Here is a 104,678-nt window from a genome sequence, read left to right as displayed (position 1 = left end):
GTGCCCAGATGAGTTCATAGATGAGCTGGAAGCAGCACGGAGGGGGTGCCCTTCCCAGTGGTGCCGTGGCTTTCTTGCAGCCTGAGGAATGATGCTCACCAGGAGAAACAGGAGCTCTCCTTCCCTCACTGCTACAGCCAGCAGAGACAAACAGCTTCCACCCGTGCCTGATGCTGGGGAGATAAGGGGGATAAGGGGGATTCAGGAATGTGCCCAGTGAGGGGGAGATAAGGGGGATGCAGGCAAAGCCACCTGGGCTGTACCCAGCCAGCTGCGAGGGGCACGAGCACACAGAGAGCAGAAGGGAAGAAGGAAACCAGGGACCAGACAGGCTGGAGAGGCAGGGGATGTGGCACAGCCTTGCAGTCAGGGGTGAACCCCCAGGCTGCTCTGCCATATGGAAATGTCGCCAGGCACAACCCGAAGCATCAGGAGGGTGAGCGGAGCACACAGGGACATCTGTACTGCTGTTTGTACATCCCAGAGCCAGAACATTCATGTACAATGAATGGGGTCCAAAAGAAGTGGCACAGCAGGAAGTTCCACGTGTCTGGGAATTGGGAATCTCTCCCATGGCCGGGTGGGGAGGGTGAGCAAAGTGTTATTTGGTGTCAGAGAGAGACGCAGCAGGTCTTGAGGTGCGGTGGCTGCATGTGCTGCATCCCAACAGTGCCAGCTGCTTCTGGCCAGCAGCCTTTCCAGCAGGAAATCTCCAGGAAAGACCAGCCCACGATCTGTTTTGCTGTCTCATGTCCCACATCCAGAGCTGATGGGGGCCAAAGCACTTCAGAGGAGGCGAGAATCCTCTGCTGCCCATGGGAGCAGCGGGGTGTCTCAGGGAGGAGGAGGGTGCTCTGGGATGGGCCATAAGCGGAGTCGGAATCTTTGTGTGATGGACTGAGGTCTTGGCTCACCGGTGTTGGCAGAGTGTCCCTGTGCCTGTCTGCAGGGGACATTGCTCCATGTGGTAATCAGCTTTATTTCTGCAGTGGGTTTAGCCAGGAGATGAGTTCCACCTTCCCGATGGCTCAGTGAGTTGACTGAATCGATCAGTGTCCCGTAAGTGACCCCGGTGGCCTGGCAGACATTTCTCATGGGGGCTGGAGGTTCTCCCTTCCCCGTTCACCCCGTGTCTCTGCGAGGCTTCGGCAACCCCAGCTCGGGGAGGTGACAGGTCCCTGTTGGTGGCTTCCCCTAGGCTGTCTACAAGGCCTGGCTGTGCTCCGAGTACTTCAACGTGACCCAACAACAGTGCCGACAGCGGATCCCATGCAAGCAATACTGCCTGGAGGTGCAGACCAGGTGCCCCTTTGTGTTACCGGACAATGACGAGCTGATCTATGGAGGTTTGCCTGGCTTCATCTGTACGGGTAAGGAGGTCTGGGAGCGGGGTATGGGGGGGGGGCACAAGCAACGAGCTGGATTTGGGAGGCTTGGGGTGAAGTGGGAGGAGGTGGAAACACATGGCCTGATGCTGAAACATGGCCATCCTGAGGGTGCAGTGGGAGGGGTTAATGGGGACACAGCAACATCTTAACATGGGAAAGTCCTGCCTCTGATTGAAAGCTAAAGCGTGGAAGGGGCTGGAGGTGATGGATTAAAGCAGGGCTGGGACACTGAGCCACTATGAACTGAATTTGTGGAGCCCTGAGCACTCCTCGCTTGTCTGTGCAGACTGACAGACGCGTTGGGAACCAGTCCAGGGGGGTCTCTGGGTGTTCTGGTTCTCAGGTTCTGCCCATCCTGCAGCACATGGCTCTCTCCCTGCACAGCCCCATCCCCAGTCTCCCACTGACCCCCTCCTCCTCTTCCTCCCTGCAGGGCTGCTGGAGAACCAGCTGCCCGACGAGGAGGCCAAGTGCTGCGAGGTGCAATGGGACTCCTGCGACCACCCCCCAGACAGCAACGATGACACATCCCCCAAATCCACGGCCTCAGAGTCGCTCCATTTCCACCGCCACGACCCCCACGTCCATCACCAGCGGCAGAACCACTACCATCTCTACCACCACCACCACCACCAGTACCACCAGTACCACCAGCCCCGCTCCCCATCCTTGCTGCCGGTCTCCGCAGGGTCTCGCCTCGGCAGCAGCAGGATCAGACTGTGCGTGCTGGTCCTGATGCTTCTCCACACCATGGTGTCCTTCTCGAGCGTGCATGGCGGTGGTGCAGCCGGGGGGCTCGGCCTGGAGGCCCCGCCCGCCCTGGAGGAGAGCGTGGCACGGGACGAGTGACACGGAGGGCAGGGCCGACCTCCACGGAGAACGCCAGATCTTTTTCCACTAAGGGGGGCACATGCTATTCCTCCAATGGGAGGCACGGGATTGGGGGTGACGCACGCGCACCCCCCAAGAGCTGCTCGCCGCGGGGCATCCCCGTGATGAAGAGTCTCTAACGCGCACAGGGCTGCGGGACCCGGCGCTGAGAAGGGTTCGGTCAGTGGCAGCGCGGCATTCCCGGCCCCGGCACGGGCAGGGACGGTGTGGGGGTGGGGGGATGGAGGGCAGGGGGTCCCTTGGGAAGGGGAGTCCCCGTGGGACCACTGAGTGTCTCCCGGCTGCTGCCGCGAGTGCCTTGGGCGCCCACGCCTTCCCCGCCCGCGCCGTGCCAGGGTTCGGTGGGTGGCCCGGCCCTCGTTCCTTTTCTCCTCGGTCCGTGAATCCCAAGGGAGCAGGAGGAGGGGCAGCACCTCCTGGCACAGCCTTGCCCCCAACTCCTGTCCCAGGGAAAACCCACCGACTCGAGGCAGAACCACCCCCGTGGGGCGCAGGGGCCTCGGCGTGGCGTTGCCCTCGCTGAGGGGCTTTGGGGCAGCAGTGGGATGCTGTGACACCTCACTGTGGTACCACTCGGGGTTGGTCTCATTGCATCCCAGCCTGCTCCTCTAGCCTTGCCTTTCCTGCTCCTCTGTGCGAGGAGGTGGAGAGGGAGGAGGCACGGAGCAGGAGGAATGTCCCCAGCATTCCCACATCCCACTTTGCCAAGTGTCCTGATGATTTGGTGTAACTTTCCTTTTTTGTCCTTTCTGACTGGTTTCTGTGAGGAGTTAGGGAGATGTGACTCCAGCAGCACAGGCTAACCAAGGGAGTAACAGCTGGATGCAGGGCATCCCAAAGGCATCCTTCCCATGCTTCCCAGCTACAAATCATCAACTGGATGGCAGGAGGACTGGGCAAAAGGGCTGGAGAAACCTGGCTTATAGGGAGAGTCTCCCCCACAAAAAAGTCACTAAAAAAGCCCAGCTGGGGAGGAGAGTTTTTGTGAATAGTTTTTATCTGTGGATACCCCCAGATCAGGAAATTTCTGTGAGCCCAGCTGGGACAGCTGGACTCAGATGGGCAAGGTGCTGGCTGCTGCAGTCTCATTCAGCTCACTTGGGGTGTTTTTAACCTGAGCTCAGTGTATCCATGGATTCAGCCCCAAACAGACATCAGATCCCTAGGATCTGGTGCCCAGATCATTTCCTAGGAAATTCCCAATTCTCCCTCCACCCACCAGAGCTGTTCCCAGCATGAACACTGTGAGGTGGTGCCTGGGGAATGGCACTGCCCCTCTGGGCTGGGCACCAGGGACCAGGGTTTGTCCTGGGGGTGGGCAGGGAAGAAGGAGGGGGCATTTTAGCATGAGGTTGTGGTTTGGATGTGGACCTGCTATTTGCTCCAAGAAGAGGTGGGTTGCTCCCTCTCTTTCCAGGCTGGCTCTTGATGGGGAACCTACAGCCCTGGGTGGATCACTGCAGCCCAGCTGGGAGGCAGGAATGGAGCAGGAGGAATGTCCTGCTGCATCTCAAACCAATCCCAAATATCTGCAAGGGTCTGAGAAGTCCCAGTGATGAGGACTGTAGGAACTTTGTGCTTTCTGGTCCGTTGAGTGGAAGCAAAACCAAGCAGAGCCCCATGAGCAAAGCTACTTCCTGCCCGGCTGGAAGAAGGAAGTACCGGGAATCTCGTGGGAAGGACAGGTTTCCTGACGTTTCCAGCCCATTTCCAGACCAAAGAGGCTCTGAGAAGCAGCTGAATGTTTGATTCCTGCTTTGACTTGAATCTCAGAGCTTTGGGGTGATGTTTACATGCTACCAGTTGCCTGTTAACCAAAGTCCTGCAGAGTCGAGGCCTGTGATCCCACTATCCCGTGGTCCTGGGGGTGGGAGAGGTGACACTCATGGAAGATGTGGGGAGTTTCCCAAACAGATTCTCTTGCTGTTACTATCCAGAAAAGATAGGATGATTCTCGTTTTACTACTCCTCATGGCATCCTTGTATTTTCAGCCTAGTTTACACCGATCTGAGAACTTGGACGTGGAGCGGTTCCGTAAAGAGGGATCTGAGCCCTCGGATTGCCGTGAGCAGTGGCTTGTGGAGCTGCTCTGATGAGGAGCAAAAGCTCCCAGGCAGGCCAGGGGAGGGAGCACAGCCCCATCCCTGCCTCCAGACAGCCGCATCCTGGAGGAAATTAGATTTCTCATGTCCTGCCAAGAGTTAAGCTGATTGCAGGCGCCTCTCTCGGAGATAGGCTGCGTCCAATCTCGGAGCGGCTCATCCAGAGAGAGAACAGCCCCGTGTGGTGCGTCAGAGTGGCCCTGAGTCACTGGCCCTGTCCCTGTGTGCTGTGACACTGAGCAGCGCTGGGAGTGTGGGGTGGCCCACGAGGGATGCGTGTCCTTCTCCCTGCCCCTTGTCCCCTGTGCCCTGCTGGCCATGGAGCATCCGGCTGGGCTCAGGGGCTCCTGGGGGCACCGAGGTTTGCTGATGGGGATTTGGGTTTCCCAGAGAAGCTGTGGCTGCCCCATCCCTGGAAGTGTTCAGGTTGGAGCAACCTGGTCTGGTGGGAGGTGTCCCTGCCCGTGGCAGGGAGTGGAACAAGATGAGCTTTAAGGTCTCTTCCAACCAAACCATTCTATGATTCCGTGATTTCCGTAGGGCTGCAGGAGCGAGGTCCAACGTCCCAAGTTATCATCAGGGGGGCTGGCAGGGTTTTGCTGGGATAGCCTGGGAGCTGTGAGAAATGCCTTCCCCTTCCCCAGCAGGAGCTGAAGATTTCCCCTCGGGAGGCCGGGAGCACGCGCTGCATCCCAGCGACTCGGAGAGCGGAGCCAGTTCCACACTGGGGCGGTTGTGGTGGTTACTGGGGGGGTGTTCGGCCCCATCCACTGGGGTGAGGGACTCTGCAGGGCAGTGATGTAGGAGACCCACGCATTTTCCAGGCAGTGGCTCCCGGGAGGTGTTCCCACAGGGATGGGGTGCCATGGGCAGGCAGGGGGAGCGCACGGGATGCCGAGCCCGGGCTGGGGCTTTACCTTGTGCGACTGGGAGGAAAGTGCTGAGTCTTCACAGAGTGAGGCTTTGGAAGGAGATCTTTTATTTAGCGAGTCTGGGCTGCTGTCAATAAGTTCTGTGGTTTTAGGGCACCATATGCTGTATTCAACACTTTGCCAATCTCGTTAAACGGATCCAGACGAGGCTGTTCCCGGAGCAGGCCGGAGCAGCTGGAAGTGGTGTATGGAGCCCGTCGGATAAAAATCCTCTCTTTGCTCTGACATTACAGCCTTCCTAATCCTCCATCCCTGATTGCTCTGTCTTTGCTCCACCAGAGAACAGCCCAGAGAGCAGGCAGTGGCTTTGTCTCACTTCATACCACCGGCATTACGTTTATTCCAGCAGGAGGGGGTAAAGAGGGAATGTGCCTGGATAAAGAGGGAATGTGCCTGGCTAAGGAGGGAAGGGAGTTCTTTGCCCTGTGCATGCAGGTACACTTCACCCCAAGCCCTGTGTCTGCCACACCAGGGGCCATTTGCAGAGCCACATTCCCACAGCCACCTTGGAAAGCCCCAGGTCTAAATGCATTTATCCTACCAGGAATTTAACACCAAGGGGCTTTCTGCTTTTCATCCAATGATCTCTTCTCCCCAAAGAAGGTGCCCCACATTGGGATTAAGATGTAACACTCAACCTCTCTTTCAGTGAATAAACTTCTCCTGCTGGGAGAACACCCCCAGTGGGAAGCAGCGATTCCTCCCTGGTGAGGGGGCTTCTCATCCCTGGGGAGCTGAGGGATGATGTTGTCCCTGCAGGATCCAGGTGTGGGCAGGGCTGCAGGAGCAAGAGGAGCCGGGTCCTTCGTGGCCACATCGTTATTCCCAGGTTTTGCACTTTCATGTCGCTGCCAGTTGTACAAATTAATTAAAAATAACTGGAGAAAAATCCCAAAGAAAGGCCCCGATTCCTCTGGGAAAGATTCATCATTAGTTGAGCCTTTTTCTTATGAAAATACAGATCCATGGTAGCCCCAGGCAAAAGATTCCCAGGGAGAGCCCTCACCATTCGTGCTCCGAGTGAGGGAAATCGCTTTGAAAGCATCTGACAACTAAAGCAGAACATGTTGAGTAACTTGGCAACACTCAGAAAACATCTTGAAATGGTTTTTGTTCAACACATTTTGCTTTGCTTCAATAGGAGATGTCAGGGCAGTTCATTCACTGCCACTCAGGACTGCGGGCGATGCCGGGAGATGCTCCTGCCTGTGGGAAGGGAGAATCCCCGATATTGGCTGCTCCCGGGGCAGGATCTGCTGGAGCGAGGCCATGGAGCTTCCCCTTGCTGAGCTCTGCAGGTCCCTCCTGGTCTTCTGGTGGCTCCAAGTGTGGAGGTTTGGTGATGGATATTTGGGTTTCCCAGAGAAGCTGTGGCTGCCCCATCCTTGGAAGTGTCCAAAGCCAGGTTGGACGGGGCTTGGAGCAGCTGGGATAGTGGAAGCTGCCTCTGCCCGTGGCAGGAGTGGGAACTGGATGGTCCTGAAGGTCCCTTCCAACCCGAACCTTTCTGTGGTTCCATGATTTCCCCAGAGCCGTGGGGTGGGGTCCAATAGCCCAAGTTACCTTCAGCTTCTGATTCATCCTAGTCCCATACCCTGGAAAGAAATGTCTGCAGGGATTGGGAGAGACAAAGTTGGGACAGAAACATGCTCAGATTCTGCCAAAATGTGATGAGACAGGGAATTTTGTGTATCAGCTTTTTGTGCTGCCCTGGGCTGAGGGTTAAATCTCTTCAGTGATGCTGGAAAAGTTGGGAAGGGCCATGTCTGCTGTTCAGGTTGGATGTTAAAGGTCTGGTTAGGCCATCAAAGCTCATGGGCATCCCAGCTGGAGGTACCAACATCACACAAGCCCAAACTCACCTCTTTTCCCCCCAAAAGGAGCCGCCTTAGAGCTCCCAGATCACAGCCCCCAGCTCAGGGGCTGCACAGCTCCAACCACGAGTCCATTCCAAGGAATTAAGGGGTTTTGGCAGCAATTTTTGGGTGTTCTTGGTCCAGGTGGCTCTTCGTGTGACCTTCCAGCTCCGCACTGGGAGGGAGGAAGGGAGCAGAGGGAATGCTGTGGTGGAGGATAAACCATTTTTAATTAAGGATCATTAAAAAAAATTAACTTGTAATGGTTGTTGGGGTTTAATCAAAGCTCTCAGCCCCTCTCACAGGCCTGGGCAGGAGATGGGTGAGTTCCTGAGCCCCGTCCCTCCATCTTTCCCTGCACTGCATCTCCAGGACTTGTGTTCCAGACAAGGCCAGGAGCAGTTTCCAGCCTCGTTAGCATTTTAGAATGATCCTTTTTCAGCCCAGAAAGTCGACAGCTTTGCTTGTTATAAACTGAAACTCAACAAAAAAACCCCAAGAATTAAGTTTGGCTTATGAAATTTGGGGTTGGTTTTGCCATTTTTAAATGTATTTGGGAACTGGACGTGCCTGAGTTGCAAAACAAAAAGACATTTTGAGCCAGACAGTGATTTTTTTTAATTTTGAAACTTGTCAAAACAAGCCAGATTGATCATTATGACCGGGTTTTTTTTCTTTTTTTTTTTGCAAATTGAGAAATGCATCCAGAACAGGCCTTTCCCACAAAACCTTTCATTTTCCAAAAAGAAAACGAAGGAAAAAAAAAAAAAAATCAATCACACTTTTTCTGCTCACACAGTTGGAACAGGCGGCAGCGGATTGGGAGAGAATAGCAATTTGTAAGGAATTCCAACCAGCTCTCCCTAAAATAGCATCCAGCCAGTTTCTCCAGGGCAGGAGGCTCAGTGGCTCCGTGGTGGGAACAGGCTGGAGCAAGGCCTGGCTGACCAGGGCAGCTCCAGGCTGGGATAACACCTTGGGAATGCAGGGACAGCCTCCCCGTGGGAATCAGAGGTGCTTCTGCCTGGGAGGAATTCCTGGGGATCCCCAGCCATCCCTCGGGTGGAGGTTTGGTTTGGGTTCATGTTCCAAACCAAACGGAATCAGCTCCGAGCCCCCGGTGCTCGCACATCGCCCCGAGATGCCTTCGGGAGGCAGACGCTGTGCCTGGGAGCGGGAGCTGGGCAGGAATTCCCGGTGTGGGTCCTGGAGGAAGCAGAGTCCGTGGTTCAAGGAGGGATGTGCTAAGGGAGAGCATGACAAGCCCCCAGATCCCTGCCCTGGTGCCCCTCTCCCTCCGGAATGCGGGTCTGGCGGCCGGGCTGGGGCTCCCTGCCCAGGCTGGGGGTGCTGGGGGGCACAAGGGCACCCCGGGGGGATCTCAGGGGGGACCCACCCCGGCTGTGCCCGCCTGTGCCCGGGCTGCCCGTGACCGAACCCTTCTCAAGCGCCTGTGCCATGTCGGTGGTGACAGAGCTCAGACCGACCACGAGGTCCTTTTCCAGTGCGTGGTGGTGAAACTCAAACCAACATAACTGCTGAAGTCAAAATATTCTTTCTAATCCCCCCTGCCCGGTTTCTCTTTCTTTCCAGCTTTCCTCCTCCGCCTCCCGACCCTCCCTCTCTGTTCCCACCCCCCTTCTGTTTCTCTTTCTCCCCTCTGTCATAAGAAAGTGACTGTGTCCTCGAGGGGACAGTTTTCTTATGCCATTTTATACACTGTGCTTCATGTTTAGAACTTTTTTGCACTAGTTCCTATTACATTTATTTTCCAGACCGGTTTGACAAAAAACAAACAAAAAAAAACCCAACAAAAACACAATCCCATGCTATAATTCAGTTGTATTAAAATATTATCCTACTACTCTCTGTGTTCAATAGTCTCTGTACCTGTAATGCTTTCAGTTCTGTTGTATTTTGGGGCCGAGGTTTTCTCTGCTCCTTGTTTAACCCAGTAAAGAAATAAAATGTTAAGAATTGATGATAAACTTCCTCCTCCCTGTCTCTGGTGTCGTTTGGGCCGCGAGGGTCCCGCTGGGACGGGCTCCCCCCAGAACCTGCCCTGAACCCCATCCGCTGTCCTACGGGTGTTGTTTTCCTGCCAAATCCAATCCCAACTGGAGGACGGCAGAGGCGGGATGGAGGGACAATAACCCTGCCTTAACTGAATTTGATTTCGTAACCTTTCTTTATATTCTTTTGTTTCTTGCCTTCACATTTCTTGCCACGGGGCTCACCTCAGAACAATAGGGGCGAAGGCTGTCACCAAGAGATTCATCAGAGAATAATGACTCAACCAGGGTATCCAAATTTTGCCCAGCTGAAGTCCACACCCACATATAATCTGGAATTAATTCATCTGGACAACAGATCTCGGCGTGGAACAGAGCGAGGACACGGCGCTCCCAACTGAGCGCTGCTGCCAGGCTGCAAAGGCCACAGGACACAGCTCTGGAGCTGCACTTGGGCCAGTCCTGCCCCAACCTGGCAATCCTGTTTGGGAAGAACAGGAGGAAAAGGGGAAGAAATTGCACGGGAAGCAAAATGATGTTTTAAAAAGCGGATCGGTGCAGGAGGCAAAAGGGGGGGAGGCACCGGCTGTGCTGGAAAACCAGCGGAGTGGGAGGTGCAGGAGGGGGGATTTGGGGTGGGGGGTGAATAATTGGGGGGCTGCACCCCCTCAGTGTGGACAGCAGGGCTGGGGGGGATCCTGCCCCTCTGCCCCCTCAGGGGAGACCCCCCTGCAGAGCTGCCCCAGCCCTGGGAACAGCAGCACAGGGACGTGGAGATGATGGAGAGAGTCCAGAGGAGGCCCTGGAGCTGCTCCCAGGGCTGGATCCCTCTGCTCTGGAGCCAGGCTGGGACAGCTGGGGGGGATCACCTGGAGAAGAGAAGGGTCCAGGGAGACCTGAGAGCCCCTGGCAGGGCCTAAAGGGGCTCCAGGAGAGCTGGAGAGGGACTGGGGACAAGGGATGGAGGGACAGGACACAGGGAATGGCTCCCCACTGCCAGAGGGCAGGGTTGGATGGGATATTGGGAAGGAATTCTTGGCTGTGATGGGGGTGAGGCCCTGGCACAGGTTGCCCAGGGAAGATGGAAGAATGTTTAGTGCCCCAGTCTGTCTCCAGGAGGCCACAGGTGCCCCAGGTTACCGTGCTGCAGGTGATTAATCCAGCTCAGGTGATTCCCACTCCCTTTTTCCATAGTGATTCCTTCTGGGTGTGCCCTGAACTGCCCCAGTTTGAGCAGCTCTGACTGCAGCTGGGCCTTAGGAATCACATTTAAGGGGCCTGCAAGGGCTTGGGCTGGTCCACAGTGTCAGGGTGCAGCACCAGGCTTCTCAGGAGTATCTCTGGGATCACCTTCCCCTTTGGAAGTGCTGCTGGCAGGATTTATCCCAGCAATCCATGTGCCATTGCTCATTCCCACCAACCTCCTCTGGCTGCTTGAGCTCAGAGCGTGCCCAGGGCAGGGTCTTGCTGGCCACATCGTGCCCAAACCAAGGCAGCAGCTGAAAATCCATTCAGGAACGTGCTGATTCCCAGGGATTTCGTTAGCAGGGGTTGAAGTTGGTGTGAGTTAAGTGGATGTGAATTTTCATGGCTATAGGGCTGTGGACATCAAAGCTGGGAGGCAGCTGGAAGGGGGGGGAGAAGTTTCTCAGCTGTAAATTTGCCTCGTGACTCCATAAAAACTGCACTGGGCGGCATGGAAATGTTTCTGCTGGAAAGAGCCTGGAAAATGCTGCACCCCTGAGAAAACAACACAAAGGGCTGCAGACCCAAATCAAAGTCCAGGCCTGGGAATGCTTTGAGGTGCGAGATGGGACTCTCCAGATGCTGAAATCCTGGGTGGGGTCGGGATTTCAGACCTCATCCCTTCTGGATGTGAGTAAGGAGTTCCCTTTTTATATATTTATTTACATGGTTGAATAGATGAATCAAAAGCTTCTCTTTTCTGGTTTATCAAAAAAAGCAAAAAAATACCATTTTCAACCTCTGTATTTCCGAGTAATTACAGAGCTCCTGAAGCTTTTCCATCTTCCCTGGGCAGAGGAGAACTCAGGATTCATGGAAATCTGGCAGCTTGTTGCTGTGGATCTAAAAATGTGTGTGACAGCCTCATTTTTCACACCAACACTTGACCCTGGGAGACTTAGAATCCTAAAGAGAGGATTCTTACAGCAAAGCACTCTAAGGGTGTGTTTTCCACCTACCAGGAGGCTCCAGGATGTTTTTTGTCCTTTCCCAGTCTGCATGTTCTGGATCCACTCCAACTGGAGCTCCTGATGTTGGTGAGGAGTTCTTCATTTATTTCTCTGTGATCAAACAGGTATTTTTGGGTGGGTTTGTGGCTTTTGTGACAGGACAGTGAGATGCCACCTCAGCAAACTGATGAAAATCCTGTAGTGAAGAGCTGAAGTTATTAATGATTGTCATTTTCCACATTTTTTGCCTGGAGGACTCCTTTGTTCTCTTCTTTTTGTCTCAAAATCTGTGTTAAGTAAGAGCTTACATCTAATTTTCCCTTAGAACCCCCTTTGCCCCGGCAGAGCCCAGAGGGGCCGTGGAAGGTGGGTTTATATGGCTTTCCATATTGGATGCTGTTTGCCAGATTGGTTTTACTGTGTGATTTCTTCCTCCCTTGCTCTGTTTTTCCTGGTTTCTCCCTTGGACCGTGGCCTTGGCTCTGCACAAGAGCCTGTGTCATTCTGCTGGATCTGTTTTGGTACCTGAGGAAGATCAAGGTCAGGCTGATGTGTTCCCTCCTCTGACAACATCAGTGTCTTTATAAATTGAGCTTTAACTGCACTGAAGGAAACCTGTGAGGGGAAAGGGCTGGGTTTGCTGCCTCCATCTCTCTTGGGTTTCCCAGTTCCCCTTCCCCTCTGATCTGCCACCTTTTCCATGGATTTCTTTAACAAGGTCTCACACTCAGGCACCAATCCCTGCTCTGGGGGGAGCAGGGACAGCCCCCAGGGAATGGCTGGAGCTGTGTCAGGGCAGGCTCAGGGTGGATCTCAGGGAAAGGTTCTTCCCCCAGAGGGTGTTTGGGCACTGAACAGGCTCCCCAGGGTTTGGTCATGGCCCCAGAGCTCCAGGAGGGTTTGGATGATCCTCTCGGGGACAGGGTGGAGTTGTTGGGGTGTCTGTGCAGGGCCAGGAGTTGGACTGATGATTCCTGTGAGTTCCTCCCAACTCAGGATATTCCATGATTCTATGACTCTTCTTCCTCCAGTCTCAGCATTTTCCCACCTCCCTCCTCTCTCACTCAGCCACCTCACCCTTAACCTGACCTTTGCACTGAAACTCTTCGAGTTTGGGGTTTTTTTAACAGGATTATTTAGGTTGGGATCATCGGGTCAGTCCTCCCCCAGCACTTGTTCCCGTGCAGGATGGGTCCTGTGTTCCCCAAACCTCTTTTCCCCTCACTCAGAGGGGAATGTGTTTGTGTTCATAACCTTGTCAACGTTTGGTGCTCTTGTTGCTGTTTTTGCCTCCTGGGGGAAATTACTGCTGTTCCTAGCAGGGTGTCAGCTCCTGCGAGCCTGGTTGTGAACGTGTCGATGCCGAAACACCCGCTGTGGGCGAGGCTCCGGTGGGAGCTGTCACTACCTCGGGCTTGGGAAGCCAAAGGGAACCTCTCTTCTATAAACTGTAAGTTTTTCATAAAAGCCTCTCTAATTTGTACCAAAGAGACTCCAGCACACCCTTGGGACTGGTAAAATAATAATAGTTTGAGTGGTGGAAGACTGTGAATTTGAAACAGAAGGTTGTGAGATCTACGAGCACTACCCGAAACGTCGGCGTTGTATATCAATAAATGTAATTTAGATGTACAAAGGAGATAGCAAAGACTTCCACAAAGAACTGTCAGGTCTTACCTCCTCAGATCTCTCTGAGATAAAGCAGATGTTTTCATCCCGTTGATCCAGAGGAACCGGCCTTCCCATCCAAGGCTGCGTTACCTCAAATGGCGAGGGAATTACTCCTTACCGAGATTACGTGGTTTGCTGTTTTTCAATCATTTCTTTTTTTCATTCTGAGATGAAACACACATGTTCATATTGGTGGGTTTAGCCTGGGAATGCCACATTCCCCAAAGCCAGGAGTCCAGAGCTCATGGAGCCCCGAGGAGAGATGAAGGCAAACGGCACCCAGAGCTGGACCTGTTCCCTGCTTGAAAGGGGCCTCTCTAACAGCCCATTTAATTTTTACTGTCCCATCCCCAACTAACAACTCCTGCCCCTTCCCAAATCCCCTCAGCCAGGCTCACATGGAGACCTTTATCCTGCCTTGATCTGACTTGGGCTCCACAGAGGAAATTGCTGGTTTAAGGCTGTGTTCTGGAGGATATTCCGACTGAGCCTTGTGATCTTTCTCCTCGCTTAAATCCACAACTTCTGGCACGTCTGGGAGAACAAACACGTGGGTTTTCCTCCCCTGGTTATTGCTGTCATCTCTTATTAACAGTCCAGGGGCTGCAAATCGCTGAAATCCCGGGTCACCTGGAACCTGGCCCCGGATGTGGGGTCCTGTAGCTGCAGCAGGGCCTTGGCAAGCAGGCTCCAGTCACTTAAGCTGTGAGCAGAAAAAGACAGTTCCATGTGCTCTCCTTATGACTGTTCCCGCTTTGATATAAATTCCTTGGATTTTCCCTTTTTAAAGCTGGGGTTTCTGTTCTTTACCCTGGACTGGCCCTGCCTTTCCCAAAAAAGTTCAAGTTTAGTCCGAAAATAAGCTTTGGATGAGGGCCACACAAACTTGGGGCAGGGGATTTCCAGGACCTCTTCTATCAGAATTCCCTCTGGCTGCAGAAGACACAACGGTCCTGAAACTGAGGTTCCAGTTTCCTACGCCCAAAATATGGTGCTACTCCAATGTACCCCTGTCCTCTGGCAGTGGGAAGCCATTCCCCCTTGTCCAAAGTCCCTCTCCAGCTCTCCTGCAGCCCCTTTAGGCACTGGAAGGGGCTCTAAGGAGTGGGGGCAAAGCAGCTGCCAGGCCCTTGTGCTGTGGGGATGTTGCTGTTTGGTTTAGGTGGGGAGGGGTCTGCTTTGGGGGTCTCCTACCTGGACTGTGTGGCTGTGTGGGATGGCATCTTTTCCCCTTGAGGAGCACGGAATCCCTGGAAAACAGGTCAGGAGAACCACAGGAGACCTCTGAGGTCATCGAGTCCTCCCTCTGAGCCAACACCACCACAGGGAATAAACCCCAGTCCCAGGAACGCCGGAGCCTGGAGAAATCCCCACCAAGGGGCAGGGGAGAGGAGCCCCCTGCCCGTGATTCCTGGTCAGGCTCAGTGTTAGGGTTCCCCTCCCTCCCTCGGGTGATGGGTTCCCCCTCTCCAGGGGCCACTGTGGGCTCCTGGCAAGGGTGTCCCTCACGTGTCCCGTCTCTCCTGGAGGCACAGCTCGGATCCCATTTCCCTGGCATGGCAGAGCCCGACAGCGGCACCCCCAGGACAATGGCTGGGGCTGGGAGGGGCTGGGGGGCAGCAGAGCACCGGGGAGCTTGTATAACGTGGTGTGGAATATCATTGTCCCAGCCAGGATGAGTAAGAGCACAGCTGAGGCCGGACACCGACGGCACTGCCATGTGGCCGGGGGAGCCTGGGCTGAGGGACGGCTGCACAGCCCAAAATAAAGACAATGAGTCTATAAAAGCTGAAGAACTGAATAGATCCCGAGCATTTGGTTTCCATTAGCACCAAATAACATATAAATAAACATACAACAGAACCAACAGCAACATCTCGGTTACCCCCTCTAGAAGAAGCTGCGTTTAGGCTGAGCTCGGCCTCCCTGGCCAGACCTCCTCCCACGTGTCCTGTGATGGGACAGGGGAGCTGCTGCAGCCACCAGGCCTCCATCTTCCTGCAGAGCAGAGCAGGGGCTTCTCTGTGTGGGAGAACGAGGTGTCAGTGTGCTGCTGATCCTTAGAAGTCAGAATCTGAGGGGGAGGAACATGAAAATAAGCACAGGAAGAGTCAATACACTGATTTTTCACTCTCTGTAAAAAGCCCATCCAGTGCCACATCCCGCCACCTTCCCACCTTTCACTATCCCAGGTTGTTCCAAGCCTTCTCCCATCTGACCATTTCCAGGGATGGGGCAGCTGCAGCTTCTCTGGGCAACTAAATGGTGTAAGTATTCATGGAGTAAAATGGGAGGGATGAGAGAGAGACAGTGATGGCATGAGAGAGAGGGAAAATCTTGGAATAGCATAGAGCCAGGAGGGAGGAATCCCGTGAACACAATTCCTTAGCACATCCTGCTCTTGTAACACAAATGTGTTGCTCAGTCGGTGCCCCTGTGGAAGCAGCTGGACACAAATAGACCTTTCCTGCCCAGGCAGAGCTCCTTGAAAAAAAGTCTTAAGCAAAGCAGATCATATGGAACATGTTGGATGTCGCTGAGGAAAAGGAATTGTCATGATAGGGCTGTATGGAGACTCCATAAAGGCAGGATCCTCCATCCTGAGGGCTCGTAAACGCCTGTGGATGCGCTGTCGGCGCGCCAGGACTTCAGGTTTGAGGAGACTTTATTGTGCTCATGTTGTTGCTGACACCACTCAGAGATTAAGGGATGGCTTTCCTGCAGTTTAGCGGAGCTTTCCTCAAAGTCAGGAATTCCAAAGCTTTTAGGTCACACATGTTAAAATCCACTCTGTTGCCGCTGCAGGAACTCCAGCTGCTGGCAAAATGTAAATGGGGAACGGGCTCAGATCTGCTTTGCAAGATCCCTCAGAGACATTCCCAGATCTGTGGAATTCACATGGAGAGGGGAACCGGGACCTGCCATGGAGTGAGTGCCCTGTGCTATGCAGAGGGTTGTACCTGTTCCAGAGGGAAGGGAGTTCTCCTGAGCTACGGCAGGTTCCTCCCACCTTTGGATGAATCCTGCTGGGATGGGAAGGAGATGCTGGGTAAAAAACAGCAAGTTTGGGAATCTAGAAAAAAAGTCATTCCAGATATGTCCTCTGAGCATTCTCCTTGTCCTCAGCCTCTGCCCACCCTCCCAAGAACCCTTCTGACTGTTCCTTATTTTGCCATCCAGAGGACCACAAATCCTTGTTGCTCCTGCATTTTCCCCCGTCCTCTGGTTCCTGCCTCCTGCACCAGGACCCCTCGGAGTTCCTGTTCTTCATCCACGTACCAAAGTTAATCAGGGATGGCAGAGAAAGGGGATGAATGTCCAGAACAAGAGAAATGAAAATAAACCACCAGAGAACCAGTGGAACCATCGACTGTGGGGCTCGACCAGTCCAGGCAGGAGGATCTCTCAGGTCTGGGATGACACATATTAATTATATATAAATTACATCCTTTTTAATTAGTGGGGTGCTGAATGATCTGCTCCAGGAGGCAGAAATCCCTCAATCTAAGGATTTGGCCACTGTCCCTGGTGAGATCCGGGCAGGAAGGGTGAGCTCACATCTTCCCACTGACCCAGCCACAGAGGGGACTTGACCTCTAAAATTCACCCTAAAAGTAACATCAGTGACTCCTGAAAATGGAACAAGGCCACTGCAAGTTTGGGCCAGTCAGTCTATGGTTGGTTTGGGATTCTGACCTTGAAAAACAGGATTTTGGTGGTGCAGCAGCTGGACTTCGATGATCCATGTGGGTCCCTTCCAGCTCAGGATATTCTGTGTTTCTGTGAAAAGCAGTAACAGCACTAAGCACTCAAATAATTATGAATGTTCCTACAATAATTACAGAGTTTTGAACAGAGGGTTCATTTGTGTTTATTTGCTTTCTGCTCCTCAGTTGTTGGGGTTGGCAGTGCTTAATGCTTCCAGTTTTTTTTCTTCACAAATATTAGGGAAACATTTCTTTCTTAAATGAAAACAGAGGCTCTCATGTCATTTCATGTCTATGGCATAGAACTTGAAGGAAAAGCCCTACTGCAGGAAAACAAGGATAGGAAGGGCTGGAAAAGGTCGTCCTCCTCCTCAAAGGCAGGACAAAGCCCCCACAGGACTCTCAGGGGCTGTGATCTGTGTGATCTGTGTGATCTGTGTGATCTGTGTGATGGAGACCCCACAAACTCCCAGACGATGTGCTCCAGGACTTGGAAGGGCTGGAAAGGACAGCCCTGTGGGAATCTCCTCCTGCCTCTGGGATGATGGGAACACAGACCTGCACGGGACCACCCAGCTCCCTGAGCCCACCCAGGGGATCAAGACCCCGATCCCAGGGATGCGCTGGTGACAGTCCTTGGTGTGGGGGCCCTTCCTGGAGATCTGGTCGTGGCTCTGACATCCTTTCCCAGCACTTCCTTCCCCAGCTGACCTGCTCAGAGCCTCTAAACCCAGCAGGAATCCTCCTCAGCAGTGCCACCTCCTGCCTCCCCCTCACGGCCTCCTCTCCTGATATGAACAGCTTATCTCATTCTTTTTTCCCCTTTATTTTTCCAAATCACATCCTATTTTCATCAGGCCACCTCTCTGATTTGCTCAGACAATTTCCAGTGCTGTATCCAAATTTCCTCGCAGCCCGTGGCAGGTGAGCATCACGCAGCACCTTATTAATCTCATTATCGATCTTGTTATCAGTTAAACCCTCTGGTGATAGGACCTGAGAAGACTTTGCAGACTTCTTTTGAAACGTTGCTTCCTCGCCTATAAACGGCCAATGAGCTGCTCCCCGCGGTGCAAAGGCTCGTTTGGGGGTCCCCCTGCTCAGCCAGGGGGTCCTGCTGTCCTCCTGCCGCTGCTCCAGCACCCCAGGGGCCGGGAGGGCTTTCCTGGGATGCGATGAGGGAGCTGGCGGGTAGCAGGATGAGGACCAGGATCGGGATCGGGAGTACGATCAGGATCGGGCCCGGGCTCCGGCTCCTTTTGACCACGCCCATCATCTGACCCCGCCCACCACGGGCCAAACCCCGCCCACCAGAGCGTGTCCGGGGCTCCTCCCCTCTCAGGCGAAGCCCCGCCCATCCAGCGCGTGGTCCCGCCCCGTCCCCGCCAGGCCCCGCCCCTCGTGCCCGGCCCCGCCCCCTGGCGGGGCAGGCGGCCCGGCCGCGCAGCCCGCGGTGCCCGGCGCGCCCCGGGAGCAGCAGCGCGGGGGCCGCTCGGCTCGGTCCGCTCCGCCCGAGCGCACCATGGGCGCGGAGCGCAGGGCGGCGGCGGCGGCCCGCGCCTGCTCCTCCTGCGGCGGCGGCGGCGGCAGCTGGCGGCTCTTCCTCGGCTTCTTCGCGCTGTCGCTGGCGCTGCACGTCCTGACGCTGGGCTGTTACCTGGAGCTGCGCTCCGAGCTCCGCCGCGACCGCGGCCCGCAGCCCGCGGCCCCGCCGCGCCGGGACGGGACGGCGGCAGCGCCCGGAGCCCCGGCCGGGGGCCGCCCGCAGAGAGCGGCAGAGGGCGCGGAGCGGCGCCAGCAGGTGGGTCCGGGCGGGGCGGGGGGCACCGCGGTGTCGGGCTCCATCCCCCCTCCATCCCTTCTCCATCCCCGCTTCGCCCCCTCTCCATCCCCGGCACGGGTGCCGCTCTCCGGGGCGCTTGGGAACAGCCCCCCGCTCGGGGTCAGTTGGAAAAGGGGGGGAAGCCCCAAACTCTAGTACGGGGGTGAAGCGCGGGGGGAGCTGGGGGGGTGACGGGGCTGCGGGGACACCCGCGCTCCACCTGCTGCCGCCGCCTCCCTGTCGCGACAGCCCCGCCGTGTCGGCCTTGCTCCCGATAGCCCAGCCCTGGCCGAGGGCAGCGGCTCTGCCCCGGCCCTTGCGGGACCCCCGGGCGCGGGTGCAGGGGCGGGGGATCCCGGTCCCGCATCGCCCTCCGCTCGCTCCCCTCCCTCCAGCTGGCGTGAGTTTCGTTATCTCAGTTCCCCCTCAGCCCAGGTGCATCAGCCTTGCCGGTGATGTCTCGGTGTCCCCACTGCAGCAGCTCCTGTCTCTGTGCCGGACAGGTTGGCATCTGTCTCCCGGTTGTCCCCACGGCTGTCCCGAGCCCCCGGGGGGCTCGCCTGTCCCGAGAGCCTCCGGAGAGCTGGAGCGGAGCTGGGGCCTCCGCTCGCAAACTTAGCTCATTTTTTCCAGGCACGAAACTTTGCTGCGAGCAGGATAAGCTGGAGGAAGGAGTTTCCTCCCCCTTGAGCCTCCGGAGCGGATGGTCCGCTCCCCAAAGGTGCCGGGTGGCTTTGCCGGGGGGTCCCAGCGGGGTTTTGAGGGGACACGCCGAACCCCAGCACCCCGGCGGTCCTCGTCCTGCTGCTTATCAATGTGTGTGGGGGAAGGACAAAAATAGCTTTGATAAAGCGGCGAGTTTGGGAACTCTTCCTCCCACTTGGCAGCGGGCAGCGGTTCCGCCGCGCCGGCCTCGGCTGCCCCCGGGAAAGCCGGGATCGCGCTTCCAGGGCTGCCGGATCCCGCAGCTTCCCACAATGAAATCCCAGTTAAGCGCTGAACCGGAGGGAACCCGAGCTCTCGGGTCACCGCTCTCTGTTCTCCCTTCCCTGCCCCGGCAGTGTCAGCACAAAGTGAGCCGGAGCAGCTCGATGCCGTGCTGGGATTCCTGGGTTGCCTTGGAACAGCACGCGGCTGGAGTGCCTTTCGTGTCATCGTGCTGGATCTGTTTAGTCTTTAGAGCTCTTCTTTCCAGCGAGTGCATAATGAAATACCGGGGCAAATACTTGAGGCATTCATAAATTACAGCGTTAGGTAATTTGTCTCGGGATGCGTACGGAGATCCGAGCGCTGCTCGGTACAGCTGACGTACTCCAGATAAGGTAACGCTAATTATTTATTTCTTTCTGTTGCATCTGGCCTGTCAGGCTTAAGATGGAAAATTCTTTGGGACGTGTGGAAGCAGCTGGTTGTGAGAGGAAGTTTCCTGGTAGTGGGGACACGGGGAAGGCTGAATGTCCCGGGCACTGGCATCTCAGCGCCCCGGTTGGGAACTGCCGTGACAACGTGTGATTAATGGGATTTGTAGTCGTGCTCGCCCGTTTCATGCTGCATTTTCTGCCTTGCCGTTCGCTCGAGTTGCTGTGCAGCTAAAAACAACCCCTTTCCGTGTCCTGGACTGCTGTGAGTACATCCCTTTGGTGATTAAAGCAATGGAACAAGGTGTTTGCAAGCAGCTTTATTTAGAAAGTTATCATCAAGCTTCAGGGAACGTGTGGGGTTCCTTGCAGCTTTTCCGAGCTGTGCTGCTCTAAACCCTGAGCGTGGTCCCATGCACGTGATGCTTGCAAAAATGAAGCCAAAATTACTAAATAATTAATTCAGGAGATCAGGTCAATGACGTTTCTCTGCCGGGGGCCACGGTCAGAGTTGGGGTGTGCTGGGGGGAGACCTGGCATCCCAAGGGCCATGGTGCTCTGAGCCCTCAAACCGCCCCTCAGCTGTGTGTTGTCAGTGAAGAGGCCGAGCAATGAGCGTGTGTGTTGTGATTGTACAGGCTGGTTTAAAAACAAAAGGCACTGCCCTTCCTGACCCTTTTTTAATTTATTTTCTAATGATTTTATTTTTTCCCCGCCTTCCTGACCTGAGGCAGGAGGAAGAGGAGCGAGGGGGGAAGGACGGGGAGCGATGGTCAGCACCGAGATTTTGGCTGAAATCTCGCCTGGCCACGTGCCAGAAATGACCTCATGACAGGAGTGAGATTTGGCAGCTCGATAAGGCCCTGCTTCCCTATCTTACAGGGTATCCAAATATGTAACTCATTTAGGATCCAAGGGCAGTTTTTCATGGCAGAGGGTGAGGCATTGTAGTCCACATCTTTGTCCCAGAACCCGCCAGCTGTTGCATCACTGCGTTGGCTGCGGGATGAGGGGTTTGTTAGTGCTGCTTTAATTCACCAACTCTCCGAGTGCTCTGAGGTGCAAGAGTGGGTTTGGGGAGCGCTGGTGCCTTCAGCCTTGGCTGGTGGGATAAAATCCAAGTAATCCCTGTGGATGAGTGTGCTGTGGGATGGGAGAGGGATTCTGTCAAGCATTTTGCTTGTGGCTCCATTCGCAGGGATCCACAGCAGGGCACTGCTTCCTGCCCTTTGGAGTGTTTAATGCCTAAATTAAATTGTCTTTTGCTGTCAAAAAATCACCCCTGTAATATCTGAGCTGTGCAGAGCGTTGTTCCTGCGCTGTTTCTCCAACCAAATCTGTGTCATGCCACGTTTCTGCCAAAACATGTTTTTTGGCCGATGCCAAGCGGAGCGCGTGCCCTGAGAGTGTCCCGAGATGGGCAGAAAGGCTGCCAAGGGCTGGCTCTGGAATGGGATCAAATACCATCAGTTCTGTCGGATCAAACTAATTGTGGAGGTGCTTGCAGCTGGTGGGAGGGGGAGGGGGTGCTGAGTCATCCAAAAAAATGTGCTGAGCAGCAGTTCTGTTCCTGGTGTTCACCTTCCCCTGTGCCACGGGGTCTGTTCCTGCTCTCTGCTCCTCACCTCTTTAACAAGGGATGTTCCCACTTTTGAGTAGTTCTCATATTTGGCATTCCTGACTTTCAGAGAATCCTGGAATGGTTGGGGTTGGAAGGGACCTTAAAGCTCCTGCCATGGGCAGGGACACCTTCCGCTAGCCCAGGTTGCTCCAAGTCCTGTCCAGCCTGGCCTTGGACACTTCCAGGGATGGGGCAGCCACAGCTTCCCTGGGCAACCTGTGCCAGGGCCTGCCCACCCTCACAGGGAAGAATTTCTTCCTTTCTTTTCCCTCACCAATGTGAAATTGGAGTTGTTTTGCCCTTTCTTGTCAATCCCAGCTCCGGAGTCAGAGGCAGGTTTGATTGGCACAAGGTGCTGTCAAAGGGTCTAAAGGTGTAAAAGCTGCTCCAGAGGCTTCTCCCACCCCGAGCATACCTATAGCTCATCCGTGCACCTTCATCCCTCTGTCTGGTTCCTGCTTCCCAAGCCAGGAGGCTGCACTGGCAGCGATGGATCGGGGCCGAACAGAAACCTGGCCACGTACTGAAAGCTTTGAGCAGAGTGTCCTGCAAACTCTTCTCCAGCATCAGCGCTCTCTGCACAGCGTCCTGCAGGCTCAGACCTTTAAATACCTGCTCAGGACACGTGTGCTGGGATTTCACAACTCTGATCCTGGGTTATGGAAGTGTCAGGTCTGTGCAAAAGGAAGGTGGTGATTAGGGATGTGCTTTAGGGTGGGTTCTCTCTCGAATTGCACTTCGTGGTCCTGGTTGTAGCTGGAGGAGGCTCTCCCAGGGCAGGAAAGGAGCCCACAGAGCTCTGTGTGGTTAGTGCTGGGCTCTGGTTGCCTTCATTCACGGCTGGATAGGTGCCTGTCCTCGACAGACACTCCAGAGGCTGCCCAAGGTCTGGGGTCTGTGCAGGAAGGGAGGGACAGCCTGATATCAGATAGAAAACATATTCCTGCTGCTGCCCCTGTGAATATTGCAGGCAAAATCTGGTGTGCCGCATCCATGGGAAAATTAAATACAGCATGAGCTGCGCCCCGAGGGTTGGAGGTGCATCCCTGTGGGTGTTGTGGTGTTAATTCCTGGTGTGAGGAGGAACCCTCTCCTTTGGCTGTGTGCAGACAGCCTGGCTGCCCCCTGGGAATTGTGGAATCACAGAAACCTCTGGGGTGGAAGGGACCTTTGAAGGCCATCTTGTCCAACCCTGCTGCCGTGGGCAGGGACATCTTCAACTCTATCAGGACCTTGCCAGCATCCTTATTCCCAGAGTTAGGACGCTGTGTGGGTGCGAGTCGCTGTGGCTTTGGGCTGTCTGAGCACAGCCTGGCCATGGATGAGTCTTGCTGGGGACACCCTCAAAGTGTGGGGAGATGGGAGTGGTGAGGAGGTAAACAGAAAAATCTCACCTCTGGGAGAGAGGAAGCAGTTAGGAAATATGAAATATAAATTCCCAACGCTGTCTTCAAGCTTCTGTCGGCACCAGGGGATTACTGACCCGGGGAGTGCAGGCAGCTGTGGCTGCTGGGAACAACTGTGAGGTGAATGCAGCGATGCCCAGCAAGGACAGGAGGACGGGCTGCAGCTTGTGGAGGAGCGTGGGGATGCCGATGTCGTGTTGGGAACAGAGGAATGTGATTAGCAGAGGAATAACTCCAGGGCAGCAGGGAGCACGCGATCGGAGCACGGCGCTTCCTTCCCGTCCCGGCTCTTGCCAGCTCTGCCCCATCATCCCCTTCCCCAGCTGAGCTGGGTTTGCTTTATTTCTATTTTCTGCTCATTCTGTGAGGCACAAATACTGTGACTTTGTGTGAGGACCAGGACGTTTTACCAGCGTTTGTTGAATTCCTTGACGGAGAATGTTGCTGTTGCCAGAGTAAGTGTTTGACCAACCCGTGACCAAATTGCAGGGTTTTTCCACAATTTTTCGAGGAGTTCACTGGCAAACCCTCAAACCTGGGTTTTTAAGGACACTCAGTGGCATTCCAGAGTTATCTTCCCCTTAACCCCGGAGTACACAGCGCCGTATCAAACCCGTATTATTCTAACCTTTTAACATTATTTTTCTTACCACATAATAACATAAATCTTCTCTGCTCTCCCGTACACATGTAGTGTCTTGTAATGCTAATTAAACTGCACACCATCCTAATTTTGCTCTCATACTAATCCAATATATTTTTCTTGACTGGAAGCCAAACCCTGAGAGCTTCAGAGCATGCGGAGCTCCCATTCCACTCTTATTATATGTTAATGGCTTTATATTTTAATATCTTTCAACACTTTGGGAGGATGTTATTTTTAGAGGTGTCTGGCTGCAGAAGGTAACCGGTCTGGGAGAGGCTGAGGGGGCTTGGGGGATGTGAAGCGCTGAGTGAACTCTGTGCAGTGAGTGAGTGGCAAGTGTGTCTCTGAAGAGGTGTAATCTGTCAGGATCCATTGTGCACAGGCGTGGAATTACAGGGAGATTTGGATGCAATTTTAACATAGTTAAGTGCCTTTATGGGGTGGTTGCAGTGGTAAGTGCTCTCTTGTTAAACTCTGGTTTTTGTGTGCTAATGGTGCCGATGCCAGTCGGGCCTGGATGCTACTGCAGCAGGAATAATCACTCCCAGATGGGTGCCTATGAAAATGAGCTCTTTCCATAAGCCCAAATGAAACGCTGTTGGAAGTGTGAAGCACTAACGAGGCAGGATCGTGCTGATGGGGTGCCAGGGCTGGAACTCCTTCCAAACGGGGAGTGCCAGGATCCTCCTGCCGGTGCCGCACCTCGGCTCGCTGTCTCTGGGAGAAGCAGCAGCGGCTGGAGATGGGATGGGAGGCTGCGAGTGCTTCAGCCCTGCACAGAGTGAGGAGGAACTGGGCACTGATGGGCCCTGGCACTGTGGTGGGTGCTGCACCGCGAGGGGGTGGCTGGCGTGGCACTGTGGTGGGTGGCTGTGCCGTGGTGGCTCTGCTGCAGTGAGAGCTGTGTGGTTTACCCTGGTGGATGTTTCTGATGGTGTTGCTGGCGTGGCCAGGGTTGTGTTGTGCTGCTCGGGGCTGTGGTCACTGTGTGTTGCACAGCCACAGAGAAGATGCAGACATGGCTTTGGGAGCTCAGACCCTCCCTGTCTCTGGTGTTTCCCCTCCTTGGCAGTGCCCAGTGTCCCAGGGGGTGACTCAGTGGGTTAAATCCCATCCCAGGGCAGTGGAGGGCCGGCCCTTTGTCCTTTAATCCCTCTTTGCAATTCATGGCACCTCTGGGCTTTTCAGCCTCTCCTGAGCACAAAGCGGGAGGGGGAGGCAGGGAGGATGTTCCTTAAGGCAGCACTGGAAGTAAAATCCACCTGGGAGCAGGTACTGGCTCTGGAATTGTAAATTATAGGTGGGTGGGAGAGTTGGGGATGTGCTGTGTCGGGTTGTGGTCCCGCACAGACCTCGTGGTGCTGCCAAATCACAGAATGGTTTGGGTTGGGAAGGACCTTAAAGCCCATGTTATTCCACCCCCTGCCATGGTGTCCCAGGGGGGCACCTTCCACTGTCCCAGGTTTCTCCAAGCCCTGTCCAGCCTGGCCTTGGACACTTCTACAGCTTCTCTGAGCAACTTCCCTGCTGTCTCTTCCCCCTTCTCTGTTTTTTACTTTAATTGACTGATGCATTCCTTCCCAGAGGGGTGAGAACACCAGTGTGCCCTGTCCAGCAGGGGGAAAAAAAATAAAATATTTGAGTATCAGTATTATTTATATATATAAATATATATAATCGTATATATAAATATAATAATATTTATATTTTCTAAAAATAAATAAACCTTTGAATCCTTCCTTTCATTTTCTGATCCATGACTTTCCCTGGGTTTCCCAGGGAAGTGTGGGGATGGGGACACTGTGTGGGACAGGCTCTAATGGCCTAAACAGACTTTGTGTGATCCTTCCAGTCTCCTCCACATGCTGGGCTCGGTGAAATTAATCCAGGAAATAATTTTGAAGCAATTATTTCCTCCAGCTTTGCAAACAAATTGCTGAGCTACTGCTACCCTTTACCAGCACTTTATTCTAATTTTCCCATGGGATAGGAAAAGAGGATGAAGCATTTAAAGCTGGTAGCTGGCACTGCTGCCAAGCTGCCTTGATGCTGAGAGGACGAGACAGTTCAGACTCAAAAGTGAGGGGTTTATTTTAATTTTTTGCTTTGCTTTGCTGCTGTTCCCGGGTCTGCAGGAGGGGCAACAGTTCTGCCTGGAAAGCTTAAATTCTCACGTTTTCCCATAAAACACACCCTGTGGCAGAGAAATCGGCTCTGACTGTGAATTGCTGGACGTGCAGCTGATGAGGTGCATCGAGAGAGCAGGATGAAAACCCGTGAAGAAAATAGTTGGGTTTTATACTGCAGCTGTTTGTATCTTTTTAGTGATAATGAACTCAATGAGTAGTTGGCTGCCTTGGGGCGGTGGAAGGGCTTGTTGGTGCTTGCTCAGTCTGGGGTGTTAACTCTTGCTGGGAAAGGGAGGGATCCCATCCGAGGGCAAGAGGAACCCACCAGGAGTTTCCTCCACTGGAGTAAATTTTGGGAGACTTCTGAGGTCAAAAGGAGACCTTTTCTATGGTAGGGGAGAAGGCAAAGTTAAAAGATGTTAATTGCCATTTTTAAAGGACTGTTAAATCTTCTATTTAGCAATATCTTTATTGCCAACTTGGAGTTTTCTGCTGTTGTTGATAAGAGTTGTTTTGGCTCAGAATAAGGCTCGTCCACAGATTCCTGCTCTGCTTAGAACTTGGGGGTGCAAGGACAAGGGGTGATAGGTTTAAACTAAAGAGGGTTGATTTAAATGAGATGTTGGGAACAAATTCTTCCCTGTGAGGGTGGGCAGGCCCTGGCACAGGTTGCCCAGAGAAGCTGTGCCTGACTCCCATCCCTGGAAGTGTCCAAGGCCAGGTTGGACGGGGCTTGGAGCAGCCTGGGCTGGTGGAAGGTGTCCCTGCCCGTGGCAGGGGGTGGCACTGGATGAGCTTTAAGGTTCTCATTTTGAGCTCAACACCAGCAGCAGATGGAGCAGGGGAATCCCTAAATCCCTGTATCACTGTGCCATGGACTCTGGGAGTCGGGCTGGGCTCCACAGCTTCCCACTGGTCCCTTGGCATCACCATGGCTGCACATTCCCAGCTGGTGGTGAAGTCCCGGAGCAGGAACAGCCACAGGAGAGCAGCCCACCCCTGTAAGAGCAGGATCCCTCTCCAAACACCCGGGTGTGGCTGCAGGGCCTGGGCAGTTGGTGGGCTCTGTTTCTGGTGCCAGGGCCGGTGCCCCGCGTGCCAGCTGGGATGGGGCCGTGGGATGGAGGGAGCTCTGGAGAGCTGAGGTCTTCAAGTGTTAAATACAGAGTGTTGCTCCTGCAGGCTCAGCTCGGCAGATCCGGGCGTCTGGCTCACGTTTCCAACAACAGCCTGGATTTGCCAAGGAAAATGACGCTGGATACAGCAAAGAGCTGTCAACTCTTTCCTCCCTAAGCTGCTGGGCCGCTTTTTCTCCTGCTTTGCAGGATAACTGGGCTCCTTGGAAGGGATGTGGTGTTTGGGGGTTCTCAGTGCCTTAGTGATGCTTCCCATCTCCTTCCCTCCATCCTCTCCCCCCTTCCCGACAGCAGCATCTCCCACGAGGGGCTGTTGGAACTCTCTGCGGTCCCATGGCTGAGCTGAGGGCCGAGTGTCACGTTTAACTGAAAATAACTCAAGTTCTTCCCCTCTGGAACCTAAATATTGGACCAAGGAGGGATTTTGGCTGAAACATTACCAACTGGTTCCTAAAGAAGACTCTCTGAGCCCAGCTGTGTGCAGGTGGCTGCGGGTGGGCTCAGGAGGAAACCTCCAGAGACCCCCGGGCTGATGTCCCCCACCTCACTGACCCTCAGCTTCCCTGCTGGTGGGTCCTCTTGGCTCAAAAACATATTTCTCCGTGTCTGAAGATGCTGAAAACCCAGTGTATAAGTGATAATTGTGCTGGGGGAGGTTGGGGCGGTTACATTTCCATCAGGTCACGGGGAGGGTCCCGTGTGGCTCCAAGCTGTGTGTCAGCATCAGGTACTGAAGCAGTTAAATATTCCTGCTCGGGTGTGCGAGAGCAGCACGCCAGGTATCTTCCAGGGGATCCAAGTTTGCTATCTGAAATCTGGCAAATAGCGAAAATTTTTATGTCTGTGAACAGAAATCACACCCCGAGGCGACGGCTGACAGGGAAGGTCTCCTGACATATTTACCTAACGATTTTGTTATCGTTAAGTGCTCAAAGAGCCCAAACCGGGAGAACAATAGCAACAAAAACCCACTGCAGGGTTTGCCAGCAGATGCAGCTTCGAGATAACAAATGATTTTTTTGCTCTTTGTTTGACTCCTTGGCATTTAGTGGTTAATTGGAGCGAGGCCAAGCGTGGTGAGATAGCGCATGAAACAGTTTTAAAAACACTGGGATTGAACGTTTTTTGCGTGATGCTTTCTAACTTTAGCGTGTGGGGCTCTTAGAGGTGGTTTAAAAACAGCTAAAGGAGAACATTTGATTTGGGCAGTAAAAACTGAGTTTGGAATGGGTGGATGGGAGTAATTTAAGCAGCCCTTGCTGTGACCCCAAAAGTCACTTCACCCCCACCCCAACTGGGCTTCACCATCCTCTCGTGCTGGGGCTGGTATTGGTCTTAAATGTTATTAAACAGTAATAAATGTTTCTGGGAGGATCAGTGTGCTGTGCCATGTGCTCTTCCAGCATTCTCTCTGTGCTGGTTGTTGTTTGTGTTTGGAGAATGAAGTGAAACTGCATTTGTGAGAATTAAGGACACTTTGACTTGGAAAGTCAGGAAAAATAAGTTATTTCAGGTTGTAAAGTGGTGCCGTTGGTCCTGATCCAGCTGCTCCCCCTGATTTCAGTATGATTTTTACGTGATGCAGAAAGGCACTGGAATGAAGCCGGTCCAGAGGGTGTCTGGGATGCTCTGTGAACTCCGGCATGTGAAATTCCAAGTCGTAAAACTTTGGAAGTGTGGCCTTCGAGGGTTATTGTACGAGGAAGGGCATAAGAAACATGACACTGGGACTGTGATTCCTGGCAGAAATGCTTCGCAATGGGGAAATTTTCGTTTGGTTTGTCTTGCTTACATGCCTTTCTTCTCGCTGAAGGGCAAATGACACTGTCAGCATTAAATGCGAGTCGCTTGACATCTTCCCATGAAATATGCCTTACGTTCCCAGAACGGAGCCGGGCTTATTGCAATTCCAGAAATTCGCCTTCCCTCGTCTTTATTCTCGGTCTTACCCCCGAAACGGACCCACACGGAATGTTCGTGCTGGTAGAGAGGTTGGTTGTGGAGGAGCAGCGCAGTTAATTGTGCTTTGGGGAGAGGTCTGACAGAGCCAGAGGAGCCGTGGGTTCCTTTGGTCGGGGCTCCTGAGGGCTCTCGTGTCGGGACGTGTCAGGCTGACGGGCGCCTCCGATGTAACAGCAGTAACAAAACCCAGGGCAACTGCTCGGATGGTTTGTTTTTTTTTTTTTTTTTAAGGCTGGTTCTCTGGGTTTGAAGTTCTTGGGCTTTGTAGGGAAAATTTATGGCGGTTACCAGCAGTTCAGAGATGGAGGAGATTGTCCATGCTCTACACGATGCCCTGTTGGTCCCGTGTCCCCGGCGGCTGCTGCTGTGGCGGCTTTTAGGTTGGTTGATTCAGCTGGGCTCGGTGTAGGGATGGCTTTGACACCATAATAAGAGTGATTTAGGGAGCTCTACTGATGTAGGTTGCCTGGAAGCCAGTGGGGATGAGTGTGACAGCTTGAGTTGCAGAAGGACGAAGAGTCCTGCGCGGTGCTCGATTTTAGCTGTAGGTACAGTGAACTGTGCTGCTCGTTTTGGAGACCATGAGTTGGTGGTTGGTTTGGGCTGAGTTTGGCCTTTTTGTCTATGAAAGGTTTTTTCCAACATGATCTGCCAGGGTTGTTGTCCATGGGGAGGAAAAACCTGTCAATCTGCTTTGGAAGTGCTGATCTGCACCTGAAAGTAGGGTATAGACAGGTGGAATCAGTCTCTTCTCCCAAGTGACAAGAGGAAATGCCCTCAAGTTGTGCCAGGGGAGGTTCTGGTTGGATATCAGGGAAAATTTCTTCATGGAAAAAAGGTTGTCCAGGCCTATCACGGGCTGCCCAGGGCAGGGGTGGAGTCCCCACTCCTGGAGGGATTTAAAAGCCGGGTAAATGTGACCCTTGGGGTCGTGGGTCAGTGGTGGCATTGGCAGTGCTGGGAGAACGGTTGGACTGGATGATCTCAGAAGGTTTTTCCAATCTAAATGGTTCTGGGATTATTCTCAGGCTTCTGCTGTCGTTGCATGTTTTCAGATTGGGAGGACTGGGGTTATTTCATACAAGGTTTCAGTGTTCTTTTTTCCCTCTGGTACCTCCATAACACAACTCTTTGCATAAAAATGAAGCGGAATTTTTGGCCGACTCTTGTGCGCACCTGGGCACTCCCGCCGGCCACCAGCAGATCGTGCCTGAAATGCTGCTTCTCAAATCCTCCCTGAGAATGACTTGGGAAAGCTAAAAATTATTCTTTTAAGGCTTGGACTTCTTACATGGTCAGTTGTGATCTGAGGCTACGCCAGAACAGGTTGTTTGAGCAGATAAGTTGTTCTTAGGAGCAGTTAATTGGGTCCAGATGGGACCATCTCATTCCACCCCTTGCCATGGACAGGGACACCTTCCACTAGCCCAGGTTGCTCCAAGCCCTGTCCAACCTGGCCTTGGACCCTTTCAGGGGTGGGGCAGCCACAGCTTCTCGTGCTGGTGCAACGAAGTGATGGAAAACCCTGGGCTCAAGGGGCTCTGATAAATATATAGAGGATTATTTAATTTCTGTTTAAATAGCTCTCTGTTTGAAGTCAGTGGCTGAGGTTGGCTGAGGTGAGGGAGGAGGATGGCGAGGAGGATGCAGTGAGCCCCTGTTTTTGAATTACAGTAGGAGAATGCCCTTGGAAGAGCGTGTGTTTGTGCCCACAGCCATTAAGCTCCATAATCTTGCTGTCTGTATCGACTTACAAATGAAAGCTTGCAGTAATTTGGAGCAGCATTTGAATTGTGAGTGGTAGTGATGATGCTGAGCTTGTCTTTTAATGCTGAGTTTAGAGTCTTTGAGGTTTGGATTAAAAAAAACTTCAATGAAACCACAAAAAAGACATTGGAAGCATAACTGAACAGGTGGAACAAATTTGTTAAATCTGTTATTGGGAAAACAGCAACTTGCTTTTAAGAAATAAATCAATCTGCAGCTCAGTGTTTCATAATGAGGAGTGGGATAGGAAAATCTAAAAATATCTACAAATGAGAGCAAATGCTCTGAAGGAACAGATCCAAACTAGAATATAATATTGCCCATTGTGGTGACAATAAGTATTTTAAAGTTCATTGAGATCCTTGCTGTGATGCAGATGGGACTTGAAGAGCCAGCATATTTCACTTGGCCGAGTCCAGTTTTTATTTGCATAATAACTTATTAAATGTATTGCCAGTAGCTCGCGGAGCCCCCGGTCAGGATTGGGAAACCACGATGAGTTCATCCTGCTCTGCCTGGGGAGACAAGATATTCACCAAGAACTGGGAGGGAGGCGTCTCTAGCAACTAATGCAAGTGATTATGTGCTTGAAATGGCAGGAACAAGCAGAGCTTTAACTCTGCTGTGGAACGGGGTGACCTTTGAGTACCTCAGATCTTCTCACCAGGACCCCTTTCAAGGGTCTTTGTCCTTCGGCTGCCTTTGTCCCCCATCCCTCCTCCTCTGGCGTGAGCTTCAGCAGCTGATTTTAATAAACTCAAGGAGCTTTTCCAGGTGGGAGATGTGTCTGTCAGCAGCTGGGTTTTCAGGAGGCAGGGAATCAGTGCTGTGGTCTCCGTTATCGTGGAACCACAGAATGGTTTGGGTCGGAGGGGACCTTCATAACCATCTCACTCCACCCCCCTTTTCTGCTGCTTGCCCTTTGCTGTTCAGGCAGCAGAGCCAATTCCACTTCCATTTTTCTTGGAAAGCTATTCCATAGCCTCATCCCCCTCTCTCAGCAGGTTCTTCCTAGCGTTATTCCTGAGTTTTCCTTGCTCAGCAGAGCCCGGGTGCTCTGTCACACCCAGCCAGGCGAGGCTCGGGCACTTCCATCACCCTTCGTGCTCTGTCATCCCTTTCCTCACACTCAGGGACGTGCCCAGGGCTCCTCGGCACAGGGGGTTTCTCGCCAGTGCTGCTGCAGAGTAGCTGCTCCAAACTAAGCAAAGCCACATGGGCAGCTGTTGCTCAGGGGGGAGCTGGTAAGTGCATCCATAAAGCTGCGGATTTCTGCCGGAGGGAGCGGAGCTGGTGCACGGCGATTGCCCTTCGGGAGCCCTCGGCGTTGGGGGCTTCTCCTGTGGCACTTAAAACTCGGGAAAAAGACCCCAAAACCTCTCCAGCTTCCAAATTCTGGTTGGGGGAAGAGTTGTGATGTTCTGGAGCTGTGAATTAGAATGTCAGTTTTCCACAGGCGGATGTTTCCATGCGCTGGGACGGTGACTGCTCAGGGACACAGGGATTGTGTGTGGCAGCACAGCTCTGGCACTGTGGTCTCTTGGGGCTGGGGGAGAAGGTTTATCTGAAACTGATTTAGGTTGAATCTCGGGAAAAGGTTCTTCCCCCAGAGGGTGGTTGGCACTGAACAGGCTCCCCAGGGCAGTGGGCACAGCCCCAAGGCTGCCAGAGCTCAGGGAGTGTTTGGGCAACGCTCTCAGGGACAGGGTGGGATTGTTGGGGTGTCTGTGCAGGGCCAGGAGCTGGACTGGATGATCCTTGTGGGTCTCTTCCAGTTCAGAATATTCTATGATTGCAGTTTTGGTGTGACCAGAGCAGGTGGCACCTTTTGTGCCAGTTTGAGATGCCCAAAGGCTGGCGCTGCCTGTGCCTTTGCCACGTTCAGTGTGGGCATTTGTCGGGGTGCAAACAAACCAGCAGGGCTACCATTTTCCTTTGGAAGTGGATCCCAGGGCTCTTGCTGGTCTAGGGATGCTTTTTCTTGGCTGGGATTCCCTAAGTGTATTTCAACAGTGCTTTCTGCCCCAAACCTCAGCGCGAACTCAAAGGATTTATTTCTCAGCTCACAACCGTAACCGTCATCAACCTGGTTATTGATGTGCCGGGCTCTGGAAGGATCCGTGGGGTTTGGGTGCTGAGTGGGACTCTGCTTTCGGGGCTCATGTGGTGCTGGAATCCCTTCTCCCCTGCGATCCTGTGGTTTGGGAGGCCTTTGTGTGACGCTCGGGCCGTGAGCGGCGTCTCCGCTGCAGCCACGAGGACACCCCGCACAATGGCCATGGGATGCAGCCCGGGGCAGGGGCGGGGGACGCGCTGGCCGGGAGCCACCCCGGGTTTGGAGCTGCTGGGAGGACAGGAGGTGGCAGCCAGGGGTGGCGTTGGGGTGCTGAGGCTCTCGGAGTGACCACGGAGCCGCTCCGGCCACGCCGCCGCCGGCGGTTCAAGGGCCGAGGGGTCCGCGCGGTCTTTTGTGTTCCCGCTTTGAAGCTCCGGTCTGAAAGTGTTGTAATGAGATTTTATTATGTATTCTGGCGAGGCCTTGTTATTTTGTGTGTGGATTTATTGTATAATGAATTGAGTGATTTTGAAATGTTTTTGTGCAACGCTTTTTTGGAAGGGACATTGTATTTTGTTTATGGGATGTGTGAGTTTTTATGAAACTTTATTTAGCTTTTAGCAAGAATAATCTTTATTCAACAAATAGTGCAAATAAATCTTTAATTGAACAAATATGTGCCAACTTTCAAACACAGTAACAAACAATGACATGAAACAAGGAAACTTTGGAACAATGTACAACTTAAAACATGGTATTAAAAAAACCCAAAAAGACAAAAAAACAACCCGAAAGCCTTAACAAAGCAGATTTCGGGCCGCGCAGAAGGGCAGCAGTGCAGTGCACGTATGTGGGACCTGCCAGGCTGGAGGGAGAGGAGCAGGGAGCGTGGTTTTTGTGGGAGTGCCCGTGGTTTTGGGGGGCTGGGTGCCCCCGAGGAGGGGGGTTTTGGAGGCAGCGGGCGCTGCCAGCGCGTGCTGGGCTGTGGGACGTGACTGGGCTGAGCGAGCGCTCGTAGCTGAGGGGCCGTGAGGGAACGTGGTCTCCAGCACGGCCGGGAAGAAGTGGGTCATACGTGTCCCTGTCCTCTCTCAGCTGCCCTCCCAGGGTGGGGAGGGGGCACTTCCAGCCCCCTCCTCAGCCCTCCCAGGGGGCGGTGGGGGCTCTGCAGGGTCGAGGCTTTGCGTCTTCCAGCCTGGTGCTGCTTTTGGGCACCCGAGTGGCTCTGTCTGTGTTGCTGCATTGGCTCCTGCAGGCCATGGCTCAGCCAGGGAGGTGGCTGGAGCATCCCCTTCTCCTCCCCAGCTCAGAGCCACCTGCCCCAGCTCGGCTGCTGTCGCTCTGGAAATGGAGCTTCCCATCCCCTGCACTGCAAACAGCACTGGAACTCCTCCCTGGGATGGGTTTCCCTGCACCCCTGCCTGTGTCCCAACTATGGGACACTCGTGGCTGTGTCATGTATCTGTATCTCACAAAGTGGGTTTGCTTTCCCATAACTGTGGCTCAAGGCACTGTGGTCCCTCCTGCCCCTTCTCCTCCATCTCAGCGTGTCACAGAATCGTGGAGTGGTTTGGGTTGGAAGGGACTCAAACCATTCCACTATCTGGAAGATTGTCCAGAGCTCTGCAGACTTGTGACCTGCAGAGCCCCAGGCTGCTCTGGTGATGGCTGGGGAAGGGGCTGCAGGACCCCTCTGTGCCTTTGTCAAAGCTGGGGTGGCACTGTGGGACTGTAGGACCAGGGCTTGGATGGCAGAAGGTTTGTACCAACTTGGCTGGAAATCAATGCAGAGCTCTCAAAACCACCATAAAAGGGTTTACAACGAGGGTAGGAAACTAAAGGAGAGTGGTTTGAGGCACCTGAAAGCAGGCTCGGAGTGTTTTGTGTGCAGAAGCTGCGTCCTCCAGCTCTGACAAGTTGTATTCCTCTGTCAAACTTCCTTTCCCTTGTTCAAATGTCGTTATCAGAAGTAAATATTTGCGATTAGTTCTGGATTTCCCTGAGTTTGCATCAACCCTGTAGCTAGAGTTTACAATATCCAGTGTCTCACCTGTCAAACATAGACAAGTTTCCAAAAAAAAACCTGATAAGTGACTTTTTTTTTATAGGGAAGAAGGGCAGAGTCACCTTTCTGGTTATTTCTTTATTAATCTGATCCTCCTGGATTTCCTTCTTTGTTTCAGTTATGGATTATGCTTTTCCCTTTACATCCCTGGAAGTGTTCCATGCCTGGCTGGACAAGGCTTGGAGCAGCCTGGTCTAGTGGAAGGTATCCCTGCCCATGGTAAGGGGTTTGGAACAAAATGATTTCTAAGGTCCCTTCCAGCCCAAAGCATTCCAGGATTCTTTGCAAACAGTTATCCTGAAGCATGGGAGGAGTTCATTACTGAAGATGCTTTTCCCTGGAATTTCCTATATCGATGACAAAACAACTTGTGGCAGGAGGAGGCCAAACTCCACGTGCAGGTGACTTCCCTACACTTTTAAACCCCAGGAATATCAGGAATATGGTCCCTGATTGCTCTCCTGTAGTGAAGCCATTGTTATGGGGAGGAGCATTTTAGCCCTTCATTGGCCTTTTCAGCCCCTGAAATTGTAACAAAAGAGCTTTTCTTCTAGAAGTGAGCCATGGAATTGGGTGTTAATGAAAACAAATTAATGCTGAATGGAAAATTCCTTCTCGTCTGTGTTGTGCCATTCTCTTTTTATAGCACAAACCTACCGGACCCCTCTCAAGCTGCCCATACTTTTCCAGGAAGGATAAATGAGGCTTATGTTTCCAGAACTGGAAGCTGGAGGCATCTCACCCCTCCATGCGCCCTTGGGTTGAGCCAACCCAGACCTTTGTGTGGCCCCAGAGGGGCCCAGTGCTGTTCTGTGCACCCACCTCACCTTCAAACACCCCTTTTTTCTTTGGGTTTAGTCTCATTTTCTGTTTCATACGATCACAGGATCGTTTAGGTTGGAAAACCCTCTGAGCCCATCGAGTCCAGCCATCCCCCAGCACTTCCAAGGCCACCACTGCCAGTGTCCCCAAGTGCCACATCCAGGGGGCTGTTCAATCCCTCCAGGAATGGGGACTCCCCCACTGACCCAGGCAGCTGTGCCAATGCCTGACCACCCTGTCCATTAAGAAAAATTCCCTGATATCCAACCTAAACCTCCCCTGGCACAACTTGAGGCCATTTCCTTTTGTCTTGTTGCTTGGGAAAAGAGTAAATCCCTGCGATCTCAGCTCTTTGCTCTTTCTTCCACATTGTGATCATTTTATATACCTGGAGAATCCGGTCAAGGCTCTTCCTTTTTGGCCAACAAGGGCCCTGTGACTTCCCCACGGCTCTTGTTGGCCCTTCTTGCCTTTAAAACAGAGCCAAGAGACCAACTGGGGAGACAAGCACCTGCCTGTGTTCTGCTTTGAAATCCACAGCAGCTCAGGAGATCAATGGGCTGGTGTCCACGCAGAAGGGATCAGGGGGAGCCACTGATGTGCCAGATGTGTGGTTGTAACATCCGCCGCCTGCGTGGCCGTGTGGCAGCGGAGCAGTTGGAGGAAACCCCTTCGCCCAGGGTTTCTCATCTTCGCTGAGGAAAGGAGGGAGATGGTGCCTGAAGGGACTGCCAGAGGTGATCTCCTCGCTGTGGTAAATCCTCCTTTTTCCCTAGGCAGGACATTGCTTGAATCCATGGAACAACCAGTGCTGGTGTTGATAGACTCGTTTGATTGATGATTGGATTTTTTTGAACTGTTTCATTTCCCGTTTAGTGAGGAGGGTATAATTCCCTGTGGGACCTAGCTATGAGCATCAAATCTGCTCGTCTGTGCTGGGCTGGAGCTCCAAACTCACATGGCCTCTGAGCCTCCATTCAGCAGAAAGTGGGAAGGTGACCTTGCTGTTGGGAGAGGTTTAGAGAGGATCCACCTCCTCCTTCTCCTCCTCCCTGAGCCCTGCACGGAGGAGAGGGATGTTCCTCAGACTGAGACTGAGTCACCTCTGGTCCCATGGGAGGTGATGTGGGGATCAGGGTCTGGCACTGGGACTGGTGTCCTTCCAGAAGGCAGGAGGGAAGGAGCACTGGCAGGGTCTCGGTGCTTGGACAGGTTGGAGAGATAGGTCCCACTTAAGGAGGTCCAGAGCTCAGGGCCAGCGTCCTGCTGACCAAGGTGCTGGTGTTCGTATTCCAGTCTCACTTCCCTGTGAGGAAAAGCTTTTCCTTGTGCTCACTGACTGTATCCAAGTGCCTTTGCAGGTCTCCCCCATCTCAACCCCAGCGTGTGGCTGCTCCTCTGCAGGGTGAGGGCTGTGGTGGCCCTGGATGGGGGGACATTCACACCCCTCTGTGGCACGTGCAGGTGTCTGTGTGTCTCAGCACTTGGCTGCTGGACAGTTTTCCCTCAGATAGGCCGGGATCCCGTGCAAGCCTTGGCTGCTGCAGCCCTGCAGTAACTCACATCAGCGGATCACCTGCTCCCGCTTGGAAGTGGAAAGTCTTCCCTGGCTCCGTGTCAGCAGCGTATCAGCCTGTGAACATGCTGGCAGGCAACCTTCCTCTCTCTCAGGCTGTTGGATCACAGGGGGAGGATCAACCAGATGTCCTGAAAATCCTGTGTGTCCTGCAGCTGACCTGCAGCCAGCACGGAGAGCTTCGCTGCTCCGCTCCGAGTCTGCGGAATCTTTCCCAGGCCTGGGAAAGGCACAACCACTTCAGGTCTCTCCATCCCTCCTGCCTCTCCTCGGTCTGTGTTGGCCTCCAGTTGGGCTTCAGGCTCAGAGCAGGTTAAGGTGGGTCCTTGTGGAAGGTCAGAAAGGTGCTGAGCTTCTCCTGCAGGTGCTGCAAGGAATGTGTTTGGCACTTCAGCTGCTTTTTCCACGTGGACCTAAAAAAGGGAATCGGGGCAGCAGGGCTTGAAGGATGTCAACGATTCAACTGAAGAAATCATTTATTTGCACCAAGCTTGGCATTTCAATGGTCCTGGATAGGCAGAAATAGCGTGTGGGATTCATGGTACCTGTCTGAAATAGCTCTGTTGGAGCCCAAGACCAGACATTGAGGTTTTGGGTTGCAGACCATCCTCTTGCTCCAGGATCTTCCTTTGGAAAGAATGTGACATTCCACACCAGCAGCTGGTACTGCCCAGAGATCCTCCTCCTGCTTTTGGGATGAAGATTCTGATCTCAACCTGGGAGTCAGAGCACGCACTTGAACAGCACCTTAATAAGCTTATGGTTCAAAGCTATTTATTATCTGTTATAACAGGCCTTTTATTCCTCTGGCAGGCTAATTTGCATGGCTTGTTGTAATTAACACCATAAAATGTTTAAACAAAAGTACAGCTAGAAATTAAATTTACAGGCATTGAATTCAATAGCATTCGAATAAACCTTTGATTTGTTTTTCTCCTTTGGCAAGAAAGTGATTAGCTCAAATTAAATTTAGGAAAGGCTCTCGACTTGGAATGAGTGGTTTAATGAAAAAAAGGCATCCCAAACTGCCAGAGCAGCTCGGGGAGAAGCTGGGATTTCACTTGCAGGAGGCTGTTGAAGGGAAACTTCACTGTTTCGGGAGGGAGAGGTGTGTGCCCCCAAAACCTGTGTCACCCACTGCTGGCTGGACGGTGGCTTGGCTTCCCATCAGTCCCATTTTTCCATGCTCTGACACTATTTTGGAAGCACTGAGGGGTTTGTGTGGAATGGTACAGAGATAGATTGCTGGAAATGCTCCCTGGAAGGGTTCAAGGCAGGGTTGGATGAGGCTTGGAGCACCCTGGTCTAGTGGAAGGTGTCCCTGCCCATGGCAGGGGATGGAATGAGATGAGCTTCGAGGTCCTTCCAAGCCAAACCATCCTGTGACTATTTTATATTGGTTTGAAAAAATCAACCTGGAGCTGATCCGTGGGCAAAGAGGAGGAGAATGTGCCGTGTCCCCTCTATTCCCAGGGGGCTGGAGGGGGTGTCCAGGGACAAGGTGGTTCTGGAAAAGCCTTTTTTTGCACTACAAGAGGCTTTAGCATGTTCATCCCCAAATGAAGTCATCAAACCCGTTGCTGCTCTGATTTATGCAGGAAGTGTTACAAAAAGTTATATTGTGAGAAAATGGTCTCTGGGTGAGGTTTAGATTCTCCTCTATTGTTTTGGACTTTGTTTTTAGTGTTATGGCTGTGAATTGCATGGTTAGAACTAATTTGTAGCGTCTGGGCCCAAGGCTCAGAGTGGTCCATGTGCTGGTATTGAGCTGCTGGGGAGATAAGTGGGTGAGTTTGTGTTCCCTGGGGCTGGGGCTGCTGGGATTTATGGCTTGTGGACTCTTGGGGGCTGATCCAGTTGGTCTGCAGGAAGTTATGGTAGTCAAAAAATTAGCAGTGATGGAAATTACATTGTCTTGGGCAGGTCGTGCCCCGAATAGGTTATTTATTTATTTTATTGCTGTCACTGCAGCAGGTAGTTTTCCATCTTGGTTTGTCCTCTCTTTTGAAGTGCTTTGGGTATTTTTATTTCGAACTCCACCTCCTCTTGCTCCTCCATCCACAGAAGTTCAGGGGTGGCTGAGCTGGGACACTCGTCAGCTGATACACAATCTGTTTCAAAGCCTGCCAGAGGATTCCAGAACCTTTCTTCTTTGTTTTTTTTTTCTCCTCTCTCCAGGCTCTGTGCTTATGTAGGCACTGTGTTTATGTGTGTTCTTTCTCCAGACCCTGCTGTAAAGTCTCTCAGGCAACATATGAGTTCAAGCTGGCGAGCCCACGTGCAGGTTTTGGTTTCGGCTCTTTGAAAGGACTCTCGCTGTCCCATCGCTGCCTCCCCTCTGCTGGGAGATGAGTGATGAACCCCTCAGCCTGCCCGTGGAGGTGGGGGGGGGTGGTGTTAAAATTGTTTAAATGCCCTACAAAATTCCTCCTCACCCCCAAAAATTGCTGTGCCGGGTCCTGCACGTCGAGGCTGTGATGGCTCAGGCTCCTGTGCCTGCCCGAGGATGCTGATTCCTCCACACAGCTTACATTTCAATGAGCCTTTTTTTTTTTTCCCCTCCTAATCCTAATTTCTTTTTAATTTTCATTTGCTATTCATTATCATAAATTATCTCCTTGCCTCTCTGTTTGATCTCTGCCCCAGCCACGCAGTACACTGGAGATGAGCATTGTTCCTCCACCAGAAGAAAGACAATGACCTCAAGCTATATGAAAGCTCATGGTTTGTGTCTCGTTTAAATCTTTTTTTTATTTTATTTTTTTTTTTTTTTTTTTTTTTTTTTTTTTTTTTTTTTTTTAATTTTTTGGGGGGTTGATTTGCCAGGAGAAATCCAGCCCTTCACCCACTGGGTACTGCAGCTTGGGAGTGCTCGCTCTGCAGAAAATAGGAATTAATTTTGCACAAGTTGTTTGACTTTGGGATAAACTGGAAAGAGGGATCGTTTTGCTGCAGCAGCATCTGCACGTGGAGCACTTTGCTGGTTTAGGAGGGATTTGTCAAGCCCAAACTAGTGAGTTTGAAGCAGGAATAAAGCTCTTTCCCCTCTCTTTTTGTTTGCCTTTTAGTGTAAAAGGCCCTTTTGCTGGGGTTTGCAATTTAAGTCTCTTAATCAGTGATTAACAAAAGGAAAGATGTAAAATTAGTGAAGACACGCTATTTAATGCCTGGAATTTGATAATTGTGCAGTTTAGGGTTTTTTAACTAAAATTAGAGGGTTTTGGTAACATGAGAACCTGCTGTTATGTGTCAGAGTTTGAAATTTGTTTTTTCTAACAGTGTTTTTTTAACAGCAGATTTTCCTTGTATTTACTGTCGGTTCCTCTGGCTTCTCTTTTTCTTTTTCCTTTGGAAACGACAAGTTTGGAATGTTGTTGTTGGAGTTTGGGGGGATTGAGGTGGCATTTTTTGACTCAGACGATGGAGACTCAATTTTTGGCTGAGTATCTCCGGTCAGCTGACGTGCCCTGCGATGAATATGTCCCCAAATGGGTCCCTTTCACCCCAAACCACCCTGTGAGCGTGTGATTCTGTGTCTGCAGCACCAGCTGGAGCCTGGGGAGCAGCCTTGGAGCGAGTCTGGGCAGGGACAGGAGGGAAGTGGGGAGCAGAGCAGCTATTCAGGGGATTATTTGTAAAACCCAACGTTATTCATCACCCACTTGTGAATGATAGGCCTCAGTTCTGGTTGGGTTTGTGTTGGAGGGTTGGCGTGGTGTCCCTGGGAAAGTGGAGCCTCGTACTGGGGGATGTGGGTTTGTAGTGTATTTTTGTAGTAATTTTTGGGAAGTATTGGTAAAGAGGTTGCTTTTTAATGTATAGATATTATATATATAGTGTTTTGGGGATGGGACTCTTTGGGAAGAGATGCTGGAACATGGATGAAGCTTTAACTGCAGCAGAGCTGAGGGTGTGTGAGCGATGCCGGAGGTGCTGAACTAGGAAAGAGGTGGAAGAGCAGCTTCCATCACTGACTGTTTGCACTCCTCCCTGGCCAAGGTTTCTCAGCGTCCTGCTTGCAGAAAGTTGCGCTTTCTCACTTCACAGAATCACTGGGGTTGGAAAAGCCCTCCAAGATCATCGAGTCCCCCCTGTGCCCGATCCCCACCTTGTCCCCCAGCCCAGAGCCCTGAGTGCCACATCCAGTCCTTGCTTGGGCACCTCCAGGGGTGGGCACTCCAAACCTCCCTGGGCAGCCCCATTCAATGTTTAACAACCCTTTACATGAAGAAATTCTTCCTAATGTCCGATTTGAACCTCCCCTGGCACGGCTCGAGGCTGTACTTGTAGTGAAGAACTTCTGAGAGGGTCTCAGTGGAACCTGGTGCCTCTCCTGGAGCTCGTGGTGGTGAAGAGCAGCCGCTGTTTGTTGTGGTGCTTGGAGCTGCCGCTGCCTTTGGTCGGGTTTTCTGCCCTAATTCCGGGCTGAGGGAGTTATCGTGATACATGCACGGTACAAGTACAGCTCCTGGCTAGAGGGATGAGAGCAGCTAATCCACAGGAGCACAGCCCAGGAGCTGTGCAGAACAGGACGTGTCAACACCCGGGGCCTGACGAAGCGCTGCTCAGGGGTGTGGGTGAGGCCATAAAGCGGGGCCGCAGGGGAAGGTGTTGGGACTTGCTGCTGGAGCTCCTCCCTGCACACAGACAGCTGGTTCAGAAGTCCCTCCTCCCCTTTGTTAATGGAAAACCGACATTTCTTCTGGCACCCCCGGAGAAAGCCAGTTCAGGGTGTTCGGGGTGCTTTGCACGCTCAGGCGACGGGTGATGGGTTTTTGAGCAGCGAGTTGACTTTTGGGGGGATTTCACCTTGTGCTTCTGGGGTGCTGGGCATATGTCATCCCTTTCGGGTGTTCTTCCTGCTTTTCTCTGTTTTCCTTGACTCTGGAAGTTGAAAGAGGCCCTGGGTGGCTCCTCCTTTTGAGTGGTGACCTTGCGGGATAAAGTTGTGTGACTTTGTGCTCCCCGTGACGAGTGTGAGCATCTGGGAACGAGGGGGGATCATCAGTGTTCCTGAATTTCTCTAGGATCCCTTCCCAGCACTGGTGAAGTGTTCCCCCTTAATCCCAGCCCTGTATGTGGAGCTGCCATGTGGAGGCAGAGCAAAGCACTTCAAGCAAAGTGGGAAATGGGCTATTTTGGGAGTCTGGTATATTCTGGTATTGCCAAGTGTATCTGAATTAGTCCAGTGGATGCATCTGTTATTTGAGTTCGCCTCTGATCCAGAGCAATGTGTTCTCCTCCTGCCTCTCTGGGCATGGTTTAATCATTTAAATTTAAAAATTCAGCTGTAAGCTGGAGGTGAAGGTGCTGCTGGGGGAGTGGGAGCTGCTTCTAAACGGTGGTGTCATTCCAAAATAGTCCACTTAATTTGTTTTATTGGTAATTTCTATTCTTTGCTACTTCTAGAAGCTCCATTACAAGTGGCTGATTCCTCCTTTGGGGTGGTGGGTGTCTGATCTCTGGGAATTAAAACCACCAGAAGCATTTCTCACCTGAGGCCTCGAGCTCTGTCCCCAGCATTCCCAGCGTCCTTGTCTCCACGTGGCACCCTCAGTCATTGCTCTTTCTTGTTGCACTGTTATGAATTTCTGCTGGCCTGGATTTTATTTGTGGGTTTTTCAGGCTTAGCAGGTAATGGTTATAAATGGAAATTTGAGTGTGCCACGTGGTTTCTGGCTGCAGTAAATTCATTCCCCGAGGGCTCGGGGACGTATCCCATGTGTTTTCTCCAGTGCAAATGGTTGTTTAAAACATCCATCTGCTTTATCTGCTGTTGTGTTTACAGTTGCCCTTTGTAGTTCCCGGCAGCATCTCCTCTCCGCTGCTTTTGTTTATTTAAGGTTATGGTAAAATATCCCTCTCGTTTGGGGCTGTGTGGGAGCCTTTCCCAGCCTGGCTGATCCCGGGGGTCAGAGGAATAAATCATGACACCAGGATCACCCTGAGAACCCCGGGGGCATCCTGGCAGTGGTGGTTCCAGCTGGTCCCTGATGCTGCTGCTCCTCAGAAATGGGGTTTTCAGCCAGATCCTGCCCTTGACCTCCCAGGGCTCTGCAGGCAGTGGGGCTGATCATTATCAAAAAAAAATAAAGGGTTTAATCCGCTCAATTTGTAGCAAAAGCTGACCAGTGGAATAATCTTTGTTTGGGTGTTGAATTGTGTGATGTCCTGCTTGTTTGTCTGTCCAAGATGATTTAGGAAACCAGTTTCAGCTTTAGAAGGAAAAAAAAAAGAAATTAAGAATACAACAAACAAACCCAAACCAAACTGCCTGAAAAATCCTATGAGGATATATTTGATACTTTTTCCTGGCAAAAGCTAAACATTTTCCATCCTTCTTCAGTTTCAAGCCTTCTGAAGGTTTATAGGTCCTTCTTCAGCACGTGGTGCTGTCTCTCCATGTCCATATCCGTGCTGGAGCCGCGGGGTGCACACGTGGGGCTGCCCCAGGCACCCCCAGGGCTCCACAGGCTTCAGAGTTTTCCTCAGGTTTCATGTCCCCATCAGGGGCAAAATGTGACCCGGGGTGACATTTGGAGAAGTTGCAAAATTCTGTCTGTAAACAGTATTTTAATTTTTTTCTAACACTGAGCCCCGAGCGATGTCGCTGCTGGTCTCGCACGGAAAAGCAGGAAAATACTCCCTGGCTGCAGGAGGGGGTTGTTTTCCTAATTTTCCTTCACTACAGCAGTGCTTCCTGTCACTGGTGGGAGTGTGGAGTGCCTGGACGAGACCCCCACGTGCCGTGTGAGGGGGGTGTTGGAGTTCTGTGGGACACTGGAGATGGGAGGGTTAGATGGGAGATTGGGAAGGAATTCTTGGCTGTGAGGCAGGCCCTGGCCCAGGTTGCCCAGAGAAGCTGTGGCTGCCCCATCCTGGAAGTGTCCAAGGCCAGGTTGGAGCAACCTGGGCTGGTGGAAGGTGTCCCTGCCCATGGCAGGGAGTGGAACTGGGTGGTCATTAAGGTCCCTTCCAACCCAAATCATTCTGGGATTCTCTGGTGGCAAGTTCCTTGCCCTCCACTGCTGGAATTGTCTCCATTCCAGTGCCAGAAGTGGGGTCAAAAGCTGCTGGGCAACTCCAGTAGTCCCAGCCAGTTTAGTCCTCATTTTAAGAACTGTGTAGAAATTTTTTTCCTGACTCCTTTTTTTTAACCTTCTGGTTCTTTTAGTCTGCCGGTGCCTCAGTTAGTCCATACGTTGGAGAAGCAGCTGCTGCAGAGGCACGAGCGTTATCCCCCAGCTTAAAACACTACTTAAATACTTAAACTCCTCTCAACAAACAAGTCAATCTGCACAAAAGCTTTCTCTTTGGGCGTCAGAAAGTAAGAACATGTGATGAGGGAGCTCGAGCGGGCGCTGCTCTCGCACCAGCGCTGACACAGCCCCGACGTGAGGCAGCTGTGCAGCAGCTGGGCTGGCTCTGGGGATGGAAACATCTGGCTGGTCCGGCGGCCCCGGCCCGCGCCGTGGGAGCTGCTGCGCCGGCTGCTCCTCTGCAGCCTCTGCTGCTGCTGTTTGAAGGCGTTCAGCACTTCAAAGCCCGGAGCAGAAAGGCTTGGCTTGCACAAAGTGCCCCCCTGTGCCTCCCGTGCTGGTGCTGGGGTGGCTGGACCCGCTGCCGTGGTTGGGGTTGGTTTGCTGGCAGCATCAGGGGGTTCCTTCGCCCCTGCAGGGCCTGGTCGTGGGGTTTGGGGCCGGGTTGTGCGCGTTAAAAGAGGCGCTGCTGCCGCGTGGGGACGGAGCAGGGAGTGTTGTTCTGATTAGGAACCCGTCTGGTCCTTGCAGCGGCAAGTGGAGCCGGGTTTGGCAGCCCAAAGCCCAGCCTAGAGACGGCTGGGGAAGCGCACGTCGCCGGCACCGACCGTGTGAGATAGTGGCTTGTGGAAAATGCACATTCCTGAATTCCTCCCAGCTCTTTTCCCGTAGTTTCCGTTTCTACAGCACATCCTGGCGTTTCTCGTGCAGCTCATCCCTCAAAGCTCGGTTTTCTGCTGTTCCACCACACGTGGAGTGGTGGGTTGTGAGCAGGATGATGGGCGTGGTTGGTCCTGTGGCACCTCACCGGGCACTGCCCTGCAGGGCCATCAGGGGTCCCGTGGGCCTCCTCTGGCCCCCTCAGCTGCCCACGTAACCCCGAGCACGTTCAGAAGGGTGAGGAGATGGCACAGCTGGCAGGTGGGGCCAGGCTGCCATAGGCTTTGCTTCTGGAAGGATCTGTGGGTGAAGTGCTGTGGGTGTTGTTTCCCCTCGTGCCCGTGGTTTGCTGTGTGCCAGAGCTGTAAGAGCTGCTCCTGAACCCAGAGGATTCTCCTGCAGCCAGGGTAAGCCCAGCCAGGAGGGGACTAAACAGCAGCAGAATTTTGGTTATTTTTACAATGAGTTGGTAAAACACTGGCACAGGTTGTCCAGAGAAGCTGTGGCTGCCCCATCCCTGGAAGTGTCCCAGGCCAGGTTGGACGGGGCTTGGAGCAACCTGGGCTGGTGGAAGGTGTCCCTGCCCGTGGCAGGGGGTGGATCTGGGTGATCATGAAGGTCCCTCCAACCCAACCCCATTCCATGATTTTGTAATTCCAGTTTTTGGCAAGCCCTGCATTTATCTGGTGGCAGCTTCTCCGGATGCTGAGCAGCCCTTGGTGCTTCCTGGACCCAGGGCTCAGGGGGACATTCCCTCCAGCCCCCACTCCTGTGCTGTGTCCCGTTTGCTCCCGAGGAGCCCCTGTGGGAGCCGGAGCTGGGCAGTTCCCATGTGGAAGGGCCATCCCTGGCACACCAGGGCACCACACCCGGCCCTGCCCTGCAGGGACTTGTTCCCGTCGCTGGGCCCCGAACGGAGCTGTTAATCCCGTCTGCATGAGGTCATGGGCTCCTTGACGTTAATTGTGGTGGATCTGATTAATTAAGCAACAAACCGTAATTTATTTGAGGAGATTAACTGTACGGAATTAACCGGGCAGCCGCCGTCTCCCACCACAATTCCACGAGTTCCTGCAGGAATGGGAATCACCGCTAAAACCTTCACCCTCCAAGCGGATGGCTGGGTAATAATTTGACTGTTTCCCAGTTGCTGTGGTGGGCTGTTTGTCCTTGTGCTGGATGTATTATTTCATGGATGTTACATTTACAGCAGACTTGTTTTCATTTTAATGGCAATACAGTCTGATTTGGCTACTTGATTCCTTCCTCCCGTTTCCTCCCCTTCCGCTTTTCTCCTTCCAATAAAATGTCATAAAAATTAATCATAGCTGAAGGCCAAATTTAACATCCAGCTTGAGAAAACAGGATTTTAAAGCCCTTGTGCTGGAAGGAAAAGCACACTCGGACAGGAAGTCTTGGGTTTGTTATGGAGCAAGGAAAAATGTTTATAAAACTTTTTATCATAGAATCCTGGAATCACAGGGTGGTTTGAATTGGAATGGACTTGAAAGATCATCCAGTTCCACCCTCTTGCTGTGGGCAGGGACATCATCCTCCAGACCAGGAGGCTGCAAGCCCCGTCTAACCTGGCCTTGGACACCTCCTTGAGCACCTTATCCATCAAAACAGCAAAAAGGTTTCAGAATTCTGAAGATTTCCCACAAAAAGGGTAGGAGTGGCTGCCTGACAGCAAGGGAAGAATGAAGTTCATCAGCTCCAATGCATGACAGATGCTGTCCTGGAACTTTCTCCTGCAGAGATCATCTCAGTGAGTGAATCCAAACCAGTTCTTTGCTGCAACTGGTCCCACCTCCAGCAGTGGGTTTATGTAGAACAAAGATAAAAGAATGAATACCAGAGAACTGAAAAATGGCAAAAGAGCCCCGAAGGTCTTTGCTGGAGCAGCACCTAATTCGGGGAATTTTTTTTTAAGGGGGTTATGGCCTTGAGGGGGGATTGTGCTGTTGACCTCATGCTGTCCTGGATGTACTGGAGAAGATCCAGGTGATGGACAGCAGGAGCGAAGGTGCAGGTGGAGAAAGTAGAAGGAAAAAATATGGTTGATATTGAGTCTCTGAAGGTCGAGTTCCCCCAAAGCAAAGTGTGTGCTGTGCTTTATAAAAGTGCCCGTATTTTGATAATATAAATGCTAAAATAAGGAAAGAATTGCTGTTGGTGTGCAGGAGGAGAAACCATGACCTCCATATGGAGGGGGACACAGCCCAGCTGGCTGAAAATGGGCCCGAAGAAGACTACAAGGGCTAATTAAAATGTGAAAAACTGTGAATTCCTGCTAATAGACAGCAGATCCTGCCTGGCACTGGTTCACAGCTAAATTTGATTTCCTTAGGAGGCAAAAGGAACTGATTTAAGTTCCTTACCTTGCGCTGACATTGATACTTTTCAGTGTTTTACCCAGCGTGTTCCCAGTGAGAGGCTCTTCCCGCAGATCTGCCGTGCCAGACCCACACTCTGCAGCAGGAATCTCTTACTCCTTCTACCAGGAAAAAATCTACTGCAGGTGTCTTCATATGCAGTGTTTAACTCGGCTCTGACCTTGTTCTGCTCACATCTGGCTTGTGTTTCAGCTTTCCCTGCAGTGCCAGCAGGTGGAAGGGGTGGGGAGCCTCGGCGTGGCCAGGGTCGGGTCCATCCCAGGGGCACTGTGTCTCCATCCAGTGTCCCTGTGGGAGCCACCAGCTCGAGGCAGCTCCAGGGAGAGGTGTCCTGAGACAGCTCTTTGGACAAACATCCTTGCATACCAAATCACTGCCTTCCAGGCTTGAGGTGATGCTGGTTTGGTGTCATTTTTAGCTGTTCAGGTGCCCCTGTTGTGTCAGTGAAAGTTGTGGTGTGCGTGGAACCGGGGATTTGGGCTGTGCACCTGGATCCATTTTATACTGAAACGGATTTTCTGTGGAGATTTATGGCAGCGACTGTTTTCTTCAGGGTTCCATAAGTTACTCTCTCCGTGCTGTAGGAATTCCAGAACCTTCCTTCTCCGAAGTTATACCCATCCCTTCTCCCATGAAGAGCAAATCCACCTGCCTGCTGCTACTGCCCTGGCAGGGTTTACAAACTTTTCCTCCAGGTTCCCTGAGCCGATAGAAAGTAAGAACCAGGTGGTGTGTTCGGTTGGATCAGCGGTGGAAATATAAATATTTGGTATGTTGCTTATTGAGCTAAGCTAAGTTTTAGATGGGGAAGGTTTAGATTAGAGGAAAGGAGGAAATTCCTTTTTGGAGTTGGAGTTGCAGTGCATGAGGTGAGCGCTGCTGGTGTAGATCTGCTTAAAGCTCTGTGACATGTGAAGAGGAGGGAGAGGGAAGGTTCTGGGGGGGGGTTTGGTGATGAAGGGAAGTTTACAAGGTGTTTTTCACCCTCCAGTGACAGTGAATTCCCTGTGTTAGTCCCGTTGGAATGAGGCTTGGACGGATAGCTGCCAATTGGATTGAGTGCTGTGTGCTCCAAAATACAGTGGCTTTCCTGGGCAATGAAGCTGAAACACCAATAAAAGCTTAGGAAAATAGGCTCCCTCCTCTTTCATTGTTCTCCAGGGATGGTTACCACAGTCCCTGGAAGACCTGGAGTGTGACTCCCTGGCCTTCTCCAGGCAGGGATTGCGCAGTCCTGGTGCAGAGGCTTTCCAGCCCAGGGACAGAGATGCTCAGCAGGATGAGAGCACCTCCAGCTCTCCTCTTAGAGGTGCTGGTGGCATGTTAAGGACTGTAGATGTGCCAAGATGGGAGTTCCTGCCTGCTGGCAGGAGCTGATGCTCTGCCCCTGGTCCATGACGTTCCTGGTCCACCCTTATCAGGAAGGATGTGAACCATCTACCAGGGTCATCTCTGATTTCTAGTGGATCATACTTGGGCTTCCTGCAGAAAAAGCTGGTGGGGGGTTTGTTATGGAGTGTCACCCTCTCCAGACCCGTGGAAAGGGTGCACACAGCCAGGCTGGGAACACCAGCTCTGGGCAAGGCAGATGGGGGAGTGGAGAATGTATAATCTCTGCTGTCCCCATCACGCCCTGTGCTCCTCTCCCTCGTGGCATGTGTCGTGTCCCACAAGTTCTGCACTCAGGGCTGAGGTTTGTCCTGCAGACAAGATGTGGTGTCACAGTTTTGCCCCGTTGAAATGGGAATTGTTTACTCTTTCACTCCTTGCGTTTTTACGAGGAGCAAGGAACGATGACAAAAGCAAGACTTAAAATATGTTGAGTGGGGTTTCTCTTCTTAAAAGCGAAGCTATTCCTTGAGCTTCTTTCTAGTCTGCTTGGAAATAAATTATCTACTTGATTTTTTTTTTTAATTTTTTTTTTTTTTTGCACCACGTGTTACCAGAGGCGAATTTCTGGAGGACAATGGGGCTGATATTCAAGTAGCTGCTGCTCTGAACCACAACCTCCGACGGCTGAACTTCAGAGCGCCAGAAAAACAACAGTGCTGCTTGCAAAGAATGCAGCTGCAGAGCCTGGCCTGGCTGTCAGGCTCCTCACACTAACGATCTCCCCAACTGCAAACGAAGAGGGAATGTGACTTTAACAATGCCCTCAAACAATCGTGCGAGGGGATGATTTCATGCCTTTTTTTTTTTTTTCTCGGGTGCTTTAAGACGTTGAACTGTAGCAGAGTGTGGGTTTCTTGATGAGATCTAAAGCCGGCTGGACTTGTTTTCTCTGGAGGAATTGGAAGCTGTTGGATGCAGAGGATCTCAGGAGGTTTTTCTGGTGATAAAGATGTTCTGAAAGACTTTGCAAGAACACACTTTCCAACAGAAGGGGCTTGTGCATCTGCAGGGTTGAGTGTTTTTCCCAATTCTGCAGGAAGGTGACACTTGTTCTTCCTATCAACTTGGCTTTGCCTAGGGGAAAAAAATCCACCTTTTGTGCATAATTGCATAGGTTGGGTTATGTCTTTCTACTTTTCTCACTTCCCAGCTGTTTGACTGTTGGAAATACATTTCCTTGGCGTCCTGTGGTTCTTGGAGAGACTTTTGGCGAGGGCTCGCAGTGACAGGACAAGGAGGAACTGCTTTGAGCTTCAGGGGGTAGATTTAGATGGGATATTGTGAAGAAATCCTTCCCTGGGAGGGTGGGCAGGCCCTGGCACGGAGAAGCTGTGGCTGCCCCATCCCTGGAAGTGTCCAAGGCCAGGTTGGACGGGGCTTGGAGCAGCCTGGGCTGGTGGAAGGTGTCCCTGCCCATGGCAGGGGGTGGGACTGGGTGGTCATCAAGGTCCTTTCCCACCCAAACCATTCTGTGACCCTGTGATTCATTCCTGTTAAGTGTTTCTGAGGGTTGTGCATGATTTAGGGCATTTGTAGAGTGATGCAGTAAAATATGCAAATTTGATAGTATCTGCAGCACCCAGGCCTCAGTTTTCTTATTGCTCGTGGTTTGTGTGTCCAGTCATAACTCTGAGGTACATTTGGGGCTCACAGCCTGAAGAAAGCTTCCTATTTTATGGTATCTTGAAGAAACACGGGAGTTTTATATGTATAATTTTTTATTCCTTCTTGTGTAGATTGTGGGATGACCATCCTTACAAATGAGTTTCTGAGTGACCACAAGCTCCAATATTTTGGGAGTTCCCACAGTGCTCCCTTGACATCCGTCCCAGGGCAGCTTTGTCCCACGTTTCCAGCACAGGTTCTGCAGGGAAAATCAGCTCTGTCCTATGTGTGCCTTTGTTTTTCTTTGTTTTGGTGAGAGAAACCAAGGTAGAACCAATTCCCCTGGCGAGACTTGCCTGTGCTATTGTTTCACAGGTTATTTTGAGGTCTGGCTTCCCCCTGGGATTTTTCCTCTCTTGGCTTTTTGACCTTTTTGCATCCTATAGTGATTCTCTTGATTAGAATGACTGAGTCGTAATGGATTTACACGGTGCTTCTAAAATTAAACTTCACGGCCTTTCTAAAATTAAAGGTAATTTGAGGGTTTTGAGTCGGGGGAGGAGGGAAATGGGGGTGGTTCAGACTTCTCTGTCGCTGTGGCAGAGCCATGCAGGGAAAATACCTGCTCCCAAAAGAGAAACTGTTTGTGCTGGGCTCCTCAAAACTGCTCTGGCTCTGCAAGTGCAGAGTCTGAGAGAATCAGTTCTCTGTGACTTTGAGGATGAGGAGTTTCAGTGAGGTTGTGGACTAGGTGATAATTCCTTTTAGACCTTCCAGAAGGGATGGTGCCACAGTCTGGGTGCCCCATGATCCACAGGGTGATGCAGAGGTTTGAGTGGGAGGGGATCTTTGAGCCCATCCAGTGCCACCCCTGCCACGGGCAGGGACACCTTCCACCAGCCCAGGTTGCTCCAAGCCCCGTCCAACCTGGGCCTTGGACAATCCCAGGGATCCAGGGGCAGCCACAGCTTCTCTGCCCAACCTGTGCCAGGGCCTGCCCACCCTCCCAGGGAAGGATTCCTTCCCAGTAGATTATGATTATCTCGGGCTTGATGAATGGAAAAATCCTGGCTGCCCTTCCGAGCGGTGCCGGCTGCGATCCCAGCCGGACACAGACGGGCCCTTCATGGCTGTGCCAGCAGCCCCAGAGTCCCCCCAGCTCCCACAGCTGCAGCCCCTGAACAAGGGAGCCCTTGAGTCAGCAGAGAGAGCCTTGACCTTCATCAGAGCAGAGCTCGGGGCTGAATGGGCATTCCTGGGGTGGCTGCAAGGGCTTCCTTACCCTTTGCCCTGTCCCTGATGCCCACAGTGATCCTGAGCACTCCCTCCCTCCCTGCCTGGACCTCTGAACCCCTCTGAGCCAGGCTCTGGAGGTTAAATGCCATTTTTTGCATAATTAAAAGCCCTGTGGAAGTATTCCCTGGGACAGACTCCCCCCTCTGCTCACACCAGTGGTGTCCATTCCCAGGCTCAGCGTGGAGAACTGGTGTGTCACTTCTTCAGGAAAACAAGGTTTTGTGGGAGTTGTCTCACAGGAGCAGCTGATGTGGTCACAGTCAATGCCACAATAAAAAATGCTGGGCTTGTTTTATTTCCCAAGTAAAAGGTGTGTTTCAGTCACTGTCCTTTCTCTTTCTGACTCAGTCTGATTAGACTCAAAGTTTAGTGGGCAGATTACTTTTAACCAATATTTAGTGTTTTTTCTGAGTGATGAGTGACATCAGAGTAACACCTGGGTGAGGGCAGAGCAGCAGAGTGGAGGTTGTTCAACCTGGAGGAACAGCGTGTTCCTGGGAGAAACCTGTTTGCTTTGACCCCACTGGGGCTGTACCATTGCAAAATCTCCTCAGGATGAAAAGGGTCGGGTTCAGGCGTCGTGCTGGGAGCAGCTCGTGTGTCACTTGGCCAGATCCGCAGGGTTTGGGGGCAGGAGGCTGCACATCCCAACAGGCCACTTCTCCACTGCTGCATTTTCAGTGCCTCTGTTTCATCGTGTTTGGTAAAGCTCCAGTAAGGGATCCAAGCAATAACAGCATTTCATTGACATCTTAACCCGAGCTGTGATGCAATTTGTCCCTTCCGTTAGTTCTGCAGGGTTTCAACTTGAGTTAAATTAGTGATTTAAGGAAAAAATTCACTTTGTGCTCGTGCCTTGCTCTGCTGTGTCGGGGAAGGTGCTGGTGGTGCTCCCAGGAGCCTCCTGCTCCCTGCCTGGGGCAGCTCAGTGGGATGTGGGAGGTTTGGGAAGGTGGGCGCACCTTCATCAGCAAGATGCAGATGTGAAATCTGAATGAAGCAGGACTGGGATGCTCTGAGGGTGGAAGGAGAGCGTGTGCCTGGGAAATCACTTGGGAATGGCCTGGAGAGGGGAGGTGAGAGCCCCGGGGCTTGTCAGAGCAAAGGGGCCTTCAGTGATTATTGCTGTTGATAGGCACTTTTATGGGCTGTGCTCTCTTATCCAGCCATTCACAGGAGGTGTTTATTCTCCTCTGCTCTTTCAAAGATGCTTTTGATGCCACAGGTTTTGTTCTCAGAACAATAACGTGCTTGATAACCTTTGGGGCTGCTTTTTGAAGCCTCTTGGTTCTTGTCTTGGGCTGTGTTTGGGGTTTCTGTGTGTTTACAGCTTAAATAACTGTGATTGGGTTTATTCAGCATCAAGAAATCCATCCTAGTCGGAGCAGCCCTGGCTGCTGGTGGATGCAGTAACACACAGAAGGTGTTTGCTCCCTAATAAATCTTTGAATTCCTTATTTTATGAAGTGGGAATAGCTGGGGAAAACGCCGCTGGTGATGAGCTGCTGTGCCCGGGGGTAGCTGGGAGACTGGTTTCTCAGCCCAAATTCCAATTTCTGGGTTGGGATGTTGATTTAAAACCTGTGAAAGAGTTTTAAAGGCACCAGCAACCTTTTCCTGAATAAGAGGTCACTACATAAAATTTTTGCCTCTTGGAAAAGCTTGTGTTATAAATGTTGTTGCTCTAGGTTGAAAGTGTTAATTTATGTGGTATGTTGGGTTGGATTTAAAGGTCCCTGAAGACCTTTGAATCTCAGTAGCTAATAAGGCTTGCAGAAGAGAGCTTGAGAGAGGAAAAACTTACTGGCAGTGAGTAATGCTGGTGAAGGAGCTCCAGGATTGAGCCAGTTTTGCAGAGAATAATTAGAAATGATCGTGTTGGCCTTTGGTGTGTTTGATTATTTCCAGCTATAGATCTCCCTGTGTCCCTGTCCTGCAGCCCCCCACTCCTGGGGGGAAGGATTCTCCCTGCTGAAACCCCTCAGGCTGAGTTTTCCCAAGTCTTACGCTGCTTCCAAGGGGCCAGAGCTGCTTGGGATGAGCTGAGCAGGCATCTCCCATCTGCCTTGGCTCTCCCGCTCTATCCCTGATGGAATGGATGGGGTGTTCAGACTCCAATCTCTCTTCTCAGCTAAACCAGCCCTTCAAAAATGCTTAGACTTGTCCTTCCTCTTCCAGCTGGCCTTGCTGAACTTCTTTCACCCCGAGGAGAAGCTGCACATTGGAGAGGAAGGGAGACGAGTCCGCCGGAATAAAAGGAGTAAGGGCAGCGAAGGGCCCGACGGTGAGTCCTGCTCAGCTTCTCTCTGATTTTGGTTCCCTTCCACGTGAGGAATTCCAGGAGTTCTGATTTCTGCCACTGTAGGTCAGGTGATTCTGCGTAAATTAATGCTGCTTACGAATTCCATCCTTGACTCCTCTGACAGTGAGCTCTGTGCTCGTTGTAGGCTGTAATTTGTACTTTAATACCTTTATTTGCTGTTCTGCGCACCTGTCTCTGCTTAAAGTCATCAAGAAGTTATTCATAACCCAACCAACAGCTGGGAACATCTGGATCACGAAATGGTAACTGCTCTGAGGGGGTTTTGCAATGCAGTGGAGTCTCAGGTGGGTTCAAAGCCCGTGTGAAGGGAAGTCAGAGTTGGATTAGAAGAGTGGAAAGGTGCCTGATTTCAGTGTGAGGGATTTAATTTCCCATCCTGCGTTTTTATGATTGTCATAACCCTAAGACATGAGCGTCTCCTCCTGGAAGAGCTCCCGTGCTTGCCAACTGCAGGAGAGCACATCCAACATCTCCAGAGCTGGGGTCTCTCTGCTGCTCAGATGGCTCAGGCAGGATCTGGGTCCTTTTCCACCAACCCCTTGAAATCTGTCCCGGTGTCTTCACCAGCCGCTTGTGTCGGTAGCAAGTTCCCACTGGCTGCGAGCGGTGCTGATGGAGCGGTGCTGGCAGATGTTGGGAGGGACCAGCCTCGCTGCCTCTGCACTGCCAGATGTGCAGAGAAACGCTGCAGGGGAGAGGGAGATGCTGAAAGTCGATGTCTAACGAGGGCTTTGCTCATCATCCTTGTGCTTGGCTGGAAATGTGTCGTCCTTTTATGACTGGCATTCCTTTCCCAGATTTCCTTTATATTCTCTGGATGCTCAGGGTTGAGTCACTCCAGAAATGCAGGGCACTTGCACCACTTATCCAGTCCAGGGAAGGGTCTGGAGCAGCAGGAGGGGCTGAGGGAGCTGGGGGGGCTCAGCCTGGAGAAAAGGAGGCTCAGGGGGGACCTTCTGGCTCTGCAATCCCTGCCAGGAGGGGGGAGCCGGGGGGGGGGTCAGGCTCTGCTCCCAGGGAACAGGGACAGGAGGAGAGGGAACGGCCTCCAGCTGGGCCAGGGGAGGTCAGGTGGGACATCAGGAGGAATTTGTCCCTGGAAAGGGTGGTCAGGTCTTGGCAGGTGCTGCCCAGGGAGGTTTGGAGTCCCCACTCCTGGAGGTGTCCCAGCAAGGCCTGGCCGTGGCACTCAGTGCTCTGGGCTGGGGGACAAGGTGGGGATGGGGCACAGGGGGGATCCATGGGCTGGGAGGGCTTTTCCAACCTCAGTGATTCTGGGATTCTCTTATCTGTGTCTTTTGGTAAATTAAGGATTTTGACCCCAAAGCTGCCAGAGATGGGAAAACTGCCAGAGGGACAGGTCATGTTCCTCATGGCTTTGGCAAGTGGTCTCCCCTTGTTTGTCCGTGGTGGTTTTATTGGGTAGAGCTGCACTTAACAAGTGAGAGCTGTCAGGGCAGGGAGTGACCTTGTAACAACCGTAAAATCAATAAACAAGCAGAGCCTGTCCTTGGGGAGCTTGTGCTGTTTGTTTTAGACCTTCGTGAAGGAATCTTGGTGTTGGAGCAGGGCAATGAATCATTGCACTAATAAATAAAGTCATGTCACGGTCCTGATAACACCGTTTTCCCCGTGAGTTTTGCAAAGGGAAAGTCGATCAAATCTTTGATCTCCAAAGAGCCTCCAGAAGATAAAAGTGGATGAACTCTAAATTCCCAGAAGGAAGGAGATGTGCTTTCCACTTGAGGCCTCACTAATATTTTGTCTGGAATTAATTTTACGAACTTTCAAGTCCTTTCACACGTGCGGTGAAAGACCAAAGTGATCCAAGTGTGTCAGCCATGGTTGGAGGGAGGCTCTTCTAGTCCTGCTCACCTTGGTACCCTCAACAGACTGGCTTTGATGATTTATGAACATCAGAAATAACCTGGTTTCTCCCCTAAAAGCTTTTTCTTTAGGACAGTTTGCTTTCAAGTCTTTTGCTGCGAAAAAGGGTTTGGGCCAGGGCAGAGCTGGTTCCATGTGGGCAGGGGAGGGTGATGGCTGTGCCCAGGGCACAGAGCCACAGGGATGGGACATGGGAGGCCACGAGCAGCAAAGCTGCTTTGTCAAAAAACCCAAGGAAAATTGTGTGAGATAGTGCAAAGCCATGGGTTGGATCCTGTCCCTCCCAAACAGGACTCCAGGATTGCAGGGGCTCTCGTTTGAGGACTCTGGTTTCAGCCCTCTGACCCTCCTGACATGTTTTATGATGGTGTTTGCTTCATTTTGGTTTGTCCCCCACACACGGTGCCCTGGAGCCAGTTAGAGCAGCCGGGGTCATGTCCTGGCCGGGGTGCCAGCCTGGCTCCCACTCCACTGTCCGTCTGTCTGTCCAGCCCTGGGACACTGGGGGGCATGGCTGGGGGCTGATGCCTGTTCCCAGTCCTGGCATCATCATCTTCAAGCCACTTTCCTGTACATACCACCAAACCCACCATTTGCTCAGCTTTGAAAGGTGCCACCAGTTTTTCCTGCTCCTCAGGGACCAGGATTACCCCTTTTACACTCCATTTTTCATGTGTTTTTTCTCCTCTGTGCTACCAACTCCACCTGTCACATAATTCCCTTTAGTTCCCGAAAACCTGACCCTCTCCAAATCCTCTCCTTCATTTTCCCATCTCCCCCTCCTTCCCTTTTGCCCTGGTGTATTTATGCTGCTGTGGAACCGCTGTTGCTCCCAGATGAACAAATCATTCCGGAGCTGCTAATTAGCAACAGTTGTGCTAAAAGGAACCATCAAGAATGTTAAATTAGTCCACTTTTAAATAAACTGGGTATGAAATGTTAGATCTCAATTCCCAGAGTGCCAGTAAAAATGCTGCTGGCTCTTTGCTAACAAAGCCAAAATCTGGGAGTAGCATGGTTGTAACTACAGAGACAATTCCGTGCTCTTGAGGTTATAAATAATGACAGAGCATTTACAAAGCAGATGTCAATAGGACTCTTTAAAAAACATTGTTTTAAACAAAAAAAATAGTTTCTTTTTCTCCTACTTTCATCTCTGTTCCCAGTTAGATCCCTGCCGGGCTGCTTTCCTGGTTTCTGGGTTTTTTTGCTTTTTGGGTTTGGGGTTGTTGGTTTGGGGTTTTTTTTTCCCCCCTTCTAGATTTTTTCATACTGAGCTTGGTGAGAAACATCAGGGATTGTTATCCAGGCTTTGATTCGGAGCAGGGCAGCTGGGAAGAGGCTGAGCAGATGGCTGTCCTTAAGCTGACAACAATTTGGTTCCTACTACTTTGGCAGTTCTTCCTGCCGAGGAAAGTCCTGGAGGAGAACTCGAGGGTGTCAGTGCTGCAAAAGGCTTTTGGTTGAAAGGAAAATTAAATTCTGGGGGAGGAGAAGCTCCTCCCGATCCCTGCTGCTACCTGGAGCTTTGGAAGTGATGCACCAGCTACGTGGGTCCAGAGTTTCACCTTCTTAGGATTCGCTTGGTGGGTTTAGGGAGGGTTTAGGATGGTTTTAGGGTGATCTTAGGGTGGTCTTGGCATGCTTTTTGGATGGTTTAGCAGGTAGCTGATGCCAGAGCCTTGCTTTTTAGGGTGGTTTTAGGGTGATTTTAGGATGGTTTAAGGGTGGCTTAGGTTAATTTTTGTTTGTTTTGTGGGTGGTTTAGCAGGTAGCTGATGGCAGCCTGGCTTTTAGGATGATTTTTGGATGATTCCTGAGCCTGGCTGGGGGTGCCTGGCTCCTGCTGGACTGCCCCAATCCCGCAGGTGCCGTGTCCCAGCCATCCCCTATCCCAGCCCAGCAGTGCTGACCATGCAGTGGGACTTTTTCCCCCCCTTTTTTTTTTGATATCCAGATCAACAATAGCAACTTTTCCTGGCGGCTTCCTCTCCTGTGGAAAGGGCAGGTTCGTCTCTCTGCCTGCAGAACAATCGGTGCCTTTGTGTGGGCCCCGTGCAATTCCCAGAGCCCCGGCATTCCCAGAAACGCAGATGGATGCAGGGCGATAGAGCCCCATTGTGCTCCGCAACCATGGTGATGAGCACGCAGTAAATACAGAACATTTCCTGGATCCTGGAGCGCGGGACACGCTCCCAAAAGGAAGGCTCAGCACAGAGCGCTCGCTCTTACTGATCTCCCCCAGAACTTGTCTGGGATTTCCTCCCTAAACGGGGGAAAGGGGGGAATTCTGATGATGTTTGAATCTTTGGGGACGGTCTTCATCCCTCTCCTGGGACGTTGCTGTCAGCATTTGTTATTACTGTGATTGAATTAAGACTGCAGTTTATTTGCAAATCCCTATCCACATGTTATTCCCAGGCTTATGGTAACAGGAATCTGTATAAAGTCTTGTACCTTAAATCCCAGTGAGATGTTTAGTTGCTGGTTCCAGCTCTGTGACAGCGCTGGCACAGAGAAGCTGTGGCTGCCCCATCCTGGAAGTGTCCAAGGTTGGACAAGGTTTGGAGCAACCTGGGATAGTGGAAGGTGTCCCTGCCCCTGGCAGAGGGTGGAATTGGATGATCTCTGAGGTCCCTTCCCACCCAAACCATTCCATGATTCTATGAACTGCTGGAGTCCAGAATTCCTCACTGACCTCTGCTGTGTTGCTGTCCCAGTTGGATGTTGAATATAAAAAGCAATTAACTTGCTGGGAGAGCTGCAAGTGCAATGGTGTGGTGGCTGGGATGAGGAATTGTCCTGGCTCACAGGGTTCACGTTGGTCAGTGTGTTCTGACCCATCTGCAACCTTCGTTTGCCTCCTGGCCTCTTCTCTAGCCCTTCCAGTTGGGAGCTGGATTGTTCCAGAATCCATCCCTGCTTCATTATTGGGATGTTTATGAGGCTGTGATGAGGTGCTGCTGATTTGCTCCATCCGTGGAGCTGCTCTGGGGGGGTGTTTGTCCTTCCCTGGTGCTCCTGTCTGGTTCAGATAAGGCGGTGGGGTGGCCACAGGAACAGCTGGAGTTGCTGGGGATATTCAGGAGGCTCGAGATGAGAAGGAATTCTCTGCTCAGTGTCCCCTCCGTGGCATTTTCAGACAGTGGCACTGTCTGAATGCACCTGTGGGTGGCTGCAGAGCTGTCCTGGTGGCTCCTGGGTGCTCCCCCAGGCTGTGCTGAAGCTTGCACTGAGCTCCTCAGCTCTTCCCACAGCTGCGTGTCGAGCAGGGCCCGGCGCTGTTGGAAGGGACCGGTGGTTCCCTCCAAACTCCACCCCTGAAAACCGGGGCTTTTCGGAGCGCCTCGGGTCAAATGCTGAACTTGAGGAATCTCAGAGAGTTTCTTGTGTTACAAAACAGGGCCAGGGCTAACGAGAGGAGAGCAGATGTTCCAGGGGCAGGAATGTGGCTGCAGCTGAGCCCTGTGGGTCCGAGCCCTTCCCGCTGCCTCCCAGGCTCCATTGTCTGTGTGCCGGAGCACGTGCAGCTGAGCTTTGATTTCTGTGTGTAAACCAGCTCTGGCCACGGCCAGGGAGGGCTCTGCAGGCAGACTCGAGGTGCTCAGCACGTGCTCCAAGCCCGTCTGGCCGCTCCAAGCCGAGGAGCTGGTGCAGAGCTGGGCCACGTCCACCTTCCCAGCGGGCAGATCCCACTCAGGTCCTGCAGAGCTGCACTGGGGAACTCTTTAGTGAACATTAGAAAATGTGAATGAGGTGTGGGGTGCCTGTTTTCATGAGGGCTTTGTGTGCTGTGATCTCTGGAGACATTGTTGGAGCCGGATCTGACCCCGCTAACACGAGCAGGGTTTGGGGCAGTCCCTGCATCGGTTTGGATGGACAAGCACAGGAGTTGGCTGAGCCAGGCAGCGCTTCCCCGTGTCCCAGCTCCTGCAGGGACTTCACTTGGGCTTCCCAGCAGTGCTGGGGTCTCTCCTGGGTTTCCTTCTTTCTCCCCCTTTTCTAATTCATCCAATCTTCCCAAAAGTGGTGGGGTCTCTCTTGGGTTTCCATCTTTTTCCCCCTTTTCCCTCCTTTTTTTTTCCTCCCTCTTCAGACTCATCCACATAGGAGTGCCTGTGGATGCACACAGGCTGATCCTTGGGTATAAATTCCACGCTGTTCCGTGTAATTAAACCCTCAGTTCCCAGGCAGCTGCTCAACGCTGCAGAGCTTTTCCATCCCATTAGGCAGAATTACGTACGGGAAGGGGAAAAACATGTCAAGTTCTGCGGGGCTGAGGCAGTCCAAGAGATTTCCTCCCACCTGCCCTCGATTCCTTATGGATATCCGTGGTGGGAAGGGCGACGTTTCAAACATCCAGCAAACAATTTGGGAGAGCCTCTCGCAGGCCGGGTTAAAACCTTTGCTGCAGCCCCACTTGGGAATCATTTCTGCTGGAATTCATGACATATGTTAGTTGTTTATCTTAGTGGGATGTGACTAAAAATGTCAGAGTGTTTTGTGTTAAGCAACAACCAAATAAAACAAACAAAATAAAAACACAGCTGTAATACTACGCTTTAAATTGTTGGGTTCAAATATGTGGGATTGATAAAGTTAGCAATAGGGTGCAGTGGTGTATAGAAAATCAGCCTTGTGAGTCCAGCCAGAGCCAAAAAAAGCCTTGAGATACTCGAATTAGAACGAGTAATGTTGTTTGTCAGCTCTGCTTAAGGACCCAGGGCTTGGAATCCAACCTAAATGCCTGCAGGGAAACAAAAGGCACATCATCTCCTTCCATAGCCAGCGAGAGTGTGGAAAATGAAATATGAAGGCCACAGGTTCTGGTGTGAACCCCAGGAACTTGGCTGGGACTGATTATGTGGGAGCGAGTTAAGAAGGGTGGAGATTTATGTTTGATTGGCTTTTTGTGTTTTTGAGGAGGCAGTGCAATATTAGTTTGCCAGCAACAGTGGCTCTGTAGTTAATTGGGAGCAGGATTTTGTCTTTGCTCGTGACCACATTTGCGCTGTGGTGTCCTTGCACCTACTCAGCAGAGGCTGGAGATGGTTTTTTAGAGCCTTCATGGTACCAGCAGGTTGTCCTGGTACCTTGCCACTGCTCCCAGGGTGGATCTGGATGGGGTGGAGATAAATCAGCTTGGTTGTTCTTCGTGTCCTATAAAGGGATTCCCATTGCAGTGAGTAAGGACACCTCTGCCTTACCCAGGGAAGCAGTGAGGAAGGATTTTCAGCAGAGCTCTGGGTGGTAGAGAAGCAGAGTTGAGGTCATGGAGGAACTGGAGTGACTGGATTCAGCCCTGTCCCCCCAAGCAGGACCAGCACTGACAGAGGTGACAACAGCAGAGGTGACAACCTCTATAGGACAGTCTCTGTTCCAGCCTGGTTCTTCTGCAATCCTGCACCTATTTTTTAGCTCATGTCAAAAAGCCCTTAGGAGACACCCAGGGCTGGTGGGTCTCCACGTGCTCCAGCAGTTCCCTTCAAACAGCACCTGATGACCTTTGAGTCCCATCATCCTTTTTGAGGTGGAAAAAATCTGCTGAATGCATGAGAGCAGCTCCATTCATCCTCCTCCCTCTGTCCTTTCCAGCTGGGGTGTTGCTCAACACAGCACCTTTACCTGGAGCAGGGTGATGACTGATGGTCCCTTAGGTCTGTCTCAGACTCACACTTCAGTTCTGATCATCTTGAAATGCAGTAACCAGATTTTTTTCCCTTGAATATGAGTAAAAATCAGGATAAACTGCATACCAACCTGCTGTCACTGCTGGCATTCTCTCTGTATATTTGTTTTCAGCTGTCCTTAAGAGCTTGACCAGGTTTTTCCCTGAAGAGTCCTGGGTTGTGTCAAAGCAGGCAAAAATCTCTGAGTGTTGGCTGGAGGAAAAAAACTTTCTCAACAACAAAACAAAAACCTGTTCCATGATGAAGATCTTTTGTCATTTGAAGCTGCTTGAGAGGAGAGATTGCGGCTCTCTGGCATCTCGTGTCGCTCCAGGGGCTCCAGGCATGGCTTGGGATGAGCTGTGACTTCTCCCCGTGTGTTTTCAGACCGATGAGCTTGAACTGGGGTCTGGTGTGCGGGATCAGAAGAATAGGGAGGGAGCAGGCTACTGATCCATGGAGCTCCTGGAGCAGCGGCTGCTCATCTGGATGACACATGGGTGGAGGCTTGTCCTTTGGTGGAATGCAAGGAGGGGAGCAGGGAGGCAGCACAAGGCCACTCTCATACCAAACCCACCACAAGAGAAATGATTCTCAGCCCTTGGTGTCGGTGCTCGAGCTCTGCTCACACCCTCCGGCCAGGCAGCCCCAGAAGTGACCTCAGTGCGGGACACTTCCCCTGGAGACGTGGGAAAAGTCCATCAAAGAGCTGAAGAATTGCCTCAAAAAGTGGATGTAGCCAAGGGAGTGCCTCTGAAGAGTCCAAAATGAGCTGCAAACTCCCCTTGATCTCCCAGGCCGGAGGAGACTGGCTTTGGGAGACTGGCTTTGGGTGTGGGGCAGCTCAGTCCAGCACAGGGGTGGGGAATCACAACTATCAGCCACGAGTTGGCTCTGAGCCATTTTTGGGGACTCAGCAGCCTGTAACTCCAGAGTGGGACAGGGCAACCACTGAGCAAAGGCTGCAGAAGTTTGGGGCTGCCTGTGCTGTGCAGGTGGAGCAGCAGGCGGGGAGGAACTGCCGTGGGAGGAAGGTCCTGTTGGAGGAAGGACAAGGAGGGAGCTGGTTTATGGGGTGCTGTCGTGGAGCTTCACAGTGTTGGATGTATCCAGGCACGGAGCATTATGGTCTTTTCACACAGGAATTTCTGAGAGTTTTGAAACAAGATTGAAACAAAAGCAGAGAGGGAAGCACCAGTGGTGGTCGAGGGAAGCTGAATGGCCCTGGGCTCTGCCCTACACAGGAACACATCATCTTTCTGTTTCATCCTTCCCTACTCTGTTTTCTTTCAGAATGTATTCCCTATACTCAGATTTATTGAAATCAGTTCTAGCCTGGTGCTGGAGCATCACATCCCTGATTGGGGTCCAGCCTGTAAGTGTGGGCAGCATCTTTCCCCCACACTTAGCAGAAAACCTCCCCCTTCCTCATCCCACCCCTCAAAAAACCACTCTGGCAAGGCACACCAGGAGTTTGGAGTAGCACAGGATGTGTTTTATTTCTGGGATATTTTCCTAGATCTGTAATTTATCATCTCTTCTAAATATTCTGGATTAATAATGCCAGAGCTGCTCTTCAAGACCTGTTGCCCTCCTGTCTGGAGTTGGTGAAGCAGCACTTTCTTTTTCAGGGAAAGGGAAAAAAATTCCTCTTGTTCCAGTGTTTGTATCACTGACTGATAGTTCAGTAGGGTCCAAGAAGCTTTCATCTGGATAGACCAAATTTCCTGAAAATGTTGAAAACATATTGGTTCCAAACCTCCCCCAAAGCACATGTTCTAGATTAAGCATGTGCTGGGAGCTGACATCCCTCTCTCCCCAACTCCACCATAATCTGGCATTAATAAGGCTGTGCTCAGAAATATTTGAAAAGCTTTACATATCTCCTACCCATGAGAATGAAGTGAATGTCACTGCACTGCTGCTGTGGAGGAAACAACTGAATTTTGGAGGTTCGACCGAGTGGAGGGTTTTGATCTTATTGGTTGGCACAACTTACAGCCATGTCAGCAGGAGGTTTGTCATCACTTGGCATCTCAGGTAACACTTGAGCTTCTCTTTCCACCTTAGAGGGGTTGGTTGATGGGCAGGATTTAGAGAATCCCAGAATCACTGAGGCTGGAAAAGACCTCCAAGATCATGGAGTTCACCCTGTGCCTGATGTTCCCCCAGCCCAGAGCTCTGAGTGCCACTGCCAGGCCTTCCTTGGACACCTCCAGGGGTGGGGACTCCACCTCTTCCCAGTATCTGAAGGGGCTGCAGAGCAGCCAGAGACAGAATTCCATCAGGAACTGGAGTGTTGGGACAAGGAATAATGGGTTCAAAGTGAAAGGGGGGAGATTTAGGTTCAGTATATGGAGGAAATCCTTCCCTGTGAGGGTGGGCAGGCCCTGGCACAGGTTGTCCAGAGAAGCTGTGGCTGCTCCATCCCTGGAAGTGTCCAAGGCCAGGCTGGACAGGGCTTGGAGCACCCTGGGCTGGTGGAAGGTGTCCCTGCCCATGGCAGGGGGTGGGACTGGATGATCTTTAAGGTCCCTTTCAACCCAAACCATTCTGTGATTCTGTGACTTAACAATTTAATGTGTATTTTATGAAGGACTGAGAAGTGATGTGACAGTTCTGGATGATGCTGACATCTCAATAATCACCAGGATTTTGTCTCTGGTTGTGTTTGTAACCTGGGATGGAAATAATTTCTCAGTACCTCCACCCTCTCATCTCTCAGGGCAGAACAGTGATGGAAACAGGGATGGCTCACTTGAATTATCTGGTCTTACATATACCCCAGACCAGTCTGCTGCTTAAATAAGAAGAATGATGATTATTCCATAATAACTTAGTGCCAGGAAAATAGACAAGGGACACCTTGTCCCAGGAGGCAGCAGTGAACTCTGAAAACAGGTTGACACAGCCTGCAAAGGATGGATACCTAAAAATGGTGGTTGCTGCTCCCTACCTTCCCCAAACTGAAGAACACCTTGAAAACATCAGCTGGTGTCTGTTCTGAACTGAATGATGCAGCTAAAACGTGGTTGTGGCACTGGGTGACTTCATTCTGCTCTTGGCAACTGGGAATTCGAGCACATTCAGGAGCCTCTGTAGGTATGTCCTTTGTTTGACTGATTTCTATAATGGTCAACCTTTTATAGGTTTTATATGAAATAAGTGTAATTACAAAGATCTGTTCCCATCAGTAAAACCAGTTTGAACTGTTTTGCAGGAATTTGAACTATTTCTTGTTAATCCACACACACACAGCTAATAAGGGAGCACAGGGGTTTTTTAATATCCTATTTATATCAGCATATGTCCTAAAGAAGTTTGGGATATTTCTGTATTTATAGTAAATCATAGCAGTGTGTAGCGTGAGGAAAGAGAAATCAGAGGGGGGGGAGAGTAAACTCTATTAATCTTTATAAGAGAAAACATGTCACATGTAATATCCTTGAGTTGCATCACCATCTGTTTTTTTTTTTTTTTTTTTTCTGAAGCCCTTGGAAGTGGTCCAGCAGATGGTAGGGCTGCTGGAACCTGCTCCCTGAAGCATGGTTAGATGTCTTCTGCTGCTTGCTGGGCCACAGCTGTGGGTTTGTGCACCAAAAACTCGTCTCTTTGCAAATGTTTTCTTCAGCTCACAGTGAGAAGTTTGTGTCTGAACCCGCTGTGCTTCTGCTAGAAGTGATTTGGGATTGTTTGGAGCCTTCCACTTGTGGTGGCTCTGTGGGATTCCAGGGTGGCTCTTCTGTTTGGGTTGGGGCTTTGTCATCATACAGAGTTGTCCTTTCCTGCCTGTACCTTTCCCTCAAAGTTTACCATTCTTGCTGGCTTGATATTCCCTCCTCTTCTGTTACCCTTCCCTTTTATTTCCCAGTGCCTGTGGAAAATGAGCTTTTAGAGAAGTCTAGCTCTGGAAAGCTGCTCAAAGCCAGGGTCTCCAAAGCCCAGTGTGCAGCATTCCTGCTGGGGAAATGCCATCCTGGGATGCAGAACTCAGCTGCCAGAGGGACTGGAGAGCTTTGGAGGGACATTCCAGCAGTGACACCAGGTCACTTCACTGGATGCTTCTTGCTCTGAGCCAGAAGATCCCCTCCAAGTGTGTGCTCCTTCTTGGGAGCCTTCTCATTTCCAACTGAATGGTCCTGGGGAGCAGTTCACAGGTGTGAGGACATGCCAGTGCTGTCCTTGAAGCCCTGACAGGTCTTCTCCCTCTGTGCCCATCACCAGAGCCTTTCCCAGTGGTGCTTCCACTTTTTCCCAGCATTGATGGTCGCCCAGTCGAGCTCACTTGACCGCTTTTTGACCACCCCAGGAGCACTTCTGTGAAATTCCTCTCATTTCAATTCATCTTTCTGCATCAGATGGTCAGGACTGGCTGCTCCCTGAGGGGCAGCAGGATTTCCCCATGTCCTCCAGAGGTACTTCCATTCTGGGATTGTATTTCTGCCTTGCCTGGCTGAGTGACACCATCTGAACATGTGCAGGTGTTGTCCTGAGGAGCTCCACGATCCAGCAGAGCAGTTTATTATTTCCCATGTATATATATATTTTATAGGACTATATATTTGGTATGGCTGAACCTCATTCCATGCTTATTATCCTTCAAAGCCATCCAGCCTGTCCTCTCAGCTATCCCAGTCCTCTTCTGTATTAACAGTTCTGGTCAACTTCCCTCCCTTCCCACAACATTGATCACTGGGGGACTCTTCACATCAAACCAGCTTCCCTCTGCAAGAAGGTGGCAGGTCTGTAGGCTCTGGAGTAGCAGGAGGTGTCTTGTGCCTGGGTTTGTTATAAGGCTGCTGATGCAGTCGAGAACACGGTGCCTGTGCCAAGATCCACACCTTGGAGTGGGAAAAACAGTGTTTTACCTTGGCCTTCCTTGGAGTCTTCTAATGGCCTCCATGAAACTACAGTAAATAAATGTGGGCTGGGTAGCAGGCTTTGAGTCCTGGAGCCTCTCCACAGGAGTGGGATGGTGAGGTGGGATTGATGGTGGAGGAGGAGGAGTCTGTAGGAGAGACTTGCCTAACCTGTAAGTATTTAACCTTTCATTAGCAGACTAGTTTGGGTTGGAAGGGACCTTAAAGACCATCAGTTCCACCCCCCTGCCATGGTCAGGGACACCTTCCACTAGACCAGATTGCTCCAAGCCCCGTCCAACCTGGCTTTGGACACTTCCAGGGCTGGGGCAGCCATTGTATTATAACAGTATTATTTATGTTTTCAGCCACTGCAGCATTTAACAAGCTTTAGTGCTTAAATATTGGGTTCTGGCCTCTGGAAAACCTGGCAGAAAGGATTTTTTGACTGTAATTTTTCTCCTCTGCACATCAGTGTTTGGATAATGTGCATCAAGTGAAGTTTTTAAGCCTTGTGCCTCAGCACCTTCCGTTCTGAGGGAGCATTGATCTGAAATTTCTGTGGCCCTCAGCTTCTCAGACTCTGTAATTTATTACCATTGTAGCCTAAATTGAGCAAGAGCTCATGAATTGACCATTTTGAGCAAAAATGAGCAAAACTTTGCCTTCTGCTCCACGAGACGAGCCTTCAGCTCCGTGCTGCAATTAAATCCCCCACCCCTGCTATGGGGAGGCGAACAGATGCAAACCCCAGAGAGTCAGAAGCTCCCGAGCCTAATAACGCTGGGTTTGGTTTTTTTCTCCCCCCTCCTGTCAGAAATATTCCCCGTGTCTGTCGAAAGCTCCACTTGCAGGGCCGTAACATCTCTCTCTGCCGTGCCTGGAACAGATGCGTGTGTTGTAATATGGACTGCGAACATTGCCATCCCATGTGGTTCTCATTCCCCCCATTCATCTTTGAAGCTAATTGGTTGCAGGCAGCCCCGATGCGTCTGGCTGGCCGCAGCTATTTGTACTTTCACTCTGGCCGTGGCGCTAATGGTGTGATATATAGAACATGAAATAAACTCTCGTGACTGCGCGGGCACAGGCGCTGCGCTCGCGTCCCGCTGCCTTGGGCTGGGGAGGGGGAGGAGGGTTTTTAGAGGGTGGGTTTTTTAATCCTCGCTGGAAATGGTATGAACCAGCTGGTGCCTCCAACAAGAGCTGGTGGAGCTCAGGAACGGCGAAAAAAGTGGAGTTTGTTTGCCCAGCGTGGAAGGTCTTGCAGTTCATCTGGACCTGCTGGTGCGGCTTCCTGGTGAGGTCTGGGCCTGGCATTGCTGGAAACACCATGTGCTGTCCTGTCTGCCTGTTTCAATAGTGGGAATGTTGTAAAAAAAAAATAGTGGATTAGCAAAAATAGTATTTTAAGTCATAGAGTTGCAGAATGGTTTGGGTCAGAAGGGATCTTAAAGCTCATCCCATTCCACCCCCCTGCCATGGGCAGGGACACCTTCCACCAGCCCAGGCTGCTCCAAGCCCTGTCCAGCCCGGCCTTGGACACTTCCAGGGATCCAGGGGCAGCCACAGCTTCTCTGGGCAACCTGTGCCAGGGCCTGCCCACCCTCCCAGGGAAGGATTTCTTGCTAAAATTTATAGATAATGTCTTTCCTAGATAATTCCATAATTTTCCCATGACTCAACAGCATCATGTAGGGAAATTATTATTCCTGTTAAAAAGGCATCTGTAAGGTTGCTGGCTATTCCTCTGATCCTTCTCTCATCTCTCCTCTCACCAACTGTGGAAAAATGGCACTTCTGTTGGGAATTTGCCTTTCTCCACCACCTCAGACTCAAAGCAACCTCGTTACCTTCCATTTGTTATAATTCCATCTCAGTTAAAGGTGGTTTCAGTCATCAGCATGTGCTAAAACCCAGGTTTTAGAGGGATTTCAGTGATGAACAGCAAGGGAATATCTGGGGAATTTTGCAGTTCATTCCCATCCGTGATTAATTCTTGGGGAAGCAATGGAACATGTTTCACACTTCAGCCTCTGCTCAAAAAGTCCTGTCCTTTCTCAGCTTCACTATAAATATTTTCTCTTCGTGCTAGGGAGCTTCGGGTTCCCATTGTTCGAAACAGCCAGTTCAGAATAATTCTTTGCTTTTGTGTTTTTTTAGTATTTTTATTCTTATTTTTAAACAACTTGGCTCGCAAGGGTTCGGCAGGGGGTTGGACCACATGATCTTTAAAGATCCCTTCCAACCCAAGCCACTCTGTGATGCTCTGATATTTGGGTTACTGCTGTCAGCTCAGCCCATTCCAGTGCAGCTTCATGGGCCACAAACTCATCCATTGTCCACTTGGAAAATGAAATGGCAATGGGGATTTGCTCTGCTGAAATGATCCCTGAATTTCACCAGTTTTCTTCTTTTTTTTCTTTGTAGGTCCAAGCTCAGTGAAAAACAAGAAAAAGGGTAAGTTTGAGTTTTAACTTAATTTTCCTTTCTGTGTTTGTCACCCAGCTGTGAGTTCTCTTTGGACAACACAAAGGAGAAACCAGTGACAGCTTCCAGCTTTGGGAAGGGCAGGGGTAACACCCACAACACCCTTAAAACTTCCCTAAACACCAAAGGAAGTTAATTATGTTGTAGGACAGCAATCCTGAAGATGGTGTAATTAGAGAGTGGAGTGGAACTGAGTCATAAACCAGCATCAGGAGCCACTTGCTGTTTGCCAGCCTTGGCTGTCATCCCAGTCCTGCCAACCTGCGGCCTGGGGTCCCCTTCAGACCCGCCAAACTCACCGCAGACACACTTTGCATCCCCCTTTTCCAACACCTCTTGGTGGGTTGTTGGGATTTGGGTTATCCAGGAGGCAGCCCTGTGTTTCTTGGATTGCTGATGCCATCCTTGTCTCTGTAGGACTCCTGGGGAACACTTATGGTCCCACACTCCCCGGAGCTTGAGTGAGTCCCAGGATCCGAGTTGCTCTGTCAGCTGTTCCTCGTAAATGTGCTGCAGTCTCAATTCCAGGGAAACACAGTCAGTGACCTGGTTTTGCCCCTTGTGACCATCCAAACACTTCTGACAGTGCTTTGAAAGCTCACAGTGGGCTGTAGGGGTGTGTAACTGGAGGCTGTGGTGTCTCAAGGCCTGGGGAGCTCAGCTCATGGAGAGGCTCACACGCCGTGTGAGCAGCACGTGGTGCTCCTGCCCGAGCACTGAGAGCTGCAATGGCAACTCTGCTTGCTACCTGTTGTAGCTAATGTGTATTTAATTAACAGAACAGTTAGTTGTTCAGCAATTTTCTGTGTCCCTCAAGAGCCCTTCCTGCTCCAGCCCACCATCCACAGCGGGAGCAGCCGAGCTTTCCATGCTTGTCCTACTGTAGTAACCCGTCAAATCACTTTAATCCTCGGATGCAAACTCCAGATCCACAGCTGAGAGGAGGAAACAGGCCACAGTTAGAGACTTCATTTATACTGACTCTCAGAAGCAGCATAAAATTTTATGTTGGAGGAGTTTGTCCTAACAAAGCTCAGAAACCCTCAACCCACATTAAATCAGCCCGGCTAATAACAACTGATGGCTGTGGCGTTCAGAGCAATTCCAGAGGGGCAGGGAGATCTCCTAGAGCTGTGTTATGTACAGCTGTATAAAATAGTTCAATTTTATGGTATTGTCACATTTAATTCTTTCTAGAGTTACAGCTTATTGTTTGCTGGGAGAGGATTAGGGAGGACTCCCTGGTTCTGCCTGCTCTGAGTTTCGGAGCCTGCCTGGTATGTGGGTATGGACACCAGGAGACTTGGCAGGCTGGGATTTGGGTGCTGAGACCTTCCCTGGAGAGCTGATAGGAGGGCTGAGGTCCCCTCAGACAAATAAATCGAATATCTTTTACCTTGTGAGTTTAATAAGGGAGATTTGTTAATGCAGAGAATGATTGAGCTGACTTGAAGGAGGGGAACGCACAAAAAATGTGGGATGTGCAATTGTCTCTCACTGCTCAACCAGCAGCTCCCTTAGTAGCAGAGCAGACTTCTGAGGCAGATGAGTTAAACCAGCTGTAATTTGTATCCCTCTTGGGAAGGAAAGCCAGGAGTGACAGCAGCAGCATTCCCGACTCCCCGCGTTCGATCCTCCCTGCGGAGAGCCTGGACTTGGGGGGGATGTGAGTGGGAGGAATTCAGGGTGTTTTAGGGGAAAGAGGTGATGGGTGTGATTCAGGGTGATCAATTCCTGGGCACATCATCAGCCCAAGGAAGAAAATGGCTGGATTAGGGGAAGGCTGGGTTGTGGCCAGCGTGGATTGGAAGTCACGGCTGCTGATCTGAGCAGAGGTGTTGCTGTGGAGATTTGTCCCCTTAAACCTTCCTCCCCCCGCTTTTTTTGGACACCAGAGTTATTTTACTCACCCCTGCTTACTTTAGCTTAGTTGTCTGATGTTTATATTGCCCTCACAGTTGCTCCACACTGGTGTCCATGTGCCCATGTTCCTGGTTAATGGCCACCTAGAGATTTCCACCCCTCCTGACTAAAATAGATGGATTTCTCCCTACAGTTATACCCCATTACAAAGATGGATATTAGTCGAGAAACAAGTACATAAATGTACTTGGAAACTATTCCAATAACCATAATTTCATATCCCAACTGCTGCTGTCATGTAGCAAAGTGTTTAATTCTGTCCTACTGGGGACCTTGTGGCAGCAATTGCAGTGATTTTGCTCCATTTACGCTCTTTGGCATAAAAGCTGTTACAAACTGGCATCTTAAGAACTGCATCAAAAGAACATCATTTCTGTTGGGGACCTGGAAAATCAGCTGAGGACAAGCCAGGCTCTCCCTGCAGACCTGTTTTCAGCCCACTGTGTGTTTGTGTGAGTAGTTACTGATGTGGTTGTGCCATTTCTCTTCCTGGGGCCACATGATGTGTTTGAGGATCATTTTAAGGGAAAAGGTTTTTTCCATGAGGTTGGTAAAATACTGGCACAGGTTGCCCAGAGAAGCTGTGGCTGCCCCATCCCTGGAGGTGTCCAAGGCCAGGTTGGACAGGGCAGGGTGTGGAAATAGATGGTCTTTAAGGTGCCTTCCAACCCAAGCCATGCTGTGATTCCATGATTGTAACAATTTTCCAGTTCTTCCACCTTCGTGGTGGGGTTAGGCCTGCCCTTACCCCTCCCTCCAGAGCCCAAAATATATTTAATTATTTTGAGGCCCAAGCAGCACAGGGTTTCCTCCAGCAACGCTGGAGCTCAGCTCTGAACTGCCCTCTGGAGGAGACCAAGCCGTGGGGATCATCTCCTAATCCTGATATGTAGCAGGTAGGGAAGATTTCCACTGTTTTCCATCAACAAATGGGAAACTGGGAAACTGTGGAGTGGTTCACCTGGACTCTACCACTCCAGCCTTGGCTGGGTGTGTTGGAGTGTCCGTGGGTCACATCCTGGCTGGATCCAGAGAGCATCCTGGAGCCATCTCCTGCAGGTCCAAGTTCCCCGCAGGTGCAGAAGGTAAAACACCTGCCCTCGTGTTTTGTGCAGAAGGTAAAACGCCTGCCCTTGTGTTTTCCAGGGAAGAAGGCTGGGCCTCCAGGGCCCAACGGTCCCCAAGGGCCGCCAGGTCCCCCCGGGCCGCAGGGTCCCCCCGGCATTCCCGGCATCCCCGGCATTCCCGGCACAACCGTCATGGGACCGCCCGGCCCCCCTGGCCCGCCGGGCCCTCAGGGACCACCTGGACTGCAGGGCCCCTCAGGTGAGAGCTCTGCCCCTGCTCTGCTCGGGGCTGGGGACTCAGGAGATCCATCCAGGAATCCAAGGGCTCCGTGTCCCACCCGAGGAGTGTCGGGGTGGGATGGCACAGCATCCTGGAGCGAGGCTCGGCTGCCCTGGGGCAGGCTGGATGGGGCGTGGAGCAACCTGGTGGAACAAGATGAGTTTTAATGTCCCTTCCCACCCCAACCAGTCTGTGATTCCGTGATTCTTTGCATCAGGACCTGGAAGGTGGGAACCACAGCAGATTCCCACCCCTACCTTCCCTTCCCTCCCCTGCCATCCAGAGAAAAATGGTTTTCTCCTGCAGTTCTTGGTTCTGTTTTTCTCCATTTCCTTGTATCTGCACCCCATTATTTCTCCACGGAGTCATGTGGTGATTATTTTGCTAAAATCCGTGAATTTAATAACTCCTTGAAATGCAGGTCAGCGGACATTCCCATCAGCAGTGTTTGTTTATATATACATGGGCAGTTCAAGATTAATAAACACGTCTCCAGGGATGTCAGGCCTATTACCCTGTAGCTCACACGGCTCAAGGGAAAACTCGGAGACCTCTCAGTTCTCCTCTCAGAAATTGTGGAAGGTGTCCCTGCCCACAGCAGGGGCTTGGAACTGAATGATCTTTAAAGATCTCTTCCAGCCCAGACCACTGTGGGATTCTGTGATCCTTAACTGCCTGAGCAGAGGCAGGAGCAGCAGGAACCCTCAGCTCCAGCATCCTGCCACAGGCATCTCCTCCTTAACGGGGCTTTGGCTCCCGGAGAAGGGAGATTGCAGCCTGGAGCTGGGATGCAATGAATGACCTGAGCTACTGCAGAGGGAAACTTGTCATCTTGGCAGCCAAGAGGCTTTTGGCCACTGCAGAGCAGGGAAAGGGTTGTGCAATTTTTCCTTCTAGTGGAAACCGGCTGAATAGCGGATAAAATTTTTAATTTTGGTGACGGAAATGCGGGAATAAAACAGGGAAATGTAGAGTGAATATTTGTCTTCTTTATGTATTTTTTATACTTTTTAATATTTATGTTTTACATATTTTAATGTTGCCTGCACCCCATACTTGTGGTGCTGTCCTCCCCCTGTTAATGATTCCTATGGGGTAAGAGAAGTTTTCTTTCTGTGGGGGTTTAATGGTTATTATGGGGTAAGAGAAGTGTTATTTGTGGGATTCTTCACTCAACTCTCTTCTTCAACGACGTGAAATTGCCTTTTGCAGGTGCCACAGACAAGGCCGGCTCCAGAGACATCCAGGTGGGTTGATCTTCCCAGGAAAAAGCCCAGCCCTGGGAGGGGGTTTTTGTAAACATTTCCTGGCTACATTTGCTAATGCTGTGCTTGGTGTTTGCAGCCAGCTGTGGTCCACCTTCAAGGCCAAGGCTCAGCAATCCAAGTGAAGAATGGTAAGGATCTCTTGATATTGGTGGTTACTGGAAAGGGCCCATCCTGCACCCATGGCCTCGCACCTGGCTCTGATTCCATCCCATAACAGGGCTCTTCCTGGGATCCTTGAGCACCTCCAACCCTACCCACAGCCTTTGGACCGTTATCTGAAGCCCTGCTGAGGCATTTCACATCCACAGGCAGCTCCTTGCTCTCCTCCTCCTCCCTGAATCCCCATCCAAGTTCTCCTCAAGTTGCTGCTCTCTTTGCCATCAGCTGGGGCTCATCCATTCCTGCTGCCTCCCTGCTCTGGCTCTGCTGCAGAGGAGCTGGATGTGTTGTCCCCTGCCCAAGTCCCCTCGTGCAGCTCCCTAGGAAGCACAGACAGCCCTGGGATGTGTCCCCTTATCCCAATCTCCCAAGGGTGGGGGCAGCAGGATGGGGCTGCAGGACCCCTGTCCATGAATTCCTGCCTCACACGTGGGATGAGGAGGGCTGGCCACTGCTGCCGTGGGAGGGCAGCTTCTCCCTCAGCAGCTGTGAGAGTGGGAGCTGGGATTTCTCATGGATAGGACAGTGTGCTCCCAGCCCCCCCCAAAACTCAAAGGAAACCACCCCTGCCCAGGAGCAATACGAGGGGAAAGATGCCGTTTGCTTGCATTCAGAAAGCACTGATCCCTTTATTGCTGGGAATGCTGAGGGTTTACAGAGGGCATGCTGCTGTCTAAGAGTGGGAATGCCCTGTGAGTGTCCTTCCCTGCTGCTCAGGAACAATCTGGAGCTGTGAGCCAGGGATTGTGTCCAGCTGCAGCCTGGCGGGCTCGGACGGGGGGCAGGGAGCGGAGAGGCAGGGACAGAGTGGGATCTGAGTTGTCCCCCAGTCCTGCTGTTCACTGCAGGAAATGGGTGTCCCCAGCAAGGGGCTGTGTGATCAGGGCTGGAGAAGAGTCCCAGCTCTCACACCCTAGTCTGGAATTCTGGGGTTGTCCCACTGAGTTCCCTGACTCTGCACCGTGTGACCCCGGCAGCGTGACTGTATTTTTGTGCTCCCACGCTTTTCCTCTGACAGGTACTGAGTGACTGCCGTTCTCTCATACTGAGATCTTTCAGGTGGAGTCCTCAATGACTGGTCTCGCATCACTATGAACCCCAAGGTGTTTAAGCTGCATGCCCGCAGTGGGGAGCTGGAGGTACTGGTGGACGGCACATACTTCATCTATAGTCAGGTAGAAGTGAGTACGGTCCTAGGCTAACTCCTATTCTTGTGTTCCAATGGAAGCCTTGCATGAACCACGAGAGGGCTCCAGACAACTACCAAATGCCAACAGCTTGTGTGTCCTTGTAACCGCTTCAGCTCTGGGGGTGTGCCAGGAGGACTGCAGTTTCACACTCGTTTCGCCGTCACAGCGCCCTCAAGGGCTTAGCTGTCCCCATCCCAAACCCCCCAGTGCCCTTTGGTTCTCTGTGCAGTCGCTCTCCAGCCCTCCCAAACCTCCCTGCAGACAGGACGCTGCACTCTGGGCTGTAAAGGATGTGTAAGACCCAACCCCGGGCAGTTCGTGGTCATTTCGAAGCCACGTCGCTCTCTGCAAGCGCAGGACTCTCAGCCCAGGTGGTTTGCCCAAACTCCAGCCCAGGTAACTCACCCTCTCCCATGTGGCCTCATCCCACACGTTGCACCAGCAGCAGGTTGGCTCTGCTGTCACCTCGGTTGGTCCCGACGATGGATGTCCCCACCTGCTTCTGCAGAGAGGGCTAAACAAAGAGATAAACTACTGTGTTCTGACTGAGTGTGCAGCTAAGAAGGCATCATTTCCTCTCCCCATTCAAATCCAGAGCAGGAGAAGGATTGTCATTTAACACACTGCTCCTGGTGCCTCACAAATCCCTGATGGGAATCGCTGAGCTGTGTGGAATGTGAGCCCTGCTGTGGCACTCGGGTGTCCACCCATCCACCCACGGGCTGAAAACTGATTCTGGGGCCGATTTTAGCAAGACAGGAGGGTTTCTGTGTGACAACCACAACCACCTTCCTCCATGCATCTAATATCACTCCTGCTCAGTTGGCAGCTCCACTGGGACTTTACCAGGTCGGATAAAGTGGGCTGTGATGTCAGGTGCTCTTCCGTGGAACTGCTGACGTGTCTGATTTGGATGGGGACAGGAAAAATAACTCCACACGGGCCAAAGTTGTTTCCCAAGTGCCTAATGCTAATTGCTGCCATGGTGTTTGGCCTCTGAAGCCTTGTCATTTGTGGTCCATCGAGGAGAAAAAGGGATTCAGTCTTGTGCAGTTCCTGAGGTCACAGGGTGTAGACTAGGAAGAATAAGCAGATTCCTCCAGAATGGCTGGATTTCCTCTCTCAGGAAGGAGCAGCTCCCTGGGACTGACTTCTGCTTGGACAGGTCTTCCTCATGCAGTTCTTTGGAATCAGTGTGGGAGAGGATTAAGTAAGGCACAGTCGAGTCACAGGGCCTTGGGCACCAGACCTGGAAGTTAAATCAGTAGGAACACTGTAGGGTGATTTCCTTCCAAGCTGTGGAGGTCGGGAGAGCGCTTTCCCTGGAATAGCTTGTGCCTCTGGAAGCACCTCGAGTCCAGTTACCCAGGAGGCAGCTCCCAGTACACCTTTAGGGCAGTTCTGATGTCACCACTAAAGGAGGCTCATGGGACCAGGAAGCAGGACTGGCCAGGTAAGTGCAAGAGGCCTTCAGGCGAATGTGTCTGTCTGTCTGTGGGATGAGAAGCTGTCTGTGGCACACAGGGTGCTCTGCACCGGGGCCTGTGCGGGTCATTTTCCCTGTAATAAGCAGGATTTGTAGCTCAGCCTTAGACACGTGGATTCAGAGGTTCTTGCATGCTTAGTCTGAAGCGGAATACAAGAGTTTCCTGGTTGGCTTGGGGTTCTTCTGCCTCCCACAAGCCAACCTCCCGTGAGTACAGGTGTGCCAGAGCCAGGGAGGGGCTCGTTAGCGAGGGAACACCGACAGGAATGTGGACTTGCTCCCCGTGCACCAGTCCCCTCCCTAACACTTTTCTTCTCCCTGCTTCACATCAGGTATACTACATAAACTTCACAGATTTTGCCAGCTATGAGGTGGTGGTGGATGAAAAGCCCTTTCTGCAATGCACTCGGAGTATTGAGACCGGCAAGACCAACTTCAATACCTGCTACACAGCCGGGGTCTGCCTCCTCAAGGCCAGGCAGAAGATCGCTGTGAAAATGGTCCATGCTGACATCTCCATCAACATGAGCAAGCACACAACTTTCTTTGGGGCCATACGCCTGGGAGATGCACCAGCATCCTAGAGGAACTTGGCATGGCCAAGGACACTCACAGAACTGCACAGTGCTGCTGTTCATAAGCGTATCAGTATTTCAGGGGGTTCTGTAATCCGGCCGTAAAGAAAACTGATCCAGAGCTATTTATTCCTATATGTGAATGCGGGAAGCACAATTGTCCTCTGGGACTTTGCGTGGAGACTTGGATCAAAAAAAAAAAAAAAAAAAAAAAAAAAAAAAAAAAGGAAAAAAAAAAAAAGCTGGTTGCAAAAGCATTGTGAGGAAGAAAGGCCGTTGTGTCTGCCTTGTCTCAGTATTTCAAGTATTACTGCACTGATACTCTGCTCTGTGATCTTCACACGAGGCTTGTTGGGAGAGCTGTGGGTCTCTGCTTTTATGTTGCACTAGCAAGAGCATCCCAGGCGGCAGCGGGAGCAGACAGACTCCTGTCCCAATTGTCCCAGCCAGGCGCTCCTGCTTCTGCACGCCAAGGAGAGCGAGGAAGGGGGCTGCTGGTTTCCTGCCTTCCCAGAGGGAGCTGGAGGGAGGTGGGTGAGACAGGGTCGTGGTGTTTACATTCATCCTCAGGAGCGCGGGCGAGGAAGAGCCTCTTGCCAGAGCTTGGAAGCAAAAGCAGGAAGTGCGAGAGGAAGAGGAATCCTTACTAGAGCAGGCTTAGCAGATAGGAAACTGCCTCCACATTCCAGAAACCGCCAAATCCCAAAGAAAACGCCGGTTCCCGGGTCCAGGCCTCTGCTCCTTTCAGCTCCTGCCCTTTTTACCCCAGAGGTAACTTTGCCCCGCCGGGGGCTGCCTTAAAGTACTGCTGCTGTTACAGCACGTTCTGTTTGGTCGGGGGTATTTTGTTTCGGGGGTTTTTTTTTTTGGTTTGTTTTTTTTTTTGTTGTTGTTTGTTTTTGTTTTGTCCTTTTTAATTAATATTTTGCAAAACCAGAACACATTTCTACAGGCTTCACCGAGCCGCGTAGAGCAGACACAAGTACTTGTGAGAACACTCGGAGGAAGTTTGTCATGTTTAAGAATAAAATATTCAAACAGGAAATTTTTTTTTTTCTGTTTTAATAGCAACTGTCCTGCTTTTGGATGTAGTTTTTAGCCTTCCTCCCCCCACCCTTTTCTCTTGGCACCCTTCTACCTCAAATAAGTGGTGATGGAGTCTCTAGCAAAGAAAAAAAAAAAAAAATTGTGTTTTAAAATCTGGTCCAGCATGAAGTCACCACTTTTTCTTTTCCCTGAGCCCTGCTGAGTCTAGTCATAACTCGATTTCTGGTGACTAATAGAAGAGCTGGGACACTATTGTTTCTTTTGGCTTCTTGAGCAACTCTCTCCCGTTACCTCCCCTCAGCTGGGGAGACCTAAAGCCATAAGATGTGCTGGAGCTGAGGAGAGGCCGGAGCGCAAATTGCTCTGTTGTGTCAGCCCTTGGCTCACGTTCCGCTGGGCTGGGGTTTTGTTCCCCTGCATTTCTTTTCAGAGCCTGTTCTTGCTTTCAAGAGGGGAGTGAAGTTGCAGCCTGTGTAGCAAATGAGACAAGTCCCCAACTGGCATCTTCGGCCGGGAGAAGGGAAGGTTTTGGGGAGACCTCAGAGCCCCTTCCAGGGCCTGAAGGGGCTCCAAAAGAGCTGGAGAGGGACTCTGGACAAGGGGTGGAGTGACGAGACAAGGAGGAATGGCTTCCCACTGCCACAGGGCAGGGTCAGATGGATACTGGGAAGAAATTCCTCCATGTGAGGGTGGGGAGGCCCTGGCACAGGTTACCCAGAGAAACTGTGGCTGCCTCACACCTGCAAGTGTTGGATGGAGCTTGGAGCAGCCTGGGCTAGTGGAAGATGTCCCTGCCCATGGCAGGGGGTGGAATAAGTTGATCTTTAAGGTCCCTCCCAACTCAGCCATCCTGTGATTCCATGATCTCAGTGCTGGCTCCACCTCCACGCAGAGGTGGCTCAGCCCTGGTCACCTGCAGGGACGTGGCAGGGACGTGTCCCAGCACTGCTGTGACCACAGGAGCGTCTGCCCTGCCTGAAGCATTCCTGGCTCCATCCCTTTTCCGTAGTGAGTGATCTCCCTTGCCAAGTGTTGCAGTTATTGGGAGATAAATATTCCTCGGGGGCTCCCGGCGTTGGCCGCGGCCTCGCTATTCACAGGGGCCCTGCAGTTTGTAAAACAACTGCGTGACAAATGGGCTGCTCTTGCTTTTCAAGTGGGTTCTCCTCCCTTCAACCTCAACATGTTGGACTGGCAAGAGCCTTGAGGGCTCTTCTCTGGGCTTTGTGGTTTATTTCCTTTAAAATGGATTAAGAAGGACATGTTCCCCTGACAAGAATGAAGGGGGACAACTGTGTGTAGTGAGAACATTAGGCAAATCGTTAACAGAATTGCTTTAGAACAGGCCTGAGCAGCAAGGCTGGGGGCAGGCATAAATAACAGGGACTTTGGGAGAGCTGTGGATGGAGTTTGCATTCCTTGTCCCCCACTGGCAGGATCTGGGATGTGCTCCATGGCTGCTGGCAGGGGGACACAGAGGGAGAATCCCTTCTCTCCATAAAAGCCCTGCGCCACTGTCCCCTCTCTGGTGCGTGCCTGGGAAGCAGGAGGGGAGAGCAGGAGGGAGTGAGTCCTGCGTGGAATGTGTTAACAGGCTTTTTCTCCTGCTCACTGCACTGAAGTGTGAGCTCGGTGTGGCCGAGCTGGAGAGCAGAGAGCAGCTGACTGCAGGTGGCCTTGGCAGGCAGAGCTTTTTCCTGCTCTTGACGTTCCCGGTGGGATGTCCTTCGGCAGCCGCTCCAGGAGTTTCCATGGAAGGTCTGTACAGCCACAGCAGTGTTGGCTGTGCTCCTGTGACGGACAGCAAAGGTGAAGCATCTCCATGCTCTGGGGGTGTGAGAGGCACTGTCCCCTCACTGGGCTCAGAGCTGCTCCGGGTCCACCTTCCTGCTCTCGGCATCAGGGGAATGCGTGGAAAGAAGCCCAGATCCGATGGACTTGGATAACCAGGTACCTTCCTGCCTCCCTAATGCCTGGGCTGGGAGCATCTGTCACCCATAGCTCTGATGTGGGCAGGGGGATTTAGCCTCTCTTCCTCCACACCTGTTGCTGTGTCCTGCTGCTCACTCCTCACGTTCTTTGAAAGCCTCAGGGGGATCAGACCCCTCTGGAGCCCTGGGAGCCAGCGTGGAGGGCAGGAGGGACAAGAAGCATAGGATACCCTGGGGTTTCAGGAACAGGTCTCTCCCTGTTTGTTCTGTGAGGTCCACTCTGCCTTTGTCACAATTCCAGAAAAGCCCCTCAGTGCTTGCTGGTTCCTCAGCTGGCTCTTGTCCACACCCATTGCTCCTGCAAAGGGAGTTCACAGCCTTGGGATGTGAATGCCCAGGGATTCTCCACAGAATCAGGGACTTTTCAGCTGGTTCCATGGGCCGAGCAGACCCATGCCCAGGATTGGGGGTGCAGGAGGAGCAGCCGGGGTTCCCCCGGGCAGGGCCGGGGCCGGATGCACCAGGGCTGGAGTGGTGGCCAGTTCCTCTTCTGGGGCTCCACACTGGCTGCTGGTGGGAGATGAGGGCCGAGGGTTCATCCAGAGGTCGGCGTTTCCCTGGCAGGGTCTCACATCTGCACAGATGTGCCGTATGCTCTCAGCTGCCTCGGCCCCATCACCGCGGGGCATCAGCCCAGGACACCAGCCCTGGCCTCGGGGGGGGCTGTCACCCTGTCCTGCCTGCTGGGGACCTTTTTCCTGCTCGAGGCTGAACCACATCCTGACATGACAAAGTGTCCTGCACCACACCAGCTCCTCAGGGGGTGAGGGGCAGCTACAGCAGAAACCAGGCTGCTGCTTCTTCCAGATGGGTATATGTAGTTATATATATGTATTATCTGTGTTTATTTATTTTTGTGGTTTATGTCTATATAATTGGGTTTTTTTTTTCCTGCCAGACACCTCTAGGAGTAGAGCACGAACTCCACAGCTGAAACTCCCCATCCCTGGGTGACCCCTCGACAGCAGGAGCTGCTCCTTCGGATGGAATTGGCCACACGGGGCCAAAACCCCAAAGCTGTGCATTTTGGAGAACACCCCGTGAAGCACGAGGAGCACATCCCTGGGGAGTGTATCAGCACTAGGTGGCAGAGGGACACGGAGATGCCACTGTAAAAATGTCCCTGTGGTTGGGATGCAGCTCTGGGTGCCCAGATCCCACCTGGAGCTGCCACAGGGACAGTTCCCGTCTGGTTCCTGCCCTGGGTGAGGAGGAGACCCGGCAGCCGTCCTGGTGGGGACATGGGGATGTGGCAGCGAGGAGCCCTGGCAGCACAGCAGACTCTGGGGAGGAAGAGGAGAATGAGTGAGATCCCAGATCCACACATCCCACTGGGAAGCGGTGCTGAATCCCAGGGAGCCGTTGTCTCCCGAGCAGGGGCAGGTGCCGCAGGAGAGTCCCCCGGGCTGGGCTGTGGCAGCTGGGGAGGGGAATTTCTCAGCGTGACGGTGCTCACCTGCGGCCCGGGGATGCCGGGAATCCCACGGTGACGCCCGATGGCCACAGCCGGAGCCCAGTCCCCGGCTCAGGATGGCCACGGAGCCCTGGCAGGCTGCCCCCGGTGCCCTCGGCACCAGCTGCCCGACAGGAGCTGGCACAGGGCGCAGCCTGTCCCTGGCACAGGGCAGCTGCTCGGGGGAACTCCCCCAAAGCCTCTCGGCTCTCCCAAGTGCCACTTCTGCCTCCTGGCGTTTGATGTCACTCTCGGTCACCCCGATCACCTGAGCGCCCTCCTCCCATCCCGCTGTTTCCCTTCCTTGCAGTGCTTTCTGCACTGTTTTTCCCCCTCTTCAGGCTCATGTCTTTCTTTTCCCACTTCCGTTTAGCTACCAACACCCACATGCCTTATCTCCTTCCCCCATCCCATCCTGAAGCCTATTTATACAGAGCCTGGCTCCTGCCCAGCTCGCCGGAGAGCGCCGGAGGAGCGGGACGGGGCTGGCAGCGCCCGCAGCCCAACATGCTCTTGGCTGAAAGGGGCTGTTTGCTGCTCTGGCTGCTCCCGTCCATCCTCAGAGCCCGCTCTAGCACGGATTCGAGGCCCAGGTCCATGCTCTGCCAGCAGGTAAGGCTGTTTTCCCAGGAGCACCTGGGCTGGGACGGCTCCAGCAGCGTGGCTGGGGCTGCGAGCATCCCTCTGGGTCTCCTCCCCATGGCTCTCCCCTCCCTCCAGCCCCCATCTCTTTAACATTCCCAGCCTCTCCTCTTTTCCTGTCTCTGAACCAGTCTCCTGCGGGTTGATCCCAGCATCCAGCTGCTCCCATGTCCCTGCTGTGCCCAAGATGCTCAAAGGCAGGATGGAGCACAGGGATTCCCACAGCTGCCATGGATGTTAGCAAGGCAATTGGGAGCCTGGATGGGGAACAGCTGGTTTGTGTCCCGCTCCCCCAGAGAGCAATCAGCTGCTCCCCATCCAGGCATCCAATTCCAGAGGAAAGCAGTTTGGAGCGAGGAGGGTGGAGTCCACCACAGCACTTTGCCTAAACAGAGGTGCTCTGGACCAACTGGGCACGGGAGAAGGGAACAGTCCGCATTTCCACTTGCTCATTCCCATCTTGGACAGCGGCTGGCTCGGCTGGAGCTGTGGTTTGTAGCCCCCCCTCCTGCTCACAGCTCTCCTGTCTCTCCACAGAGCCCCACAAAGGTGTCCTGCAAAGGAGTTGGCCTGGAGAACTTTCCCAAGGAGCTTGGCCAAGGAATTAAGCACCTTGAACTCTCCAACAACTTCATCCAAAACCTGTCAGACAGCTACATGCCAGGATTTGGGCAGCTGGAGTACCTGGATTTGTGCTTCAACCAGCTGGAAGCCGTGTCAGCCACCGCCCTGGCTCAGCTGCCCCGGCTGCGCTCGCTCCTCCTGGGATCAAACCACCTGGACCAGAATTTCTTGGCTAATGGGGAAGCCTTCCGTGTGCTCAGGAATATAGAGGTCCTGGACTTGTCGGGGAATAACCTGGAGAGCCACATGGCAGGCTGGTACATCAGCAACCTCACCAGCCTCAGGGTGCTGGATCTCTCTGGGAACAAGATGACCAAGCTGCTGGCAGGGACCTTCCGGAGCACTCCAGGGCTGCGAGAGCTCGACCTCAGCAACAACTATGTCATGGAAATCCAGGAGGGAGCTTTCGAGCCTCTGCAAGAGCTGGAGGTGGTAAACTTGGCTTTGAACTCCATCCACTGTATCTCTGGCTTCAGCCTCACACAGCTGCGAGTTTTAAACCTCAGCCACAACGCCCTGGAGCTCTTCACCTCCGAGGAGGGAGCGGAGCCCTACCTGCTCCAAGTGCTCGACTTGAGCCATAACAGACTCCTCCATTTCCCAGAGCTCCCCGAAGTGCATGATCTCACACACTTAAACCTCTCCAACAACCTTATTGCTTCTCTGCTCCCAGGCTCACACCGTCTGGAGGACTTGGTCCTGCCCTACAAGGAGATGGGGAGGTTCAACAGGACTGTGCGTCCCACGGCCGCTCTGACACGCGTGGCTGAGCTGGACCTCAGCAATAACCGCCTGGAGCTGTTCCCACTTACCTTCTTCCACAGCCTGGGCTCCCTGCACAGCCTCAGCCTGGCTATGAACTGTCTCCAGGAGGTGACCAGGGAGTCTTTCACCAACGGCACAGAGCCTGCTGACCCCTCTCCCGCCCTGGCAGAGCGCACTGAGCTCTCCGTGCGCTCCCTGGACCTCCACAGCAATGCCCTCCGAGTGCTGCCACGCTGGTTCTTCGATTCCCTGCCTCAGCTGGAAACCATGGATCTGGGCTCCAACAGCCTCCAGCCTTGCCAGAGCCAGGGAAGTGACCGAGGAGGGGATTTGGGAGGGGGGTCTCACGTTCCAGCACCTAGAGACGCCTGCACCCCCTTCTACAACGTGCCTCGCTTGAAGCACCTCAGCCTCCGCGACAACAACATCACCAGGCTGCACCCCCACGCCTTCGACAGGACCCCGCTGCTCTCCCTGGACCTGTCGGGGAACAGGGACTTGTCTGTGCCCAGGGGAGCCCTGGGGGGGCTGGAGGTCTCCCTGCAGGAACTCTCTCTGAGGGGCAACCAGATGGACGAGAGCAGGGCAGCGCTGCCCTGCCTGGGCGCGCTCCGAGTCCTGGACCTCGCGGGGAACCGCCTGAGCCTCCTGCCTGCGGGTCTGTCCTGCTCCCCGCTGGAAAGCCTGGACGTTCGGAATAACAGCCTGCAGACGCTGGGAGAACTTGTGAGCTGGTCCCACGGGCTGAGGGAGGTGTCCCTGGCTGGGAACCCCTTCAGCTGCTGCTCGCTGGGCTGGCTGGACTGGCTGCACACGGCCGGGGTGATCGTGCGGGACCTGGGCCGTGCCCGGTGCACCTTCCAGGGGCACGGCCGGAACGTCTCCGCTGGCATCGCCAGCTCTCCCCGCTGGCTCTGTCCCCAGCCCGAGGGCACCGGCTCGCTGGCTCTGCTCGTGGTCCTGGTGGGCCTTTCCCTCCTCAGTGCCGGGGCTTTCTGCCTCCTGAGGAAAGGCCGGAAGGCTCCGGGGTGTGCGAGGCTCCGGAGCAACAGGGTGGGGGTCTCCCCGCCCCATCCCAAAGGAGAGGGGCCAGCCCAGGAGAGGCCGCCAGACGTGGTCACCAAAGTGTAGCCTAGAACTGTCAGAACTCTAATTATTATTAATAATATTAATATTAATCATATTGTTGTGGTCTCCTCACTGGTTCCTGTGGGATCCCTTTAAATCAATCACGCTCTGCTGTGGGGGTGGGAATTGTCTCCATTGGGGCCACCTGGGTGTTTCCCAGCTTTCCCAGGAGTGCTTGTCTGCATTTTAAGAAGGTTTATTAGCTCTGCTAGATGCCTGCTGCTGCTCCTGAAGCATTCCCCAGTCTGGTGAGGGGCAGGAAATGGGAATGGTGCTTGGTGGTGGCTCTGAGGATGGGTTGCAGTGCTGGGGTGGGGAGGGGGTTTCCGTGGGACCCTGCTCATCCATCTGCTGCCTTTCCCTGCCGAGCTTCCATCTGAACAGTGCTGGGGAGCTGGCAGGGCTTACAGTGCTCCCAGGCACTGCTGTGGGTGTCTCCTCACCCACTGGGATCGTAGGAATGAGAGAAGTGGGAGTCTGTGCTGTCACCAGCCCTTCAGGTGGGTGCAGGACATCCCACCCTGGGTGCCTGGACCCCCGAGGTGACGGTGGCAAGGACAGCTTGTCCCTAACATCGTGCCAGCCTCCTTTCCCAGCCCAGCACTCGGTGACACGGTTACAGGGACACTTTGGGGCCACCTGCCCCGAGCCCAGCTGTTGCCTTCGGTGGGTGTTCCTGGTGGATTTTTGTGCCCTCTGTTCCTCACTTAACCCCTGCCAGGCTGTGCTTCCCTCACATGTCACCGGGAAACATCCTGCCCTTTGTGCTGCTGCTTCTCCCTCTCCCAGCTCTCGGAGGGCTGGAGCCTTGGTGCCACCCCGAGCCGGTGACCGAGGGGACAGTGGGGAGCAGCAGGGACACCACGTGCCACCGGGTGCTCAGGGACACCCTGCGCTGCCGGGCACTCGGTGCCAGGCACTGCCCTGAGCTCCTGAGTGCTCCCGGGCCGTGTTTATCCAGCGCTGCTGACGCAGGATGTGTCGTGTCCCCGGCAGCAGCAGCAGCAGCTGGAGGGGGGTTGGCCTGTTCACGGGTGGTGGCACTTGGGGACAGCGGCTGCTGATGCCCGAAGTTTCCTCCAGGAATTAAAGCAGCTGCTAAAAAACGTCCTGAAAACAGGAGGAAGGCTTGTGGTGCTGGTTGTAACCTGCAGGGAAGGCTCCCAAAGGCACAAAACTGCACTCGATGATATTAAAGGACTTTTCCAACCTTAAGGATTCTATAAAGGCTCAGGGAAAGGGGGAGATGAGGGATGGTGGCCTGGCTGTGGGATAGGGAAGTGACTGAGCCTCGGGAGGGGAAACTCAGCTTAAAACAGACAAGAAAGCCCGAAGAACCTCCAAGGCCAAGGAAGGGCTGTGAAGGTGTGGGAAATGGGCCAGGGAAATGGTGTGCTGGGTTATTACAATTGTTGTTGTCCGTCTGCCTTCCCAATTCGCAGAAAAGCCGGATTCCAGGTTGTGTCTCGTGGATCTGACAAGAGCTGAATCCACGTCAGTGCCGAGGGCAACGTCCCCTCCTCCCAGTCCCAGGAAAAGCCTGGCCAGGAGCAGGGCACAGGGTGAGCACCCAGGCCTTGTGCTGGCACGGGGGACAGCGAGGTGGGAGCGAACCACGTCCACAGCAGGAACCAGCACGAGGCCGAGAGGAACCCGGGGTGTGTCCTGTGTCTGCACTGCCCCTCACCCAGAGCTTCCCAGGCTTTAGGGGAAATGGTTTCCCTATCCCAGGCGTGTCTTGGCATCTCCAGCTTTTTCTTCATCCAAAAGGAGGGTGAAAGATCTGTGGAATATTGAAATTTGAACAAATGAAGGGAGGATGCCAAAAATGTTGCGTTTGAGTCAGGCTGGGAGGCAGCAGGAGTGTAAATTTTGGTCTGACAAAAAAAGCAGCGGTGGGTGAAATGTGACCATTGACAAATTTTCTAGAGAACTCGTTGAGAAATCCAGCAAAACTCATTCTTTCCAGTGGAAAGCCTTCACATTTCTCTGGATCTGCATTTTCACAGAATAATAGATTTTTATCAAAAATTTCCAACGAGCTGTTCCTCTAACCCAGGAGGAAATTACCTTCCCTGCAACTCAATTATAGCACCTTTTCTCATCCCTTTTTCCTCTTTTGTTTTCTTCCCTTTTTTCTCTTTCTCTCCACAGAGATGAACCAGAGCTTCACCTACTTCCAGAGCTGAGGAACATCCTGGGAGCTGATGGCAGACCTCACTCCTCAAGCCACCCCAGCCCAGCAGAGTGGGGAGAATGCTCCTCGTGAGCAGAAATGAACCTAAATCTCCCCAGTGCTGATGATGTAATGAAGATCACGTGCTGTAGGCTGTTGTTTCACCCAGCTACAGGTATGTCCCCCTCCAGAAACGCTGCTGGAGGTTCCATTTCTGTTGTTTGCCCTGATACTGCTGCAGTGCCCGTTCCCAAATATGACTGATCTCATCAATCCCTGTCCTCGTGCTCCCTACCTGTTCTGGGCTACCCTGGATGTGCTCCTGGGGAATGTGGTGCTTATTTGGGATGGACAGGAGGCTGGTGGCACCTCCAGGACAGCAGCCCATGTATCCCTCCCGTGCCTAGGGCTGTGCTGCCGCTGCTTCCCGTTCTCCCTGCCTGGCACAGCAGCTCTGACTCCCCACAGCTCCCCTGGCAGCCATTCCCAGCCTGCAGGGTGAGGTCAGGCGTGTTGTTCATGACACTTTCCTTCTCTCTGGGGGGGGCTCTGGCCAGGCTGGGACCTCCAGATGGGGACCGTGTCCCCCCGTGCCCCCCTGCCTTGCACAGCCCCGTGCTGCCCCTGCAGCGTCACTTCCCCGGCCTGGGGAGGGTGCAGATGTTGCCACATGTTGTGCAGCTGGATCCCCCAGCCCAGCTGTGCCTGCAGGGCCTGCCCTGGGACACTGCCCAGGTGTGGCTCTCCGTCCTGCAGGCACAGCCCCTCAGTCCCTGCTCCCAGTTCGGGGGCACTGGGATGGCTGTGGGGACAGCTCACGCTGGGAAGTGACTCTGGAGGGGATCAACTGGCAGGAGCAAGGCCCTGCCACCCCCAGCCCGTTCTCAGCACCCATCCTGTGCTCCTGACCCCAGCAGTGCCTTGGGAAGAGGAAGGAGATGGTTTCACCGAAGGACAGCAGAGCTCCATGGCAGGCTGGGCACCAGCACCCAGGGTGACCCTCCCTGTCCCCAGCCTCAGGAGGGGACAGGGATCTCATCCCCAGCCTCTGGGACAGGGCAGGAGCTGGCTGGGGAGCAGGACCTGCCTCTCCCAGGGCGTCAGTGCCACATGACGGCGGTGCCACCGCGTCACTGCCGCGGCGCTGGCTCAGCCCCGGCACAGGGATGTGGCTCCTCACGTGGTCAGGCGATACGTGAGCGTGGGGTGGGGAGCACTGAGGTCACCAGGGGCCTGAGGGGACACTGATGGCAGGGGAACCCCTGGGAGGTCTCGTGCCACGCTGCCCCTCCCGAGCCTGGGAGCCACAAGCCCTTGGGAGCTGGGACGGTGAGTGGGGAGGGGTCTCCATGTGCTCACACGGGTCACAAACCATTCAGGGGTGTTTGCTTTGGCCCCTGTCCCAGTGCCAGTGGTGAGGGACACAAACCTTTGGCCACCCAGGACGACTGTTTGATGTTCCTCTGCTAATTAGCTCTGTCCCAGCAGCCAGCTCTGTGTGCAGACAAGCCCTGGCCCAGCACCAGGTGTGATCCTTCCCCCTGGCTGTGTCCCCCCCCTGGCTGTGTCCCCCCCCTGGCTGTGTCCCCCCCCAGCTGTGTCCCACCCTGGCTGTGTCCCCAGGGTGGCCAACACCAGGCAGGTGGAGGATGACATTTCCCAGTGTCTGTCCCTGCTCAGCACCCGCTGATGGAGCCCCAGCTGGGGGCTGGGGAAGGGAAGGGAAGCCTTTCCTGGGCTGGGAATCCCCTCCTGCGTCCCTGCTTCCCCCAGAGCCCGCCAGGCAAGGGGAAGGAAGGGGTATTTTTAGCGCTCGCCCCACGCTTGTTTGAAGGACTGAGCCAAGAAGAGGAATTGACGTTCGAAGAAGGGTTGGTTTGGCATTAAAAGGAAGGGTTTAGTTTTTTCCTGCTACTCAGTCCTTGCAAAAGTTTCCTGTGAAGAGGGATTGGTAAAAGTACCTCTCACAGGAGGCAGCCTCGGGCAGGGCACTGGGGTCACAGTTCCCTGTGTGGCACTGCCTCCAGTGCCCTTCTACATCCCAAAGCAAGGGATGGGGTGGGACTGACCCCTCCTGTCCCGATCCTGATCGGGGCTCCCATCACCTGCAAAGCAAGTCCCTCATGCCAGCCCTTCCTCCCATGGTTCCTCTCTGCATTCCTGCAGCTTTTCCTGACCACTGCTCACAGCTTCTGAACCCCCTGGTGACCCGTGTGCCCTCCCAGCTGCCATCCAGCACCAGAAATGTCCTGGCAACCCCCTGGAGATGCTCCAGGGCCCAGAACAAGACACCACCCACACCCTGAGGAGGAGTTTCCCTGAATAGCACAAGGTCAGTGGGGGGAAAAGCACCTTGCTGACCCGAGGGGAGGTGGGAGCAGGTTCTGCAGGGATCCGAGGGCAGGTGGTGGCCCTTAAGAGCCAAACCAGTGGCCAGAAGGTGGCAATATCCCCCCTCCTTTCTGGCCCTGACAGCAAAAGGTCCCTCCTTGTGTGGGGGATGGGGCCGGTTTGGGTGGGAATCTCTTAGAATCATGGTGGGGTTTGGGTTGGAAGGGACCTCAAAGCCCATTTCCCAGATATTCCCAAAACACGAGATTGCCTGTGCTTGGCAATTCCTGCCTTGCATATGCTGGATGAACCTCTGCCTTCCCTCTGCCCACGGAGCACATGATGCCCAAAAAAACCACCCAGGCACCTCCCTACAGTGACAAGGGCAGCTTTTCCTGGTCAGAAAATTCCTGATCCCTCCAGAAGCTGCTCAGATTTCCCCTCAGTGTTCCCCTTGGGGTCTGAGGCTGAAAAGGGAACTTGGGGAATCTGAGTTCATAACACCAAAATCCTCAGGGCTGGAGTGAGAGGGGCACAGTGTGGTCTGTGTGTCAAGGGAAGAGAAGGAGCTGCAAAAGCCGTGATTGGGAAGGTGAGGTGTGACAGGAGTTCCAGGGACTTCCAGAGCACCTGAGGACGGGCAGGAGAACTGCCCCAAGAAAGGTGAAAGCTGTGGGAGGCCAATCTGACCTTGGTCTCTCATCAAAGACAAGGAATAATTCCTTGGGGAAGAACCCAAGCTCACCCTGAGGGGTCAGGCAGCACCACGCTCTGATCACACAGGAGGGTCCTGGCACCCCACCCCACACAGCACTTGGTCCCACAGTGGGTGCAGCTTCCTGGGGCTTCTCTACCTCCTCCTCGAGGTCCTGTGATGGGTGTGAGCAAAACTCACCCTGTCAGGGAGCTCACAGGGGTGGTTTCTCATTGCAGAGCCCTTGGAGAAGCGGATCAGGTTCATCTGTGCCACCTGGGATTGGAGCCAGACAGTGACCCTACACAGCAGCACCAGCCCTCAGGTACCACTGCAGCAGGGATGGTGGAGGGGACTTTGGGCTGAGGGAGCAGCTGAGTTGGCCTGAAAATCCAAAAATTTACAGAAAACCGAGAAAATTGTCCCCTGCCCCACAGTGCTGGTGGGTCCCAGCCCTAAGGGCTGCACTGGCTGTGCCAGAGCTCAGGATCTGTGTGGGCAGCAGGTCCTTCCAAGAAAAGCACCTTCCAGTGAGAGGGGAAGTTGCCCAGCCAGGGAGAAAGTGAAAGCCTGAAGAATGGCCTTCAACTCTTGATTGTTTCCAAAACCTGGTGTCAGCTGGGCTGGTGTCTCAAAGTCACTTCCCACAGTGGAGAAAAAAACAGCCTACCTGGTTCCTCTAGGTCTTCACAGCACCAGGCAGCAGTTTTAGTTCTGTACTTAGGGAAGGGAGAGATTCAGAGAAATCCACCTTGTGACAAGCACATGCCACCCATGGGGATGTCACCCTGGAGCAGCTCCTGCCCAGGCAGGCGCCGTTTCCTGGCTCCATCACTTCTGCCAGCCCTAATCTGAACATCTGAATGTGATTTTAAGCTTTTTGTAAAGAGAATAATGGGGAAAAAAAAAAATCATGAGCCTTTGCCTACCTGAAAGGAGGTTGGAGCCTCATGGGGGTCGGGCTCTTCTCCCAGTGACAGGACAGGAGGAACAGCCTCGAGTTGTGCCAGGAGAGGTTTTGTTGGATTTGGGGAAAAGTTTCCCATGGGAAGGATTGCGCGGGCTGCCCAGGGCAGCGGTGGAGTAACATCCCTGGAGGGATTTCAAAGCCCTGTGGATGAGGCTCTTGGGGACGTGGGTCAGCGGTGGCCTTGGCAGTGCTGGGGGAACATCCTGCAGCCTCTCATCCCTTAACCCTCTCCCAGGTGCTGGTTCGGGGATGATCGCTGCCAACAACAGCTGGACCCCCCTCCACCCCCCTCCTCGTCCCTGTCCTGCTGTGAATGGCACCGAAACTGCCTTTGTTCCCCTGTCGGGCGGGGGCAGGACCTGCCTCCGGCTGCTATAAAAGAGGGCGGGGGTGCCGAGCAGCCCCAGCCCCTCTCCCGGTCCCCATCCCCAGCCCGGTCCCATTCCTGGCCATGGGCCACCCCGGTGCCACCGTGTTGCTGTGCCAGCTGGGTCTGTCCACGGCCATCCAGTGGCTGTGAGTCGGGATCCCCTCTTCCCAATGCCCCCCTTTTTGGGCTCCCCCTGGGTTCCCGTGTTTCCCCCACCCCACTGACCCCCCTCGTGTCCCCGCAGCGGGCTGACGGGCAGCGGGGTGTCCTGGAACGAGAGCCAGCACTGCCGGCTGCTGGTGCCGGAGCAGCTCCAGCTGTGCCGCCGCAACCTGGAGGTGATGCCCAGCATCGTCCGGGCCGCCCGCACAACGCAGGCCCTGTGCCAGCAGAGCTTTGCAGACATGAGATGGAACTGCTCCTCCATCCAGCGAGCCCCCAGGTTTGGCCCTGACCTGCTGAAAGGTAAAGGATGCTCCTGCCGCCGTGTCCGTGCTCCCCGCGCTGCCCCACGGAGCATCCCGGGATGGCAGCACTTGGCTGCTGCCCCTCGGGCTCGGCTCTGCCTTGGATTTCCAGCCCGGAGTAAATTTGCTGCCTCTACGGGGTGTTAATCCTGTGCAATTCCTTCTGTGGGAGGTGACAGACAGTCACTTCCATTTCAAACAGCTCCATAGAAAAGGGGGAGATGGTGGGAAGACGGGCTGTGTCTGGACAGCGTAATACAGCGTGGGGGGCACAGGTTAAAATCGTGCTGCGAGGAAAACGAGCCTTGGGCTCGTCCTGCTGCAAGATTTTTAGGATAACCATTTACTTGCCCTGTGAGGTCTTTGGGAGGAGTGTCTGGCCGGGCAGGGAGGAAGGACATCTCCCCCCTCTTCTTCCCAGGGACCCGGGAAGCCGCCTTTGTGTACGCCCTGGCTGCTGCCACCATCGCCCACGGCATCGCCCGGGCCTGCGCCTCGGGGGAGCTCCCGCTCTGCTCCTGCGGCCCCGGCCCCCCCGGGGACCCCGGCCCGGGGGGCAGGTGGGGGGGCTGCGGGGACAACCTCAGCTACGGCCTCCAGCTCGGGGCCGCCTTCGCCGACAGCTCCTCCAGAGCCGGCAGGTCGGGGACACACGGGAGCAAAGCCATGAACCTGCACAACAGCGCCGTGGGCAGGACGGTGGGTGTGGGATGGCTGGGACGGGGGGTGTGGGATGGCTGGGACGGGGGGGTGTGGGACCACTGGGATGGTGGATGTGGGATCACTGGGGTGCTGGGTCCAGGATGGTGGGTACAGAGCCCCCCAGGATTGCACAGTGGGTCAGATAGTGGGTACAGAGCCCACCAGGATTGCACAGTGGGTCAGATAGTGGGTATGGAGCCCCCCAGGAATGCTGGAGCCCAGGCTGGTGGGAGTGGATGCCTCAGCACACCTCGGAGCAGCCCAGAGCAGGGCAGAGGTGCCCAGTTTAAGGTGTCAGACTCCGGCCAGGCTGTTGGGATGTTGTCTGAACATCAGGAGGCAACTAAACGGTTAAGAAGTGTGTTTGCAGATGCCCCCCTCCCGCTGCTGGCCCCCCCCCCAGACACCCTGCACCCCTTCCACAACCAGCACAAGATATCTGCCACCTCACATCAGTACTCCCAGTGCTTCTTCCCACCCTCCTCACTGGAAGCAGAGGCTCCCCAGCCCACTTGGGCTTTGTGCTTTCATGCACTCCTGTTCCCCAGCTGAGGCTGGGAAGCCCCCAGTGCCAGCTCCCACAGGTAGTTCCCTAAGGATCAGGTTCTTATCAGAAGGGATTGAAGGAGGGCTGAGTCCCTGACTGCCCCATTATATTAATTTAAACGTGGCAATAAGGATCAGAGCTCTTGCCATGGATGCTCTTGCAAGTCAATGCATGGGGTGGGTACCAGGAGAAAGCAAACTCCCCTGTTTTCCTGTCCCTGCAGGTGCTGAGTGACTCCCTGGACACCAAGTGTAAATGCCATGGTGTTTCAGGCTCCTGTTCAGTGAAGACCTGCTGGAAGGGACTGTCAAGCCTGGATGAAATTGCCTCTGACCTCAAGTCCAAGTACCTGGCAGCCATCAAGGTGTCCCACCGGCTCGTGGGGCCCAGGAAGCAGCTGATGCCCAAGGATACGGATGCCAGGCCAGTGACAGAGACAGACCTGGTTTATCTCATCAACTCTCCTGACTACTGCACCCCAAATCTCCAGCTGGGTTCTCTGGGGACGCAGGACAGGTAACAAGCTCAAACTCAGACTCTAATTTCATGACTGTCTGTACTGCTGGGTTTGAGAGCAGGTCCTGGGAAGTGGTGTGGGTGGGCTGAGCACAGGATGCCCAGAGAAGCTGTGGCTGCCCCTGGATCCCTGGAAGTGTCCAAGGCTGGGTTGGACGGGGCTTGGAGCAACCTGGGCTGGTGGAAGGTGTCCCTGCCCATGGCAGGGGGTGGCACTGGATGGGCTTTAAGGTCCCTGCCAACCCAAAGCCTTCCATGGCTCTACGATCCCGCTGCCTCCTGCTCTGGCAAAGCAGCTGTGGGAAAGGCCAGGGTGGGCAGGTCCCCCAGCTCAGCACCCTCCTCTCCACAGGCAGTGCAACAAGAGCTCTGTGGGCAGTGCCAGCTGTGCCCTGCTGTGCTGTGGCCGCGGGTACAACACGTACACGGAGGAGGTGGAGGAGCGGTGCCACTGCCGCTACCGCTGGTGCTGCTCCGTCGTCTGCAGGAGGTGCCGGCGCAGGGTGGAGAGGCACGTCTGCAAATAACAGTCCTGGTGCCCTCCAGGAACTGCTGGGGACCCGACACCCATCCCAGGGGATGCTCCCAGCAGGGAGGGGGCTGTGCAGGAAGCCTGGCCCTCTCCCATCACCCTGAGAGATTCCAGGAAGCCTCCAGTCCCTTCCAACCCGCCGCTGAGGGCAGGACGAAGGGCTGGCCTCCTGCAGCCGGGCAGTGATCAGCCCTGCCTCCAGCTGGGAGCAGCCATTGATCACTCCACAGGAACAGCCCCTTTCTCCGGTGTGAATGGGGACCCTGGGCTGCCATTGTCCCTGTGCAGGGGGTTCTGACAGCCAGGAGTGATGGATGGGAAGGGGGCAGTTATCCCTTGGGAGAAGGCTGCAGGGACACAAAGCTGCATCATGGGCAGCTCCTCTGGGGACAATTCTGCCATGGGCTCACCCACCACCACTGGATGTTCCTCCTCTGGAGCAAACACTGGTCCAGGGCCATTTGCAGCATGGGAATAAAGCCCAGGCTTGGACACAGACAGAACCAGTCAGTGCTCCAGGAGCCAGGACTCATCAATCCTCCCCCAGACCTGCATGGACATGGCCGCTGCTCTCATTGATGGCAGACAGAGCAGGGACAGGAGAGGTCCTGGAGGCTGCCAGAACAGGGCAAAGCTGCACCTGCCAGGTGTGTATTAAGTGGGCAGCCTGGCAAAACTGCTCCTGCCAGCTGTGGGTGACCAGCCCCACCAGGACATCACTGGAGCTTCTGCTCTCTGGGCTCCTCTTGGGGGTGGAAGCCCACTCAGTGCAAGTAATCCTCGTGGGTTGTCCTTCCCGCCCCTTCTCTTGTACCCCTGAGGTCTTTAGCCCACTCTTTCCACTCCCTCAGGACCAGGCGTGCTGGAAGTCTGGCCTGGAGAGGGGACACGACTCTGGGGCCCTGGGGAAGCATGAGTGAACCTTTAGTCTCTGTCCTTCCTGTAAGTGGGGTTCTGGTGTGTGTTTTGTAAATAAATGTGTTACATCCTAACTCTCTATGGCTTGTTTTGTAGGACAACCTTCTTCCTCCATCTCCCTCTCTGCTGGCCCAGAGAAAGGAAGGATGTAAGGAGAGCACAAAGCCCTGTGCCCACACAGTCCTGTGTCCCTACTTTTCATCACACATATGTGAGGACCAGCTCACTTTTAACTCTTTCTGCTGTTCACTGCCCCAGATTTGCCTGTAATTACAGATACCTGTGCACACATGGAAGGTTTTATCACCTGCTCCCTCAGGTCTCCAACCAGCCAGCAAAGAATCCGCCTTCCTGGGAGTCAGGGCTGGTGGCTGGAAACCGAGGCAGTCCAGGATTGTTTTCTGATCTGTGGGAATGTGAGCTGGACTAGCCAAGTGTGTGTGTGAACAGGAGGAGCTGGGAGCCTGGGCTGGGGGCTCTGGTGGCCCCATTTCCTCAGTGAGGAATCTGGCCAAGCCCTCGGACGGGATAAGAGATTCCTGTCCGTGCAGCCCTTGGAGAGAAAGGATGAGTCCAAACACACAGGTGCTGTGGAGACCCCACAGGTGAAGGGGCTGGGAATCCTCGGGTGATTCCTGCAGCTCTCACCAGGACCTGGCGTGCTCCTGCTTTATTTGTGGTTCCCACTGAATGGAGTTGGCCGTGCTCAGCCCGAGTCCAGCTGGACGATTACTCATTTCCATATTCATTCAATCATTTTTAACAGCCTCTGCTGGGTCACGGAATCAATTCATGAGCTTTTCTTGTAAATCATCCCCTCCCCTTAATGTGCTCCAGGTTTCTGTGTGAGCAGTGAAGGAGAGGCAGAGGTGGCTTGGGATGATCTTGGGAGCTGGAGGCTGAGCCTGAGCTCTCGCAGTTCAAGGAGTGAGTTTAACCATCGTTATCAGTTGTTAATGAGCCATTACTGGCTCTGCCTGCTGCCCTCTCCCTTCTCGGAGCGCCAGGAAAGCCGCATCTGCCCAAGGCCAAAAGTTATCTCGAGTTTTTCTTTTAAAATGCAATTAGGGTCAGGCCTCTGCATTCCTCGGAAAAGGGAGTTTCAGCTGCCGGGCTGCGAAAACAGCTGCAGTTTCTGTGTCCGGAGGGATGTAGGTACTTAATTAGGAGGATTGTTTAAGTACTTTCCCTCCATCCACGTCCCAGCGCACCCCAGATCAGAGGAGGTGACACCGGGAGGGGCTGCGAACTCCACGGAGCATTGCAAAACGAGCTGGTGAGAGGAATAAACAGGGGAAGGATCGTGCGGAGTGAGAGCTCCAGCCAGGAGGGTGGGAAATGTGATTTGCATTTGGTAACTACAAACACACACAGCCTGGGGTGGAGGAGAGGAGCCACAATAGCAAGGAATGCCCGGGGGAGCTGTCATGATCCCCTCCTAGAGAGCTCCCAGCGGACTTTCTGCCTGGAAAAAAAGCAGGGTCAAGTGCTGAATATGCAGAATCCACTCCTCCCCTCCCTCCTTGACTCCAAGCCCGACAGGGAAGAGCCGGGGAAGGACTGGAGGGGTCACTCAACCCCTGGGATCCCCGCTCCGTTTGTGTCCCGCGGGAAAGGGGAAGGCGCAGTAATTAGCTGGAGGGTGCAAAGGGTCAGGCAGGAAGGAGGTGACAGCTCGGTGACAATGCTCTGAGGGAGGGAGGTGTTGGAATCCGGGCCCACACCTGGAATTAGCAGGGATGTGAGATCTGCTGAGCTGGAACGACCCCCAGGGACCAGGAGCCAGAGGATGGGTCCAGTGGGAATAACCCCTGTGCTTGGCCCCAGGGGGATCTGTTGGCTGGCTGTGATTCCTCCCTGTAACCCTGTTTGGGTGGAAAAGCCACGGGGAAGGTGCCAGGGGAACACGGAGCCCCTTCCCCCAACCCGGGCCAGCACAAGCACTCCCTGAGGTAAAAAAATGGGAAAACTTGGACCCAGTTATCACCCTCCAGTGGCTTCCAGTACCAGTCAGTGCCACATTCTGCCAGAGAAACTGGTGCAAGAAAGCTTTTCTTGAGCCTTCTGTCCCTTTTCTTCCCCCCCCAAACACCTCCAGCTCTGGCAGGGACCCGGATAATGCCGGGCAGTGTCCCCAAAACCGAGAGCATCTGTTTGTGACAGTTGTGGCTTTCCAGCCCTGCAGACACCTCCTGAGGCGGTTCCATGTCCTCTGCAGGTTGTGACAGGCTGCTGGCACTGCCCTCTGCCCCCCCAGCCCTCCCTGCTAATGTGACAGATCTACCTCCTCCACATTGCTGTCATTAGCCTCTTATCCCCCATGTCTTGTGGCTTTTTGTTTACCCATCTCTCTGGGAATGAGACTCCCCAGAGCCAAATCCTCCCCAGCCACGGCAGGAGCCTTTCCCTCCCTGCTGCTGTGGGCTGACGTGGGGGGGATGGCTTCGAGAATGGCTTGTGCAGGGAAGAAAACCATCCTGCCCCGTGGAACGTGGTGGGATCCAGGCAAAGAGTTGGCTCTGAAAAGGCTCCTCTCCGTTATGCTAGACTTTAATTTGGGTTTTAAGGGAGCAACACTGGTGTGAACGTGATCATTTGTTGCTGGTCATGCTTGTGCAGACAACAAAGTCTGGAGAAAAGTCATTTATTTTCATGAATTCTTGATTTTGCTGCTAAAACATTGACTTATTTATTTTTCCTTTTATTTCCTTATTCACTGAGGAGTGCTGCCTAAGTCATGCCAGGTGTTCCAGGAGGATAATCTGAGCAAGGACAATGATTGATTCTATGTTAAAGGACATATTGGGATATTTCTTCCCTGCATTGCAGCTCAGATTGGAATAAGGATCAGGACCTCCACCTGCTTTTCCTTCTGCTCTTCCCAAAGAGAGCTGAGCCAGAAGGAGGAGAAGGCCAAGGATGGGGCTCGGCTGTTAATCAGTCAGATCAAACAGAATCATGGAATCCTGGAATGGTTTGGGTTGGGAGGGACCTTGAGGATTATCCAGTTCCACCCCGTGCTGTGGGCAGGGACACCTCCCACTAGACCAAGCTGCTCCAAGCCCTGTGTAACCTGTACTGCTGGAAATATTTGGGGGATGTTGCTCTGACCTTTGGGATGGCTGGTCCCTACAGTGTCACACCACAAGACACACACATGAGTAAATGCCTGTATTTAAGGAAAAACCCTTCCATCTCTGTTCTCCTTTATTCCTGGGGTGCTCAGCAATACCGTGGTGCTCTCAGGATGACAAATAATGCCAGGGGTTGTCCTCTTGGGGATCTTCAGCTGAGGGACAGTGACAGATCACCAGAGGTGAGTAAGAGCCATGAGACCTGAGGGGGAACCGGCTGCAGCCTGGGGAGCTTTGGGATGTGGCACTGGCTGTGTGGGGTTTGCAGGGGAAGCAGCCCTCCATCCCTTAGGATCCTGGAATCCTGGAATTTGCTGTGGTCCTGAAAGTGCTGTTGAACTCTGACTCCTGGTGGTTACAGGGGTGATGGGGTGACAAAAGGTTTCCTGGAGCCTTTAAGTGACACGTGGGAAGGGGAAGGTGCTGCCTGGAGAGAGGGTTTGCTCTGGTGGTACCTGGAGCATCTCCTGCCGGTGAACAACAAATGGCTGCGGATTCCTGGCTCCATCCCACCTCTAAAGATTATAGTAATGAATCTTCCCAACTTGTTCTTCACCTCCTGCCCATGCAGGAACCCCTCAGTGACCCAGCCCTGGACACCCCTCCCAGCCAGGTGGCCCCAGGGAGGTGACAGGAGGTGACACAGCAGGCCAGAACCCAACCCCACAACCCTCCTGGCTTCTGTGAGTAACGTTTCAGATATGAAGCAAACAAATAGAATAAATCATAAACTGAGTCATTCTCAGAGGCTGAGTTAGAAGTCATCAGCAGTAGTGGCTGCTCGCAGCCAGGTCAATCACCTGTGTTATCACCTGTATTTCCGAGGGACCAACACCAGCTCCTAAAAGCCCAGATTTAACGCTGACCTAGGTCATTCCTGGTTGATTTTCAGCGATTTTTAGGAGCTAAATAAAAAAAGAAATGAGAAAGGCGCCATGTCCCCCTTGTGCTGCAGAGATGAAATGGAAGGTGCTGTATTAAAAAAAAACCAGATCGGTATTTATTAGCAGCAGCTAATATCGAGGATTCACACTGTGTATCCCTTTGACACAGCGGGAAGGTGGATGTTTTGTACCAGTTTAACCAATTGTGCCCATTTTTCCCAGCCGACTGTCCCAGGGCTCCCTGCCAGGACCTGGCGCGCCCGGTGCCAGGCAGGACCTGGCAGGGCAAAGTGTGGGGGGCACTGGGGGTCCATAAGAGACCACGGCCGCACGGAGCCGCGCCTGCCCATCGCCCTCCGCACCCCGCGGGTGTCGCGGGGGGTTCCACGGCCGGGGGGGGATCGCGGAGCCCACCAGTGCCCTCGGCCCGACCTCCCCAAGATGGCGGCGCCGCTGTGCCCGTGCCCTCCCCAAGATGGCGGCGCCGCTGTGCTCGTGCCCTCCCCAAGATGGCGGCGGGGCCGGGCGGGGCGCTGAGGGCCCGGAAGGAGCGCTGGGCGGGCGGTCCCGGCCCGTGATGGCGGAGGCGGGCGCGGGCGGCCCGCGGCTGGCCGAGCTGCTGGCGGCGGGACGGCGGCTCTGGGAAGAGCTGGAGGCCGGAGCCGAGCCCTCGTCGGGCGCCCCGGCCGTGCAGGACAAGGTGCGGCAGGGCCTGGACGCGCTGCAGCGCGCGGCCGCCATGGTGGCGCAGCTGGAGCTGTTCAGGTGAGCGCAGGACGGGCCGGGGGAGCCGGGGCCGGGCACGGGCGGGCCGGGAGCGGGACAGAATCCTACAGTCACTGAGGGTGAAAAAGCGCTCCAAGATCATCGAGTTCACCCTGTGCCCGATGCCCACCTTGTGCCCCAGCCCAGAGCACTGAGTGCCACGGTCAGGCCTTCCTGGGACACCTCCAGGGCTGGGCACTCCAAACCTCCCTGGGCAGCCCCTGCCAAGGCCTGACCACCCTTTCCAGCGAGAAATTCCTGCTGATATCCAACCTGAGCCTCCCCTGGCACAGCTGGAGGCCGTTCCCTCTCCTCCTGTCCCTGTTCCCTGGGAGCAGAGCCCGACCCCCCCAGCTCCCCTCCTGTCAGGGATTGCAGAGCCAGAAGGTCCCCCCTGAGCCTCCTTTTCTCCAGGCTGAGCCCCCCCAGCTCCCTCAGCCCCTCCTGCTGCTCCATCCCCTTCCCAGCTCTCTCCCCTGGACTCCCCTGTGTCTCCCATTGCAGTGAGAACGAGGAGCTGGACGAGGTCTCCTCGGCCGACCTGAAGTTCCTGCTGCTCCCCGCGCTCCTGGGAGCGCTGACGCTGAAGCAGGTGGACCTGAGCAGGAGGCAGCAGCACCTGGAGAGCGCCCGGGATCACTTCCTGCGCTTCCTCAAGCTCTGCCGGAGCTACGGGCTGGGGACGTTCCAGCTGCCTCCCACCGCCCCCGGGGAGGAGGGGGCCGGGAGCCCCCCGGGGAACCCCCCGGGTGCCCAGCCCAGCCTGGTGGCCATGGCCATGAGCAGGAACGCCAAGATCGAGAGGTGGGCTTGGGGCACTGGGAAAGGGCTCTGGGAGAGGGGAGAGCCTCAGGCTGGGCAGAGAAGGGGCTGCTTCCATGCCCATTGGAATAATGGGATCATAGAACGTTCATTTTAAGAGGCGGCCCATTTTTAAATGGTCTGGGTTGTGCACAGGACTGAGAGGGGAGCATTTGTGTCTTTCTGGGCTTTTGATGAAAAACTGCTCAAAAACTTTTAATTAGCTCTTAAATCATTAATCTTACAATTAATCCTTTAATCAGTTCTAGCAGCACAAAGCCACCCACCTTGGAATTTTCCTACCAGTGAAAAAGAGGTGTTTGGTGCCTTTGTCTTGCTTTGGCTGTGGGCAGCACTGAAAGGTCCAGACTGGGCTGGACCTGCTTAAATTGCACAGATACAAAACTATGATTTTTTTATTGTAACTGGGGGTGGTTTCTTGTTTAGAATGACTCTTTTGTGCTCCTTGTCCTCTCAGCTCCCAAAGGTTTCTAATCCTTGGCTCTTAGTGTTCATTCTTCGGGTGACTCAATAACGGAGGGAAGTGGGACACGAGGATTTCATTTGGAAGTGTATTATATGGGTAGTTCCCCCTTTAATAACTAATTCATGAAAAGGTAAAACAGTTTAGCCTAAAAGTTTGTTATGTAGGCAGTTCTTCCCTTTAATAACTAATTCTGAAACAGGTCAAGAAATCCAGAAAGCCAAGATTATATTTAAAAAAAACCCTGCACACACAAAACCACCTGAGACAGAAGTTGGGAAAGTGATCTATTCTGCTTTTTAAGTAGCTTCTTGATATTTTTGTGTCACATGAAAACAATTCAAAATAGCCATTCCACTGGACTTTCTCAGGGAAGGAGCTGATGAGTTCAAGTCCTGCTTTCTCCAGGAGATTAATGTTTCCAGGCTTGCTTAATTTTACCTGGAAGGGTTCAGTTTTCAAGAATTATTAATTGTTTAGAGAAAGAATAAAATAATTGAGGCAGCTCTAAATTTAATGTGATTTTTGCAGCTGCTTTTAATGGACAGGAGGGGCTGGGATTCCAACAGGAGCCACCTCGACCACCACAAAAGTTGTATTTTTATAAGGTTTTCTCTTTTAAACACATGAAATGACGTTGAACCTCTTACAAAGGGTGATAAAGACCCTGTGACTGGGTTGAGATAGATAGAGAAAAATGATTTCACGATCCCACTTTGTTCCCTTTGGGACAGGTACAAGCAGAAAAAGGAGCTGGAGAACAAATTGGCCTCCATGAGTTGCTTCGTGGAGAGTGGGACAGCAGATGACGACCAGATCCGGGAGTTTTACATCCTGCAGATCCAGAAATGGATCAGCATCAGCCTGGAGGAGCTGGAGAGCATCGACCAGGAGATGATGATCCTGAAGAGCAGGGATGTGGCCAAACAGGTACAGGATGGATGTGGTGGGGGGAATGGATCCCAGAGGGGTCAGTGGCAGAGGAGGAGTGAGTTTTATTCTGTGAATTCTCAGTTGAAATTGAACTCAGTCCCAGCACAGGCTGATGGTTTTTTTTTCTTTTTAATTCTGATTTTTGGGTTGGTCCCTGCCCGCTCCAGCCACACATTCCAGACAGTCCCGGCCTGTGAAATGCTGGAGCTTGGAATGTCAGAGCTCAACTGTGCAAAGTCTTTTGCTGGGTTCTTTAGGCACCTAACTCTGAAGAGCATTTAAATTTATACATTAAAATAAGACCCTTGTGGTGTGTTTCACACCCCCACTCCTGGTCTCAGCGTGTCCAGGTGTCACAGATGGGAATATCGGCCTGTTGGGTCATTTTTGGCACTGCAGGACTTGGCTCCTCCGTAGTGTCCTGTCGGGAATAACGAGCTCAGAACGCTGCACATTGGGTCCCTGGAGCAGTAAGTAATTCCTGCTCTGAGCTGGTCTAACCCTGTCAGCTCTGCTTTGGTCCAGGCAGGTGCCATAGAGGCACGAGGAGTGATTTGTAGAGGGGCACAGATGGAATTCCTGATTTAAACTGGATTTAGGCCTGGATTGTCCATCTTGTGGCGCTGCTCTGAGAGCTGGGGTGTTTCTCTTCTACAAGACCTTTAATAACCCTGGGGTGGGAAGCAGAGAGTGGGATTCTGATCTCTAAAATTGCCTTGTGACTGTTGTTTGCACGTCCAGGCTCCAGCAGCTCCCCGTGGCCCCTCCCGGCCCGTCAGAGCCCCCGTGAGACCTTTCATCCTGACCCGCGACGCTGCCCAGGCCAGGTACGTTGGCTTGGGATTGTTGAACCACGCTTTGAGGCAGTGCCCTCACATCAGACCTGAAATACTCTTCAGAGTCCAGAAATCCAGTTGTCATCTCTGTGTCTGCACCTTTGTTTGTGGCACCCTGAGATTCTCGCAAGGAATTTCCAGCAGCTAAAAATGTGATAGAAATGAGTTTTCCTGTCATACTTGTGACACGATTTTCCCTGAGCTTTCCACGTGTCTGGTTCAGTTCTCAGGGGCATCCTGGGGACACTTCCATTATCCCAGGTTGCTCCAAGCCCTGTCCAGCCTGGCCTTGGACACTTCCAGGGCTGGGGCAGCCACAGCTTCTCTGGGCAACCTGTGCCAGGGCCTGCCCACCCTCACAGGGGAGAGTTTCTCTGGCAGTGGGAGGCCATTCCCCCTTGTCCAGAGTGCTGTGTCTGTTGTCTGTGTCTGTCACTGTGAGGGATTTAACTCCCTTTTCCTGGCTGTGTGTCCTGCAGAGTGTTTGGAGCTGGTTATCCCGGCCTGCCCACCATGACTGTGGACGACTGGTACGAGCAGCGCCGGAGGCAGGGAATTGTGTCTGGGCAGAGCGTCCCTCAGAGGGCACCAGGTACGGAGCAAACATGGGAATGGGGGATTTGGGAAGGCTCCTGGGGGGCTGAGTGGACAGGGATGTGTGCAGGGTGTGGAACACCCCCCGATTGAGGAGGAGTCCAAGCTTCATTAGGAAAACAACTGGATTGTCAGACTGTGCTTGGCCTTTTGGATGGAGCTTGGAGCATCCTGGTCTAGGGGGACTGGATGGGCTTTAAGATTCCCTTCTAACCCAAACCATTGCATGATTCTAATCCCTACCTAGACCAGCTCTGGGCTGGGCTTCTCCTTGGAGAGCCTGACCCGGGATCTCTTCCCTGTCCCTCACCCCCAGCAGGTGTAAGTGATGAAGAGCTGCAGAAGCAGCAGCAGGAGAAAAAAGAGGAGGAGGATGATGAGGAAGCTCTTCAAAAAGCTCGGAATTGGGATGACTGGAAGGACACACACCCCCGAGGCTACGGCAACCGGCAGAACATGGGCTGAGCAGGGCCTGGATGCTGGGACAAGAACCTGGACAGGAGGGAATACAGTGTACATATGTGGAGCATCCGGGAATCCTGCGGGAGCCGGATGGGAGGAGGACACGTGACCCCTTGCTTTGGTTTGCATTCCATGCCAGACTGGGTGCACTGGTCGTGCTGGGAGGTGCCCCAGAGCTCGGTGAGGGTCAGGCTCCTCTGCGCTCCCAGGCGGAGGCAGCCTCGGAGGGGAAGTCCACGGCTTTGGAAACTGCTCTTTGTATTGTGGGTGGATGTATTTATTATTGGTTTTTCTCTCTATTTTAAGCAAAATAAACTCTCTTTGTGCTGCCTAATCCCTGCTGTGAAACTGCCTTGCTCTTCATCCCGGGCTCTTCCAGAGCCAGTGAGGGCCAACCCTGGACCCTCTCACGGAGCCCACAGGGATGAAAACTGGGACAAATGGTGCCATATTCCAAGGCAGAGTATTTGAAATATTACAGACCAACCTTGAGGGGGGGAAAAGCTTTTCTGTATCCCTCTGGAGCTGGTTTAAATGGCTGCTGGCACCAATCCTGGATGAGGGACGAGAGGGCACACCTGGCTTGCTGTATCTGGCACTGACCTGGCACACGGCGTGTGTTACTCATCAGAGGGGTAAGGAATCACAGCTGGAAGCTCTGTGGGCTGTCACTTGTTCTAAACCTGTAAAAAATATTGGGATGAAAAAGCAAAGAAAGCTTGGCTGGCGCTGGGTGTCACCTGGAGTGGGCACCATTACCTGCACGGTGTTTCCTTGCTCTGGGACAATGGGATTCTCACACAGTTTGGCGTTTTTCCTTCCTACCAGCATGATTTGGACACAGCTGAGGGGCCAGCTGGGCTGCAGGAGAGCCGAGATACTTTCCATGCAGCAATCCCTGCTCCTTGGAACTGATCCACACCCAGGAAGTGGCGGCTTGCAGTGAGTGTGGTCACACCTTTTTCCCAGGTACTGAGTCCCTACAATTCACAGGAGCAGGCTGTGGG

The 104,678-nt window shown here is 53.2% G+C and overlaps 5 protein-coding genes across 8 annotated transcripts; all 5 read left to right on the top strand.

The window, feature by feature from the left end:
• Positions 1–1,198: 1,198 nt before the first annotated feature.
• Positions 1,199–2,450, top strand: FAM155B (family with sequence similarity 155 member B; the record flags this gene model as incomplete). Its single annotated transcript, XM_027898844.1, has 2 exons — positions 1,199–1,370; positions 1,822–2,450. Coding segments are annotated over 2 exons (588 nt in total), but the record flags the coding sequence as incomplete, so codon positions are not given.
• Positions 2,451–18,254: 15,804 nt separating this feature from the next.
• Positions 18,255–77,113, top strand: EDA (ectodysplasin A). Of its 3 annotated transcripts, none has more exons than XM_027898829.1 (8): positions 18,255–18,556; positions 53,908–54,013; positions 68,898–68,927; positions 72,027–72,206; positions 73,440–73,474; positions 73,572–73,623; positions 74,714–74,829; positions 76,663–77,113. In XM_027898829.1, exons 1-8 carry the CDS (start codon positions 18,278–18,280, stop codon positions 76,912–76,914), a joined length of 1,050 nt encoding a protein of 349 aa, XP_027754630.1. In that variant the 5' UTR covers positions 18,255–18,277; the 3' UTR covers positions 76,915–77,113. The 3 variants fall into 3 exon arrangements, with proteins under 3 accessions (XP_027754630.1, XP_027754628.1, XP_027754629.1); XM_027898827.1 differs by having other exon boundaries at positions 18,256–18,556; positions 74,705–74,835; XM_027898828.1 differs by having other exon boundaries at positions 18,257–18,556; positions 74,705–74,829.
• A 4,588-nt stretch (positions 77,114–81,701) lies between these two features.
• Positions 81,702–84,558, top strand: LOC114065164 (transforming growth factor beta activator LRRC32-like). Its single transcript, XM_027898835.1, has 2 exons — positions 81,702–82,008; positions 82,576–84,558. Exons 1-2 carry the CDS (start codon positions 81,742–81,744, stop codon positions 84,556–84,558), a joined length of 2,250 nt encoding a protein of 749 aa, XP_027754636.1. The 5' UTR covers positions 81,702–81,741.
• A 6,619-nt stretch (positions 84,559–91,177) lies between these two features.
• On the top strand, positions 91,178–93,941 carry LOC114065165 (protein Wnt-11b-like). The gene is made up of 5 exons (XM_027898836.1): positions 91,178–91,242; positions 91,341–91,561; positions 91,985–92,262; positions 93,036–93,328; positions 93,681–93,941. Exons 1-5 carry the CDS (start codon positions 91,178–91,180, stop codon positions 93,853–93,855), a joined length of 1,032 nt encoding a protein of 343 aa, XP_027754637.1. The 3' UTR covers positions 93,856–93,941.
• Positions 93,942–99,367: 5,426 nt separating this feature from the next.
• Positions 99,368–104,005, top strand: IGBP1 (immunoglobulin binding protein 1). 2 transcript variants are annotated; one of them, XM_027898847.1, is made up of 6 exons: positions 99,368–99,561; positions 100,066–100,365; positions 101,581–101,776; positions 102,521–102,606; positions 103,095–103,207; positions 103,526–104,005. In XM_027898847.1, exons 1-6 carry the CDS (start codon positions 99,374–99,376, stop codon positions 103,672–103,674), a joined length of 1,032 nt encoding a protein of 343 aa, XP_027754648.1. In that variant the 5' UTR covers positions 99,368–99,373; the 3' UTR covers positions 103,675–104,005. The 2 variants fall into 2 exon arrangements, with proteins under 2 accessions (XP_027754648.1, XP_027754646.1); XM_027898845.1 differs by having other exon boundaries at positions 99,374–99,561; positions 103,529–104,005.
• The last annotated feature ends 673 nt before the right edge of the window (positions 104,006–104,678 follow it).

The sequence above is a fragment of the Empidonax traillii genome, unplaced genomic scaffold, assembly GCF_003031625.1.
Source record: "Empidonax traillii isolate 1590-97213 ecotype Southwest subspecies unplaced genomic scaffold, ASM303162v1 scaffold625:size414109, whole genome shotgun sequence".
NCBI classification, from domain to species: Eukaryota; Metazoa; Chordata; class Aves; order Passeriformes; family Tyrannidae; genus Empidonax; species Empidonax traillii.
This window is presented reverse-complemented; position numbering and strand designations above follow the sequence as displayed.

Coding starts and splice junctions, on each gene's coding strand:
- EDA (XM_027898827.1), top strand. CDS start 18,278: ATGGGCGCGGAGCGCAGGGCGGCGGCGGCGGCCCGCGCCTGCTCCTCC. Junction 68,928..72,026: donor AGTGAAAAACAAGAAAAAGG/GTAAGTTTGAGT, acceptor TGTGTTTTCCAG/GGAAGAAGGCTGGGCCTCCA. Junction 73,475..73,571: donor CCGGCTCCAGAGACATCCAG/GTGGGTTGATCT, acceptor TGGTGTTTGCAG/CCAGCTGTGGTCCACCTTCA.
- LOC114065164 (XM_027898835.1), top strand. CDS start 81,742: ATGTCTTTCTTTTCCCACTTCCGTTTAGCTACCAACACCCACATGCCT. Junction 82,009..82,575: donor GGTCCATGCTCTGCCAGCAG/GTAAGGCTGTTT, acceptor GTCTCTCCACAG/AGCCCCACAAAGGTGTCCTG.
- LOC114065165 (XM_027898836.1), top strand. CDS start 91,178: ATGGGCCACCCCGGTGCCACCGTGTTGCTGTGCCAGCTGGGTCTGTCC. Junction 91,562..91,984: donor TGGCCCTGACCTGCTGAAAG/GTAAAGGATGCT, acceptor TCTTCTTCCCAG/GGACCCGGGAAGCCGCCTTT. Junction 92,263..93,035: donor ACAGCGCCGTGGGCAGGACG/GTGGGTGTGGGA, acceptor CTGTCCCTGCAG/GTGCTGAGTGACTCCCTGGA.
- IGBP1 (XM_027898847.1), top strand. CDS start 99,374: ATGGCGGAGGCGGGCGCGGGCGGCCCGCGGCTGGCCGAGCTGCTGGCG. Junction 100,366..101,580: donor AGGAACGCCAAGATCGAGAG/GTGGGCTTGGGG, acceptor CCTTTGGGACAG/GTACAAGCAGAAAAAGGAGC. Junction 101,777..102,520: donor GCAGGGATGTGGCCAAACAG/GTACAGGATGGA, acceptor TTGCACGTCCAG/GCTCCAGCAGCTCCCCGTGG.